This window comes from Streptopelia decaocto (assembly GCF_964273445.1).
Source record: "Streptopelia decaocto genome assembly, chromosome: 7".
Lineage (NCBI taxonomy): Eukaryota > Metazoa > Chordata > Aves > Columbiformes > Columbidae > Streptopelia > Streptopelia decaocto.
The window spans coordinates 37,726,754-37,870,932 of record NC_138661.1 but is presented as its reverse complement, the minus strand read 5'-3'; the positions used below and the strand labels follow the sequence as shown (position 1 = coordinate 37,870,932).

Here is a 144,179-nt window from a genome sequence, read left to right as displayed (position 1 = left end):
TGTATCCCACACGATCAAAGAAAAACTCTCCTTAGAGAGCCCAATTGTCCAGCAGAACCACTCTGCTGGGGAAAATGTTGAAGAACAATGCGCCAGCAGAAATAAAAGGCCAAACTGCTGTGGCTGCATCACTTGAAAAATAACAGCCCACACTGAAAGAACAAGGGCTGCCTTGGACTGTTTGGACAGCCAATACCACACCAACAGCAGGAGACAAACACAAGGTGCAATTCTGCCATCAGCTACCCAGTGTAATAGATTACAGTGATGATCACATTACCAAACACCCATTTATGCTATATTCTGTTTTTCCATCAGGATAAATAACTGATTTGGTTCATTTTTGAGAAAATAATAACATTTATTGTTTAATTGGGTTAATAAATGTTGCATACCATGTGTATCCATCCTGAATACTTTATCTCATGAACTCATCATGAGCCCTTTGAACCTAGTTACATCGTCATTGTTTGTACACAATAGATCATATATCTAATGACCACCACTCTTCAGGCAGATGTTAAATATCAAATGCCTCAAGCCATGATGAACGGTAACACAGGCACTTGCATACCCTGCATTTATACCCAGAAAGCTCCACTACCCATTCACTCTGGCTTTTCAAGCCTCAGAAACCAGAGATGGGCTGTTGACATCCTGGGCAGGTACCTCATATATAGCTGCATCTCTACTTTGCCAGGCTTGCCTAGTATTGTGGAGGGCTTGGGATGTCCTACTCGGCAGAGCAGCATCTCACATACATACTCACTCAACCCCTGCTAATTGGGGATATAAAGTCTCACAGAACTGGTACTCTTTGCACTTTAAGAGAGAACTATCTCCACCTGGAAGGATGAAGCCTGGGACTCTTAAGTTTTTAGATTTTCCTTTACACTTTCAGGCTCATTTTTCATAGGAAGAATGAATAACCTCCATACTAATTTTCCCCTTGTTTTTCCCTCAGCTCAGGTTGTCCTTTGTCCTGTCTAAGCTAGAAACGGAATCAGCAAACATGCCAGAGCAATTTTCACTGCTGTTTCCTCAATCCAATCAAGTGGAGTTTATTTGTTCTGAGAATTGCTGTAGCCAAACTGCTTTAGACCTGTGCCGAAGGCATCAGTCACTCTCAGGCAAAGCAGGAAGCTGCTCAGTGCCACAGACTTGCATCCTATATCCTTTAGCCATCCCTGCAATTTCCCCACTGCCCCATTCCTGATCCTTCCTGGTCTTTTCCACACCATTCCCTTCACACCTGTGAGGGCAAGTCCCGGCAAGGGCAGGCTGGAGAGGGTTCTAGCTGGGTTCTGTCTTTGGCACGGACTGGGGCAGAGCTCTGGCTGCTGACCTGCCAGCAGTGGGCTTGCGAGGGACCGTGTGTGTTTCTCATCTACCCACATGTCAATGTTGTGAGTTATCCTTCACGGCTCTGAGACCTCTGCTCCCCTCAAATTTGTTTAAAATGAGCTTATGGATGCAAGATCTATGAGTGCCTGCATGTGAGGGGCAGGGAGGGTAGAGCTGCAGAGACGTAGTTGTGTAAGCACAGTTCACTTAGGAGAATAGGCTAAAAATAATAAAGCTACATCATCACATTCTTTCACAATGCTTCAGAAGAACTGGAGTGGTGCTTACAGCTGCAACAAATCCCTATTAAAACCAAATGGAAGTAGGTGAGGATGGAAAAGCAACCTCTGTGTCCCGCTCGCTCTGACAGGCAACACCGGACTGGGGTGGTGGAGCCCCTCATCCCATCCTGCTACACACATCTCCACTCACAAGCTGCAGCACCAATGCTGAGCAAAGTCCTCACCGCTCCACTTCAGGGTAGTACACAGAGACCTTGTTATAATAAAACCTCCTCTCAGCTGAAGGGCTCCCCTGCCTCCTAAACAGGTTTTTGAAGACAGCTTGTCAGCAGGGATGAAGCCAGGTGTTAATCTATGTTCCCCTCAAGCATGCTGACTAATTAACTAAGTTCACAGGCTGGTTCTCTGGGAGCTCTGCTTGCATTTGTATGAAGGAGGAATATGACCATTCAGGAAAGGAAAAACTGTAGAAATAGCAGGACCAAAGCTCTGCTAAAATTTAGGGTAGCTGAATACAGAGTTGTGTGCATATTCACCCCTACTTCTGGCTTTTTTTTAAACATGGCTGCCCTAAGATGACTACTCCTGTTATTGCTAACTTTTAGTAATTCTCAGTGTGGGAGCCTTTGCTGATGGAGGTGGTTGGCACATACAGGGAAAGCTCCTGCTGCAAACAGCTGGCAAACTGAGGATAAAATAGGCAGAAAAGAAAAATACAGATAAGAAAGAGACCACAAAGAACTGCTGAGACTGTATCTGTCAGTACAACAGGCAGTGGTCTCAGCACACTGGGAGCTGAACCACTGCAAAACATGGTGTAGCAGGGTGTAGATACAGCATCTTCTTCAGCAGAGCCTGCAGAAAGAGGAGAGGCTTTGGCCACAGGGACTCAGTGCAATGGTAAAGGAGAAAGTGCTTGGCTGAAGATAAACCTTGAGGGCAATGGCTAGTGGCACTGTGGGCTGTTCAGAGGTGGGAGTCAAGCTTTCACTGAGCAGTGAGCAGGAAAGAAGGGCCGTGTTCGTTTGCTCCCATTTTCTGCCCTCTCCCCATGCATGGAACTGCCCTGGCAGTGCTGGAGATGACGGGAGTGGGGACACGGCTGGGCTGCTCCAGCACCAACCACAGCACTTGCGCTTTGGGATTTGTTTTCCCTGTTGAACAGTTGCTGTCCCTAAGATGATTTTAGGAGGTGTTACAGATAATTCCTTTTCTGAAGCTATGTTTTTCTGTGGAGACACTCAGCTGGTCCCATCCCCTAAGCACTAAGAGATACTGCTGTAGCAGGGGCACTTATGTCCCCCATTTATATCCATCTCCTGGAGGTGTCTTTGTGGCAGATTGGTTGGTGCAAAGGAATTGACCACCATGCTGGGTGTCTGTGCTCACGGGACCTGAAGGGAAACAGGACAGATGCTTTTTGCTAAAGAGAGGAAGAAAAGGCTGACAATTCATGTGGTATGATTCTGTTAGGGCTGCAATAAAAAAAGGAGTTGACATTTTTCTTTGACAGAGCCACGTTCCAATGGCTAAGCAGGGTTTATAGTCAAGAAAAAGCCACATGTACGCTGCAGAAAATACTGAGCGTACACTTTTATTATCTCATTAACACCCTCGCCCCCCCCTTGCCAGGATCATTTGGCTCCAAGTCTGGCAGCACGATACAATAGTGTTCCCAGCAGAAACAGCTGGTACAGAGATGGAATATTGTTTGAAATGGCCTGAGAGACATTGTCACCAGGTGGCATTTATCAAATGGCAAATGGCACACTCCAGTAAGGCAGCCTAAGAAAGGGTATATATCCAAAAAAAATAAGAGAGAAGTACAGCTTAGCAAAGAGAGGATTTATAGCTGAAACCTCCTTTTTGGTATAGATGGAAGGGGAGGGAGTAATAAACAGCCCTGTTAAGCTATTCTGTTGGATTTAAACCAAGGTAATGAAGCATGTGGGTGCTTTGACAAGGAGCCAGAAACTGCATTTTGCCACCAATTTGACTTCTACCTTTTTTGTCTCTTTCAAGCTGACAGTAAATTCCTCGCAGTCCGCTGAGCATATCAAAATGGGGCTGAGGCTAGGTCTAATGCACTGCTAATTGGGGATATAACCTTTTAAAGTACTACTAGGAAAATAATTCACTTAATTAAATATTTCCAGTTGTGGAAACCACCCCCTAGGCAAATTGCACCACCTCTTCCCCCTTTGCACACAAAATGTAGAATAAAAATGGGTATGTTCATTTTTTTTCCCCCTGCACACAGCATTTCCCACACCTGTTCCTTCCCAGCTGTCCTTCCTAGGGCTGCTTCCACAGGAGGGAAAATTATTCTGGTGACTGGGTCTGAGAAGTGGGAGGATGAGCTCCTGTCTCCACTACCCACTTGTTTTGCAGCCCAGGACAAATTTCATAACCTCTCTTTGCAACACCTTCTGCATCTATATGGCCTGGAGACAAGTGGTGTCCTTCTACCTCATCACTTTGCTCATTCATTGTGTCCACAGAGCACCTTAGACCTCCTTTGGGAGGAGATGTTAGACAGAAAACGATTAAGAGTTTGTTCAGGCCAGAGCACACCTGCTCTGCTCCTTGGATAGGATATTGCTCACCTCTAGGCACAACAGACAAACCCTGCCTTTGGGGAACTGCAAGCAGCATCACCCCACCACCGGATCGAAGATGTATGACCATACCAGCAAGTCACTGTGGGCCTGGATTGGTGGAGTCCATGTAGGAGGACAGAAGTACACAGGAAAATAGGCCCAGTCATTTTGTACAAACCAGCCTGAAACTTTGGAGAATCTCACCATGAAAGAAAACTTGGATTTTGTACAGAGACAATCTTCCTGAAAGGAAAGCATCAAATCTTAAACCTTCTTGCAGGAGTACATTTTTTCTCCAGATGCAGTACCATCATAGCCAGACTGAAAATGTTACCACTGGGCTTTTGGATCCTTTTCATGAGATGAACACAAGGTTTCTACCGGAGAACAAAGCATGTTACTGATCTTTTAACAACCAACTCTAACTAACTTGCAGTACTTGCCCTGCAGTAGGTAGGCTCCTTATATCTAAAAGGTGCCCTGCAGCTAACAGATTCAATCAAAACATACCGGCGTCTTAGTGTATAACCTGTACTAGGTCCCCAAGCAGCTCCTAGTGCCTGTATTTTGTCTTAGGGCATTTCTATGTGGCATCTGCTAACATTTCTTCTTTTCAACTGAAAAAATTTCGCCATCTCTGTGCATTTTGCCTGTCTCCTGCTAGGTACCGCCACAAATATTTACAAATGATGGCTTGTAAGTGAGGAAGGGACACATTAGATTTGCTTGTACTGCTCACAGACTTGTTAACTTGCTCTCTGCTGGAAACCCTGCAAAGGTTGGGAGACTCCAGCATCCCCCACCACAGCAGCACAGGAAGCAGGTGATGGGAGCCCAGCTTGGGCTTGGGACATCCAGTGCACAGCACTGCTCTGGGAGCTGCTGTACACACGAGGTTGGAAGGCAGCACAAAAAGCACCCTGGGGCACCCCGAGCTGTGAAAGGACAGTGTTCCTTAGCTGGCAGGAGATACTCACCTTTGGAGCTTGGCCCTCCTCCCAGGAGAGCTGGCCAGCTGTCACACAGAAACTGCGTTTCAAACCGCTTCCTCAAAACCAAGGAAGAAAGGGATTTTTTTTTCTTGGCCTGTAATGAAAATAAAGGGGAAGTGGGGAAGCCACATCTATGATCTGGGTAGAAATTTTACTATCCAGTCCAACAGGAAGGGTGTTTTCTGACAGGCTCTTCAGGACACCTGTTTGTCTCTGCAGTGCACCTCCCAGCAGTGTCGGCTCTATTGCTCGCTCATGTGCTTTGATGTGGAGCTGCATTCCTTCTAACATTATAAACTCAGAAGAAGCCAATCTCCTCATCTGACCTCCTGCCTCATGCTGCCCACAGAAGAGACCGAGTTCATTAATATTTGAATCTATTCTGTGTGAAAATTAGTCTGGAATAACCGCTGCAAAATTTATCTTTAGCAGCCCTCAGAAATACTAAGCCCTCAGAAATATGGTGTTCTGCTGAGTGTAGCAGTAATTATTTGATTATATGGGACATATAATAGCTACATATGAAAGCACCTGATGAGTTGTCCTACCCGTGCCTCTTTCTGAGTGAGTTTCAAGTACATTGATTGATGGCACAGTTTGCCTCCATAAGGAACAGGTGAGTCATTTGGCAGATCATGTGAAGCCAGTTGGTGGGTCTCAGCCCAGGTCATAGTGGAGAGACATCAACATCACAGGGAGCTCCTAAGTGTCCATCCTCCACCCTAAGTGCCTGATGACCCCCCACTTTAAAGCAGACCCTTGTTACAGAGGTTTATGTAACATCTGGACAGATGCCTCTGGTCGTCTCAGTGTGATACCATTTGCTGGCAATGAGCTGGAGCTATTTTTGGGATTCAATGGGCAACCAAACCTTGCAGTGGTCTCACTGCTTCATTTCTTTCTATTACTATAAGTACAACTGCTAACAGCTAAAATGGACTTCGGGGTGTTGCCTACAGAGTTCTGTAATGGCTTCCTGTTTTTTTCTTTCTATTTGCAAGCTATTTTAAGGTGCTTTACTTTTCCTGGACTGCCCAAGAGGAGCTGTGTTGTGCACTTTCATCAGCTGATTCTGGGAAACATCAGTTATGCTGTTCTTCTGTTAGTAATATGTTTCTTGAACGATTTAAAAATAGCACAGTATGAAACATTTCCATCTTCTCTCTTCTGGAGGAGAACTGAGGGGGAGTTAACTCTCTTCTGCTTTACTGGAGCAAGAAGTTGTACAGTGTTCAGATGCTCCATGGCTTGAACAAGCTACTGGTGCTGGCAGAGGCAATGCGACAAGGGTGCCTAGTTGGAGCCTGGGCTCAAGGAGGGCCTTGGCATTGTCAGGGCTGCTGGCAGTCCTGGCACATGTGGCAGCTGTGTCAGTGCAGGACAGTGGGCCTGGAGGTCCAAATGCTGAACTGCCTCTCTGCTGCTTTTACAGCTTGCTCAGAGGGCTTCCCCGCCAGCGCCTGTAGGGCCACCTGATGCTGGTCATGTTAAAGCTCCTCTCTGTGAACCACTCCAACACATGCTAGAGTCTAAACCTAAGCTGGAACTATATCTCCCAGACATCCACATCAGTTCTACAGCACTATCCCATTTTTAACCCTTGTTGGAGCAACTCATCACTGGCTGCTTTATCTGTGCCTTGTGTTCATTGGTGTTTCCTTTCTCAGCTGTTCGGTTTCTTGTTACCCTCTCTTCCCATTTTGGTTTGACCTTCCAGCATATTTTCCTTTCTTTTTTTGGTCCTTTCCCCTGGCTTGTTCCTTTTTGCTTCTTCATCTGACATTTCCTCCAGGGACACCTTCTCCTACACTTCCCGTCTAAAGGCATCTTGAACTACAGTCTCCTATGGTGCTGTCCCAGGGAGCTGCTTGGCAGCAGCCTGATGTGATAAACCTGTATCTATGTTAAAGGCAGAGTGAAAGCAAAGGGAGAAGAAAGATGCTTTTATCACCCGAGCAGCAGAAGCATATACTAACCAAACACAGCTTCCGCTATCCACTTGCACTTGCCATGCACTTTTCCTCTGGTCTGTGGCCCCTCTGGGACTACTCTGGCAAACACAAGGTTGGGAAATACTGTTTCAGCCACAAAATGCAGCTTCGTTTTTCGGATGACAATTAACTTTTGCCCAATGCCTATGGACAGCCTAGAAACATTCAAACAGCAGCTGGTCTTGGCCTTCTCATGTAAGCACATCCAACTTGTCCATGCAGTCACTCAGATTTTTTCCCTGGACATTTTTCTCTTCCAAACCTCTCCTGCTGAGTGCAGCCCCTTCCAGCTTTGCCTCCCCCTCAGTGTGACCCAGGTGTTCTAGGTGCAAGCACTCGGAGCAACCACACAAATGCAGATTGCCCACATCATCCAGAGCTGGAAGAACACTAGAGGTCAGTAAGAGTTTACTGGCACATGGTGATGGCAGAGGGGTGAAGAGGAGAAATACTGATGCAGTTAACTACAGATGACTTGTCCCAGATCTGGCTGAGGTTTAGTGCCATGGGAAGGTCTACACAGGAGAGCATTTGCTTTGGAGCCTACCCCACTGAAATGAATACAAATATCCCTGCCAGCCTCAGGGGTGGGGCACCCTCAGTCTGGGGCTATGGGGCATCTCTTTTCAAATATAGGTATCTAGAGGCACATCAGGGCTTCAAACTGCTTCCAGAATGGTGCTACCTCATTTTGTTTTCTTTCTTTTCTCATGGGCAAGTAGTATCAGTGGCAGGTCATCCGTGCTTTCTCTGCCTGCCCATAACTGCTTTAAAAGCACTGATTAGATTATTATAAATCACAAGGGATCTATGGTATTTTGAATCACTCTGAACTTTGGCATTATAGCTGAAGTCTTGAATGCAGTCTCCAGCAAATCCACTCTATATTGGTTTCTGTTTATTCAGCAGTGATGTCATATCAAACTTTCTGGAGCGCTCTGATGGAGACTTAAGTTTATTAAAAGAAGTCTGGGTAGCAGAGCCAAGTTTAGCTGCAGCCAATTTATTCAGTAAGACAGCAAGTTGGGTAGCAAAGCAGAAGGATAACTCTCGCCTCTGTGTTGATGTCTGGCTTGAAAGCCTGCATCCACACTGTCTGCAAACGCTGCCTTGTGCAGGGGTCTGTCCTGAGCAGGAATCATCTGCACTCACAGCAACCCAGGGTTTCAACTTTAGCTCATGTGAGGAAGATACCTGTGTGCTTTATTTGTCTTCACTTGAAAATTTCTATACTGAACAAGGTGTTTTTTCCACCAAATAAAAGCCCTACAGACATGAGGGGAAACAGTAATAATTTTTTCAAGAAAATGTTTTCCAGTGGGAAAATACTAAGTTGCTAATATGTCTCAGAAACAACTTGTGTTCCATTAACTTTCAAACAACATGAAGGTTTCCAAAACTGCTTGCCAAGGAGCATTGCCTCAGTACCATGCATGGATTTTCCCACAAGTTTCCTTGCTCCTCAGGAACCCAGCTGCATTTGCCACACTTCCCCAGCCTTTCCCTGGAAGAGATGCAATAGCTGGGAACACAGGGCTTGTACACCCTGATAAAGTGTTCCCTGGGATATATGGACTCAGGAAGCCCTTGACAACTGCTGGCTAAAACTGGCATGGTCCTTGTTATCTCCACCACTCTTAGCTGAATATCTGTGCTCAGACCTCTCCACTGGAACAGCAGAGATCGTGTCACTTTGGAGCAGCAGCTTCTCCAGGTCTGTGAAGCATGTTTCACTGAAGGGGGGAAAAAAAGTAGCTACGTCTGCAGTATGAATACCCCATGATTTCTTTTTCCTGGGCAATTCTGGAAGGAGTATTTTCATTTAAGCATTGGAACAAAACCAAGAATGAAGGCTTTGTACAACCCTCAAGTTTCGAGCAGCCCTTTGCACATGGATGTTCCCTGCTACACTTCATGCCCCCTGCATGGCCAGGCTGGGGGAGCGTTTCTCAATCCAGCTGAAACACCAGCACTGCTTGAGGGCGGTGGGAGGTAAATGGAAAGGGGTAGAACACTTTCAGTGGTTTTTTGTAGTGCACTTAAAGTTACCAGCACCAGCTGCAGCCACAGCTTTCCAGAAGCACAGCTTGGAGCTTCGTTCCCTGGTAGCAGAGAGTTGTGCTGCTCGAAGGAGGTGAAGTGTGTTTTGAAGTGCTTTGTACCTGTTCAAAATCCCCTGAGAAGGCTGTGGGCTGGTGGCTTTTCCAAGGGGCCAGGAGGGGACTTGTGGCTGCTGCGGGGCCAGGATGCCCCTTCTTTGGAAGGTTTGCTGCACAGCCTCAGCCAACGTGCTTCCAGGTTCTCCTGCAGTTTATTGGCAAAAACACAAGCTGCCTTACCCAGGGAAGTCAGGTCAAATTCAGTGTTTATGAAGTGGGAGCAAAATGTCCCAAAGCAGCATAAAATGTTACCTTTTTTCCTTTATTGGCACTCACAGGAAGAGTTAATGTTCAGCTTGGACAGAGCTGATGACTCTGCTGTTGTTAATTGTTTATCATCTCTAGATTATTGTGCCTGCAAATCATTTGGCTGATTTATCTTTTTTCCTGTTTCGCAGCTGGCGGTGTCTGTGAAGCATGATACCCTTGCAGGCATCTGACTGACTGTGAGGCAGAAAACTCGAGGACCTTTGGGGATAAAATGACCCTCAATATTAATTGACCTCTAATGTTCATGGACTGATGTGCTGTGATTTTGCACTGTCTTCCCCAATACAAACTCTCTCTGCCCGGGTCTCTACTTGAAGACTTGTGCTGCTTCTGAGAGGAGCCTGTGCCAGTGATGGGCCAGTACCTAGAGTGTCATTTTACTCCTGTGCTACTCAATGTTCATGCTTCAGCTCCTGTTCAATATCTTCCAGGATGAGGCTCTAATGCACTTAAACCGTAGCTAGACTAAGGCAGCACGGAATAAGCCCACCACCGAAATTTTACATGAGAGGGAACATGCAGAAGCTGCACTCCTCCAGCCGATGTCCTGTTTTTTTCCAGGGTGGACAGCTAACACAGCTGAGCAGCCCTTGCAGCTGCAGACAGAGGGTGTTTCCAGCCCCAAGACACACTGAATCAGTTAATGCGCTGTTCTCTTCTGCTGCCTCATTAGCAGTTAAAAACTAAGAATACACAATGTCTTCCCCAAACATCTGCCTCCTTTGCCTTCCTCTCAGCATAGCAACAGCCCCTGCTGCAGACTGGCCCTCATTACAGCGGCTCAGGGCGAAGCGTAGGTCAAATTCTTCTCGCATAACGAGCTGCAACCCTGTGATCCTTAATAGGATTATACTGGGGGAAAAGGACAGGACTCAGCCTTGTGATTGCAGAGCAACTTATGGTCCATGGACATTAGTGTACTGTCTAGGGACATCCCAGACACTGCCTCTTCCTCCTATTAAGATCTCTTTGTGCAGAAACATGGGGTTTGCTCAGCTGCCCCTAACCTCAGTCCCTGACCCTACGCAGCCAGCACTGTCCAGCTGCCAGGGGCTTGGATGAGAGCAGTATGGTGCAGGCTGGTGAGCAACAGAAGTGACTGGGCACCCTTTCTCCAGGTTTGTGCCTTCTGGGTAACTGGATTTGTAACTGAATTGCAGTACAATTTTATCTTATCTCTTCCTATCACTATACAGCTTCTTTTTGCCTTACAGCTCTCCCCTGGAAGACTACTTTGGTGGCAACATGCAGGCTGGCATGTGCTGCAGCACTTGTGACTCAGGGAATGATGCCTCCTCTCTCCTGCACACAACTTTTTTTGGCGAAACTTACAGGATCCTTGCTATTTTTGAGCCCCCGTTAGTAAAATTTGGTTGTAAATGGGCAACAAACTCAAACATAAGGATGACAAAATGGGGAGTCCATGAGATCACATGAAACTTCCTCCTCCAGGAAACATGTCTAAAACATACTTAAAACTAGGTGATGGGGTGTGATGTGTTAGGAAGACGAGTAGTTCACATGACAGAGCCAGAGCATGGGCAGAGCTATACGACCATCTCCCAGGCGCATCCTTCTGGACCACCCCCACAGCCACAAAACCCATTCCCACCCCCAGTTAAAAGCTCTTTCCTGTGTTTATGATGGGCCTGCACTGAAGGCTAAAGACCCAGGCAACGCTGAATCACGCGCTTGCCACCTCCCACCGTCACTAATGCACCATGCACTACTTAGGAATGAAGGTTCGGAGTTTCTAGAAATAGAGTGAAAAGACATATCATGTCATCTGCCTGAAGACTCAGCAGCCCACATGTTCTCCCACACATGCTGCTGCAAAGGTTCCATGCTGATGCTCTGGGCAGTCCTTGGGCTGGTCCTTCAGTAGCAGATTAGATTCAATCTCCAGCTACTGAGCCGGAGTGTGCTTCAGAGGCAAGCACACACATCAGCAGCATTTGTCAAGGGCAGTGGCCCTTTCTGCACTGGGGTGAAGCTTGGGCAAGTTCAGGACAGAGGAGTCCTACCAGCAATGTCATCAATACAGCCTTCATTTTTCTTTTGCAGGAATGGGATGATCTTTCTGTAACCAAGCCTGAATACGAGCCCTTGTCTTTTCAAGTAAGCCCATCCTTTCACTGCAAAATGAAAACGTTGTTAAATAAAATTCCTAACACATCCTAGCAGGGAGAAGAGTTTATCCAGAAAGTGTGTATTTATATAATCTCTGCAGCACTCAGATACCATGGAAATCAGTAAAGAACAATACCTTGGTGAGCCTGTTACATTGCAGCTTTATGTATAATTCACTGTCTGTTACCAAGCTTAAACCTTCCTCAGGGTTTCTGTCCCCAGACTTGCCCCAGTGAGTAGCTGCATTTTCCACAAATTTCACCGTATTATTTCTAGTCGTGTTTCTTTTCTCTGAGCCCACAGCTCCTCCCTGTCCAGTCCTCTGCAGGAACAGCACCCAGGTAATGCTTATTCCCTCACCTTCATGGGGATATTTATGAATATAGATTGCAGACTATTTAATATTGCGTATCTCAGCACTACCCCATGATTCTCTTGCACTCTCCACAGACACCTTGTCCCCCGGCTCCTCTATTAGCGGCACTTTGTGCAGTTTAAAAAATTGCTAAGTCTTTGTCAGAGCCAAGGAAATTTGAATGATTTTTGAGGAATTCTTCTTAAATGTTTTACTGCACCCAAATATATTCCACCTTATCACATGCCCCCTGAATCTACTAAGCTTGCAATTCTAGCTGGTAGATTAGTTTAAAATTCATTTTACTGGTGCATATGTACATTTGTTAGACTGCTTATCCCATATTCTGAGGAAACTGCCTTTTAGGCAAGCTTCTATTATTGGGAAGTCTAAAGACCTAAGCCCAAAAGAGTTTAGTTCACATCCAGCTCCTGCAGAGGTTCACTCATGAAAAAAGATTTCATGTCTGCCTGCAAACTTCATGCTGCCTTCTGGTGGGTCGCAGGACTGCTAGAGACTCCTGTCTTCTGCTCATTTCATGTGATCAGTTGTGATTGCACGCTCCAAATCCTAATCCTCCCCTTGCCAGAGTCCAGCAGGAATATCTGATTTCTTCCCAGCCCTGGTGATGGCTGTGGAGCTCATGGCAGCTCAAGTGAGGCAGATGGGCAGCACCCAGGGGATCTGCTCATGGGAATAAAGACTAGGCTACAACTTTAAAAAGATGGTTTACTAACATGTTTATGTGATGCCAGAGGGGTCATACATCATTTTCTTTAAGCACCTGGGACATTAGGAAAAAGCTTTGGACTGCCTGTAAATATGTAGAAGATATTAATTATGCAGCATTGCTGAAGATAGTTCTGTTATTCAGGGAGCATCCCAATTCAAAAAGCTCTCCAGGTGTAAAGAACTATGAAAAAAACCACCAGAATAGAGAGGGGAAAGTGCATGGCTTAGGCTATAAACAGACGCATTACCAAAACACGACAGGTCCTAGCCCTGGGCTTGCTGGCCTGCTGGCTCTGGGTGCATGTATGTTGAAGCCGTGGCTGCACACCCTGCAGCGGGAGGGACATGTTTGCCTTGTGCTTCCCACACCTTGCAGATTCCCAATTGACACCATCGCTTTTGATCCCTGACCCTCACGACTTCGTCACTGTGCCAGTCTTCACATCTGCAGATTTTCTTCAGCAGGTATCTTTGTACCCAGCAAGCTCGTAGTTTGCCAGGCATGCAGATGTCATAGTTGGGAAGTGATAGAAACACCCAGAGGATTTCAGAAAGAAAGGCATTTTGTTAATAGAGGAATGCCAATCACAAAATACTCGGATCCTGAACACAGTAAGGGCGAACAATTAGTGACAATGGGAATCCACCACCACGCAGACAGCAATTTCGATGTACCACAATCAATTGTGGAGGATTACCTTTTAAATATTCCAGGTCCCCTGTCTGTTCTTTCCTTACAGCAGTTTGGGGGCTTCTGTTTGAATAAGCAGTTTTGTAAGTAAAGACCAACTTCCTCAGCCAGCAACTTCAGCAAGTGGTAACAGGACGGCTCTTGTCTCTACACTCCTGGTGCACTTCATACCTGCCCCCAGAAACCAGCCACACGCAGGACTGCACGGATGTGGCCTTCAACACACGCCAAATGCATCTCCTTGCAGTATTTATATAAAACAATCTATCGTGGCTCCTCAAACAATAAAAATGCAGAAGAAAGCTCTCATGCTGTAGGCAACTGCGAATGCAAGATCATTTGCGCTATTAACCTTCTTACTTGTGGATACTGCAAACATTTAAAGATCTGCCTGGCTGAGCACCTTTTTGGTAACTCATGTAGCTGGAAGTTAGTGGAGAGATATGAAGAAACAAAACAGAATGTGATGAATGAGTGCATAGAAGATCTAGACAGCTAAAAACAAAGTAGCTTTATTTTGGAATTTCTAATCAAAATAACATTTTGATTACAGATTTATATACACATTGATTAAACATACTATTGCTTTATTCATGCTGACGTTTTTCTCCTTTTGTTTTTTTTTACCAGACAGTGAATCAAAGAATAATTTCCACCACTCTGCTTATGAGGCAGGTTTGAAGATTTGCAGTATTCCCTCCTAAGTCAATGGCAAAACTTGAGTCGCTTGCAAACAGGAAAAGACCAAGGCTCAAAGAGTTAATGCATGTAGCACAGTCCAGTGATGACAGAGAAGACCCCAGAGGGTTTAAAAACTATTAAGAGCAAGGAGCCAATTAGCAGAATGGACCAGGATAGAATTAGCATTCAAGGGTAAAGATAGGAAAGGAAAATGTGGTGTATCAGGAAGGAGTTCATGGCAGTGAGATAGGCAAAATTATCTCCCCAGAGCAGAGTGTCAGAAGATCTACTGCTTGGTACATTTAAAATTAAGTTGGACAAAGCGATAGTGAGTGAATGCAAGATAACAATTCTGCTTCAGCAGGAAGATGGGCTCAAGTTGTTTTCATCTTCAGCTCCTTGGAGGTGGCTCTTAGCATGATTGTTTCTAAGCAGAAAACAAAAGGTATTTACCCAATAGCAGGTAACAGAGAGCTATGCCTATACCTACTACTAGCAAGGACAATTTTAAGAGATTTTTGCCAGACAGGTCTATGAAGGATAGGAAAAACCACAAGAGCTGAGACTGCTTTTCAATTCTATGCTAAATCAAGAAAAATCCAACACAAATCAAAATTCTAAAATAAATAGTGTCTGAAAGAGGAATTTAGAAATAGGTGGAAAAGAAAACAATTGCATATATTTAGGTATATAGTGATATAATTAGTTTACTACCTAATAGACAGTTGTTATAGCATCCTAACTAGAATTTACACCTCTGGCTATTGATTACATTCCCCTAATGTGCCTTGTAAAAGAAATGTATCATCAATATTTTCTGGTCCCAGACTTGTTTTACAGGAGATGTTGCAAAAAAGCCTCTCTCCTGTGGCAACGGAGGAGTCGGGGCTGTGCTGGGCTGTGACCACTGATTTCCTGCATGACCCGAAATCGCTTCCTCCACCTTCCCCAGGGTAACCCTGGTAATACAACGGTGGATGGGACTGTTTGCCAAATGTGCTTCATCTTGTGTCTCTTGCTTAAACCCTCCTGAAGACAAAACTCTCCCAGCTGTGACTAAACATTAGTCATGCAGAGAAACAGGGACTTCAGAGAAGGTTGCTTAGCAAAATCACAGCCTACTATGGTGAGAATTTAATATGAATATTTAAACTTGTGAAGGTTAAACCAGTTCCCTCACAGAGCAGCCGAGGCGGGTGCTGGGTTTCAGGTTTGGGGGAGAGGCTCTAGGACGTCTGATCTGGCATTGCAAGAGAGGGAGATAACCCCTAGGAAAAAGCGGAATTGTGGTGGAAAAAGCCTGCTACGACTCACGAAGGCAGCAGGCGGCTTTGAACTGGCACGGATCCTACCTAATAAAAGCAACCTACTCATTTAATATATTTTCTTCAACAATAGCGGGGAACTATAAGGCCCAGCTGTGCAGCGCAACACATCATCGTACAGCCAAGTGGACACCTATAGATCTGACTTTAGCGAATTAAGCAATACATTTACTGCCTGTTTCTGCTATTACTGGGACTTGCACACAGGTAGTATATGAGGGAAAAGACACAGCGAGTTAGATTTGTGCTGCTGCCAACGTCTGTTATCACAGCAGAGAGGAGCATTGTTTAGATACTAGTCTGGGTCTTGAGATCTTGGCCAGAGTCATCTGGGACCTGCAGGATAAGTTGGATCAGCAGCAGCTCCCAGGGACCAGCAAGGCTGACAGCATCACCAGCTGTACAGGCAAAGGACTGGCCTGCTGGAAATCAGGCCTAATGTATATTTTTTGCTTGGCAAATGTCACCATTACCAGTGATTATGACCACTTTTTCCTCAATCCACATTTTCAGGTCTCAGGCTCGCATTGCCATCTGGTTAACGCTCAAAAGGGAGAACGAGTCACACATGCATGCCCTGGCCAAACAGAGAGAAATGCTAAACTGTGGAACCGTTTTCAGGCAAAAAGGACACAGCCCAGTCTTCATTCAAAACCAGGCTGCAAAGAGCATTGAAGAGTATGCTATAGGCAACACTCTTCCAGGGAGTCCAGAGGGCGAGAAAACAGAAACTCAAAGGTTAGCCCCGCAAAACGCCCTATTTCATGTTCCTAAAGCTCTACAAAGCCATGCTCAAGGAAAGCTGTCTTTCCTGGGAGAGGCGATTTTGTCTACATCACCTCTGTACCTGTTGTCTTGGCAGACCAGCTGGAAGTAGCTGTTACGATGTTCTCCACTGGGCTTTCATGGCTGCAATATTAGAAATACCTATTTGTCACATATATTGAGATTATTTTTACCTCTGCCATTAATCTCATTACCTCTCCTGGCTAAGCTATTGCTTTCTTAAGCAGCTGACTCTACCTAATTAAGAAGTAAGCTGTATATATCAAATCACATAGGTCGTACTTTTCTTCTCTCAGGAAAGGTGATTTTAAACAAAAGTTTCTATTAAGTGAGGTTGGGAAGAAATTTATCCTGGCTTTTATCTTAATGGTCTTTTGAATGTCACCTTTCCATTTAGATCCTCTTGTGATAACCAGGGGCTTCGCACTGACACACAAAGGCTTTGGCAGCTCTTTTCATAATACCTGTCCCTTCAGGCAGTGGTCTAATTCAGAGAGCTTGAGTGTCTATAGAAAGAACAGTGCTTATTAAAAAGAGCACACAAACTTCATCCACTCTGAGCCTTACACATTCTTTCCTGGTGAAAAGGATTTCCAGCTCGTCTTTATGGAAGTGGAGCCTCATGAATACAGAAAACCCAGTGGATCAGTCTGTTAGCCATGCCATGTCCTCTAGCCTTCCTCTAGGATAACAGCAAGCCTCAATTAGGAGCAAAGAGAATTAGTAAAGTATCAGAACAAATGATCAAACATCAGATGTCTATGCAAGACTTGATAACGAATCACAAAGGATTTATTTTTGTCTAGAAGGGTGTATCTGTTAGGGTTACATGACATCACCATTTCTATCTGAAATGCCCTCTCTGTACCTTTTTGAATTCTTCATTTAAATCCCTCTTGAAAGTATTTTTCTTCCGGTCCCCTCTACAATGAGAAGGCAACAGATACAGTTTATTTTTTTAATACATTTTCAATATGCCTGCTACAAGACCCATTAAAAACCACACCCTCACCAATAGTAACAGATCTCTTTCTTCATCCTATCTTAATGCTCCTCTTAATCTGCTGAAAAATTAATTTTTCATCCTGAAAAATACAGGCATGTGAGGGGAAGCAGACAGCAAATCTTGTCACACCTCACATGTGAAAATCTTATCTAGCTTTCTGCCACCACAAATGTAAGTCTCCAGGGATGAGTGCTGACCCCAAAGAGTTCAGTGGGGCACAGGGAGAGGCACACACGTTATTCCTTCAAGCAATGGTGTGATCATCATAGCTCCCCCCTACTTCACAGCATCACCTGAGAGTGATTTCTTTGATCATTGCTGGTGCTGTGGGCAATTAATCTATCAGTGTCTGGTTTTTGCAGTGCTTTGAAGAACGCTGCATCTGCAGGGCCCTTCACCAGCCACAAACTGATGTAGCTCAGTTGCAATGTGATGGTCTGGCCTAAAACAAAAAAGCATAGCTGTTGCCAAATGGAGAGATCAAGCTGAATTGCAATGTAATCCTCATCTAATACTGACATGGAGGCACAGTCACTGCCTAGCAGGGTACAGACAACCAAGAGCACAGAGTTGCTGATTAAACAAATAAAACAGCTCTGATGAACAGAGAAATGCCGAATGCTTCCATCAGCAGTTCACGTAGGCAAGCTCTCAGCGCACAAGTAAACAGATGCCAGATGCCCCCAAGAGCAGCTCAATGATATCAAGAAAAACTCAAGTGATGGATGGATATCTAAAGCGTTAAAAAAAATCAATTTCTTTGCACCACTTGAGAGCAATAAAGAAAGTACATCTGACACAAAAACTGGCCAGCAGCACTGGGAATGCTGCACTTCTGCCTGCTTTCTGCCCGTTCCCGTTCATCAGCAAGATTTTTATGAAGGTCAACACATTTTAATAGTATTGTACTGGCCAGAGAACAAAGAGTTTCCGAATTTGAGCAATTACTTTGGAAAAGCTCAGGCTAGCTAGTCCGTTCACAAATTTGTCGTTCTGTTGGAGAACCTTAAATTGGGTGGGAGGCTAGATGATAAACTTATGATAAAAACTCATTAGACCCTACCCCCAGCATGAAAAGGATTGCTCCTTGCGAAGAACAGGGCATTTTCTGCCATTCCCATACAAAATAACCCATGGGGTGAAGCTGGCCCTGCAGGTCTCACCTGGAGCCTGGTCCCAGGCTCTGCGAACGCAGCTCCAGCTCATCTCAGCAGCTCCAGCATGTTTGCCATTGGGGGCAATGAAAATATAGGTTGTGGTCTTGCACTTCTCCCTGCATTTTCTGGCACGCATTATGGCAGCATGTTACCACCCCTCCCTATCTAGCCATACCACATCTTTTCCAAAAAGATTTATTGCCAAAGGCTTGCCTGTTCTCTTAGTATCACCATACTATAAACATCCATTTCTCAGAAAGTGGCAGCGGCATTTGATCCAACCTCATGCACCGGTACCATCCTGCCCTTAACAGCAGTGCCTCTCTGAGAAACCCAGGCTGAATATTCAGCCTGGTAACTTATTCTTTTGGGGATCTGAAAGGATTTTTGTATGATTCTAGATATAAAACCCACAGGTACATGTGGTTTCATCATTTTCTCACCCACTTAACTGCCATAACTACTCCAGGTACCAGTGAGAAAAAGCAAGATCTCAGGTAGCAAACCCAGGGATTTCACACGTGGAAATAAATCACCCCTTTCCAACCTCAGCTCTCTGGAGAGAACAGCTGTGAAATGCCACCTTCAACATTTATCCGCATGGAAGACATTAGCCCAGATTTCCAAATGATCTGTCACCTTGGAGCAAGAGAAATAAAAAGCTCTCAAACCCAGACTAACAGACGCGTAGACTCACTCATTAAAGGTATCAATACCTGACATGGTGAAATGGCCTCTGTTTCTCTTACTCGTTGATATTTTGTTTTATTACAAAGCACAGTAGCAAGGATGAAAGAACTTTTTTCCCCTTGTACCTGGACCAAAGCCATTTGAATAGGCTTAAATCTTTCTATCAGGTGAAACAAATGCATGCTTGCATGTCCCATTTACAGACTGATTGGAGGAATAGGAGTCTTTATTCTTTTGTTAGACAGCTTGTATTATGCTTACATTCTATTTGAGTTATCCTAATGCCTTCAACTACAAGGTATTATATATTGTATTTAATTTAAGTTGCTCACAAAATGCACACAAATTATTTACAAATCCTAATATAAGTGCATGTCCAAACCTATGCAAATTTACTTAGCCATCAGCAGAATTACAAGAGCATTGCTCAGACACAAGAAGAACACTTTTTCGAATCTTTGCCTTACAATGTAAGCATCTTGTGCAATATGTATGCACATGCATATGTACATGCACATGCACCACGTTACAACATAGCTGATACAGGTGGGTTAACAGGGTGTGCAAGCATCTCCAGATTTCACAGGGACTGACAGCTTTCTGCGTTACCACAATTCTTTCTCTTAGTGTGTGTCTTGTGGACTCTTAATGAAGCAGAGATCTAATGGAAAATAGAGAATCTCTAATTGTGTCATTAAAAAGCTGATGTCTCAGGGCAGACGCATCATGTCAAATCCAGCTCTATCGGCAGTTCAGCCTGGACTAACACCGCGGGCCTTGTGGGACCAGCTGTGTTACCCAACAGCTGAAAGCGGTTCTCTCTGAGAGAATGGGCTGTTGGAGAATGGTTGTGGAGCCCAAACTCATCCCTGTGTGCCGATGCTGATGGCTGTCGGGGTGCAGGTGGGTCTCTCAAATTTGCGGGAGAGTGCTGGGCAGGGCCCTGACCAATGAAGTTGCTCATCTTGATACACTTTCTGTTCAGTATTGAGCTCATCGTGGGTTGGGTTATGAGTTATTTGCTGGTTCAGAGAGAGGAGAAAGTTTTGACGACTGCATTAGGAAGCCTCTGGTTTTCCCTGCCAGTGTGTGCAGGATTTGCTTTAGGGAAGACCTTTCCCTGCCTTCGGGAAGCATATTGGTTTTATAGGAGACCATCATTTTTCTAAGTTACGCAGAGAAAAGAGGGGACATATTTAACAAGTTCAGTTTACCAAAGTGGAATTGTGTGGGGCAGGTGAGGGCTTGTTCATCCCTCTGTGGCACAGGTGGGACCTTCTCAAAGAGAAAAATCACAAAAAGCATTTGTACCCTGACCATGGAGGCTGCTATGGACATGAACACCCATTCTCTTATATTCAGCTTTGTTAAAGCTTATTTACAACTTAGCAAGTACAAAGGTGGAAGCACATTACAGCACTACACTCAGGCAATATTGGGCATATTCCAGAAGTACTAGGGGGTTGTGGCAGCAAAGTACACGAGGTTCAGCAGGCGCAGATCCATCTAACCTGCATGTGTGGGAAGGTGAAGAGAGTGACTCCATTCTGCTTATCTCCCTCCACTGACTGTAGAGGGATCCTTGCAAGATGACAGGTGATGGCTCAATACATCAATCTAGTGGCTCCATCTCAGCTCTGACGCTTGCTGGGTGGCCAAATAACCAGCTATTGCTAAGCAGAGAAAAGGTGTTTGCTACTTGTGGTGTGCAGGAGGAGATGGGATGATGCATCCCTCTCATGCGACCAGGCAAAAGAGGCAGAGCCTGCAGTATCCCACACAGTCACAGGCTTTCCTCCAAAGGTTTGGGTTTTGAAAGCTTTCTGTAGCTGTCCTTTCCTTGGGGAGAGAGGGGGTGTCCAGCGGGAAACAACCCCCTGGTGAGCAGGTTTGTCGGCTCTTTGTCAGTGCCTGTATCCTGCTGCGCCAGGGCTGCACGTGGAAACCCTGTGGGCAAACAGTTCTCCCAGCCAGGACAGGATGTGGTAAGCCAGGAAGTTGATTTTGCAGGGACTTCATTTTATACAGAAGTTTGCGTGTTGTAGCTTGGGCAGTTAATTAAGAACTGAGCAGTTTTCCTGGGGCAACGTGCTTGCTGGATAAAGACCTTCCTTAGAAAGGGTAGTTGGTATTATTATATTTGTGGCTTGAGCTGATCGAGCAGCTTGCTGCCAAGGAAAGGAAAAGTCCCACTTCTTGCTCCCTGTGTTGACCCCAGCCCTGGCAGCCCCCTGAGCTGCCTCTGCTCCCGAGCTGGCACAGGCAGTCTCCCTCGGTCCTGAGGAGCAGAAGAACCGCTCGCCTGGGAGCTGTGGCAGAGGGAAGGGAGCAGAGAGCTGCTTGATCACATCAGCTGCAAGGTGCAAAGTTGCCTTTGGTGGTAAACAGAGGCGAGATGAAACACCTTGATCTGGCTTCTTGGTGTATGCAAATAACAGTAGAAGCTGAATATAGCAGTATTTTCCTGCAGGACACGTGCCTCACTCACTAGGCGGTATGGGCTGTCTGACACTGATTCAACCACGGCACAGCATTCAGCACATTAGGCAAGAAACACAGGCCAAAGATACATATCATTAAGCAATAAAGCAGCATTGTAACAAATAGACGCTGAACGACAAAGTTAAGGAGCAAAGCAAAAGTTATTTCTGTAAATGCTTTAATTCAGGGTGCTTCCCTTTGGAAATGTGCCCTTTCACATGTAGCTCTAAGCATAGCATTTTTTTAATTATAAAGAAACTGTACTAACATTCTGTAGTAGCAGAATGAGGTACCAAACCAAAGCAGTGCCCAGCCATGCAAGAACTTATTTGAGACTGCATTGCTGGAGCCCCTCTTGTAAGAAAGGGTCAGGTCCTTTAGCTAATTGATTTTGTAGCTCTGGTTAATGGGCCAAAACGTCATGTTCATCTTCTCCGGATCTCAGCACCGGTTTTGAGGATTGAAACTTTGAACTGAAGCACCTATTGTGACCAATAGCATTTTTTGTCTAAGTATTTTCGTGGACCAGATTTCAGCTCCTGAAAGTGCTGAATTTCCATGACCTAGAAAAGACACTTTTTCTGCATACCCAGCATTGCTGAATCTCAAGGTTTATTGTGTGTCTCTGAATATTTGGTATTTTTCTTAAATCTCTTGCCTGTGAAGAATGTGAACATCTTAAATTCCATCAAAAAGGAAAAAGTTTTGATTATTCTGGTTGGAAATTAAAACTTGTGGCCCGGGTGCAGTCTGTAGATGCAGCAGCAGAAGGCAAACCTGGCCAGGGCTGCTCAGCTGCGGGCGTCATTCCCAGCTCCTGTTCTCCTTCTTCAGCCACTTCCCACAGTACAAAACAACAAAAAGTGGTTCTAACACCTCTGTGTGCGATTCAAGATTGTATAGGCAGGAACTCTGATGACAATGCGACATAGAGATTCACAAAGGCACATTGTGACATCACACTGTGTCACAGTTTAACCTGAGCTAGCAATTCAAAACCATGACAGCCACTGGCTCACTTCCCCCCATATAGTTTTTAACTGCACTAAGAAAATTAACTCTATTTCAGTCAAACCAGCACAACGTCAGGCAGAAGGTGGGCATTCAGGGGGAATGGTCAGCAAGCAAGTGGCCTGGTGACATGAATGGGACCCACCTGTCCCACACCCACACCTCCAGGACCCATCCTTCCAAAGGGCCCCTGCACACAACGCATGTCACTAGTTTTTAACACAGATGGTGTATTTATAGTTTAGAGCTTTTGTACTCTCTTCCATAGCTTAATTAGCAATATAATTTCCTCTAGACCTCTGTGTACTTGTGGGAACAGAGGAGAATGGCAATTACTGTGGAAATCCAGGGGCAGGGGAGGAGATGGAGAAAGACACAGACATACACACAGAGACATTTCTCTGCAAGGGGCATAACGAGGAGATGACACTGAGCTAATGTTAGCAGAGGGGACTGTGTGCAGCGGGTTTATAAGGGAGTAATGACTCATTTTGTGTTTGACTTCGGGAAGGTTCCTGTGTTGCATAGGAAGAAATCTCATACATATTCACATTTGAAGAAAAAGCATCTGAACAATATTATAACCATACTGAGGAAATCTGAAGAGCCGCCAATGCCCCAAAATAATCATGTTACAATAAGTGCTCAAAGGCCATATTGTCTAAGGAACTGTAAAAGCATAAAAGACCAGATATGTGCACTGAATCTAGCTGATAGCAAGGTACTATAAGGGAGATGAAGGGAAAAATGAGAAGAGGTGATATGGGGAAAGAAGTCCAGAGCAAAGACTTCATCAGATGTGCTACTCCCATGGTGAAACCAGCCTCAGCAGATCCCCTTCCCCTGGACAGGTGTTTCTCCCAGAAAACCCTTTTCTAGCCTCCAGCCCTGTCACAGACAACTAGAGTTACACTGGTGCATTGTGTGTTTATATCACTCCAAAGGCTTTTTTCCTGAACCCCATGAGGTGCATCAGCTGCAGAGAAGCCCCCACAGAGCTGTGGTTCTGGCTGTTGCAGGGGAAGGGGCTACGACTGCTGATTTCAAGGCTGGAGCTGAGTTTAACTTTTCCACGCCCTTGAGCACGGCGACGCTCGCAGAGCTGGGCTGCTTTCTCTGCTGGCTTCTAGCTCTGTGTCGAGACAGTGAAATGATTCAGAAACCCTGCCTTCCCCCCCAGATGAGAAAATCTGAAGCTTCCATCTGCATGAGTACTATGAAAACCTTTATAGCATTACACACACATGCAGATATTTCTTCCCACAACACTTCTCTACCATGAGGTAGCTAAAACCTTTTTCTCCTATGAGAAGGTACAAAAAGGGAGGTGGAAAGAATTGAAATCACCCAAAAGTCACCATAGCAGTAGAGTTTTGACTGCAGTCCAGGTCCCTGTGCTTTGCTGCTCAGCTTTAACCTCTGCACAGACACCTTCTCCCACAGCATCCTCAGCCCATGGTACAGCAGCTGCCAGCTGAGTGAGAATCCATATTTTAAGCAGTCCTCGCTCAAGCAGTTATATATTTTACATGACTATTTCATAATTATGCACACAACAGAGGCACAGTTCCCTTCACTGCCACCCTTCCTATGCTCCCAGGTGTCAACAAAAAACAGCAAAGAAAACATTTAGAGAAGAGTTAGGAAAGGTGAGCATCTGCATATTTATGAATGAGAAAGAAAGAGAGCCAGTAAAGCCATGCTTGTCCCCAGGCATTGTTTACAGATCATTTGCAGGACGAAAATGAAAACGCAATTGCAGCGCAGATGCGAGTGCCTGTAGCAAATCCCCAAGCTGCGCTCAGGCAGGAATGCTGAGCTACAGCTACAATTTTCTCCAATATTCCAGCTCACACGACCTACACACTTTCTACCTAAACCTTTGTGCGATGCCTGCGCTTTGCTCCAGAGACCCCAGGACACAGCCCTGTTAAGGCAGCCTTCATTTCAGCAGCTAGCATATTTTTTTATATATATATATATATATATATATATATATATATATATATACACACACACACTGAATGATGAGTCCTGGGATCTCTCTAACAATCAGAGGCTGTCCCTGCGCTACTGTGGGAGGACCAGAGAGTAGCCCCGAGGCTGGAACAATGCTCACCCTGCCCAAATGCCTCCTGTAGCCAGGCAAGTGAAGGCTCTCAGCTGGAGCACACTGCCCAGCTTGTGCTTTGCACAACGTCTGTAAACTTCCCTTCCTCTGTCCCCCCAAAGCCGACAAAGAAAACACCTTGGGCTGTGACACACCACAACTAGAAGCAGTTTCTTGGGGTGCAGGCGGGGTGCATATCAGGCAGGTAGCTGACACCTGGGCATGTTTGAGTGGCCACACTCAGGCTGCCGGTGCCTTTTGGGGGGCAGGCAGCCTGTGATCAGCCCCATATCTGAGGGAGGGCAAGGGGTACTGGGCATGAGGGTAGGTGGCATTTTCACGTTCCTTCAAGGCACTCTTTATATAGCTGGTTACATAAAGCTGTGCAATTTGGCTCCTATCAAGAGAGAAATGCAGGCGTAGGAGTACTGGTACACCAAACCAGACAGTAAAAGTCATCTGTACGGTTTGCTTGGTTTTTTTTTTTCCTATCATTCACCACTAATCTCTAGAACAGGCACTGCTAAATATTTAATAAAACAAAGAATAAATTAGCAGTAAGTCACAGCATGGCCCCATACATTTTTCCAGCTGTGTCCATGCCAAGACCTCCCAGGGGTAGCACTGTGGTGTTCACACCATCCCCATGGTGGGGGGACCAGGGGCAGCAAGGGGTGACAGGGAGCTCAGGGGGAACCCAGAGGAGCATCAGTGGCCAGGAGTGAAAGAGGAGCAGGGGTGCTCCCCTCCATCCCTCCCTTCCCCCAAGAGCTGACAGCTCCTTGGCCATAGGGAAGGGTGAGCACACATTTTGAGATTAGCACAGGAGAGGGAAAAGCACTACTTCCCCCAGACTTGCTGTGACATTTATTTGTGTTTACATGGTGCATTTCATGCCTGAGCCGAAGCCCAGCTCCGCCGTGTCGCTGCGCAGCACTGCCGCCACTCTCATCCACGGAACACATTTTCCATAGTGAAAACCTATTGTGTCAAAAATAGTTTGAGAGCCGTGCAGCACAACATCGTGTACAGATGAACTTGTAATTGCAGCCAGCCCTGTGCTCCAAGCCAATTATTCATCACACGGGTCACTTCCATTCATTATTACCCACGAGGGGGTTTTACAGCACAAGGCAAGGGGGGAGCAGCTGGTTGCCCACAGCAATCCCTGGCACACGTGTGGGGCTCCAAAGGCCTCTGGTGCAACGGCAAAGCCGGGCAGCAGTGAGGCCTGGGCAGAAATGGATAGGACTTTGATCTAATCAGCCCTTGGGGTGCTCCCACTTGGTTGTTTAGCATCAATCTGTCTTAGTTCTTTTTATTAGTTTTGCAGCAGGTAAGACTGTTTCTGCTGTCTGGACCTCCCAGCTTCTCACAACCAGCAGGCATCTCACCTTTAAGTGTATAAAGGGGGCTTGTAAGAGACATTCTACAAGGGCCTGTAGTAACAGGAAAAGGGGCAACGGTTTTAAACTGAAAGAGGTTGGGCTTAGGTTTGATATAAGGAAGAAATTCTTCACCGTGAGGCTGGTAAGGCACTGGAACAGGTTGCCCAGAGAAGCTGTGGATACCCCATCCCTGGTAGTGCTCAAGGCCAGGCTGATCGGGGCTTTGAGCAACCTGGTCTACTGGTAGATGTCCCAGCCCATGGCAGGGGAGGTTGGACTAGAAGATTTTTGGAGGTTCCTTCTGAACCAAACCATCCTCTGATGCTTACTCCACGCAGGTACCCATCCAGAATGCTTATTATCCAAGCACACATCCCAGGCAGCAGCTGCTCCTTACCTGGCCTAGAGAGTTGCACAGCAGATGAAGGGCCTCCCCACACGCAGGGTGCCTGCTTGACTCAGAGATCCCAAGCAGCAGCAGCACTTCCATATGATGGGGATGTCAGCCATCTCTTCTCACAGGTGTTGGCTTCCTCAGTCCTAACACACTTGCCCAAAGCTGGATGGGGGGGGAAAAAAAAAAAAAAAAAAAGGTAGAAAAAGCAAATCAGCTCTCAGACTTCAGCTGGGGTGTATTGTGGGCCAGCTAGATGCAAACAGCCTGGCAGGCACAGTGGTGGGACCTGCTGGTGGACAGCAAAAGCAGAAGGGCAAGTCAGGGAGCTGGATAGAGCACATGCAGCCATGGGGCGAGACGGGGGGAAGGCTCAGTGCTGGCTGGCCCTGTGCCAGCATCAGGCCGACACTGCTGGCCCTGGAGGTGACTGGTGCCAGCAGGGTGCAGTGGTGGAGCTGGGGGGTGCCTGGTGCCAGCGGGGTGCGGTAGCAGAGCTGTCGGGGAGGACGGAGGCAGATTCAGGGGCACATCCAGGCCCCTGGGATGGCAGTGAGCAGCCCTGTGCAGAGGATGCCCTTACCTGGGTACTGCCCTGCAGCACCAAATAACATACCTTGAAGTAGAGGCATTTTTCAAATGCAACTTAAAAGAAAACACCCCCCCCCCCCCCCCCCAAAACAACAAACCAAAACAACCACCCACAAAAGCAAACCTCAGGCAAGGCACCCATAAAAAAGATGACCCAGGACGTAGCCAGGGGTCATTTTCAGGAGTCATTTTGAGAGATTCAGTGTCAAAAGGCAAGACTGCTGCAGGAAGCTACAGCCCAGAGGCTTCCAAACCTTAGGGCAAAGGGTGAGCAAAGAGCATTAAATGCTGAGTGCAGCAAGAAGGTTTCCTTGCTAATAATAGAAAAGATCCTGAGAAGGCAAGAAATAGAAGCTGCTGGGCTGTGCTGTGGCCAGGTCAGGGAGCCCGGCAGGGCTGGACAGTCGTTCATCACCAGCTCCAGCAGGGCAACTTCTCAGCTCCAAGGGAGGAAGCAGCCCATCTCACTTTAGATGCACACACCATACACCGATGGAACAAAACACTCCATTAACGGAAAACACAAGAACAGGGGAAGCTGTAGTTTGTAATTGCTCCTGCTATATCAGAGGGCTTGTTCTTCCAAAGAGAGCTGCTGCCTTGTAACCTGCAGAGGAACGGGCTGCTACCAGTTTTGCTCTCCGCATATCTGAATGACAGAGCTCAGCGACTGCACCAGCAAGGAGAGGCACCGAGAATGGCATTGGCTTCCTCTCTTGGTGGGTGTCAAGGAACACCAAGGGTCTGTTAATTGAAGTGCTGGTAAATATGAAGCACACAAGAAGCTAATGCACTGCGGCAGTTACCTCAGAGGGGAGGGGGAGCCAGTGTCCTCCAAACACCTGATGTTCCCACAGTGAAAATGGAGGGTGGGAACAGTTCCTCTTGCTGGGGAACATCACTACAGCCCCTGCATCCCCAGCAGCCACTGTGGGACATGTAAAACACATTCCACCGACAAAGGAGGAAACTGGTTTCTGAAAAGCCAGCATTGACTTACCAGCGACAATCTCTCACCTGTGTTTTCTGGCATCTGCACCAGATGGAGCAGGTCAGCCTGTTAGAGAGATGCACAAGGGTGCAGGTCCCTTGGATTTCTTTCCACAGCAGAAGCAAAAAAGCAATTACTGAACTCCAAGTGGGTTCACGGGACACCCCTCCAAGCCATCCTGTGAAACCTGCCATGACAGCAGAAGGGATGCAAGGTCCAAACAAGCAGCAGGGGCCACTCAGATCCTTGTTATCCTACCTTGTTCCATCGGTGTATGGTGTGTGCGTCTAAAGTGAGATGGGCTGCTTCCTCCCTTGGAGCTGAGAAGTTGCCCTGCTGGAGCTGGTGACGAACGACTGTCCAGCCCTGCCGGGCTCCCTGACCTGGCCACAGCACAGCCTTGTTATCCTACCTATCTGCAGTACAGATACATTTTGGGGTTTCAGGAGTTAGTCACACATTTGCAAGAACTGAATGTGGAAACAACAGCCATTTCATTCCAAGCATCACAGGGACACTGTGTTCTCAAACCAAGATTTAATCTTCAATTTTGCATGAGAATGACAATGCACCGTAATATATATGAAACATTACAGTGAATAAAGAGGCCTATTACAATCTTTTTAGTAGTTTCTGAGACTGGTGTTTGCTAATCAGAGTGGCATTTAAAATTAATTTGCACTTTTGAGGAATTCAGCTCCAATTCACTTAAACACAGGGCAATTACTGGAAAGAGGATGAGAAATTATATTGGAGTTGCTCATTTCATCTCTTGCAGCTTCTGGAAAGGTTGAGGCAGTCTTCCTCTTTCCTCACATGCCCTCTCCCCCATGTATGTCTTGTTTTCTCGCTGTTTACTCCTGTCTTCCAGTTTGTTCCCTGGCCACACGGGAAGGAGGGCAGCAACACACTGTGCAGTAACCAGCGGGTGGTGCTGCCACCGGGAAACGAGCTGCTCTGCTCCCACACCACACGAAGACTTTCTCAGCAGTTTTCATTGACGGGTGTAGGAGGCACATCAATACAGTGAGGTCCCAGGTACCTCATTTCAGACTGTGGGATGTCTAAATGAAGCATTCAGCCCCTTCACTTGCTGAAATGATTGTTGCTTTGCCCTCTGCTCATTCTTGTCCTCCCCCGTGGCATGTTCCCATTGCAGGTCTGCTGGGGTTGAGGATGCATCCCCACCTGGAGATAGGGAGGAAAGGCTTGTGTTTTTAAACCAGGATCAGTTCCCTGAAAGTGTAGGGCAGAAGCAGCAGCCCCAGCACAAGGGCATGAACTAGCAGGAGCTTTCTGCCACAGGCGCTCTGGCCAGAGCCCCCCAGCCCTGCAGGGAAGGACAGCAGCATCCTCTCCACTCAGGATTAACAGGGCAGCTCAGCACTAACCCCTTGCGTGTGAACGCTGCTATCAGCTTTGCTACTTAGCAGAAACATCTGGATGCTTTGGTAGGGGGTGGAGATTAAAATGGCATCATTAGATTAAAAAAAACAAACTATAACCCTAAAGGCTCACTAGAACAGATGAGCAAGCAGAAAGCCAGGTGGGAGATTTAAAACTAGCTCTCTGCAATCACAGGCATTGACTCTAGCCATGTCCTTTCTGGGAGAGGTTTGCAAGCACTAGGGCTGGCAGGTGTCAAAAAGGCTACCCTGAGTGTCCTGCTTTTCTGCTTCCTCCCACGAAGACCCCGCCTTGACCTCTGGCTAAGAGTACAGGGGCCAGGGCCAGGACAACCAGAGAAGGCCTTTGCCTCAGCCCCAGCAGACGCTGTGCCCTGGTGGGAGGAGGGAGCTCAGTCGCTGCAGCAGTCATTGCAACCCTTTTTGGACTTGTTTCTGACACAGGTAATTTCATCACACTTTCCTGACAGACTGAAAGAGTCCCAAAATAACCTGACTTTTCAGAGAGAAAAAGAGTAAAGGCAGACAAGAAAGCTGAAAAGGAATCAGAACATTCAGACAAAATGCCCATCTATCTGAAGTTTTTTCTTGCTTACCATCACAGCAGAATGTGGTGCACTTTCCGCTCATGAAGTGAAGAGAGGAAAGCTGAATTGCCAGGAAAGAGTTAAAGCAGACCTCTTGTACAAGCAGTTTAACTGCATGAGCTCATTTCTTGAGTAGCTCGAGTTCCCCACCAAAAGCATTTGGGTACCCTGCATCATCAATGCTCTGTGCTATTAGTGCTGTGATACAACAAGGTGTTCTGCATCAGTATCTAAGAATAAGAAGAAACCAAACTACTTTCTGATGAGTCGGGAGCAAAATCTGTTTAAAGCAACCCAATCAAAAGTGAAAGCTCTTAAGAGATGTCCAGAGGTCAGCGTGGCAATGTCCTGCTGGAACCCCAGTATCAGCTGCTCAGTCACTGGCTTCTCCTTTCTACACAAGAATTACTTTTCAGAGGAAGGCCAACTAAAAATCAAAATACAGGATCATCTCAGGTGTTAAAAGAAAGCCATGTGATAAGAATTACACTTGCACAGACTAGGAGAGAGTTTTCGAAGCAAACTGTTCCCAGACCTTGGCTCCCTTAAATCAAACTGTGATGTGCCTTTGAAAAGTAGTGCTTATTATGTCCTTTTTTGATATTGTTACTGTTAAAAAAACTCAGCTGCTTTTTGTAAAGACATCCTTTACAGACCTTTGAACTTTTCAACGAGACTCACTAGCTTTCATTTAAAAGGATTTGTTTTTCCTTAAGAACATTTGTTATATTTGTACTCTGGATTCTCTTTCATTCATAAATTCAAACCTGAAGAAGCTGTTGGTCAAATCACCTTGCTTAGTATGGGCAAACAGTAGCAAGTTCCAGGAGATGGATAATACGGATAATGTTTTGTTGTGATTTAAAAAAAAGGAAATATCCAATCTTCAGTTTGAAACACGCAGAGCCATCCACTGAATACATCACCATCACATATACATTTGAAAAATTCACTTGTAACTCAGAGGGACAAGATGATGTCATAATTCTCTGTACTAGCATGAAGACATTTGAGATAGCGTACGGACAGCAGCTGAGTATTTTTAAATTAGCATCACTGTATCAACAAGTGCTTCATGTACACACAGTGTTCATCAGGACTTTACACAACGCTGCGCTTGGCTGCCAGATCAAGGACAGCAGGATGTTAGAAATCACTGATTAAACCACACTAGGTAAAACACTTCCCTGGGCAGTACGAAGAACGGAAAATTACCACGCATAGAGACAGTACGATACTGTTACAGGTTTTGAAAAGGATCCAGAAAGAAGGGAAATCCATGATAAATACAGAAACCACTTCAAAGACAACAGAAAAACATTTTAACTGTAGAAGAGAGGGAACATGGCACTATTTATGTAAAATCGTAAAATCGTAACCGGTATGATGCTGGCAGTAAAACAGGAGTAGCTGAGGTTCTCCTTTCTACTATTACAGCTACATAAGAGAAATAAGTTTAAAATAACAGACTCCTTCATTATAGGGTGTTTTGAGTCAACCTAAAATAGCACTTGCAGGGAATCTGTGAGAATGGCATCTTAAGAGAATGCAATAGTGCAACAAATGACAACAAGTGAAAAAAAGGTAATTTTATTTCTCAGTGTTTCTCCACTGTCAATACTGTCCTTCTGCTGCAACATGTTGCAAAAAACTCTGCCTTTTCCATTTTAAACAGCTACAATATTTACAGGCTGTTTCCAGTAACACACGCAGACACATACACACTCACAGACACACAGGTACATATATCCCTACCCCTGGCAAGGAATTCATTTGCTGGTAGAGGCAATATATATTTTCATTGCCCATTAACAACCAAAGCCATGCTCTCATTTCTGCTCTACTCCCCTCTCCCTTCATCTCCTAACCAGCAGCTTATTGTCAGGCTTTGGGGGTGTCTGTGTAAGAAGTTACATATCCAGCTATTCAATTGCCATCTTTCAGAGTTGTGGACAAGGTGTACTGGGATTATCTGTTGAAACTGTACATACCAGAAGTCATAAAAGTTGCTCATGTTCAGATGTTTGTGACTGAGTGATGTATGTATACTCCTGAAATCTTTTGGAGCAGCCATCTTAATCACCTTTTGGAAATATACATACCATGCAGGGGTGAAACAAGCCACATGCTTTACTTTCCACCAAGGTGTTATGTACCCACTTTTTTACTAAGGCACCAGTAATTACCAGTATAATTTCTGAAAGAGTCCAGCATCACTGAATGTACTGCAATAGATTATCAAATAGCAAGCCAGACAAGAAAATAGATGCCTATATAATAGGTATAAAATTCCTTAATAAAAACAAGTACATAAAACCTGTGGTGGTATAACCCCAAATCCAATATAAGTTGAAGGATATTTGAGTAATATTGTTAACAGTAAGAAATGTAATCTATCCTGCTCCATTTTGGGAGAGTTCTGTAATGGAGAAAGATCTTTAAAGCAACGTCTTTGTAGCTACACTCCTAGGTCATACGGTGTCACGTGCATTTTCAGAGAAATGATCTGAAGTCGAATCCAGCTGTACGGGATCTCTGCTCCCCCTCGCCCAAGTCCAGACAAGTCTTCATGGCCATTTGCCAAACAGCCAAGGGCATGGACCTGTGCCATGCAAGTCTTCATCTTCCACCCCACCAGTCACCTAGGCTTCTCATAAGAGTTCTTCAGTTCCCAAAGGGGTTGTGAACATGGGGGTAAGGAACACCTGGTAATGAACTACGCCGCTGACCAGAAAACTGAGACCACTACTCAAACATGCCAAATGTCCCAGGCAAAGTGGCTGTAGGACCATTCAACATATATGGAATTACCTTAAATAATCACCATCATTGTCTGCTCCTTCGCTTTCCCTCCAACTCTGAAATAATTTCACAAATGGTGAATCACAAGAGAGATCTCCAGAATTCATCCCAAGTATCACACAGTGCAAGTCTAGGTGTCTTGGGGTTTTCAAGCACGTTTCTGTACTTGCAAATTTGTTTTAGGGAGCTGTAAATCCTTCCATATGTACACAGATACCACCTTTAAAGAAATCTGAGAGAAAGAAAACAGATTGGGATCTACCTGGAAGCTAAAACAATGGGACTTAACTGGAATGTTCTTATGGCAAGAGAATATTACACAATGCAAGTGGACATAGCTAAAGCACTCATCTATAATGTATCTTCATGAAAGCTTAGAAAGATCTAAAAAAAAAAAAATAAATCTGCTCTATGCTGAGCTCAACCTGGATTGATAGGACTAATTTGAAAATACCCATCTTTTCCATAGAACAGGAGAAAATATTATGCGTCAAGACAAAGGGGCCAAAGAAAATATAACAAAAGATGAAATTATCTCCATCTAGAAGAGAGGTTTCCATGGACAGATCTATCCTGTGGGGATTTAGAAGAAAACAAACACAGCTTTGTCCAAGACACAAACTTTGCACAAACCGACATACAATCATATATGAATCTTAAGAGTTCAGAATGCAGGAAAACTTTCTAAAAGTTAATTGTCCAAAGTGAAATTTCAACTAGGTGGCTTCTGTTGAGCAGATCTGGAATAGGTATGAGCACTCCGTGAATGGCTTCATAGCAAGTGTTTGCTGAATACCTGAAAGAAGGTATTAACCTCTTAACTGGCCACATTAAAATCCATCTCCTGAAGGCAACACACCAAAAGCTGTAAGATTAAAAAAATAAATAGAAAATCCATCAATTCTCTTTGCCCCTTAAAAAGAGCCTTTCTTTTTCCCCATTTGCTGTTTGCTGATCTAATTCCAGGCAGTTACATAGTCTCTAGAATTAAGTTAACAAGTCATTAATTCCTATCATATATATTACCAGCAATGGACATGGTCATTATCTTGCCCTGAAGAGAGTGAAAGAGATTGTTCAGAGCCAGGGTTAATGTAGTAAAAGTTGCTTCAGTCAAGTTGTTCTTTTTTTTTTAAATAACCCAAAAACCTATGTATTTTGTTTTTCAGTCATTTGTTTACCTCAAGGCTTCAGTACATGAAAAAGCCTTGTGCAACTAGTATCAAATGAAGGCCTATTTTCAGACAAATTCCTCTTCCTAAAATGAAGCAACACTCCTAGTGATATAGGAAAGTCTGTAATTACCTGAAGAACACAGAACAAAAACTTAACTAAAACACCTTCAACTCAAAACTTATGCATCATCTTCGCTCCTGACAGCAACATTACCAGACTGCTAAAGAAGGTTCATCTACTATACTACATTTTCAGGTACGCAGGAGATGAATTCAGCTACTCTATAATGTGCGCATGACAAACTACATAGAACTGCAAAATTATTTCAATGGTGGCAGATCCAGAACTGTGCATTTATACCAAGACTAGGGGGGCTGCGCAGGTGCATAAACCAAACAGTAATATGCAACTGTAAGATGCACAGTACTTCAAGAACAAGTTTGCATAGTATGCGATGTAAGCAAGGTCCCAGTATAATTTACTGGGAACAGTATTGTGAATTGACTAGCCACCAGGCAAAGACTTACCCTTTCATGGCTAGATGGCATACAGTGATTTGAGCCAGAATACCAGTATCTCCTAGGTAGCTGTTTGTTTCTTTGTTTTTTTTTCTCATCTCATATAGCTTCAGTCTTACATTAGGTACATAATGAACAAGGTTTCTCTGATGTCAGAGAAATAATTACAATAACCTCTGTGGTATGTCAGAAGTCTCTTCTGGTTATGTTACCTGCACAGAAGCAGAGGTGACTGGGAAGAAGATGGCTGCTCCCAAAAACTAGGACTGTGTGCAGTTTCCCCACAGAGTCCTATATAATTACAGGTCAGAAACAGGAAACAATCACAACAGGTACATTTTTTTCTTATGGATTAAGAGAAGTGAGTCATAGGAACTGCAAGTCAAGAACAAACCAGTTTCCCTCTCACACTCCTGTGATAGTTCTGAGTTACTTGTTTCCCTGAATACACACTTGAAAAAAATACAATAGAACCTAGGATATGTAACACATGAATAATTCAACTTCACAGTTATAAATACTCAAATTACACTTACATAGAATATATAATCACAGAAAATAAAATTCAAGTCATAGAAAAGAATGAAGACTAAAGGGAAAGAAAAGGCAAGGTGGTAAAAGTGATACAAGTTTAGGGCTGTGCCTTCTATAAAAGCTCTTTAAAAGTAAAAGTCAAGTTTCTGTTGGGCTTTTTTCTTTGAGGTTTTCTGAGGGGTTTTGTTGTTGCTGTTTTCCTTTTTTAAATTGGATGGAATCAAAGAAACCTTCAAGCATCTATGAAGTAATCATGGACCTGCACCTCTGCCTACAAAACTCAAACCACTCTCTCTGCCAGAGAAGAGCCAATGAAACAACACAGCCAGCTCGGGGTATAAAGAAGCAAAGTAGCCATGGCTAGCAGAGGGAGGACAGATGAAAAGTCGTACGTTGGGGTGCACTTTAAAGCTAGACGTGTTGTACAGATTTGAGGTACCACTGCCACCACAATAGAGTCTGATGTAGTCCAGGGATACTCAGGTGCTTTTCTACATTATTTGTTATTTTACCATTTATTGTGAAGAGGATGCAGCAAATGCACTTGTACGAAATACAGAACATAGAACCAAACCCATGGCACAGCCCTTACCATCAACATGTATATGGAGAGGGAGGGGATTAATCCCAAAGGCAATTTAAATAATGGTATTTTATATACTTATATTTATATATATAAATAAATGTTCTCAGCAATCTCAGGGTTGTTTTTAGTGCATTGCTGTAAAAAAATTAGTGCAGTTCTCATTAATGTTTAGCTCAATAGGAATAAGAATCTATACATCTGTTCAGTCTCTTCTTGCCACACCTGAAACCTTTACACTGTTTTACCAAACTGAAGGTTTGTAGTCAATTTCTTTAAAATAAGGTGGATGAATTCCACACACTCTGTGACAAGATATGACAATTTTTGGCAAAACAATTAGAAAAATATGAGGTGCTCTGATCTTAGAACTGAAAAGTTTGTTGATTTAAAGCATTACGCAATGCATAAACAAAATTTATAAACAAAAAGATATGTCTCAACAAATCTATCCTTCATGCAAATGTTTCTTCAGCAGCTAACAACTTTAAAAAAATTTCTTACACTTGTTTATTTGGGGAAAGGGACTTGGACAACTCTGTGTTTCAAGTCCTTTCCTACAACTGGACCAAAAGTTTCAAGTCCTGGGAGCTGCTTCTTCTGGACCCTTCTCTCTTCTGAACCGTTGGAGAAGGGGAAGTTTCAGTCTCAGAGATTTACACTTCAGCCCCAAGTTCAAGGACTCCAGTTTCAACAACAGCAACATATTTATCTTCAATTTGAACCAGCAGGATGGTTTTATCTATATGGGACCGACTACTTGGATCTCTGCTGCAAGGCACCCAGCGGTGAATCACCTGGGGGGGAGGAAAAAAAGGCAGAATAAAACATAAGTTCCATAGGGAAAGCTGCCATATCAAACTTGTGGCTGATAACTCAAGACCCTTACAGGGCAAAAGGAGCAATAACAAAAGTGCTATACTGACTTAGTTGCCCATTTTTTAGTGACAGCATACCCACAGATAAGCTACTTAATTAAGTCTTGCTGGAGATCTGCAGCTTACCTGAGAACAGCCAGCCTTTGATTTGAAATTCAGCAGGAACAAACAACTTGATCCAAGTCAGAACCAAACAGTTCATGCAAAGTGAGTAACAATTGAAAAAAACTTGTATAGATATAGGCTTGGGATATTTTGATGTTCTAGCTGTAATAGTCTTAAAATACCTCAGTGTTTTGCAGCATATAATAGCACAGAAGTGTAGTCTATCAGGAGCTAGGTGTAAACTACTGTCTCTTAAGTCAAATGCCCTGCCCTAATTTTGTTCCCTACTTACTGTGAATTCAAGGTGGATATTTTAGATTAAATTCCTCAAAGATAATTTAAAATGAAAAATATATTACAAACAGGAAGGGTTTCAGAAACAATGCCATAAACTACTGTCCCATATTGCCTTGGATTTACAGATTTCAGGTACTAGGATCTGCTGCCTCCAAGGATCCCACCTGATACTGACCAGATGGTCCCTTGTCTATACAGGCCCTTATATGACCAACTCTGCTCAGCTGCCTCCATAAAAACCAAGCCCTTAACTTCTGGGCACCCCAAAGGAACCACAAGTATGCTCCAGCAACATGGCCTAAAGTATTGCCAGCTCCATAGAATTACCTCAAATTTGCCAGTTGTGGAAAAGAATGCTAAATTCAAGACAAGGTAAGGTAAAAAGCAAATAAAGTTAATTTTTACAAAATATAGGACAGTACAGTTTTCAAGAGTTCTAAACATACAGGTGGGAAAAAAAGGACAGAAAACCACAAGTAATCTGAGTCTTGCAAGATCCCCTTAATCCTCACTTTACCGAGCTGACAGCTGCCAATTTTACCAACACTGGATGAAGGAGACTCAGCTTTGTCCACTGCATGAGCTCTACACCACATCCATGGGGAGAGCCTTTCAGCCAGGGAACCATGGTGTCCTTAGGTCCCCTCTGTTTGATGCAACAGCATGATATTCAAGTGGTCTGTTCAAGTCTGATTTCATCAAAGTCTGTCAAAATAAACTTTTTATGCTGCTGTATGGAGTGAGGCCAGGAATTCATGTAAAACATTTCCCAATAAAGTCCAAGCACTACATCCTTGTTGCCCAACTTAAAACTGGTGCCTTTGAGATAGCTAAGGGCTGACTCCAAAGGCATCAATATTGTGGCTTCCTAAGAACTCTGTATATGCACAAGTCATACACAGATTATAACTCACTGCAACCATCCCTCCACACAGTTTTACCATCTGTTCTATCATAATTGGCATTTGATACTCATAAATAACTAATAACATGCAAAATGAGGTCACTGTATAGTCAAGAGGTGATCAGAATCTCTTGGGAGGGGAAAGGGTTCTTCCGCATGCCAGTGTCAGGTATCATAGAAAGATAATGCAGAGTATACCTTAATCTCAAAGTCCTGGAAGAAGTACCTACAATACAAAGAGGATTGCTAAATTTCATTTCCTTGAAGAAACCCTATAATGACTTTGTATATTATATATATTGTATGCTCAGCAAAATAAAAAGCAAAGTTAGGAAAAATGCTTTTCTCTATGTAGTAGAAAAGTTTTGAACAACTAAGACTATGTAGTGCTCAGAAATTCACCCTTAGATGTCACCTGTAATATCACCCTTAGATGAGTATTAACTAAGGGTCATATCACCAGCAATGAGTCTAACACAACCGACTCCTCACTCATCACAACAGTACATTTTGACACTTTACATGATTCAAGAAACCAGATACAGAACACACACACCCCCTAGTGCAACAACTCCCAAATTTGTCATAACTCAATTCCTGAATCCTTATCCTACATCCCCACATACAAACTCCAGGAATAATGTGATCACCTCTTTTCACCTGTTTTCTCTTTTTTTTCTTGTCTTTTACCATTCTCTTCCAATCCTTCCTTTGCTTACTTCTGCTTTTGTCTAGTCCTTCTTTCCTCTTGAAATGCAATAGGAAAAATCTATACTCCACTTAGAATGTGCCCACAATTATCGGTACATAGGTAGTCCTGGGACATGCATTTTTCTGAAGCTGAACTTGATACTGTGAGCACTGACATGACGCTTTGGCTGGTAAACTGCTCAATGAGTAGCATCTCAGCAAGTAACAATCTGTTTGCAGAGGTGACCGCAGCCACAGGGTCAGAAAGGGAAAACTGTCCTAAGAACTAAGGTCTTTACTGATACCGGCATGTTTAACCACAGGCAGCTGAAGCAGGCGGTGGAAACTATGTCATCAAGCTAAACCCTCTCCTTCTAATCACCCAAGATAATCTGATGCTTTTCCCCTTTCTTCTTAGGTTAGATGTTCTTCTAAAAAAACCTGCCAGTATGTTGAACCAAAAATAGATGAGAAGAGTTCAGAACAGTAGCATACTCTGACCTTCAAATCCTCTTGTTTTAATCTTTCTGTAACATCAATCACTGTGCATGTCAGTGTGCTGCAATTTACAAAACACATTCACAAACTCCCTAAAAAGCTGTCCACTGATACCAGGCAACAGGACATGTTTCGATATAACCCTTGACATTCATCATTTTTACAACATTCTTGATCTGTAATAGCTAACAAGAAAATTTCGAAAGTATAACGTTTAAACCAAACATAACTATGAATGTTTACAACGGCATTCTACTCCTAGGTGTTACCTACAAGGTAATCCTGCTATCTCGAGAATGGATTGTCAACTATGATACAATTATTCATGGACGGAATTTTATTTCCAGGGCCCTTCCCTCACATAAGCATACCAAACACTAAGGTAGATTTGGCATACACTGCGATATATGCATATTGCCATTTCTTAACTGAAATTTGTACATACGTCCACAGTGATGTGGACTTTCAAACAGCAAAATCCAGCTCCTGAATCCAATTTCTAAATAACTCCTCCAATTAAGGTAGGCAATCAACCAAAGCAAATTCTTATAAACTGTCAGAACTGACAAATGAAAATATTGTTGTATCAATGAACCAATGCAGACAATGTCAGTAACTCTTCCCTTGTACTATTTATCACTGAAAGAACGCTCATTGGAGCATCTTTATAGACAGGAAGGTCTGAAAAATATATGCCCTCAGTAAAAAGCAAAAAGCCTTAAATACAGAAATAGATTTTTTCCTCCTAAAGAGAATGTAAGTTGGGAGATAAGGTTTCTAACTAATGTAGTGATTTTTTTAATAAAATGCAGAGATAACACCTAGGAAAAAGGGACAGGTAGTTTCAAGTCAGAGGCTTTCGCAAGTTTGCGTTATAGCAGATTTCCTTCTTAAAGGAAAGTTAACATCTATCACATACCCATTATATAATAAAGAGACATTTAAATACAATCTTACTTGGCTCTATTTTTATCAGAATATTTTAAAAACAAATACTATTGAAGTACTATGTGTACTATGAAGTACTCACTGGTAAACTGACCTGTATTTGCTTAAGAACCGGTAGTTTAGGGAAAGGAAAGTGAAGGTTGGATGTGAAGCGCGTGAATGAGCGCAATGCCTGAGAGTTTATGACAAGAGCTGGAAGAAGGCAAGGAAGGAGAGGTGGTTGACAACATTTGAATCATCGTCCTGCATACTTTTGGATACAGTTGCAGAAATATCCCTCTGCTTCAAATTAGGATTCTAAACCTGCTCTTCCAGCAACATTTACTTGGAGGACAGCTGCTGATCCAACTTTGCTACTACAAGTATCTAGGCAGACCACCACAGAATCAAGACACTGCCATTTTAAAAGTTAGCTCATCATCTTCTAAGCAAAACTTACATGGCCTTCCATGCCTTCCTGAGGACTCCAGTCTTTCCAGCTGTTTCTTCCAGCTTTTAGCCGTATCACCTCATCTGGCCACTGCAGCTCTTTCCTTTTTGACACGTTGATCCCTTCCAGTACTTGACTGGGATCCATTAACTATAAGCAGGAATTGAGTTTTGACTGTTAGTTCAGCCAAAATTTAAAAGAAACAGATAAAACTAACCTTTTGCACACTTCCGGAGAACAGACTTAGACCCCCAGAAATCAATTTCTGATGAATTTCAATGGTGGAAACTCAAGCTCCAGGCTACAAAAAAGCCTGACCAAGCACAGACTTCGGAAATTAGGCTGTGGTTTCAAAACCAGCTGACAATACCCCAGTTCACTGCTGTCAGAAGTGGCAGCTCTGGTTCCCTTTCCCACCCCTTCTTTCTGTTGTTACACTTGTGCATGGCAGGGTCTGAGGAGCTGGCACAGCATAAGCATTAGCAGCATGTGGTCCAGTAGCAAGGAAGAGTTAAGTCATGATGAACTGCTAAAACTGGCTCATCACTTCTTACAGAATGTCTTAAGAAATGTGGTTTTGGAGAATTTACTGTTAGGCTGAAGAACTATTTATCTACTAGCATGGTTAGTGGAGACCCACCCCATGTTTTGAAGTAAACTGGCCTTTCCACATGGGCAGCAGGAGAAAACTCCTGAAAACTTCTTCCTATTTAAGGACAAAGAGAACCACATAATGTTCACTATCCAAGGGCACATGTCAACTTTGCCTGCATCCTCCTCACACAAAAGAATTAAGCAGTTTCATAAAATGGCCCTTGCCTGCAAACAAGCTACTGATCACAGACCTGCAAAATTAATTTGTTAACTTTGCTCACTGTGATGCAGTTTACTAAGGATTACTAAAATGAGGTGATACCAGCAATGAAATAATGTCTGTCATGATCTATCGTATTAAATACACCTCTTGACATTTCCCACTAACATACTGCTAAAGACACGTATGTGGGACTAATAATGGATAGAACAGCAAGAATACAAATTTCTGGATTTTCACAAAATGAGTAACGGTGTCACGATTAACTCAGTGAATGGTGTACTGTTCACAGCTCAGTAACCCCAAACTTGTGGCAATAACCAAAGGATAAATACATATGAAAATGAATAAATGCATATGAAAGCAAGTATTTTTACACTTTTGTGGAATATCTACTTCATTTAAAAGAAAAAAGCTAGTTGCTTTCTGCCTTGCAAATGAAGCTGTTTAGCTTTACGTTTTGTCACGAATAAAGGCAAACTAAGCATGAAGTGGAACCGAGTTCAGCTGATGTTCTCATACAGCTGATGCCATACAGCAAAACATAAGTAAACAGGGATGTCTAAGCACGCAGGAAGGCTGGCTGTCCAGAAAACCTTCTCCTCACATCAGTTCTCCAAGTGTAACTGCACAATAGTTTTATAGTGAAACATTCCAGACCACATGTGTATTTAAAAGCAGTAATTTCAACATTCAAGGAGGTAACACTAACACATGAAAGCACATGTTAACTTGTTCTTCTGAACTATTCACCTGGATTCTGTAAATAACGTCATCCTTTTTGGCTTGCATTTGACTTGCAGGGCTTGCATTACCACCTGACTGAGTTTCAGTTGCATTACTCCCTCCTTCCGTCCCTAGAAAGCCCACAAGGGCATGCTGTTTACAGGCTGGGATGCTTTGGCTGGAGCTGCTAGAAGAGGGCAGTCCATGCTGCATGCTGACCCCAGTCTGGCCAGTAGGTTCCATTTGGTTCACCATAGACAGTCGGGACTGGAGGGATGATGGGAGGTTACGCAGGGATATCTGACTGGTGGAAGAGCGCCGACAAGGCACAAAGCCTGTTGTGGATGTGCGAAGAGATGAATGACGACTGCCATAGCAATAAGATGAATGGCTAGCTACTGAGGCACGGGCAGGGGACTGTCTGACGAGGCTTGACTGCACAGAGTGAGAGCTGTGACTGGTGCCTAAAAGCAAAACATTAGAGAGTTAGATTTAGATTTCTGACACACAAATGTTTAAGTGCTTAGATACAAAATTTATGGGTCTAATCATCAACATCTGAAATGGCTCTATTGCAGAAGATCTGTTGCATTTCATATAGCAGAGCATTTGAATACATTCCATACATCTTATATTGGAATTTCATATTCTGTTCAATTCACAATCCCTGCAAAACAAGTAACTTGAAAAATGCTTCAGCTTTGTTCTTCCTGCATTAACAATTTATCTCTTAATATTAACACTTAAGTTTCCCATACTCCAAAAGCATTAAGGCAGGTACAGGTATCTCAAAATACTAAACATTCTTTCTTAATATGCTTGACAGGATATTCAAAGATTGAGTCAAAATTTGTTAGAGCAAAAGCTGTTCTTAAATTCAGGAAAAATTAATACACACAGTGAAAAATAGGAATAGTGGTTTATGAGCATTGATATAATTGCTTGTCCTATACTAAGTACTTGTAGATACCTCTCCACAGCTGACAGATTAATTACATTGTGTAAAAACAAGTTCGTTCAACTACATACACTTTTACATTCTTTGTGAGTAAAAGCAGTGTTTGGAAAGCTTTTTCTCAGCTTTACTCTTTATCACCTTCCTAACTACAGTTCACTACAGATTCTTTAATATGATTCAGCTAAAATACTACAGAAATAGAGAATCCATTCCACTGTATAAAAAAAAAAAAACAACTCACCACAAATTACAAGTTCAGCATTTGCAGACAGTATGACAGAAGTTAGAAGATTCAATTTGTAGTGATATGTTATAAAAAGTGATTTAATCTATTTTGCCAGCAAAACTACTACATCTCTATTGCTCAAATCTATTTGGGAACCTTGCATTGCATACAGCAGCACTCTAGTTTGAGATTAATCCAGCAGGTGTTAACACTACACAACCAAATAACTTTTGTTTGCTTTTTCTTTTAACTCAGGCCTGATATAAAGAGGTGAAAGGCCAGTTCTAGCTATAGGATTGTATTTATATAAAACTGTTGCTCTGTTTTAACTTTACCTAAAGTGGAGGGATGAGTTGGTGGATGAACTGCAGGAAGAGCTGTGGGATGAGCTGCGACAGGAGGGTGCTGGACTGCCCCAGGTCCCTGCCCTGTAGGTGCATTCCCCCCTCCTTGCGACACGCTGCTCTGCGACTCATTGATAGTTGCATTGTTACTTGTGCAAGAAGCTCCACCTCCAGCATCCGAATCTTCAATATTTCCACCGCTATTGCAGCCAGCTCCACAACCTTTCCTTAGTCTGAAAACAATGCAATTGACACATTGTCAGGCCTCCTAATAATTTGGATTCTGTGAAGTACCTTACAATGACAAGCAAAAGACTTAGAACAAGTGACAGCATTCCCTAACATCAGATAGAACTTTATTTTCTCAGAATATGCTTTGAAATTATAAATGTTGCTTTCCAAGAGATTGCAGTATTCTTCATGACAACTATTCAAGTAACAGTTATTTACGAGAAGCCAAACGCTCACACAAAATAGCTTTTGAATAACCAAGCCACCTCTGAAGTACAATAAAGTGATAAACTTCTAAATATAAAATGCTGGCAGAACATCCTGGTTATTTTGTAACAGTTTAGTAAAATTTATGCTCTTTAATACACCAGTCATGCATACTCTCGTACTGTAAAATCTTTGTCTATTCAGATGAACAGGAAAATAATGTTACCTTCAGTAATGTACTTGTAGTTTGAAGCACATATTGCAATTATTTGAACCACGAATTCTCATGTGAATTTTGAACATTCAGAGAGCAGATTAGCCAACATTTTCCAGTGTACATACAGGCTTCTCACCACATTATTTGCATTAATAAACTTCAGAGGAACACAAAAATACACAGCACACTTCTCTCTTCAATTCCTAGTTTATTATTCCTCTCTTTCTGTCATCCTCAAATACACCAAGCACTCCTTTTCAGTTTTATTTGCCCCTGGGAATCCTGAAGCACACACAGCTTGGATCCAAATACTGCTCTGTGTCATTACTTTCACCTGTTATTCTGTCCACATGTTGAACAAGCAGATGGCAAGAGAAGACAAACACCACAGACTGTAGGAAGTGGGGTATATTCTGAGGTGAAGCAGCACGTTCAATTTTGATGTGCTGCAGACACCTAAGTGTAAATATGACCAGCAGAATCAGCTACAGGTCTGTTCCAACTACGGCACCAGCTCCTGGAACTGGTAAGAATTGGGACACACATTTCTGAATGCCACACACAGCTGCCACTGTTGCTTTTGGAGCCACAGTCATAAGGGGCCAGAAGTGCAGTGGAAGTTCTCATGGCCTACAAACCACAGCAAGAGCTTGTACTGGATTACTGAGGAGTCATGTGAAAGGAAGATTATATTATTATCACTCCAGTTAATTGTTCTGGTTCTGACATATGAGGTATTTATAAGCACTCATGAAATTCTGAACAACAGCTAAAGCTTGTGTTACTGTGTATGAGCATACCCTAACAACATTAATATCAGCACTCGTATGCTAAATATTTGCCAAACAGGAATCCTACTAAATAGTCCTGATTCTGTACAGATAGTGTTATAGACTCTAAAAGTGATGGTACTGAAAAAAAAAAAAAAACAAACACAAAACACACACTGAGGAGCTGAAATTAGAACTAAAGTTGTAATTCTTTCATATAGACTGTCCTGTTTTTTCTGAGTTCTCATTTATATAGTTTGTGGCATGTTACTTACATGCCTTGAAGATTAATGCTGTACCAAAGCAGCTGCCATATGCTACCAATGTGCCTGAAATAAAAGTCAAGGCTTATTTATTTTTATGTGACTAAATATTATAAACGATGCTGTGTTGGGCATGTATGAGACTCGTTAACGGAATACAAGAGCACGAACACATACTAATGAGAACTCATTTCCTCAGCTCACCTGTGCCATGTGGACACTATGAAGTTTCTGATGTTTCCTAAGCTGATAGCTCCCCCGAGGATCTCCTTAAGCTGCTCGTGACTATCTGAATAGGAAGTAGTCAAAGGTGAGACATAGATTGGGTATCCAATGGGTTGGTCACAAGAGGAATTGATCATGTTCCTCAGAGCTTGTTTTGCATTTTGGATGCTTCCTCTTTCCGGATTACGATTACGCAGGAAGACAAGCTCCTGTTGTTGTCCTGCCCACAGGCCACGCACACACTCCTTATTGACCTGCAAAAGTCAAGTCGAAAGGCTGTGTCAGAAAGTGAAGCAATGAGAGTGTGTGGCTACTGCTTCACTATACCCAGGCCTTCTCAAATGCATGTAATACTGCACTGCAGAACTGCCAGCATTCATATTCACTTCCTTAAAAGGCTGAGCCTATGGACACGGGCTGAGCCTATGGACACTGTGAGAATAAAACCAATCTTATTTTTCATCTCATTCTAAGTCAGGAACCGATTTTCTGCTTAGTACTTCTACTATAGGAGAAGCAGCAGGCCTGACAATGACAGGTCAGTAACAAAAAAGGAATTATTTGAATTGAAGTAGCAGTTTGGTATAGTTATTAAAATATACAGCAACATACTGTCATGCTGTGGAACATGCCCAAATCTTACCTTAATGACCCTGAAACTGAGATACCGCTTATTCAGCATAATTATTTTATATTCATTGGTGCCATCATCCATCACATGACGCAGAGCAAGGAGGGAGGGAGAATTGGAAAGAACTGCACTCCGCCAAGCAGGGTCCCCTTCATGTGCTATAACTAGATTCTCTTCATGGGTTGTTATGGCTTCATAAAGGACAGAAGGATCATCATATTCATCTGGAGAAGTGAAGTGATCCTGTTTTCAAGGACAGGTTTAGTGAGATATGATTAACATTTCAGATGTAACTACATTAAAAAAAAAAAAAATCAAGCATTTCACAAACACTGTTAAAGATAAGCTCTTTTTCAACAGGTTAGTTCTGTTTGCTTCTGTTTGCCTCCTTTTTTAACTTAAAACCAAAATGATTGGAAGGACTTGCCTACTATTGATTCAAGTAACTTTCCAGTTGAATTTTACACTAGATTTATATCTATTTACATGGCCTGCAGAAGCATTTTAGTTTTAGCTTCTTTGTTTATTCACAAGTCTCCAATTGTCAAACACACTTAAGTAAAGCACTGATTACTCCCTGAGACTGTATTATATGAAAATAGCACTATGAAGAAAACCAACAAGGTTTGTCTGCATTTTCTATTAAAAAGTTCATGTTAATACTTGATGACAGACTACTTCAGCATCAGATACTTTCACAAAACTTACATAATGTCAGTCAAACAAACAACATTTCCGAGTTCAATTCAGTATTAGGTCATATTACTTTCCAGTTAAAAAAGAATAGTGGTTAACAGCTAAATTTCCAACACTGGCTGAAGCCTCAATATGCTATTGTACTGCAAGTGAATAAAATCACCCTTTAGAGATTAATACAGTAATGCTTAGAAAAAAAAACCCCTCCTTTTATTGCTAGAGAGATTTGTATTTTTCCTCACTTTTTATTCTCTAACTTAATTCAAGCCTATTCTGCATGGTAACCCAAACATACTGAGAACACTTCAGAACTGTTCAAGTGGTACTTCTGCTGGTTTCAACAATGATTTTGTAATTATTCTAATTTGCTACATGTACTTGTAACATTTATATGAATTCTGCTGAATTCAGGGAGTTTGTGTTACATGAAGGAGTTGATTCAATCACTGCTAGCTTTGGGGATTTCTCAACTCGGCAAAGATGGCGAAAAAATAAACTTTAGTTATTAAAGTGCAACTAAGATCTGCCTACTTAATTTTCAAGTAATTTGTTCTTCTAGAGTGCCACCACTTTCTCCCCCTTCACAGAGTCCTTATCACTCAGTATGTGCCTTCTTGTACTTACTGAGCTCAGTTAATAGACATGCTGGACAGAATTTGAGATTATAGTGAAGTGAGGGTGAACATGAACAAAGACCAACCCCAGTTTCAGCTCACTGAAAAGCAACTGTCCCATTCTCACCTGAACCCTTATCAATGGGATCAATGAGTAGTGAATGCTAACGTATCTACTATTACAATACTTCACAGGAAAAAGAAAAACAAGTCCCTTTGAAGGAGAGGGCTGTGCAGCTTTGATTAGCATGATAAGCTTTTAAGCCAATGTATGTGGGGAGGGGAAGAGGAAGGAAAAATATCAGAGGCTGTTCATAACGGAATTATCTCTAGATGGATATGAAACACGGCTTGACATGTTCTCTGATCTATGTATTGATGTATTTTTCAAGTTCTGAGCATAAGCTGCATTCCCTTTTCCTCTATATCACCTTCCAAATGAGCTATAATAAAACAAAGGGCAAGACATTAGATATTCCCTTATTTTCAGTTGTCCATCTCTATCACATGCCCTTCTATTCTCCTCTTCTTCCCCACCCCCTTCCACCTGCTTATTTTTAAAAGAACAAACGCACAGAAATAAAAAGAACTGGACATATCTTCCTCTGTGATCTCTCACCTGATGTAGCTTAAGTGACATCCGTATTCCAGGAACCACTACTTTCCTCAGCAATTCCATGTCAGCAAAGATCCATTCATCTCTAATTGAAGATATACGGAAGTCACCCTTAAACAGGGCATGCAGGCCATACAAGAAGGATTCCAGATTACTGTTAAGGGGGGAAAAAAATTAACACAGCCCAAATATTAACAGAAATACAAATATATCATGACGAGCAAGGGCAGAAAATAATTAGCTGTACAGAAAGGAACACGATTGTTCTCTATACAGAGAAGTTAAAGACAGGGAGAAGAGAACATGAGTAAGGATGGGTGTGTAAGCAAACCTTGGACACAATGTCTACATGGACTGAATAAGTCATGAATAAATCATTCGTGCAACAGACTACTTACATGGACTAAAGTAAACAGGAACACTATGGGGAATGCCTGACTTTAACCTGAAAATTTTTAAAGAGAAAACTTTCCTGGGAATGTAATACCACAATGGACCAGTTAAGGAGCATACGTAGCTTCAGTTGTGCATGCTTTAGTACAGAATAAAAATCTTGACAACTCCCTCATGCTTAAAGGCATAATTTCCTTTTACTAAGCTAACTTAAGAGTGAAAAATCAAATATGCTCTGATTACTCTTATGGCTGCATATCTGCAAGACCTTCAGGGGGCAATTGGCTCGTAGTAAGAAGAATGAGTCAACTGTTTCCCTGAAAGTAAAGTAGAACAGGTTTTACAGTTGGCACTCAGGTGATCAACAACTTCCACATACAATTATGCTTCTTCTTATTTCCCTTTTAAACCATTACCTTGTGATTTCCTGAAACATACAACTATATTTTACATTGGCTTTCTAAAGTAAGTTGAGGCTGTCAGTCTGCACAAAAGATCTTACCATACAATGACAGAGTTGAGCTGAAGAAGATTTGTACAAAACACAACTGCTTGCCACAGAGCCAGCTGAACTGTGAAGCTTCTCATAACAGTCTGAACTTCTATCAAGACATGCATGTTCTTAATTTTAAGAAGCCATTCTCTTCTTCCCCCTATTTCCATATAGGGCACATACTTGGAGCAGGAAATGGAGCTTACCTTTAGAACGCAACCTGTTATTGGTTTTTTTGTTTTTTTTTGTTTGGTTGGTTGGTTTCTTTTTTTTTTTTTTGGGTGTTTGTTTGTTTTTTAATCAGTTATAACTGATCCTTACCCACAACCAGAATTCTCATCTTGCATTAGTTTGCTAAAACAAAATGCTCAAGTTCAAATTCTCCCTCTTTTGCTCTTCTTTGGTTACATTTCACTGTATAACAAACACAGATTACACGGCAGATCTGTCCAGTTTAAGGAAAGATAACATCAAACATCTGTTGAGCTGTTTTTTCTTTTTTTTATAAAGAGGTATTAATCTAATACCTAATCTAGGAACCCTGAGGGATTTTGAGGAAGGGAAGCTTACAACAACAATATTTTATTACCTAGACATATGGTGTGAAGCTGTTCCCAATGCTCTCCGCCCCAGAACACAAAGTCCGTAACACAGTGACACCAGGGGTGAGTCTTTACTTGAATCCAGTGGCTTGTAATAACAAAAAAGAATAGTAAGGTAAACAGAGTAAAGAAATCACCACAGAAAAACTTTCCTGCCAGAAGGTATTAAAAAAACCCCAAACACATACAAAGGTACATAATCTCAAGTGTACATATGTTGCAACCACACTAGTTACTCTTGCTCCAACTTAGAAAAGGAATTATTTTTTAGAAAATTTGCAAATTCTTAGAATACTTGTAAAGGCAGACACATACTATATTTGAACTAAGACAAATTGTATGCTGAACAGATGCACGGAACATTCCTCATGAATAGTGTGTAACTCGTATGCAAACTGTTGATTAGCAAAATTATGGTGTTAAGACAAGAATACTTTTTGTGAATAAAGTGGATTCTCACTTACTGGTTAGGAATATACAATTCTGTGTCAACTGAAAACTTCCCTGGACTACAGCTTCATTTGGAGGGAACTCACCCTCAGCTCAAAGCCAGTAGTAGCTGTAGAGAGTATACAATGCCCTTGATAATAGTATCATTCGTTTAAGTAATTAAACCTGATTTTCAACACCTACACAAAATATTCCACAAGATTATGACTTGGAGGGAAACAATTTTCTTCAGCTCTTGTTTGTCATTTGATTGCAGAACACTTGAAAAATATTACATCTGTTAAAATGGGCTTTTAATCTTTTACCTGCAAATTAAAACTGAACTCTAAAGTCTCAGATCCTTCAGTAATAACAAGTTCCAATTATATTCCTGTCCCTTTAATCTCAATCAATTTCTGTTTATTCTCAAAGGAAACACTGTTTTGACTAGACCACATACAGTAAGAAGTCACAGCATTCCTCTACAAACATACTAATGCTTCTATTTAAAAGGTGGAATGATTTGCAGAGAGGAATAGTGTTGAATATGGGATGATCATTTCCACAAGCCAATAATTCCAGTGATCCAAAGGAATGGTATAGTATGACCACTAAGAAAGAAGTAGTCAGTCTTATAAGCTGGCAACAGGTATTTGGGTTTGAGGGGGTGGTTTTAGGAGTTCTGTTTAGATTAGAGTTGATTTGTAAGCACTGACATATAAACACAAATCATCAATTCTATAAACATATCCTTTTGCATGTAGATAAATGCCTAAGATTCAACTGATTCAAGCTGGTAAATGGAAATTCATTAATAAACAGGTTAAATCATATACTACTTTGCAGTACTTATTTCAATTCACATCTCAAGAGTGGAAGTTCAAAACCACTGAACTATAAATTAATATTTCAATTATAAATGTTCATTAAAAAAATCAATATTAAGCCTGTTGTAAGTCAAGCAAACAAGAGAAAAAATTAGACCACTCTAGAATAGCAAAATGGCTTTCCTCACACATTCATACTCACCTTTTCTCTTCGAGAGCAGCAGTATTCTATCCAGTTCAAATATATCATACAGAAACTCTCTCTTGAGATCCCTGCTAAACGGTGGTCATAATCCTCATCAATATTGGGGTTAAATGTTGGGTCTACATCAACATAATTGCGGTCTGTGCAAAACCGCAGTCCTTCCTGCATCGTCTCATTAGCTAACCATTCCTCTAGCTTGGGGGATGTTGTGACATAATAGATGATTCCCTGAAACAGTAGTAAAGATATGAGTCGGTATTGCAACAACAACAAAGTCAGCAGTTTCCACTGTTTCAACTAATTTGCATTATTTTCCTGGTAATGAACAAAACTGATACACAGTAGCAATTAATTAGCTCACAGATGCAACAAATTTGCACAAAAAACATAATACAGGTTTGTATAGAGGCATATTTTACAAAAAATGTCAAGACTTCCAAAGAATGTGCTGAAAGAATAAGGAACAGAAAAAAGGATGAGACAGGACTTACTGCAATTTTGCAGAAAAAGGGATCTTAGAGCTGAAGGGATCTTAGAGCTGAAGGGATCTTAGAGCTGAAGGGATCTTAGAGCTGAAGGGATCTTAGAGCTGAAGGGATCTTAGAGCTGAAGGGATCTTAGAGCTGAAGGGATCTTAGAGCTGGGCATGGTTTTGGACAGCCTTTTAAGACAGATGCAGTTTGGCTTTCTCCAAGAGAAACATACTGTTTAACATTTAACTTAAACCACAGTTATTACATTTGGGTAACAGCTTTGAAGTATCTACTCCAGCTTCAGCTAGCTTGTGTCCTCTCTCTGTTCCAGACTACAGGGTCATTGTCCTGCTCATGGTCCAGAGTATCAAGTAACCATCAGTACAGCAAACTCTATCCATGTTTGATGAAGGTGTTCAAACATTAATAATGTGCATCACATTCTATGGTACTCATTAAATACATTAGAATTTCAAGACACAAAGCAGTTCCCAGATGTAATCCAGCCAACCTCCCGCCAAGGGTTGTACTGATGTAAGACACACCTTCACATAGTAAGTGGTGAGAATTTTCCGGAGATCAAAGACTTGAAGCATGGAAGCTGCACTGTTGTCAGTGATGCTATAACCCTCCAGAACATACTTGGTCACAAGCACTTCCCAAGCAAGCCAACGCTGCCCAAAGGCAGCATTAAAGGAAAGCATGTGAGGGAGGTGGCCTGGTTCACAGCAACAAAAACCTTCATCTTCCTCTACACCTTCAGTGATGGCCTCTACTTCTCGTTGCTGGCAATAAGTTCCTTAGGAGAAAATGGAGAAAATAAGAAAGAGTTGAACACAGGTCTTGCTTTTTTGTTGTCTCGTGTTTCAAAGTGTTTAGCATCCAGTCCATCTCCAACTATGTGTCTGTAACACCAAGTGAACTATCTGCCAATGAACACAAAATATTCAGATAGCTTAATTTACCGCTCTAGAATCACATTTTAGTTAGGTGTCTCTAACACAATAATCACGGTGATCATGATGCACTAAAATGGAAAGAGAGACTTAGCATCAACTCCATTAGAGCAAGTTAGTTTTCCTCACAAGCAACAGAGGCAGAAAGAGGCCCTGCAGCCCATTTTCACATCAATTCGTTTACAGGATAGAACTGAAAATAAGTTAACAAAGCAGAAGTCCACTTTTTAGTACAGGTAGTTAAGGTTGTGTAACATACTCACCTCTGAATTCAAGCCCCCTCAGTTGGAAGGTGACCAAGCCGTTTCCTATCTCTATAAGGTGTACTAGTGCATTGAGGTAGTCAGAGGCTAGGATGAAGCAGTCCCCAGTACTGTAGTTTCCCCACCGACCCAACAACAAGTCTCCACATAGGCTGTGCTGAAGGGAACGTGTTAAATGTTCGTAGAAGATTGAATTCAGGTTGTTATCATCTGAACCTGCAGAAAGATTGGGTTTGGGTTATTTCCTGAATCTGCAGAAAAAGTATTGAGCTTGAATGTCAATTATCACTTCACATTGAATTTACACTTTTCTTAACAGCAACATTGTTTCAAGGTCATTCTCCACCCACCCCCTCTTTTTTTTTTTTTTTTTTCCAAGGGACAACTACTCCAAATGAATACTAAGTGACATTTAGCATTTTTGACCAAGTTTTTCCCTTCTTAGTCACTCCTCCATTTTCCAAATTATTCTTTCAGTTCCACTCATGCATCTCACATCAACCTATTCCACATAAAGTGCAAAAGCAAATGAGCACAGAAGTACCTCAGTAATGACAGCTATACTGGTCTCACCACTGTGACATTGAGATACCGTCAAATAACATTTGGCTTTTTTTAATTACTTAAGAAGAATAAAAAGCAAGACAACTTTATGCATACTGAAGTTACAAATGAAGTAAAGCAGACATGCACAAAGGGAGAAACAAAAAAACTTACAAGAAAGTCTAAGGAATAAAGGAAAATAAAGATGACAGGAGAAAATAACAGTAGACAGAACAGGAAGGCTGGGCATAGTTGGAGAAGATTGGAGGGCAAACTGATCACAAATCCTATAAAAATCCTGTAAAAGCCATTTAAATTTGAAAAAAAAAAAACACCACTATCAAAAACCCAAACACCTAAAAAAACCCCAAACCCACCAAAATCAGACTAGGAAAGCTACCTGGATTTCGATCAAGCTGTGAAGCAAGTCTTGTATTCGAATGATCCACACGCTTCGTGCTGAAAATAAAGTATACTTAATACAAAATGTATTACCATAAGAAAATCTAAGGGAAGAAACTACTAGAAGAATGAAAATTTTACAAAAATATTCCCACTGATAGTTTCTAAAAGTTACTTTAAAATCATTTTATATTCAAATATGCTGCACTTCTCATATGTAAAAGTATTTTCTGCCTATAATATCATTATGATGCAATATCTAATACAGTTTTTCCACAGCAGGTAGGCATAGAATAATATTTAGCTTTAGATATAAGTGTATATAGTATATTTATCTAAGAAAATAAAGCTTTAGATGTGACAAATAAACTTAATTATTAAATTGGCACAGCTAAAGTTCCAGTAGACTATACTGAAAGGGCAATTTTCAGAAAGTTATTATTTCACTGGGTGAAGTTAAAACCTTCAATCTTTAACATAACATTCGGAACATTGTATTTAAATTGTTGTAGTGTCAGAAGGGGAAAAAAGGCAATAAAGCAGTGAAATGAAAAATTCTCCATGAATACCAGAACTACCCACTCATCTTGCCCTATGCTGTTTATTTAACATTTCACTGGTCTGATTCTCCATCCACAATAGTGAACATCAGTGAAATAAAACACAAGGAGGTATCATCTGACATGAAGAATCTTTTACTACTGATCCCACCTTGATCAAAAAATATTTCAAGATTTTTATACTGAGGTTAGTCAGTTTTAGCTGTGAATTGAGCAATAATGAACACAGGCCACCTGTAGTTATGAACTACCTCTGCCAAAACCTTTTTGTATATAAATTCACTTCCCGATTAAGATTGCCCTTTACAATACCATAATTTTTATGTTAAAAAAAATATCAGGGGAGCATACCTCAAAGTAGAAATTCCTTAAGAAGCTAAAGCAAATGCTGCTAATAAAATAAACAGCTGCTATAGCATTTCAGAAACAAGGTCATTGAAAACTTTCACTGCTATACACAGTTTTCCCTGGGAAAAAACCAGCACCAACAAAAACAACCAAACTAACAGCTTTAGCCATAGTTATATTATTATTAAAAAAAAAAGTAACCTTTAAAGGTCTTATTTCACTTACTTGTAGTCTCTCTCCCAGAATTTTACAGGCCTGGCATATGAAGTGATAAATATTGCACTTCCTAGAAAAGGGTTCAGTGGAGTAGAGAAGAAAGCTGACACAGCTGCTTGGACAAACAACATTGCAGAATCTGTAGGATAACAGAATTAAGGAAAGCAAAGCAACAACTACGTTTTTTCAAGCTTCTGTGATGGTACCTGAAATATACAGCAACACCAACTAGGAGCAAAACAAAGTCTTTAAGAATTTTTATGCAGCAAAGTATCTTTACAGCATCTCCAACAGTAAGGGGATTACGTTTGTTTTTAAAAACAAAAATAGGTGAAAATTTGGCAATAGACATAGTGATTATTCTCTTTCTCAAAATTCTACAGAAAATGTTATTAATAACTCGCTCCATTCAAACCAGTCTACAGAAGCTTAAAATACAAAACTCAAGAACTAAACCCATAGTTAGTTAACTCTTGAAAAAGGGAATGACTGTCAGAGGAAAAGCTGTGACATTTTCATAATGAAATAACTCCTGCTCCATGTTTTTGTGTCAGAATTCTATTCCTACTCTATTGGCTACTGTATAATTCATAGCATAGGCAGAAAGCATTCACAGTTTTTCATGAATACTCACTAGACAAACCTATTCTTTCAGTAGATTTAGGCCATAATACATAATGCATTATAAAGCAACATTTGGAAGTTCTACACAACTTCAGGAAAAAGTTTGCATTTTCAAAGGATACGTGGCACAGCAAAGGGCTGGGCGAAAGCATGGAAGGCAGATCCCCACGTGATCTGCCAGGGAGCAATGTAGGTATATACAAATCTCAATTTATAAAAGAGTTCCCAAAGCTATAGGAAAAAAGAAAAAAAAAGGATAAAAATTAGTGATTTAGCTGAGAATCAACATGCTTTGCAGTACAGAAATACCCCAAGAAATTTACTGGTTACCCTAGAATTCTTACTGGTCTACCAGAAGCCTTGAGACTTGCAAAAGGGGATGTAATAATGAAGCAAGTGGCATAATATGCACTTCATTGTTCTACTAACAGAAACTCATGGGATGTTTCGAAAGCTACATAAGCTTTCTCAAGCAAACATAAGTGCTTTGGAAAGGAGAAGTCTTGGCCATCTTAGAGCATACTGATTACAGTACCGATAGAACTGATGATCTGGAAGATTACCTATCAGGTAGGACTACCTGCTTTCCCTTTGGATGACCTGAAGCACCTAGAAATAGAGAGTTAAAGTTACCTTGCTGAAGAGTATGGACATGAAGAAGAGATCTAGCAGCATGGTCTCAGTAAAACTTTTGTAATCAAAAGTAAAGAAGAGCACTGTGAAAATAACAGTGACATACTGGCACGTCGGGCTACTGAATGATGAACGCAGTAACTTCAAGCCAGCTATTGTGATCATTAAAGCACCCAACCTGTATAAGAAATTCACACAAAACAGTTACTTATCTGCTGTCTGAAAGGGGTTTAAAGACAACCACCTACATTGAATAGTTTGGCATTGTATGACAGCAACAAATTCAAGGTTTGGAGTTGGGGGGGGATGGGCAAGTCAGGTTTGTTGGTTTGCTTTTTTTTTTTTCTTAAAGACAACTTTAGAATTTTTTTTTTTTAATGTTACTACTCAAGTCTTTCTATCAATACTTTCAAGCCAATCAGTGTTCAAGGATTAGCACTATTTGTACGAGTTTCACTAAAAAAAATAATAAAAATCAGAGGTAAAATATCCCTGTACTCCTGAAAAAAAAAACTCGTCTTTAACTTAGGTTATGCATATTGAGATGCAAAAATGCTATAAGTACTCCAGTTTAATCATCAAGAGGATATTTTTAATGAGCACTGTGTTATTTCCTGCATAACTATACTGCTCTAGCTGATATTGGGGGAATTGCAACTTAATTATAAAGTTACAGCACTAATCATTTCTAGAGATAGTAACTGGCAGATCAAACAGTTATAAAAATAACATTAATGTAGTGGCAATATTCCTCCCAAAGATCTTACAGTGACAAGAGTAATAAACCCCAAGGAAGAACTTACTACACCAGGGATCTAATTTAGACCTAAAAAAAATCCAAACACACCCTCCCCCACCCCAAAACATACTATCACTGTCTTGAACTTGCAGTCCAGATAATCATATTATAGACTCTGAAGATCAACAAGGAAGTTCTAATATCCCACTACCAGATAATTCTGCAACATGCAATCTTTATAGTATTGCTATGAATTTAATGATTTATCTTCCTGTGGTTTCCTAATTTAACATTGTAATGCTCCATTCAGTTGAAGTCAGCAAGGTGACTCGGTTCTGTAAGAGCTTTGAAACAAAGGAAAATATTTATTCCTTGCCTTAGTTTTAAGGCAACAGCATTAACTGTCTTCCCATTGAGGTCAGAACTCACCATTTAATTTCCCACCACAGCAGACATACTCAGATTACTTGACAGCCTTTTCTACTTACTCAGTATCCAGTTTCTTTGGACTAGCAATATTCTTAGCGCTGCTACTAAGCTCATTGAGGACTATCAGTGGATAGATAACATTCTTCTCTACAAAAAGGAGCCAAATGTGAAGTTTCTCAAACCACATAACATGTGCAGCATCTATCAAGGTATATTAAAAAGAAAAATATCAGATTGCACTGTTAAATCAAACTCAGCTAATAGAATAAAGATTCTTGATACAAGTAATTTGTTGAACCAAACATTAACTGTATTCTCGCACTAGACTTTCATTGTTTTCTCTAACTGAAATAAAGAGAAGCTCCTTGTAAGCTACTGTTGGTAGACCCAGTAGAGTTTCGCACTGTTACACATCTATACAAAATGTATTATAATTTAACAGTTTGCAAGCTTCTTGCTCACTGCACATGGCAGGAAACAAACTGGTTTGCCACTTCTTCAATAATTTCAGGACCAATACTGCTGAAGCTGTTTGACATTACACATCTTCTCTCATGCAAAAGAACGTTTTCCAACCACATTCAAAGATTTCTGGTTTACGACTCCACAATATAAAAGAGCATATGTAACCTGCCAACACAAATGTCTGAGACATTAGAACTACTTTGAAGTTCTACAATAATTGCAAAATATGTTACAGGACTGCCATGTTTCAAATTGATGCAAATGAAAATGAGAAAATTTTACAAGGCAGTACAAATATAGGCTGGAAGAGCCTATGTCAAAAGTTATATTAAACACTGCTGCATACATAAAGGGTTAAAGGTATACTTGGAAGAGGCCAGAAAAGGGCCCAACCCACTTTGATGCTATGAATGACTGCACATGCCCAGATAAGCCCCAGAAAAAAAATGAAGTTCATTTTCTACACCAGAAGCCATAAGGACACTTAGTCATTGACACAGCTTTAACACGAGGTACAAGTGTGTGTCTATGCAGATCAACTAGCAAGACTGGTCCCTTAGTGTGTTTTTCCATTAGCAGGCTACTTGCGCTACTTTCTATTGTTAAACATGTCAACAATACCATTAAGAATCAAACCCATGCCAAGGTGATATCTGACAGTGTTCACCATAACTAATCCTCCAGAACATTTGAAGACATACTATCTTGAAGAAATATCTAGTGAAACATACTCCACCTTTATAAAAAAAATATTGAGGCAATTATTAGGCCAAACTTCACAATTTAAGATTTTGAAGACTGCTTTAGTGGAACTGCTCTGAGATGTTAGCACGTCATGTATTGTCAACATCAGTTAATAAATACATAAAATGTTGCTGAATCAAAGCATGAGAAACTGAGAAACTAAGATATTTCTATACCAGATGTCATTACATACTCCCCTGATGAGAATAAAGAAAAAATAGAGAGTATCAATAAGTAACATAAGTTGGTCAGCAACTATAACAAGTTCAAGAAAGTGTTATGAATGATACTTACTTCGGACTTCAAATTGATAGTATTCCTTGGTTTTCAGCAATGGGTGAGAAAAGCAATGCCAAGGAAGTTGCTTTCGGAGTTGAGGCAGAACATAATGGGTCACAAAGCCTACCGTACCCACCAATGCATAGAGAACATAACTTAAAATAGGCTAAAAAGAAGAATTGGAAAAATTAAGGTTTGTGCTTCATAAACGAAATCATACACTAATAATGTAATACCTCTTCCAGCATCTAGGCAAGTGCTCCTGTATTAATTAGTAAGCTGGGAACAGTTCTTCATGAGAAGCTGTACTACAAACTTTTAAGATCAAACAAGAAATGCCTGTGAGAGAATAAACTGTCTTCTTCTAACAAATTTTCACTAAGTTGAAAAGCATTCACAGTAAAAATAGTACACTGATCTTCCTTCATAGTCCATTGTTTTTGACCCATCTCCATTTCATCTTACAAATTATAAAGCTATTATCCTTTCATAGCTAAACCCAATTTACATTTCTGTCTGCCAGATAAAAGGAGGTATAAGCATAAGGAAAAACAAATCATTAGTCTCCTGAGAAGAAGGTGAATAAGAAGTCTCCACCAAGACTGAACTCCTTCACTGAAGTCATAAAATAGTACTATATTAACATGGTACGAAGGCTGGATTTTACAGTAACGCTCTCTAAACATTAACATTTTCTCTATATTTCTAGATAGGGTACAGCAACATTAAGATTCCATTACCTTGTTATAAGCTCTTGATTCAGAAACTCCATGAAGCCTAAGCCTATTAAGCTACAGAACTGGTAAAGAACATATAGCCAAATTTCTCAAATGTGGGAGAAAGCAATCAAGGAGGAATGCAGAAGTCCAGCCATACAATAGAAGAGATATTTTCCTTAGAAAAAACTAGTACACCTGCTTAAACAGGACACTTCACCTGAAAACCAGGAAGCTACCTGCACACATGCTTTTTAAAACTGGTTTCTTACTTTAACTGTAGGTATCAGTGGAAGGGTAAAATCCTTCTAAATACATGCAAGAAACTTTCATTTGCCTGACATAAGGCTGTCCATAAGCTAACCAATGGTTCCATTGCAGGAATACCAAAATAAGGAATTCAGCAATTGCAACTCCTTAGGCAAATACCTTTAAACAAATGCAAGCACAGGATCTGATCCCATATCATCATCATCAAGCAGGAATCATAGATGCACATTAAAAGTATCTGAAGTAGCAGTATTAGCTAGACAGACAAGTAAAAAATTTGAAACTCAAAGGCTCATTCAAGTCCTGTAAATAACCATTCCAGTGCAGGGTACTCCCCTACACTAGAGCCTACACACAGCCACTCTAGCATGCAATTGGTGAGTTCAGCTCCTCGATCTTTAAAAAAAAAGTCTCAAAGGTTTGTTTTTTAAAGTTTCATTTTTCCTTACTCCAAAACTAGGAAGGAGCAGGGAAAGAAGAGGTTTTAAGCACACAAAACCAGCATGTAGAGATCTTCAGTCATATACTTGTCACGCTATATATTTAAAGACCATCTAAGTCTAGTCAGAAGACACAATGCACCACACTGGGATAAGCCTGATATCACATTAGAATGTTTGAATACAGAAGACAAATGGCAGACATTATAGAACAGCTTACCTGTAAAACTGTAAATACCGTACTGACGTGAATTGCAAAATAGAGTACACCAATGACTATACACACAATCAGGTCAGACTGCAGTCGTTCACTCTGGGGAGTCAAAACAGAACAATTTTAGAAAATACCAGCTTTGGTTGTCCTCTTCAGACTCTTCATACCCATCAGCAATAACTGATTAAAGATTTTCAAATTATGCCAGTGTTAATTACTTCCAGTGAAAAGATCAGAAATTTCACAACATAAATATTGCAGTGAGGACCATTATTTCAAATGAGTTAAGTGGAAAGACACATAGCCAAAGTCAAGCATAAGAAATTAATATACCAAATATATTCTTTCATTCTGGACTGTGATGGGGTACAAAAACCCTCTGCAGCACTGATGGAAGAGCTGGAAGTGTGACCCAGTTTCCCATTTGTGATCTAAGAACTTGCTTAGACTGTGGGTCAATTAAGAGCTCTTGAAAACAGCTGCCTAGACAGAGCCAACAACTAGTTGGAATATCTAGGCTCTTTAATCCTTTTACCCCCTCCTCTGCAGGAAGGTGAAGGACAGCTTTGGAATAACCCTGAGGAATGAGTCTGAATTTCCTGTTACCCCTAAAAACTGAACATAAGCTGTTGATTACAGAGAAAAAAAACTAACAAAATGAGTCATGCCAGACTCAGTCACAAGGGGGCAATACGAGCTTAGAGCCACTACAACTCGAGTCTCCAGGTTTAGACCGGTTCCCAGCTCTAAATACAGTACTAATATTTCCAGTCCAGAAAAATCATTAGAAGGAATAACTACCCCAAATCGGCCAAGTAATTACACAGAGCAGTTATCGGTGCAAGGCCTTAACTTCTTGGGATACAACTTTCCTACAGGATTATTGCCCTACAGTTGAGACATACGCAAGGTTAAATGAATATTCAAACTTCATTTGTACATGTTAAACATAAAAATCTCTGTAAGTCTTTTTACTCACTGCTCCACTGTGTGAAAAAGAACAAGGTTTAAATATTACTACTTCCATAAATACTTAGAGTGAATTTGTACTAAAAATTCAGAGTATGTGCCAATGTAAACAGAACAGGTTACGTCTGCTCTTAAAAAGTAAAATCACAAAAAACCCACAACGGTTTCCACCATTTTTATTTTCTGCTTCTGGAACAGTGAACACAAAGCTCTTCCTCACAATTACTACAAATCCTAAGTTATATTTGCCACCAATATTTGCCTGAGTTTTGCCACCAATAACTCTTCCCCACTAACTTCTGTACAAAAGCAAGTACCATTTATTACTATCAATATGACCTAGAAGAAAATCCTCAATGATACTTCACTGAATTCACACTAGGAAACTCCAATTCCCACATGCCTCCTTTTAAATAACTTAAAATGCAATATAGGCGTTATACTCTTAGTGTAGTACATTGGTTCATCTGGAGATTTAAAGAAAACACTGATATCTATTCTAATTAACACCATGGTATTTAACAAGTGTTGAGAGCCAAGATCCAGACTGATGCCATACAAACATAGTAAATGCTTAGACTGAATTAAAAGAATAATTTAAAATCCTACTTACCACAGAATTTCTAAGCTTTTCAGGTAAAGGATCTTTTACTTCAGACAGAGGATCCTCAGGGTTTTTGTCTTCAGAATTAGGAAAAAATTTTGATTGCACTAAAGAGCTTTAAGACAGAGAAAATAGAAGCTGTTGAAAAGCATGTATTGTTCTATGTGGTTTTAGAAGAATAACAAAGTCAAAAGTTCTATTACAAGAAAAAAATAATCCTGGTATATGTAGTGCTTTCACATGGCTGAGCAAATTTACACAGATGAGATCTCAACATGACAAAAGAATTAGTACTCTGGTTGTACATAATGATCACCATTAAAGATAAGTAGCCAGATGTTGTTCAAACAGCAGTTTCTCCAATACCAATACAGGTAACTGAACAAATACTGAATTTTAAGTGGTATTCTTAGCACTCATGAAACAAAACTTTAGTTCATAAATAACTGAACAGAAATGTAACTCAGAGCAAAGTTCACAAGCGGTCTATTTGTCAACACCAAGTAGAAAACCAATAATTCCTTGTTTTAATTCAAACTTCAACTGTAACCCCCTCCCAAAAAAGTATCCTGACTAAATAACTAGCTGTGCCGATCAGACTACTACATTCTTCACAGACCTTGCTGGTACTAAAGCCCTAAAAAAAACAAAAAAAAACAACAACAAAAAAGAAACCACCACACTTATAACCTAAGCTTTGAGAAGACCATATGCGGCACTGCTAGCCATATCTAAGTGTCTTGCAACCCCTCAACATGATGTTTCTTATGATATCCTGTGTGGTACAGAAATGTCTAATTTCATCTTACGGACAGGAAGATCACTACAGAATGCGGCCTAGATCTTCAAAGCTAACTACAGATTGCAATGCTTAACTGTGCCAGATCTGGCTAAATAGATACACTTACAGGTCAAACATTAGCATTCAGGCTTTGGTACTTGGAAAGAACAAAATACCAGGTATTTAGGGACAAGGACGTCATACCAATGGAGTAAAGTCACCTGAACTAAGTAACTGGACAAGGTTTAGTTGCCAGCCCAAATATAAGAATTTTCCTTCTGTGTGAATACTCACAAATCATTAATCTCCCTGTTCACAGAAGAGGCCACTCACTATCTACTCCTGACTACTGCTTATCAAATTCACCCAACATTATGGCTAACTTTAAGTCCAAGTTCAAGCTCTGCCTAACCCAGGTGTGCAACTGAGCATCTATTGGCTATTGTGTGGGAGGTGTTCCTCCTACTGGAACTATTCTGTTTTACACATATAATTATTAACCAAATCAGAAATACTCTCATAATCAGATCAATACTCCAACTCAGAGTAGCAACTTGAATACATGTTTCCCCACGCTAGATAGGAATGCTCATCATCAAAACAGAACCTTATTTTGCATCTGAGAAGAAGTTACGTGAACAACTGTTTTGAGTATGCTTGCAAGATGAGAACACAGTAACAAAGTGAGAGAAACAGTTCAAAAAATCCTCATGTGGGCTTCAGCTTAAGCAAGTGCTCTGAGTACCACTTTAAATACAGAATAGGGCACAGGTTGTTCAGCACAAATGTGCTAGCAGAAAGACGGCACCTGACTGGCAATTTAGAGAATATCAGCAGGCAGTTAGATTTTGGAATGCAAGTGATTTGCCGGAAGTCACAAAGAAAAGTTATTAGTGGAGAAACTAGTTGCAAACCTTGAGATTCTCTCCAATTACTGAGCCAATATCATACTATTTTGGATAATGCTGGTGACTACCAGTTCAAACAGTACTAATATCTACCATTATAAATAACATTCCCTTGCAACTTGCTTCTTCCTTTGGAAACTGAGTTACTTACAAAAGTACAGAAGGGTCACTGCTTTGTCTGCTGAGATGATACGATATTGCCACTAACAAACCACAAAATATGGAGAAGAGAACTGGAATATGCTGCCCATCCCAAGAATCCTGGAGACAGAAAAGAAATGTTAATAAAAAAGAGACAGTCTATAACACTTATCTGACACACAAGAATTAAGTATACTGTAGTAATAGAAAGGAAAAGTTAACTACAATTCCACAAAAATGAAAGAGGACTTTTAGCACAAAAAATATTATTCAATATTTACCTCTGCCTAACTACAGATCAGATATTCTAATATAGGGTACATCCCTTAAGCCTACACTATCTTAATCATTAAACAGTCAGTTTTTATAACCTTATGAAGAATTTCCTGCATTCCTTGAGACCACAGGTTCTTCAGAGTTTAATTTAGTCAGTTATTGATTTTCAAAGTTATGTATGTTTTTACTCAGATTTATCTTTTCTAATGTGCTGAATTCAGATTAATCAAGTGGTTTTCTTTGTTTTCATGATCTGTACTGGGCCTGCAAAGATGAGACAGTGATTCTTTGCTAAAGCCCGTTTATCTTGAACAGACGTATTTACAAAGGCTAATGAGACCAACATACAAATTCACAGAAAGCTCATGATCTTCTGCAGGCAAGAGTACCATGGGAGTATTTCCTCTAGCAACTTATTACTCTCTGCACCAAGGCGGAAAAAAGCCACTCAATTCTGAGTTGGAAGGTGCACATGCTACAATTAATTGTGAACCGAGACAGAATGGCATTTCAAGCAAGGAAAAGCTGTTTGGTTGTGGTTTTTTTTTCCCCCCCCTCCCCCTTTTCCAGCCAACTGAACATTTTAGATATGCACACATCTTCACTTTGACACTACAAACTATTTCCTGGTTTCTTTTCAAGTAACAATTAATCTGAAAAGACTACTTCTGGTTTGAAACACTGGAGACAATACTCACATGAGCCATTTTGAGAGGTTAATAAACAAATACATGAAGACTGTGCTAGAAACAAGCTGCTTACGGCATTTTTTTTTTCAGGAATCAATGTAGAAAGAAACTGAAGGTAAATGTCATGTTTTTAGCTAAAAAAACCCACCCCATTAGTGCAGGCACAAATCATATACTTTTTAAAAGCAAGAAATCTGCTTTGTTCCTGCATTGCATCTCCTTTATTGACAGCACAGCTGAGCAAGTATAAAACCCTATCAAATCACACTAATATTTCTAATTAACTTTCTGCATATTTAGGTATCTAAGGTACTAGGAAGCAGAAAACATAATCCAAAACATGTATGTTATGCTGTGTCTAAAATTTTGCTCACCTTCAGGGCACCATAGCACAGTCCATATAACAATGCTACTGCCACAATACTACAGATAAAACTGTAAAGTGCTGCAAGCAGGCTTGTGGTAGCTGAATTTCATAGAAAAGAAAGAAAAAAAGTGTTATGTTACTAGGTTAGAATACAAAACACTTCAGATTGTTTAAAGACATCAACCCCCTAGTTGCAACACCCTGACACTAAAAAAAAAAAAAAATCCCACTGACAGCAACTACTCATATTTTCCCCTACAAATGATTTTTTAAAGAGCAATTTATTCAACAGTAATACAATGGAAATCATTAACAATGTCAATAGAAACCAGTTGAGAAGGAAAGTATACTTTTGGACACTTACTAGGACAGTAAATCTACTTCTCAATCAATCAGAAGACCTTTAGACTTTTCAAAAATACAATTAGTATTCTTTGTTTAGAGTGTAGTAATACAAATAGTGTAATTGCTAAATTTTTAAACTAGCCTACTAATCTGATGGCTGCTCCTAATCTAATGGCTAATCCTAACGTAATCTTTTGCCACTTACATAAAAAACAACACTCACCATTGCCACCGAAGACATGAATATCCAGCTGTTCACACAGATACATCACAAATGTATTCACCTGAGGCAGGAGACCAATGAAGAATACTATAGGGAAACATAGTGTAAACACTACGGAGAAAACAAATAGTTGAAAAAGTGGTGAATATGAAAAATATAGCATGATAATGTACTCTTCAGTTTCAGTTCTAGGATATCACACGCACCCCTTGACTCAACATCACTGAAGTACTTCTACAGTAAGCATACATTATATAAATCTCTACTTCAGTGACTCAGAACTGACTAAATATAGAGGTTATATAGACCAATAGTAAGAAGATTCCTTGTACTTCCATTTTAATCACTGTAGAAACCAACACAAGCCAATTTCGTCTTTCCAGTTTTATTTAGCAAAGATCAGCCAAGAGTTTACAGATTAGACAACCTGTAAATTCTTAGTCATTGTAAATTAGACTTATCCAAGCCTAACTGTCTGTCTGGAGTTACTGGAGCAAGTTAACACCAGCCATATGGATGTAAGAGGCCAAGCATTTAACCTCTGGGTTTTCTGCCATTAATAATTTTACTCATTTTCCCACACCAGTTCTGAACAGTTGTAATCCTAAATGATTTTTTTAAGGAAAATGGATAACTGTATGAACCATTAGAACTTATGCAAATTACAGAACTTAAGAATGCAAAGATAAACAAATGCCATTTAATTTTAATACAGAGGATGATATGTCCCAACCTATACATTTCAATTACCTTCCATCTTAAGGAATGAAAGGAAATAATATTTTACACAACTATTAAGTAGTTCAGACATAATTCACAAGCAGCAGCATATCCTAAGTTCTAGGTTTTGAGGGACAGAAGCATCCAAACAAAAATAACCCTAGCAGCCAAAAATCTAGCAGTTAAGGGAATATTTTCTAAAATCTTATTGATTTCTAGCTTCAGTGACAAACTGAAGAAATAGGTTTTAGGGTAACCTGTAAAGAATCACAAGTCTCAATTTTTGTTTCTACCTTTATATTCACAGAATGACTGGATACTAAAGGATATCACATTAGAAATATTTACAAAGAGACAGGTACTCAATCTGATTTTCTTTCTTCCTACTCCTTCGTAAAGTTAAATAACTAAATGTTGTTTAAAATCATGTATGTTCGGAGCTTGGAAAAAAAAACACTGAGTTCTGCATCCTTTTACTGATACAAATAGGAAATGTAAGATAAAGGACCAGATACTCAGAACCTGAAGAAAATTTTTTTTCAGAATTCTCAAGTCAGAACTTCTATCTCAAATCATTACACTCAAGGAAGCTTGCATAAGAGGCAAATGATAAAGTATTCTCTCACTGACAGGTTGAAAAGATGTTTCATGAAGGCCTGTAAGTTGAACTATCTTGTGTCCATTGCGAATAAAATTACAGAAAAGATTTGAAAATACATGATTTATAGAGTAGTAGAAAGCCAGCATTTCTAATGGCTTTTAAAGCCCATAACAGATTTGCTCTCTACTGGGGACCACCTATGTGAAAACAAAAAATAATTGTTATAAATGTGGAGCAGATTGAGACCAAATGATCAAGTCTAATATGTGGGACACAAAATAAATAAATCTATGCCAGTCCTCACTTGTCTGTTGGCAAGGACACAGCAATTATGCTATCTAAGCACAAAGTTTGCCTTGCCCTGCACCTGTGGTATTCTAGTGGTTATGCCTGGGAATGGGAAAAAAGGCAGCTGAGATTGTGATTTTATGTTTGAACAAAGTATGTTTGCCAGTAGCCAGCCTGCTTTGCCATACACACTTTTTGAAACAGTGCTCCAGCAACATTAAGAGTTGCTGAAAGTGGGGGGAGGGAGGGAGAGGGAGGGGGTTACACTGTGGTGGTGTTGCCAGGGGAGAGGGGCAAGTCTGGGTTTTTGTTTTGTTTTTAAGAAATGAGAGAGCTGTTCTAACAATCTGATTTTTACTGGTAGAACTGCTAAGAAATCGTAACCACATAAGCTGGTGCAAGATACCTAAGAAGAACAGTAAAACATAAGGATCAAAAAACATTCAAAACTCTTGAACTAAGTAGTTTTAAAAGCTAATCCCAAAATGGACATGGCCTAGTAAAGATGCCAGCACATCTTTTTAAAACTGAAAAAGACTCTTAAGTACTTTTAAAAGTAGGTCACTTCTACAATACAACACAACACCTACACATACACGTCTGTATTACCTTATGGGGATACGGGTATACATTATGGCAAAATGACTCAAGGTGACAGGAAAGGGAAGAAAAGACTTCTGACATTGACAGAGCATAAACAAGGGAAATTAGGCTAGTCTTATATATTGAATGAGTCAAAAGTATCTCCTGAATTAACTTATTTTTCCATCACAGATACAGAATGAAGTATGCCAGTGCATTAGTAGATCCATAGAATCTGTAGAAAAGCACCTTTGGAAAAGCCTAGACAATACTCTTTTCATAAATAAGAAGCTTTGACCATTTATCTCTGGATGTTTAAATGCAGATTTACTAGCACAAAGTCAAAGGGAGAAACAGTATGAGGTATGAAATTCAAGATGTTCCTAAAATCAAGTAACAAAAATTAATTCCCAGAATGCCAGTCAGTAATTTTTATTAATTAATAAGTGAATTTTTAAAAATACATATGAAGAATCAAAATCGATACCAAGTTTTAATTTTTCTTGGACAGAAGACTGCCCAAGAACTGAAGGCATACAGTCAAAACATTTTTAACTGCTGCAGTTTTTCATGCACAGCTATTTTGTCACAGCTGAAGAGCAAGGGTGTTCAATTTAGATTAATTCTTAAGAGATTTTCTTTCTCCTCCAAAGAAGTAATCCAAAGAGGATCACCAAGAAGTTCTGCTCCATTAAAGGACATGCATGAAGTTAACATAAGATGGTCTTCAAATGGTCACATTCTTTCTCTCCTTTCTATGGGCTCTGCCTGAGATTAAGTAGCTGCAACTATCTTCAATAATTTTCTGAGTAAATAGGGGAAGGGTTTGTTGTTGTTTTTTGGGGTTTTTTGGTTGTTTTTTTTTTTTTTTCCTTGGCGGGGGCGGGGAGGGGATGAGGTATTTAATGCCAGTAGTACTGTAAATGCACTATGCTGCTCAGAATACAAGGAAAGTACCTTGTACATCCCAAAATTATATTTTTGGTATTGCTGACAGGCCTGCTCTGAGAAGAGACAGCTTAAATAAGATTAAATCTGTCTATAATGTTTTCTAAAATTGTATCCCTACTGTTCTACATGATTGCTAAACACAATCTGATTTAAGAGAAAACCTACTCATTTGCCACAAGCCCCTCTAGAGAATATGAATGAGTCCAAATCAAAATGTTTCTTTACCTACTGAGCAACACCTCTGCAGTTTGTTACAGCAAAGCTATAGAAGAGGGGAATTTCCCCATAAACTTCAAAGCGAAAACTACTCTTCAGAAGGGAAACTTCAATGAACTGCATTTAAAAGGTGATAATGCAACAGTGTAATAACAAGATGCAGAGTGGAGAATAAAAAATTCTACTGTGGCAAAGCAAACAATTCAAATCCATGGAAAAGCCACTCACCTATAACTAAGTCCCTGGCTGACAGCAGCAGCAAAGGGTTGGTGAAAGCCATTCCATACAACCTGAATCTTGTTGTAGATATGTTTCTGCTGCCATAATCCAACAGCCAAATAAGACCACAACATAAACAGAAATATACAGGCCTACTATAGGCTATGATACGATTATGACCCTGTTAAAAAAAGAAAAGAACATGTTTCATTATTAGCACAATGATAGTTAATATTCTGTTACAGATAATTTCACAACCACAATCATTGTTCATCAAATAATGTGCTGTCATCTCAACATATCCTTAAGTTTTGTTAATGCATTGCCTTGCAGCATATGGGTTTTTTTGTGGCTTCAATATAGCAAGGACACAACAATTAGATTAAGTTAGGCCAAGATACATTTGCCCTTACTCTCCGCTAAGTTTTAAAGTACATTTCTTGCAATCCTAAATACCACAAAAGCTCGGACTAGGTTTTATAAGCAAGAATGAATAATTTTGAAGAGAAAGCAAATAAAGTTTATTATGCAGATACTGCTCCTGCTAAGGGAAAACAAAACAAAACCCTGTATTTTTGTGTTCATTAAAACATACAACTTATTACTTAATATATAATAAATGACTTGCTGCAGAGGAATAATGGTTTTTCATATCTTATTTAGGACAAAATATCTTGTCTTGGCAATCTAGCAGATGCACAATAGAACATAAACATATTGTGCAACACTAGCACACTAACATTTCCATGCTCAAATGTTAATGGCTCACTAGAGCATTGCATACTCAGCTTAGAGTGGAGAAAATACAGCTGTATGCGCACTAGGACAACTGAGTGATCTACAAGACCAGAATAGAACACCAGCGCTGTGTCAGTTCATATCAGCATAGCAAATAACAACATTAAGAATACTTCTCACTCTAATTGCTTGAATACTAAATATTCATCAAAAACTCTATCATGATATGGCTCTATAGCAAAAGCTAGGCTTAGAACAGTGAAGACATGATTTGCTAAAAACAAAGCTTATAGGGTGCAGGAAATAGTATCAGTTCCCTTCTCACACACTAAGACAAAATAAGCCTCTTGTGCCTTATAAGAAGGTATGTAAAAAATGTCAAAGATCAATTCTCCGTGGAAGTTCTACATCTACAGGATCAGTACAGTGGCACATGGCCATGACTTACATGTCGAGGGGAAGAAGAATCTGGCTGAACACTCTGAAACCAAAATGGAAAGAGGAAAGTTACCCAATCTACAGATAAGTCCATTTACTCCTCCCCCCATCACTTCTTGATTTAAGTTCTTTTAAAATCTATAGTTAATTTTACAATTGTCAAACCACTCTACAGCCTTTAAATAACACAATGTATTAAACCATAAAAATCTGTTCAAAGAGTATGTCTGTAGCCAAAGTTTTAAAAAAAGCCCTCATTTTTAAACTTTTCCCTCTTTTAAAAACAAAATGTGCTAGGCACTTTAAATTTAAATCAAATTTTCATCCTAATAGTCTAAGCATAAGGAAATAAACAATCATTCTTAAATTACAAAAGTACTATTAACCATTGTCTAATAAAAACTATGATTCTGATAAAAAGATACTTAGATACAATTGATTAATATGAATTCATTGAGGTGATTCCACTAAAAAAAGAAAAACAAATCAAAACAATAATAAAGTTTAGTTTGTAGGCTGTTTTTAACCAGTAACAATGTACTCCTCTTGGAGGAAATAAGAAGTGCATGAGAAAAACAAATAAAGGTTTAACAAACATACGCAAAAGCATTCTAATGAAGTGACCTTGCATGACCGTCTTCAAACTTTCCATGAAGTTGAACCTTAGTCACTTCTTTTTAAATAATAAACATGCAGGTTTTTTTTCTTAAAGCTATAACCAGCCTGCAACACCCAACTGAAGTTACTTATGCTGTTTATAGAAAGTGAAGATTAAAATACCTTCAATAGTGAGTATTGACAACTGGCTATTACCAGGCAGAACTGGAAGACCCAAATATCCTTGAAAAAGCCCTCTATAAGAAGGACAGAGCCCAGAAATGCAACTAGAATAGCTAGGATGACAGCTAATACGTTTTCCAGGATCTCACGATTCCTGTATCAGAGAGAAAAAGAAAAAAGAAAAAAAAAAAAGATGGAATTAAAAGCTAATTATGTCTTGAAAAAGCTGGAAGGGAACACTTTGGGTCAGAAGTTAACAAGAGTTATGCTGCTGGTGCCAAAGTAGTTAAGAACAGATTTGAACTTGTATAGACTACACTAGTACACTGACTTTTAGCAAAGCTAGGAGCTACCAGCACTGCAATGATAGCTCAACACAATGAGTATTTTATGGAATTGACCTTTAAACAGCAGAAGATAACTGCAGCAGATAACTTAGGAAATAATTCAAATGCTCAACCAGAAGCATGGTCTGTAACATAAGTCTATATTCAAGGCCCACACAGGATGATTACAAGCCTGTGAAAAACATATGCAAGATAGCCTGTCTGTATATAATTCATGACTTTGTAATGAAGAAACTAAAAATACTCTTACTGAATAAAATATGCCAGTAGAATAAAGAGAATTCCATATGATATTAGTAGTGCTTAGGAAAAGAATTAGCAGTGATTGTGCCTGAACAGAAGCACTACTATACTGTTTATCTCAAGGAAGTTTATTACCAAAATTTACATATTCCATATATTCCAAAAGCTGAGGGTGTCAGATTGTCACCTTCATTTTATCCCACTAGGTAAATGCAGCAGGGACAACAGGCCACACTATTAGATGACCCTTTCGAAAAAGGCTTTGAAATAGCTGGTAAATTCTCCCTGCTTGCTGAAATAATGTAAGGGCCTAGAACCTGGCATGCACTTTCAGTAAGTTTTTTTTTAAAAGGTTATTTTCTAGCTTTAAAGACTAGCAACAAATCACTCTTTTTGATCAAATACTCTATCATCCCACTCCTGCAAAAAGTGAGGGTTGGTTTTTTTTCTTCATATTTTCAGCATCGCCAGAGGAAAAGGGAGAATAGCCTTCATTATTTCCATAAAACTGTGTTTTGTATTATTCTTTAATCTTTAAGTATAGTAATTAAGTACAATTCTCTAAAGATAGCTTTGTCTGTATTACTTGCAGTCAAGTTACCATTTTTCAATTGTTACTTTGAGTCTAGTAACATACAAAAATCTCACCTATCAAATAAAGCCAGAAGAGTTAATCTATCAAAATTGATGCTAATCCAAAGCTTAGGCAGGATCCAAAAGCGATAGTACTGCTTGATTTTCTGAGCTGCTTCCTCTTGAGTTTGCATGTGGTCCTGAAGGTCAGGGCTCAGGTCAATATCTTGCTGCTCCAGCAGATCTGTATCCATGGTCAGCAGCCTGTTCAACCTGATCTGAGGAAGAGAAAGCTAAAAGAAAGTCAGTATTAACAGAAGCTCATTTTTATTATAGCACTGTGTTCTACTGAAAACTGCTTTGAAAAAGCTTGCTAAAATTATTTAGTTTCATTTTTGAGAAGCTCTATGTTAAACACGCTAAGTTCTCATGCTTCTACTTTACTTTTCCTGACCTTATCACAGCAAATGAACAGCACCAGCACTAGTAACAGTTTGCATAACACAACTGTTTGGCATTTTAGCATATGCCTTATTTAAAAAGTAGTATGAACATGTCATCCAAGCACTTATGCCATTTACTCTGAAAACTTCAAATTTGAAGACAAGTAAACTGATATATGATCAGGAGTAACAAATACTACAAGAATATTCCAATTCTGAATTTAAATAATTACAACACATTTTTATAGTCAGCTAATCTGCATGCACATCCATGCCAAATATTTGGTTTTGCATGACAAAGCAACATATGCATGCATCAGTGGTCAAATTCACACTCACTACATTCCGAATATACTCAGACAAATAAAAGAAAGCTCTGGCTTAACTCCTCAAGTACTACTTCTGACTGACTATACTTCCCACTTATTTAGTAATTTGTCACTCCAGAGTTCTCTTGAAATCACAGTCATGCTAACAACCATAAAGGACATTTAAGAAGAGTGCTCAGAAGGTTAAAAAGTCACTACAGTATGTATATGTCATCTAACCCACTTCATAAATTTCATTAACATGCCAGGAAACATCTTAACACACTGCCCTTTATTCTATATCATCATTAAAATGTCAATTAATGAAAAATCTTCATAATATTTTAAGAAAAGAGGAAAAAATCTAAATACTCCATCATCACCTTTAAGTGTAAAAATTATAGTTTGGTGTTGTGTTTTAGTTGTTTAAAACCAAAAAAAAAAAACCCACACCAAAAAACCCAGTCTTAAACATTTGTTTGAAAAATTTTTTCATAACTTCTTAAAGCAGTGTTCTGTAACTATGCTCAGCCAGCTTTTCCTTCCCAGAAAAAATACTAACAAAAACATCAAGTAGGAACCCTCCCTTTCTAAAGGAATTTCAAAACCACAAAACATACAATCCAAGATTAACTGTGTCAGAAAACAGGCACTTCTTGACAGCTTTTTAAAAATTTGGTTTCTTAAAAGGTAGAATCACCATAACATAACATTTGTCGCATTAATAATACATTTCAGTAGAAATGTCAATTTAGACACATGGGCTAAGCTTCTACAAATATGAATTTGTCTTAAAACAGAATCTTCCCTTCAATAGGACCACACTGACAAACCAAAAGCAAGTAACAAGCAATGCAACCTCTTTTTGGAAGGCTACATTTTCAAGAGGGCTGGTGGAAAGCAAAGAAAGTTCCTCAAGCAGACACCAGGTTTGAAGAGCACATTCTTGGTGAAAAGCATGGCCAGGCAAATGGAGATCTCTTGCTCCTCTGCCAAATGCTGAATCCATATTTCATTTTCCCTCTTGATCAGGTCATTAGGTACTTGAATATACTTTAGTTTGGTTCCCTAGCTTAAGAATCATGACCTTAAGAATCACAACCATTTGCACTGTTTGCATGACACAGCAATATCAGATGTTAGAATTAGGAATACAGATATATCTGGACTTGAAAACAATATAAAAGATTTAGAGATCAAAAAACTAAGGCATTCTGAAGCTATTTGCACTATGAAACAGCATAAGCCTCTGCCTTTTTTCCCCAGTCACTCCCTTGCATAAGAACGACAATTTTGTACAGCAGATTCCAATGACATTTTTAAATTCCTTTCAGGGAAATTAATTAAGTTTTACTTGGTAAGAACATGAAATTTATTCTTTTTGCTGCCTGCTAATCTTAGTAATGCACAGAAAGAAAACCCTGTCCAAGTTGTCCAGCCATCTCTGGAAACCTGTATGAGGTATTCTCAGAACAACCATTTTCCACACAATTTCGAAAATCACTATGCTTTACATCAGCGGAAACCATCTATATTTAAACTCTAAAGTGCTATGCAAAAATTTGAATTTTTATGTATATATGAAAACACTACAACACTAAATAAACGCTTTATTTTCATATAACTGCAGGCAAAAATCCTTCTTAAGAACAAAAAACTATGATATAGGATTATTAACCAGTGCTCTAAAATTGGAAAGTCTTCTCAGTTTTTGCATGCTTGAAAAACAAATAAGAAAAACTTACTAGATCATGTGGATAAAAGCGAACTGAGGTAGAACTCGATACGTGAGAGTCCGTGTCACTATAAGAACAGGGGAAAGACTTCAGATTATAAAACTATATTTTATTTCAACAGGCCACTCTAATTTTACAGTGTTCCAAATTGATTTTGAGTCTTTGCAGATTTTAGCTGAAAAATATTCCTTTAAGTTTCTCCTTCAATTACATATTTTAAATACAAGCATTCACTTTGTGTATTGTGGTAAATTCTGTAGTATATTAGATCAGGAGACACTTGACCCATGCCCTTGACATAATTTTCTCAACACCTAGTCCCTAAATTGTCTAACAAGGATTATCATTATAATAATTATTCCACTTGAAAAAACAAAGATGTTTTATAATCTGTTAGCTACTGTTGTGTAAACATGCATCACATCTCTAAGGGAGACCAGAGTCCACTATGTGTTCACATACTGAGTTTGTTAATTCTGTATCGTTTTGGCCAAGGTCCCAAAAATGCCAAGAATACTACATACATAATGAGTATACTGAATTACTTAATCTTAAATTGCTTTTGAAAATTTTAACTTTAAATAAACTTAAACCTCTGGTAAGAAGAGCAAAATTACTTTGCAATTTCCATTCATTAGAGATGAGGAAAAATGTCTCTTACTGTATGAGAGTCCATATCCAACCATTGCTTTTTTCCCCCAATTTTGGATAGCTTTTGGATGTTTGTTTCCCATGTAAATCACATGGCAGTAAGACTTGTATCAAATTTATGCAACTTTCCTTCAGTTCCTTGCCTTAAGATAAAAACATTCTTTGTTATCGGTTTTACTTCGCTGAAACTCAAGTATTCTCTAAAGCTGAGATCTGATTATTTGGATGTGGGCAGTTCAGTCCTTCCATTAGCACAAATAAGGTCAAAACAGCAGCCATCAGCAAAGCCATTGCATCTGGAACATGCAAGCAGCAGAGGCAGCATTGGCAGCTTTGTGCAAGGAATACAGAACTTTGTCAAAGTTCAACTCTAGAATAGGCACTTGCACACTTTCACAAGAAGGATTTGAAGATGGGAGCTTTTATATTCATTACTCCATAACTCCAATAGCTGTTCCACCTACACATGGTGGGAATTTGTAGCATTCAGCATGACGCAATAGCTTCAGAGCAGTTCTATATAGTCAAGTGGATGGGGGAGGGAAGGGACGCAGGATGTTTTGGATTTTCTTTCTTCTGCTTCCTGTCCCTTCAGAGAAAGAAAAGGCAGCTTTCCAACAGCAGATGAACTTTCCAGTATGTAGCTGGCTATTTCAACTGTAAGTCAAATTTTAACCTCAGGCATGTTAACACTTCCATGTATCATTTCATGCCATCTATGAACTTGAGAACAAATTTATCAGTTTACATTTGCTTCACAATTGGAAGTTCATTTGTAAATAAGTTAACAGCCATTATGGTCAACAGCCACCTGCTTTCCCAAAACCTGGGTTAAGTCCTTTAAGAAGGACTTTCTATAACTAATCAAAAATGCATTTGTCAAGTTCTCAGTTTGGACATTTATTGCTTAAGCTAATGGTAGTCTTCATTTTCTGATATTCATTTAAGTGGATAAGATTATTTATGCAGTTAGTGTTATCTCCTAGTTAAAAAAAAAAATCACTTAAGATTTCAAAAATAAAAGTATATGGATAATATATCTATTTTTTGTAGTCTATACTAAATAACCCTTTAAAATTAAAATAAAATATTTTGTTGCAGTAAGACAAGAATCATCACTCTTGACTGGCCTTCACACACACCAGATGTTGGATGCTCTTCTTGCAGCTGGTTCAAAGTTCACAAGTGACATGTCGCAGCCCCCTGTCTCGTAGAGCGTAGAACTGAACTTACCTATTAAAGAAAAGGTCAAAAGTAGGTCAAAATTTCATAATGTTTCATCCCACTGTTACTAGTTTCTATATATTAACTTACTACTGAGAACAACTTAAGACATTTAAATTTACATCAGTATCAGAATATAAAATGTGATTACACGTTGTGTCACTAGTGCAGACGAGACATTAGCTACTCAGTCCTCTTTCATACCATTTCACATGACATATATACAGTAAGCTGCAATACTAAATTAAGAGTTTATATTTACAAGATGTAATCATTAATACAACAGAAGCACAATGTAAGCCTTTCTCCACCCTCCCAGAGAATAACCAGGCTGACAACTTGCAATGACCAGCCCCTTCAGTTCTTCCCTGCCCGCCCCCCCCATTAGAACAATAAGTAAATAATTCACTATCAGCATTTGAGAACTATGACATTTAGCTGTGGCAGAGATTCCTCAAGTGTCCAGATTATAATTCCTTTGAGAAGCACATGCCTACTTTAAAAGACACAAAGAGTGAAAGAAGTGACCTGAAATGCTTCATAAGTTATACCTTTAGAAAAACTAAAAAAGGAATGGCAGGCAGATATTTATTCTACAAGCCAGAAGCAAACAGTGTAAGAACAGAAGACTGCAAACTAACTTCTCAGACAAACCCTTTGAAGTTACTGGAACTCCATTAACCATCATTTCCTGAAGTTGTTATTAAAAACATTTGAATGAACAATATCAAGCTATTCCTAAGTATATAATCAACAAAAAAGTAGCCAGAGATTATAACTGAAATGATAAGTTACCTTACTCAGAATATGATGTTTTTACAATGCCCTTCTCCCACAATAGTCTGATCAGAGATAAGCACTGCAATTTCCCCTGAAGGTCAGGTTCCATACATTTCACCTCTGAATGCAGGAAGCTGATTTTAAAATTGTGATCTCAGATGAAATGTTCTGCCAAATTCTCCATCTCTCCTAGCTCAAAACCCTTCTTAAGCCATGATGCAAAGCATGCAATATTTTAAGATCTGCTTATACAGAACAAAAAAAAAAAAAAAGTCCCATTTTGGAGCACTTGAAGCAAAAACTGTACATGCCTCTCAGCTCCATGTCTTGCAGTTCTTTCCTCTCTTGTTGATACAGGATAACAAGCAGTTATATGAGAAATATCTAACAAGATCAGAGCTTCCAATCTTGCCCCTTTCTGTGACAGCATAACCTGCTTCTCATATAGTGGGGTTTGATTTTTATTTTTTTTTAAAACCACACTGTAATCCTACTTCAACTCCTCTTCAAACCCACAGACAATTATGTTCCATTTAGAAGTATTTTAAAGCAAGGTTAAACTCAGAATGGATCATTAAAACAAGTGAAACTAAGGAAAATACTGGCATATGGAAAATACCTTCATAAAGCTTTCTACCCTCAGAGGGGGCACCTCAGACCAACTAGACATGTATTGCAGCTGTGCTGAGAACAACCATTCTGACAAGACAGCTCCATAGCTCAGGAGTCTCGCACAGCCTGCATCAGAGCTCAGTAACGCAGCAGCATTCTCTCATTATTTCAGTACATCTCCTACAGGCATTTGTAAGGAAATGCAAGTAAGGAAGCTCACTTGCTGGGGTTTCTTCCTCAACAGATTTTAATAAGTGCTTTAGTTAAATAACCTTTTGTTATTAATGCATAATGTAGTAAACAGTTGTTACTGAAGTTTAAAATTTAAGCTAGTGCAAGTTATTAGAAATCTTCCTCCCCACAACCAATAAATAACATCAGTTGCACGAGTCTATTTCTTAACTACATCAGTTAAAAAAAATTCAGCAGCAAATATGAAGGTATTGGATAATACACTTGAACTCTAGTCAGGACAGAATCATGTATAACTTAATAGAAAAAAATCTTCTGGGCAACCAGTTCTTAAGAGATAAGGAAGTCTGGGTTAGATACTTCATGTTTTTGCACTACTCAATTGAGAGCCTGGAAATTAAACTTCCTGATTTTTAAATTAGTGAAATCCCAGTCACAGAGATTACAATATACTACTTGCAAGCTATAACTTCCCATTCTCTTGGATTGAGATAATACATCAGATATATTTGTTTTAAAAATAAGTTTACTGAACCGTTACACTCATGTAAAATGTCTGAAAAGGGCCTAAAACTACAAAACATACCATAAAATGCTTCATATTAGAAAATATCTACAGTTCCCTCACATTCCACTCATCTTTCAATCTGCCAAAATTTACTGCATTTGTACCGCTGCTGTAAATACTGCATGGCTGTGCTGAGATAAAACAATCCTGGTCAATAAAGCAGCAGCAAACACACAAAACACTTAACTCTGATTGTTTACACACAAACTACAAAATGAACTCAGGTTTTACCATACTTGCAATTACATGCAATTCACCCCCCTACTTATATAAGGCTTCCTATTGAAAGTTAGCTCTGTCAAAAATGCCTGGCTTCTCAGTAAAACAAAGTTGCCTGCCCTTGTTTGTTTGTTTTAAATCAAAAGGCTCTCCAGAAAAGCCTCAACTCATCCAAAGTAGAAAAGATGACAGGACTATTCAGTGCTGTCAAGGACACAAATGCTCCGGTGTGACTGGAGATTCTACAGCTGAGCTCCCTGAAGTCCCATCAATTTAATACTTTTTGTACTGCATGAGATAACAGTGGCATCCCCACAGTGCTCTCAAATTCTAATGAAGGATCCCAATACTCACAAGACTCTATATATATGGATATACCTATTGGTTTTGGTTACCCTAGTGATTTTCTTCTCCCTCCCATTCCTAGCTCTCCCACACCATTCTCTTGAAATATTTTCAACAGCATCACACTGAAGAAGCTTAAGAAAGTTTTTTCTTTCTATAAGCACTGTAGTTTTATCAAGTTGTGAACAAATGGCAGTCAGAAGATTATTTTAGAATCAAGAAAAACACCCAATAGCATGTTTGTCCACTAAAGAGAAATACTTATAATTTCTTCCTTCTCCCCCAAAGGGAGTACTGCTGGTTCTCAGCAAATTCAAGTCACCCAAACAATATTCTATTTGGACCAGGTTACAAAAATAACAAAACCAAGTAACCGATACTCAAGCACACAAATCCAAAATACATCTTTGTTCTGACATGGAGAGGACAAGATGAATGTACCTCCCCTAAAACAAGTCTACTTGTTTCAAAAGACAAATATCTCATCACCAAGTCGAGAGACAACCACATAACAGTTCACACTGTACAAACTGGCATTCCCACAGTTCCAGGAATCAATGAAAGCAACAGGCTGATGAGCTGACACAGATGAAACGTGGAAGACTTAAGTGGCTCAGGATCCATCTAAAATCATGCTCTGATGATTTCTTAAGTTATTTTCAGCACATTTCCTGGTTTTCCATCTAATAAATATTACTTTGTTTCAAACATCCCATAAATTAGCTCTGAATGTTGCTAACACTTTTTGACATGCCAAGTCTACATTATCATTAGATCAAGAAAAACTCATCTACTATTTGTGATAGTATTTTTTAATTCCTAGTTAGCAAAATCAAAGCCATCAGAATTTGATTACTCTGTAGGGTGCAAGGAGCTATCATTTCCAAAGGTCAAAATTTTACTTTCGCCTGCAGTATAAAGACTTACAGATTTTCGGTTAGAACACTTAAAGGCATTTAATTTTTTCTTTTTATCTGAAGTTTGTCAAAAGACAAACTTTTACTTATTATGCAGAATTCCACAGACTAAAACAAGGATATTTCCAACAGGAACAATGGGAAGTGAGTATTTATTTTCTACCTGTACCTTTAAAAACACTCCCCCACCCATCTCAAATAAATCACATCTACTTAATTATAGAAAGGTATCAAGGAACTGATTCTAAATAGGTTTTAATCAAATAAGTAACCAACATATACATTTATCTTCAGAGAAAAGTTTTGATTTTGAAGACCATCCTTCATAAATTCAATAAATCTGAGAAGTATCACTTGCATATAAGTGATACAGCCAGAAGTCCAATACAGTAGTGTCACTGTGTTGTAAAGCTCCAGATGACCAGTTCCCTTTAATCACAAAAACAGTATTCCTCAGGGAGGGAGGCAGGGGGATCACCTAAAAACAACAACAAAAAAAATCACCTAGCTGAGAAGACAAGGGGCTGTTATCTGTTATTTCAACCCAGTTTCAGAAACTGGGCATCTGTTCCAGTATCTCAGTACTTGGATCCCTAACTACTTCACAAATTTTAACACCTACAGCCTTTACTGCAAGGACTGAAAAATCCCACCCATCACCTACATGTTTCAAGAATTAGCCATTAGTGAGAATAAAAGGCATCAGTAATGCCACACTATGCTCTGAAGACTGTCATTCACTTAAGTCACACTATGCATATGTTTTGCTGTTTTGTGCATTCATATTATACTAGTCCTGCATGATAATACTAATCATGGCACGTGGTCTGCCACCTCTCCTTTCTGTCCAGCATTCCTCCTATGATTTAGTTCATGCTTACTGCTCATTAAGCTTCCTTGTCCATCAAGTTCCATCCCCTTCATGAAATAATGTAATTGATAAAAAAAAAAATAAATCTTACTTTGAGCCTGGAAGACTAAAAATAATGCCTCAAAGCATCTCTTGCCTTACTCTGAGGGCAATGTCCAGATACAGACAAGTGTATAGTAAGTATGAGACTGGATGTAGAGTAGGTATAATAGGGTAAGGTTCATCCTTTGTAAAATAAGCCACCAACATCAAGTTAACAGACATGAATCTAAAACAACAAGAGAGAGGGTTTTTTTTGTCTAAGAGCTGCAGCTTGACATCAACACATAAATGCAGAGAATGTAGAAGCAGATACTTCATTTTTACACAAAAAAGGAGTCTTAAACGTGAGGAGTTTTAATGTAAATGAACACATGCCCTGTTTGTTTTCCACAAGAGCTGGAAAATGCCAGTAGAATTTCAGTAAGAAAGTAAATTCTTATATGCATTGTATGGAGATAGATAGCCCTACCTACTACATTTGTCACTTCTATTTCCAGTTGCTGTAAATATGGTTTTGTTTCCATAGCTTCTCCCAGTCTCTACTTTCAATATTTTTTCTGCTCTGGACAGTCACAGTGATTTTCACAGTGACAAAGAATGAGTCTCATCACCTGCATTGCTTTGAGCAGCACCAGAACAAAAGTTAAGGAAAAAAACTCCCACACTCCCCCACCTCCAAACCACACACACTGTAAAGTACCAGGGTCATCTTCTACTGGATGGTATCTTGGGACAACAGAGCAAAACCAAGAGCCTTACTTAGACTTAAGGTAAACAGAGCAGTACTGTTACTTCATCCCTGACTGAGGATAAAAAGAAAACAACCCAACAACACGTTACAAGGAAAGATACTCTTCCCTTATCAAGCCTGAGGAAGGAATCACATGTGAAAGCTTAAACCATTTTGCCATTTAACAAAACATAGTACCTGTCGCACAAATTGCTACACAAACTAGAAAAATTGTTTTTCCTAAAATAAAGACTGATCTTGCCTATAATAGCTGCTTTCACTCATGGAAGGTTTCTGAACAGATACTCAGAGACTGAAATCAGGAATAAATCCTGACTATAAATGAGATTTTTAACTGAGCAGATCCTGGAAGTTTCTTATCTCCCAAAGGCAGTATGTTGCCCCATGCAACTATAAGCACAGTATACAGAAAATTTCAGACGAATTTAGCTATATAAATTTCTGAACACTCCAATACATGCCAAGTGCAACAAATATGCCTATTTAGAGAGCCTGAACGCAATGCTGAATTTCTTAGATGATCCACTTTGATTTCTACTAAAACATGGCAATATAAGTTCTTAAATAACTCAGACTTAACTAGATTATGTATTAAATCTTGAATTCCATAAAACTTGATTGTACTATTTTGGGTAAGATGAACCAAATCCTTCAAATATAGTAATGGTTTTAAGAATAAATCACAACATTAACCTTGAACAGATATAACCAGTATCCCTGAATTTCAGGGTTATATTCCAATATTTTTTTCCAAACAAGAAATGAAAAAGTCCAAATTAAAGAAAGAAATCTGTAGTTTCACCCGATAAGCTTTCAAAGTTCAGAGATACATACAAGCATTGAGATAGAAGTCTCTATTTTTCTCTCTAGAAACTAGTAGATCCCCAGACTCTAAAACAAAAGTTAGCAGGTAAGTAGCTTGTGTATCTAGCACATCTGCAGTATGTTTTATAAATCATCTCCGAGAATGTCAAGGCTGTTTTCAGTTTTGCTTATATTCAACTTCTCCTTTTATTGCAGCTAGATGGTGCAGAAGAATGGCAACTTGTTAGCCAAATTCATATCTAAAGGGGTGCCACAGCCTGGCAATTCTAGAAGTCTTCCTCACTAGTGGAATAAGATGACAATTCACTTATCTCTTAGTATTGGGTTTCAGTAAGGTCTGAAACAAGTGTCTTGTCGGTGTTCTGAGCTAACCTGTAGTTTTAGGTTATTACAGCTGACAGCTGCTCAAAATACTGTCACTAATAACTGTCAGTTCTACAGATGCCAATTTTAATAATTCAAGGAAGAACTCCATGTTAATGCTGAAGTCCTAAGTAATTCAGGCCATATATTCATAGCTGCAAAGATCCCTGCCAGGAATTTTTCTACATCTGCCCCTGCATTACTGTGTCACAGGAGATCAGTCACTTGTTATGAACTTCCATCTCTCTAGCAATTTTATTAGCTGCACAGAAGTTAATAAGTAGTTAAGAACTACATAAAATTGGCCATGAAGAATTAAGGGGCACTGTAAGGCTCCATGAAATGATTACCTTTGATATAAGAGAGTCCAGGTTTTCTTCCAATCTCAAGCTCCTAAATTAAAGTGTGCATGAAAAGGAAAGCACTCTCATTCACTTGAGGATTTCTTTTTTAAACCGCAGCTAAGCAAGATTCCTCTAAAAGGTAAGATCAAGAATTCCTAGGGACCATAATATTTTTTTCAGGAAACAGAAGACCCACAAAGTTGGTATCAATCCCTGCTGGACTACCTGTGGCAATGCAAGAACACTTATGCATTACATGTGTTACATTGTTCCAGTAATGAAAGCTCTCACACCATCACTATTTGTATCTATGCATCCTTAGAGTCTTTCACATTGTGCATTTGTTAAAAAGCCTGGAAAGGCAATTGTAAAAGGCAAGGAATTAATAAGCAATACGGCCTCTTAAGTACTGCACCTACAAGACTCAGATACAAAGCTCAGGTTAGCTGATTTTCACTGCGTTATTACCAACACATCTGCCACGTTAAAACGTCCATGTCACCAAGGTTACATAAGGCCTGCATACCAAGTTCATCGTGCAAACTGCCACCGCCTGCAGCAGCTGCAGCGGCAGGTGAGGCTTCTAAGTGGACACTCCCATTTCTCACCAGGAAGGAGGCGCAAGCGCCGGGCCCAGCTGCCTGGGGAGGGGGGTGGGACTGCGCTCTGCCCTGGGAGGGGGCCTGCGGGCCTTGCTGACCATCTTGAAGGCTACGAGAAAACACGGATTGGGGACACGTTACCAGGAAGAAGAGAAACACAGCTAAAAGTGAAGCAAAACAAGAGGTTGTGTAATAGTTTAAAGAGGAAGACTTATGAGTACAGCATTAAGAAGCTACTTATTAGGGTTAAGTTAACCCATGCGTTCTGTATAACAGAATATTTGGACAGTAGTTACGTCAGTAATCCAGAGATACAGTTCCTATCCTAATGCTTAAAAGCAGTATTGCTTTCTAACATCTACCTGGATCACCCTCACGTATATTACTGTAAGTCTTAATTTGTGGGTGCAAAAGCAAATTTCTGGTGGCTAGTCTAATTACAGACTAACCTGAGGTATCACCTACATACAGCAGTGACTATTCCAGTCTCCTCATGATGGCTGGGGCCCTTTCTGATCATAAAGGTATGACTGGATCAACTCTTCAATCAGCCATTTCAGGGGTTATAACAACATGGCCTTTCTACATATTAATCTGCACTTAAACTAGAAAATGTCTTTAAGCTTTGTTAGTAGCCATGTGCTACCACAGACCTTGTAAGATAACTGTAGTTGAACATTTCAATTCAGAATTGTTTCTAACATATTAAGAACGCTTAGAACAAATTATTACTTGGCAAAAGTTAAGTCTATTTTGAAGCTTTTTTACAGTACAGCAAAAATTATTACTCAGCATTACTACTGCAAAGAAATTGTTCTTTACCCAGACACATAACTGCATCAAAAAAAAAAAAAAACAGGTTTAAAAAGTCAGCTTGGGCTTCAGAGAAATTTGTGATTTTACAGCCATATGAGCTTAAAATGTTAGTGCTCTTCACAGCCTTCTCATTGCAAAACTATTCTATAAAGCTATTTAACAAAGATTTTTGTTTTAATACCTTGTTTAGTACTAAATGTGGCAAAGCATCAGAATACATTATGCTTACACTTGAATATCACATCTACTTTGCAAGATTAGTGTTCTTATTATCCTTCATTTTGTGGACTTAAAGAAGTTATGCCACAGTCACCTGTGGGACTTGAAGAAATTATGAAATTATTTCTTTTTAGACAATAAAATAACTTATAAAGACTACAGAAAATATCTTAAACACTTCTGAAAAACAATCTCTTATCACTCGTTGCTTTTAGCATCCCACTGCTTACAGTGTGATGCTACTGACGTAAGCAAAAAAGCAAGATCTTACTAAGGGCTGAGGGGTTATATCTGATATTCTTGCTTTGAACAATGTTTTCTACAATATCCACTTCACAATTCTTTTGTTAGAGCTTCACTGGAACAAAAATACGGATATAAGTATGAGAATACGTGTTCAAAAAAGCTCATGCAAAATAAAGCAGACATGCATACAGCTTATGATGTAAAAAATTGCAATGCATTAATTTATCATATTCTAACATACTTTAATTTGAATTTTAAATCAGGTGTGTTGCTGCTGTACACAAGGCTCTCAGAAAGCTACATGGCAACAAAAGCCCCAAGGAAGCTCAGAGATGTGCCAGCCTTCATTGTCTCCCTTAAGTATTATCAGCAACACCAAAACAGTGCTAAACAAGGCTGCTTTCCACTGAATAGAAATTACAGATCAAAAAAGGTACATACAAAATTGCCCTTTCAGTGGTTATCCATATCTGCCACAAAAACAAACACCCTTAAACACGGTCATTAAGAGATTGCACAGATATGTAAAAGATACAATTATTAATTAGGCAGAGAAAAATGTAAAATTCTGCTCAGTCACTTATGTTGTCATATCAGACACACATGCATACACTATTGACTGCATAGGACGCCAATGTGTACTATGTTTTAAGTGCCCAAAACACTTTTGACGTTTAGGCAGGACAAAAGCAGGGGTGGGTGGTTGGTTTGTGGTGTGCTTTGGTTGGTTTATTTTTTTGTTTGGTTTTGTTTTGTTTTTAAGCTAACAGGCAAAGTACTCATGTCTAATTTAACATCGAACCAGCAGTTTACTAGACCAGGTTTTACTTAATTGTCTACCCCTGCCAAACACACACATATAATGCCATTGTCTCTTTCACTAAACATTCCACAGAGGAAAAGTAATTGCAATAATGGATAGGAAATTTACAAAAAAAAAAAAAAAAAGACACACACACAAAAAACCCCACACCACAAAACACCACACTCAACACCATACACACAAAAAAACAGACTGAACTCAGTTTCTAAAGGAATACCTCCATGACATCCAATTTTATGCCAAAGTTAGAAGATTAGGAGTTTAAAGTTTTGCTGACAAGAATAAGTAACATCAGGACAACTAAAGATTAGTAAATCTAATACTGTTAGAAGTTTAACATCTGAAGATATATGGATAAGCAATATTAGGAACTAAACTGAGGAAGCTCACCACTAGCATATACAATTAATGCCAGTATCGCTCCAGTGCTGTTTTGAAAGGATCTTGGTGGTAACTGGCTAAAAATACTCTGCATTTCTTCACATTTCTTCCTTACGCACTTCTTTGTTTCTTTTGTTTTGTTTTTCAATCTTTAAGGGCTGCTTCTTCCAGCAACATACAAAATTTACCCTAAAATTAAGCTACCTATATAAAGCTATTTTTTCAGACTATTCACCTAGAAAACAGAACAATAATAAATACAATTTTTCAGATAAACTCCATTTGAACTACCGGCTGTGGGATGTCAAACAAATCTGAAAGCACTTTGGTGTTTGATTGGACTAAGGCAATTCAACTTCACTCCATGGGACAGTCATTTAGCATCACAAACAATGCTTTGAGCAAAGTAACCTCACTAGAGTATTAAATTCTGAACATGTTTATAATACAAGTATTTTTGTTAGTGTGTGTCATTATGTCATAGAAACTACAGAGTTACACTTTTTTTATTTAGAAAGGAAGAAATTTAGGTAACTGGAAGATGTATAGAGAAAATAAAAGGCTGAAATACTTGCTCCACTTTTTCACCCTTGAACATCTTGTGTGATTAAGCAGTTACTTCCACCAATTTCAGTTCTCTCATGATCTCTCACTGAAGTCCAGCTTAAGCCATGGGAACCTCAATGACTGCACTAGCATATGAAAATAAGGTAGCTGTAAGCCTCATTTTAAAACAGAGTGCTTTATTTGCCCTACTTTCTACCTGTCTAAAAGAGAAATGAAACTCAGTGGTTTCTGGCTAACACACAATTAAGGAGCTCTGATAAGTCTGCACAGCCTCTCACAAACCAATACACAAAAACAGACTACTCTCCTCTTGAACACCAGAGGGAACAACAACAAAAAATCAGAAACAAGTGAATGCAAAAGAAAGTAGACCAAAAAATGATCTAAGAGAATTCAAAGTTATAGCATCGCTCACTGTGCAGTAAATCACTAACCTGAATAACCTACACATTCTGCAAGACCAGAAGCCTAACAAAAAAATAATGTGATTATTGCCACATACTGCACTAGCCAGTAAAAACACATCTAACTAGTTTCAGTCCTTGATATGGCAGAAGTCAACTCTTCATTTGTTAGATTTTAGGTACCATTCTTGCAATCCTCCTGTCTAAGGAAAATTTACAAACTTAGCCCTTGATTATTTCAGCAGAGCCACAAATATGGCACAATTCCTCTTCCATCCTCTATTGGATTTTCTTTTCATTTTCTCAATTTCTATAGCTTTTACCAGTTAAAAACATTACACAACTATTCCTGAAACACAAAAGCAGACTGCTCCTATTATTTAACAATAGCTAAGCATATAAAGGACGATCATTAAGAATACACAACATATACAATTACTCCTGCATATTTATCACATAACTGGAGGAGAAATTACTTTATGTATGGGGAAATATTCTTTCCTCTAAAGGCAAAGGTCTGCTTGCCAGATTCTCCAACACCATGGGCAACCACAGGACTGAAAGATTTTAAAAGCAACTTTAAAAAATTGATTGCTGCTTCTACTGTTGAAGATGACAGACCAAACAGTTGCTGTATGTAACTTATTACTAGGCTCAGCACTGTTTACAGCTGTGCCAGTGAAGGTTGGGGACTCCTGGGATATGTGTATATATTAATAGCACATTTTAAACATTGTCAAGGCATGCAAAGTGCCACACAATTAGATTTAATTCTGAGCAATGCTGTGCATTCTACAACAAAGGCATTGCTATTACTTCATTATTTCTCTTATGCTGTAAAAAGCAGCAGGATGTTCATACAATGGTTTACCTTGTATTTTACATTTGGAATCTTTGCTCATATGATTTATCTCTTTTATGATGTTCTGCCATTCTGTTATTATGCTTACTTCTCACTATATACAGACGTGAAAAAAAAAAATTACAGCACTAGTCCCTAATGCTTGCTTTCTTAAACGAAAGAAAAGCAAAATGAGAAGTGGTAAATAATATTTTATTGGGTTTATTTCTTCCTTGAAAATAAGTTTCTGAAGTTTTTGACAAAAAAAACTTGAGTCTAAGTTTGTTAGCATTAGTTCAATTTGTTATCAATCCAAAATTAGTTATAACATGTTAGATACTGGCTATCCTGATCATTTTGAAAATACTGCCACATATACATGCACAATTCAACAAGCCCACAGTGACATGCAGTGACAGCTCAAGGAGGTTATGGGGGAGAGGGAAGAAGTAAAAAGTGCTTTTCTGGCAACACTGGTGGGTGCGGGGAGAAGTGGTCTGCTGCATGCATGCTAAATATGGTGGAACATTTAGATACCCTACCTGAGGGGTGATCCGATGAGCAATGTAGGAGGGGTAGGGTTACTCCCTGCATTGTGCCGGCGTCGTACTGCCTGACGCCTAAATGTGCTGCGTTCACGACGAAATGTGACAGGCTCCTCGCTGGCTTGTGCTGCTGCATCAAGACAGACTTTAGGTCAAATAAGAACCCATCCTAGTTACGTACACAGTAACTTAAGACTCCTTTCTTCCCCTTGACCCTCCCCAATTTAATGAACTTGACTTGAAACACCAAAAGTAAATTATGCACCGGCTGGTCAAGTAACCTGCATCAAGACAGGATCACAACACAATTATTAGTAAAAATTTGGGCGGTAGGGTGTTTGGGAGGCAGGGTGCGTCCCGTTTTGAATAGACAGGCTACTTTGGTTTTTTTTTGTTTTTAACCCCCAGATCCAGATAGCCAAGTTGCAAAAAAACTCAGATATCCCAGATCTCTTCCATTTACACAGGGCAGAAAGAGACAAGCCTGATCTTGCCCTTTATCTTATTTAATAGATAAAGGAGAAGCCTAAAGGACAACCTCGAAAGATTGTCCGCCTCTTCTCATCATAATATTATCTTCATTTTATAATTTCTGACAAACAGGTAGGGTTGAGGTTAAATTCATCAGGGGACAAAACAGAGGTGGTTTTTTTTGTTTTCCTCATAAGCACCAAGGGATACATGTAGCTCATTTTAGTCTAATTACGCTATGATCTGGAGTAGCAGGGGTTTGAGATTAAATAAGAGAATAGTTTCTTTGTAAGGATTGGTAGTTTTGTTATTTTAACTCCCCAAACAAAAACAAACAAATGGTTTGGTCCACTTATAATGCAACACAGTAAAAAACAGTTTGTATTTACTCAATAGAACCTAAGATTTTTCCACAGATCACCCCCCAAAATCCACCTGTGCTCCCTAAACTTCACAGTCTGAACAACTTCAGATTTTCACTGCTTCATGGTTTGTCTACAATCTCAGAGTCGTCCTCCTGAACCAAGGAAGCTACTAAGCAATTTGAATGCAGTGCACTAGAGACCTCAAATGAATGGGAAAGAGCAAAAATAGGTTTTGGCAGACAAAGAAGAAAACAGAACAAAACACCCCATACTTGACATGAAGTCAGCAAAAGGAAAATCACAATCTTGAAGGGGAAGTCACAACTTGGTAGCCAAAAAGCCTATTACTAGAGAGAGAAAACCAGGAATTGTGTCAAGCCAAAATAAAAAAAAAGAATACACTAAGGGAGCAATGCTTTTTTTTGGTAGAAAGACAACAGGCAGAGTGGTCCATGTTCACTGAAGCACACTTCAAGTTACAACACTCTTGTCATTGGGCATTCAAAACTACCAGCAAAGAATCTAACGCTGGTCTACAGGGAATTGCAACCTATAGCAAGCTACTACTGCTGTGTATGGCTTCCATAGCTCAAGCAATACAAACTGCATGAAACAAGAGTCCAATTTCACCCAGGAATGAACCACAGGTTATAAAGTGAATAACTGTGTATGATACTTCAATCTGTGGCTTGCTTTAAAAGCTAAAAAGGTACATGAAGACATATACTTTAAGACCAACATTAAAGCTATAAGCATGTCATTACCAAAATGTCAAAAAGTAAGGACATCCTTAATCCAGTACTTCCTGATATTTTCAAGAAAACTGCTTTTGTTATTGTAAGCATGAATAGATACTTCCTTTTGAATGCATTCCAGCAAGAATTTAATACATTTCTCTTGTGGTTTAATATACAGCTTTATACTTTGTTTTTATACACAGCCCAATTTATTCAAGTATTTCTTTATAGCTCTCATACTTTAAGTATTGGGAAAAGTCTGAAGTGCAGAAAGCCAAAGTGAGCAACATTTGATTTTGGATGAGTGGGTTTTTTTTGTTTGTTTCAGGGTGGGTTATTTTTGGTGGGGTTTTTTTTGTGCTTTTGTTGTTGGTTTCTGTGTTTTTAAAATAATAAAAAAAAACACCTCACTTTAAAGAACACACATGATTTAAAAGACATACCAGTTTGAAAAGCTTCTTGTGTTATTTACTTGTGTTTCTACTTGTCTTTAGTGTGAAGGAGCACTACAACTGCTCATGAATTCACCAGTAGGAGGCAAGCTCCTAAATTATCCTCTGTCTGCTCTGAGAGCAGTTTGATCACGAAGAAATAGCTTGGTTTTAACATAAATACATTTCTTTAAATATTTAAACAGTGTGTTGATGTTTGAAAACAAAACTTAAAGTATCACTGTAGAACAGCTTAAAAAAACCCAACAAAACACCACCACAACACACAAACATCACTCATACTTCTCCAATGCTGCTACTTCCAACCACTTACTCTAGACTCCAGAAAGGTAAGATCCAACATCTACCAAATCTAGATCTAATGGGGAGACAGCACACAGGTAATACTTTCACAGTTCATGCTTACTATAAGTAAATCAGTAGAGGAAGACAAGCCTTTCAGGTAAGAGAGTTTGCTGTTCAAGTCTGTCCTATTTTTCTGGTTTATTCTAAACTTATGTTAAAACACTGCACACTTCTTTAATGTCAAGAAATTTAAGTATAAATTTATTCTCCCTGTTGTCATATGAACTTGAGCCCCCAACATTATCTGTTCTCACGAACAGAAAAATCAAGTTTGAAGTTCAAAGTGCACAAGTTAAAACTACAAATCTATACCCCAGAGAAATCAATAAAGCGGTAGAGACCTAATGACAACTTTGTAGCAAACTTAACCCTCTCACACCTATTCTCAAATATAATACATCTAATTTCAAAGAGGAAATAATTTAACTTTCACAATTGTTAATGCAACTGTGCATATTAACACATTTAATAAAACTCATCCTTTTTTTTTTCATTACACTTCTGACTGGAAAAAAGCCAAATTAGCAGGTACACACACAGTCATGAGGATATGATTTCGTCATCACACATTTGGAATCATGCTTTCCCAATAAGAGTAAAATTTATTGTAGAGAAAACTAGTGAATAAAAAATACTCACTTCCCTTTGCCAGTCAGATGGAAATACCTGAACACAGGTTGATATACCCTGCCTGCAGGCAGTTTGCCTTTCCACAATTTCTCTTTCTATACAAGTGTTTTTGATGCAAGCCTCTACAGTTCCTTAAAGATCTAAACAGAACTGAAGACTCAAAGTTTTGCACTACAGCTATACAATTTTGCACTACAGCTATACAATTTTACCCTACAACTACCTTTAAGAATCAGAAAATGAAAATATTTTCTTTCAAACAGGAATATTTACAAACACAAGCCAAAACATTTACAACATCACCCTGCATGTAGGTACCACTGCTTCTAACCCAAACTTAGAAAATGGGAACTGAAGAAGTGTGAGATGAAGAAGCAGCATTTCCCAGTTTTATTACATCAAGTCCCCTTTTGTTTTTGCTAGGCAAACACATTAAATCCAATGCCTCAGATATATTCTATCCAAGTAGGAAAGCTCCCGGAAAGATATAGTATGGAGGTAATGCAGATGTAAAGCATTGTTGTGGAAAAACATGCAAACTTCAGTCTGACAGGAAAGAAAAAACCCACAGACAATGGAAACACAGTGCCCCTCACTCTTCTCAGGAAAGAAGATACATCACTTGAAGTCTAGATGGTTTTGAACATTAGTCAGGTTGAGCATGGTTAAACTTGTGCATGGAAGCTGAGTGGTGCTTGGACATGCCACTTCTCTCCCTATCGAATAGGAAATTGTGATCTAACTATTTTCAAGCACTTGTCATGACCAACCCTACAAATTCTCTGTGAGAACTGAAATGAACAGTTCAGGGCTCATGCATTCACACAGGCAATGAAATCTGTCCTATAAGTGATTTCCAAACAAACCAAATAGCTGAAATTTTACTCTTCTGTATGTAGCACCTTCATCTCATTTGTGTTTGAAGCCTAAGAAAAGTCAAACTTCTCACATGCATTTGTGGTTTAACACCACCACTCTCCTCACAGTTGAGGCATTTGTAGTTTAGGCTCACGTGCCCTAACCCTATTTTAAAAACCATACTTTTATACCCAAGTAAGAAGGAGTCTGTCCAGTCCATATCTTCAGCATGCAGATATTAATCACCATGAATTATGCACTACTGCAAGACCTACAATTGCAGGGATTTCTTGTACTTCTCTGGTGAAAATGTGAAGTATTGGCTTATAGTATGACAACTTACTGTGGACACAATGAAAAATATCACTAAAGCCAATTTCTAAAGAATGAAGATGTGGAAAGCAAGGGAGAAACAATGAACAACAGAGGGATACCTCTAAAATATACACTTTTGCTAGAAAACAGAGTAGAGGAAAACACACAATTTAGGAAAGAAAGCCTGTCACTAGAGGAAAAAAAAATGAAGAGAAACACATGAAGTAAAGACCAAGACTTCAGTGTTGTGGTTGAATGTATTAAAAAAAACCCACACACACCACAAAACCCACACAAGTTTGAGACTTGGCTGGAAGAATATTTACAGTTACAGTAAACCAGTCACTACAACAATCTGAAAAGCAAAACACTGTCAAACAGGGAATAACCAGGACAATGAAAACATCTGATTTGAATTTTGAACCAAACATTTTTACAGACTATCTTGATAGACAAATTTATCTACTAATGCCAAAGATAAAACTGAGTCTCAGTTACTCCACTGTACTGCTGTATTGCACACTCAATATTTCACTTAAAAAATTAGGTGTTACTCACACAGGCTTCTTAAATATAATGTTGATGGACTTCAGGTCAAAGAGCCAAAGCTCTGACCTAATCTAATCACCTGCTCAAAAGAGTTGCTGTATCCAGGGATTTGGGTATCAATAGCTAATAGTATGTTCATGCAGCAGACAAGTGTTCATAACCTACATTTATCTTTGTGAAACTTAATTCTGACCTTGTATTTGGATTTATTCACCTTAAAGAAAAGATGCTTTAAATCTTTAGCACACACAGCCTTTCCAGCATAAGTGGAACTTTCTTAGCTGTATGCATAACAATAAATCCAGGTACATCTAAAAAGGAGCATGAAAAAAGTGGCTTATAAACTTAAATTAGTAGATAGAGCTTCATTTATACCAAGTATCAAAAATTCTTTTTCAGCTCCTGCTTGAGATGAATACTTGGCAAATTTATGACCACCACATGCTATCTGTCAGCAAAACAGAACCATTATTTCCAAATAAAGTAAAAAAAAAAAAATATTGCAAGAAGTAGTTGCACAAACACTACCAGTCAAACACATTTAAATAACTCACTCCCACAGCAATACAAATTATTTTAAAACAACTACTACTTATGGTTTCTTTGGGAGGCTTGAGAAAATTTAAGCAGGGTCAATTTTTTATAAATAATATTCCCAGGGGGAAAAATACAAACAAACCAACCCCAAAATTAAATTAAGTGTATTTTGCTTCATTTTTAACTTTTGGTATATGCTGTGGCATGCATTTCTCATCAAGAATCTCCTGAACTTCCCTAATGCAGCCTTGCAGAATTTGAGGTAGAACATGTACCACTCTGCAGATGACACACTAAAGGAACATGTTTCTACCAAGACACAGGAAATCTCTTACAAGCAGCACTGAGGGCTTTTGCAGAGCAACTACACACATTCCTGGCTCTTGACAGCCACTGCTGGCAGTTAGATAGAACTCGAGGTTTTTGTTTGTTCCCCATCTTCACCCTTATGAAACGGCAAAGTACCAGGAAGATGGTAGTTATTTTGATGTAAGTCATCTAATGAAAATCCCTGTATTATCCATAAATACCAATAAGGGGACAAAACAGGCAGGCCAAAGTCCTCACACAACATACTAAAACCGCATTTTGATTTATTCGGTAGTGATTAACCACTAGTAGATGCAAGATTCATTCCAAATGTTATTTCATTGTTCAGTTCCAAAACTGCGAAATTCCATTTCAGCCTTGCACATCACTTCTAACAGTGTTTATATGTTTAACTGAACAGTAACATCTCACTTCTGAGATTACAAGAATCCAAAAATCAGAGGTAATTCTGTAAAACTCAACCTTTACACACAAAAGCTTTGACAGAACACTATGCTTTCAAAGTCAGATATTGGGAACAGCTAAAATTAAAATTTGTATGTCATGCTTGGACCAAATGCTGCATACATTATGACACAGCTAATTGACATGTAAAAATCTAATTACGGAATACAGTCTTTTGGTTCCAATAAACAACCTCATATGGAAGAGAGCCTTTTTTACTGGCTACTCTGCTTTATCTGATCCAGTTACAGGAAGGGTCCTGCTGAACCCATCAGTAAAGATAGCTAACATATACACAACCATATTACAGTAACTTTATATATCTTTCAGTTTCTACCATTTCTGAACTCTTTCAGAGTTTCAGTTTTTACCATTTCTAAACTCAGAGTTTGATTTGTCATGCGAAACTGTTTGGTTTAGCAGATGAAATGTGAACTGATAGACTCCCAGAAAACGAACTAGAAGCTTCTTGTAAATGTATAAATTCCAGCTGCAGAAAACATTATCGAGCTAAAGCAGGGAACAGTTCTACAACATAAGCAAAATAAGTAATGACTGTAGACCATATGCAATATAAGCATAGTAGGCAAAGAAGTGATACATTAGTAACAGATGACATTAGCATTGGCTGCATAGCAGAGAACAGAATTTTACTTTTTACTTTGGAGAGGATACTGCCTAATGATTACAGGCAGATATGCTAAGCAAATATGTACAAACACAAGCAAACTGAGAAAATGAACACAAAAAGCAAGATTCTAATCCAAGCTCACAAAACCCTATTTTGCCTGTCTGTAGAGATGTACTGCAGACCACAAAAGACAGAACAGTATGAGCCATTACTTCAATATCGCTATGTAATGCACAAAAATAAAAATGCATTACATCACATGCCGTTTTATTTACAAAAGAGTATGCAACTCAAGAACTAAATAAATCTTAAATTACAGCAAGCTGTGGAAGAGAATAGCAGCTTAAAATGTGCATCTTTAACAGTTAATATAGAACTGGGGGAAAACACTTGACTTTTCAGGTCAGTTCAAGTTTTACACAACATCGTTGTTTCATATATGGCATTATGTTTGTTCTTTAAATCTTTAGAAACAGCAACCCAGAAATAGCACACATGTGATAGAAACCAGGCATAGAAGCGTGCCATGGTGGTATTTCCAAAATGTTACTACACAGAGGCAAGCTTTTAAACATCTAAATAACTTCATCTAACCCATCACCCACCAATTCACTAGTTACTTTTGGTGACTAAGCAGTTAAGGATAACTATTGTGAGACATCTTCCATTTTTTTGTTACACGTTTACTACATTATTACAAAATTTTAAAATGTTGCCTGCATTTTAATGAACTGCATTTCCAGTCAAATGCACAAGTTACTTAGTAAAAAAGTGACTCATTCACCACTTCCTGGCATAACATAAATGAAACGGCTAAGCTGTATCTGCTGAACTAAAATATGTACAAGTTTGTATAGCATCCTGCTTAGTAAAAGATTACTAAAGGCCATATCCATTACGAAATACGCTTTAGCAGTTACACAGACATAATGTATTTTTTAGTTTACTTCCTAAAGACTTAAGTTATAATTAGTGATTTAACTCATATTTGAAAAACAGGAACTGAAAGCTGCTGACTGAAAAAGACGAGGTGGTACTAACATCAGTCTTTTGGTTACCCAGCATGCATCTGTTAACTGTTTCAAAAAATTATAAGCTATCACCAAAATTAAAAATATTTACGTAAAATTATAAAATAATCCTTTCAGCAGGAGGTTGGACCAAGCAACTTCTAAAAGTCCCATCCAACCAATATTCTCTGATCTTATGAAAATCTGAAAAAAGTTTATTCTTTCACTCATCTGCTACATGTAAATAAAATTATTTTCTCAAATAATTTATATACAAATATACACATACAATATGTATTTATAGTACACATGTATGTTTTTAAAAACACTCCTAAAAGGTGAAGACAACTCAATAGTGGGAAATACCAAATATAAAGCAACTTAGATTCTAAAAATTTCAAACATTTTCTCTGATCACTGTTAGTCACAGGTAAGCCCAAAGAAAGCCACAATTAAATACATAGCTGTTACAAAACTTATACTACAAGTTATACATTTGGCAGGAAGGCAACAAAAACATACAAATGAAAAACCAGTAGAAACAAAGGACAACATGAAGAATTATTCAGACTGATCATGAACAGATAAGTTCAAAATAATTACTGGTTTGATGCTAGGCATAACTGCATAAATATTTAAGTAATGCTAAAGAAAAGCAATATTTTCATTCTGTTTTCAAAAAAGCAGAATGACATTCATTTCTTACAATCCTAAAGGAAATATTTCCTATCTATTGAGAATAAGAAACATAAGATACAGCAAGAGTTGTTAATCATTCGATGTCATCAAAGCTGGAGAACCTGAATCCAAATTGCTTCTTAAAGTCAGACTGAAATGCACAAGTAAGTAATACTTGGGTACTTGCCATTTATCAAAAACACTAACAACTTCAAAATTACCATTATCTAAGCAAACTTTACAAAGGAAACTGAAAGGAATAGTCCAGAGAGAATGACAGCAAGACCTCCCTGCTTAAGCTGCTACAGTCTTCTGTCTTTAGGGTTGTTTCTAAATGTGTTAGTGTTGGTCTTCCCCACCATCTCACTTTAAGAGAGCAAAATATTTGATTATATACAGTAATCATTCATGCACTGAGCCCTTCTGACTTCTGGTGACTGGTGAGTACAAATAAAGTCTGACATGTGCTACAAGGTATATTAATCCTCCTTTGTATATAAGGAGAGAACATTACCAGTTTTAAGCTGTAATAACACAAACCAAAATGAAATTAAATCCTGTGCTAGGAAAAGCATTGAGTCAAAATGGTAAATACATAAAGCAGACTTTTCATTAGTCAAGTTACTCTCAGTAGACATAAAGAGCTGTCACTTCAACAATGCATAAGAAGAATGTTTGTTAAGTGTTTAGCTTGCAGGTTTAGTACTAAAAGAGCAACCTGGACTCCTTCATTAAAGCTACTGCAAAACTCTTTTTACTAGGAATAACAGAAAAACAAGTACCAATACATAAAGATTCTCTTTTAAGTGAAGGTACCTCAATAGGTCTGAGCTTATTGTAAACCAGTCAAATTTGAACTTCAGTGTAGCACACTTCCCCATCCCCCTCAAAAATTAACTGCACTGATTTTTAGAGTTTGCTCTTATGTCAGTGCCAGGAGGGGACAAACCCAAAAAAAACCCTTAATCTCACTGTCAGCTGGAAGTTGCTCCTTTTAAAATGGAAGAGTTGTTATACTTTGCTTAGGCTGTCTAAATAACAGGGACAATAAATTTGCTACAGTTTCTTAAAAATACCTATGTCAATCTAAAATACAATTTTATGAAGCATTTGTGTGCTTAGCCAACAAGATCCAGATTATCTGGTTGGTATTCCCTTCAAAAAATCCCAAAAGTCAGACTAGGGCAATTAGCAATCCCATACTGCTCTGAAAACATATTTTAAACTCAGTTATCTTCCATGACACAAAAAGCCTTCAGGTTAAGACAGTCAATATGGCTAACCAAGAAAAGAGACTGAAATGTCATAACAAGTGATAAGCAAAAAAATGCTAAGGGCTCCAAATTTTTTTTAAATGCCCCTATTAATCAATATTAATGTCAGCTACTACAGGTAAGCTTAGTACTCACATTACAGAAAGCAAAGCAATAGTTATAGAAAGAGGAAACTACATTCCTCTCTCCAGCACAAGAAGGTTATTGTGTTCTCATAATGAGGACACAAAAAAAAAAAAGGAAAAAAAACAACCACACATAAACCAAAGTAAACAACACTGTCTAGCCAACAATGGCAAAGCTAAGCAAAATCAAATCCTAGGAGAATTCAGCTTAGTAACTAGTTCATCATAAGAACACACAATTCAAGGCAGCATGGTAAGGGTCTGGGGGTGGGGTTTTTTTTGTTTTGTTTTTGTTGGGTTTTTTTATACCACCTCAAGCCATGCCAGAGAGTTCATCTAAGAGGCAGCAGTAACTTCAAACAACCACTTCCATGTTCCCGCTTCCTAAACTGCACAGTCTTCCAAACAAAAATAGTATCTTTTATTAATTTTTAAAACAGGACACTATTTGAAGTTTGAGTAATACAACAGAGCAAGTCTGATTTGATCACAAATAACTTTAAGAAGGAGCTCTGGTTAACCAAGACTGCCAGTTACAAACCCGTAACACCTCTACCTACAGATTTGTAACATCTGTTTGAATTCAACTCCCATTTCTGGAGATCTTCCAAGAGATTACAAAGGAAATGCTTTGTCAGTTTTACTAGGCAAGAACAAAGAAATAGGAAGACACTCAAGTATAGGTGTAACTTCAGTCACAGATACAAGACTCATTAACAAAATACAGCAAGGTACTTCTGGTCAGTCATTTACTTACCTCCACTTGCTAATTCTTGCTCTTCCCCTTCAGGAAACGTAGCCTGGCTTGGTAAGCTATTCCTAGAACGAGTGACTGACTCTAAGTGTGAAGCCCTTCCCAACAGAGATAGCTCATCTAGCACCTCTCCTTCTTTGGCTTCCAAATCAGATTTTGAAGTGGTTAATTGTTTTATATTACCTGGTGTCATTAAACTATTTGGGTCATTTAAACAAGCTACAGTACCACTGTCCAGGCTTAATACTCTGGCACGGTTCTTGGCACTGTTTGTACTAGAAGTCCGACGTGTAGATCGTTTTTTACTAATTCCTTCAGAGCTTACACGGGTTTTGTGAGCATTTTCAGGGTCTGTGCCCCCACGTTCTTTAGAAACATATTTGGTCTTTAGAGCACTGTACTTTCCCTCAGGAGACTGGCATGAATGGGAAGTGGTGCTGGAAGAGCTATCACTGCTGAACTGGTGAGCTGACTGCATACTTGATGTCCTGCTCAAGTCACTTTGATCACTGGAGTCCTCATCATGACAAAACACAGCACTGTGAGGTTTAGTACCAGATACACCTCGGAAGGAAACATATTCCCTGTGCCGACTTGAATCAAAACTACTAGCCCGCTTTTTTCCTGTCCTTCTCCGGCTAGATTTGTGAGTAGAGGCTGTTCGATGTATTAAACTAGAAGATTTTGGTCGAACATCTCCTTCTTTTTGTTTTCCACTCGTTTCTTTAGAAGCTCTTGAATCTACTAACACAGCTAGTTTCTCACTCTGCTCATCTCTTTGTTCAGCAGCCTTCCCAGGTGGCCTGTCACCTTGCGTAGTCAATTCATTGGCATGTGGGTTCTTATTGGCCTCCTCTGAAGCAGAGGCACCAAGACCTTTCTGACTGTGCATCTCAGATGCATGAGAACTCTTTACCTCTGGACCACCACTGGTAGTGCTCACTTCCACAGCAGTCCTTTCACTACTAGTCCTTTTGTCAGTAGCAGAACTACTGTCATCCTCTGAGTCAACACCACAGTCCTTTTTCTTACCATCCTTTTTCTCTTCTCTAGGAGACTCCTCCTCGTGCTCCGACAGCACACTTTCTATATGTGTTGAGCTAGTGTGTTCACTTTTATAGCTACTGATGGTACTGTTAGTGTCACGATCAGTCCCACTGCAGTAGCTTTCTGTTGAACCACTGCTTCTAGTACTGAGGCTTCTCAGACTGTCCACGCTTTTGTCTGCTTTCAAAGATTTGCTCTTCCCACTCTTAGCCAATGGTTGAGGGCTGCTACTTTTCAGGATGTCATCTAATTGAAAAACTCCTGAAATGCAAGAATTCTCAGCCAAGGACTCTCTGGATCCAGAAGGGGGCTTGGCAGCTTCTAACTCACTGACAGGATCTAGTCCTCGTCTCTGTTGATAGAGAGGGAAGTCATTTAGTGAAGCATCTGGAAAAGCGACAGCAGAGCTAGAAGTCCTTGGTACACCTCGTGGTCTATGATCCTTTCTATAGGAGTGAGAATGCAGAGTTATAAGTGAAGCTACTTCTGCGTCACACGCACTGGTTTTAGACTGGTCCACAAGCTGGTTGTTCGAGAGGCACACTTTGTCACTGTTGTCTCTTGGCAAATCCTGTCCAGAGGATAATGAAGGTTGGATGGAGACAAACGAGTCATTCGACACCAGACGAAAAAGCTTCCGATCAGTTGCCAAATCTGTTTAAGGACATATTTAAAATTATTCAGGTAGAATGCTCATAGAAGTTATACAATCTGCTTTACAGCTACAACTACTTGTTTATATCAGACAAAGTAAAAACAAACAAAAAAAAATGACAAATCCATTTGCAAGTACTATGCATCACATTACCATTTAAAAGATTTCCTGTCATCTGGGCAAACCTGACAAGAGACTTTTTTTATAAAAAAGAAACTATCAATACCAGCTTAATCTAAACAGCTAATAAAAGACAACATTATTTTGACAAGTCCCCAACCTTCTCTATTGCTCAAGTGTCTCAGACTTAATATTTTTATGTATTCCAAAGTTTATTAACTATAAAGGGGTACCCTGCCTTTTGTTTTATTTGCTACATGCAGTGAGCTTTTTGTTTCACATAAACTTTAAAATTATTAAAGAAAACAGAGTAAACCCCATTAACTTTGAAGTCACATTTAAAAAAAAAAAAAAAAATCACCTTTCTTACCAGATACCAAGTAAGCTCATAGTTAGCAAGGATGCAGGCACTGGCACAGGTCTATTTGTACTATAATGAAACTCCCTATGAAGTTACTGAGTTTTGCTACCTTCAAAACCAGTGCTGTCAAAAAAAATGAGGATTTGCTGTTAGCAATTCCCCAAAACAATTGCTTCTGTTATCCATCAGAAGTGGTCTCCTCTAAAAGTGTCCTCCTGCAGGTAGCCCTGGAAGTCGGGCAACTTTCTTCTTTGGTACTGCCAGTAAAAATAGAAGATCTGGAGGCCAAGTTAAGTTACTACAATTGCTAAATTTTTGTAGAGTGTATTTGCACACATGTAACTTAAGAGACTTCACAAACAGTTCTGTTAGCTGAACACAGTAGAACCCTGCTGCCTATTACAATAGCATGGCCATCTGCAATCCTCTATTTTAAACATACTTTCTGAACTGAATCCCAAAGTTAAATTCCTCCTAATCACCAGGTACTTCAAAAATCAGCAAACAAAATATTTCCCCACAGTTTTTATGCTCTCCTGTAGTCCGATCAGATTTTTTTCCTGTAAATAGAGCTAAATGAAAAATAAGACTTGAAACAAAACTGGACAACTGAAGAACACAAGCTAGCAGTTTCTTTACATACTAGGGAAAAACAATTACCAAATTCTGATAGCTTGATAGCTTGCATGTTAGAAGCAGTCTATAGCTCCAGAAACACAGAACTCCACACAGGATTATTTACAGAAAAGCATGCCTGATTTAAAAAAATTCATTTGTCTGTACTGGAAAGTAAAGCAAGTTAGTTGACAATGAAGTCCAGGAATCCCAGGCCACTTTCAGTATGAAATGATTAGTCTAGAGACATGTAAACTCACAACCTTTCAACAGCAAGAAGACAGAGAACACGGTAAATATTTATTACCTGCTAGAAGATGCCAGAACAAGAAACACACAGCCAAAGAATAAAGTTTAAAGTATTCAAACTATGCATCCCAGGAACTTGAAGTAATTAAGAAAGGAAACAGAGCTTCAAGATACCCTTTCTTAGATTCCATCAACAAATTGCATGAATTTTTTTAGCATGTTAAGCAAAGATCTTCGGTAACAATATACCATGTTTAATATGCAGGAAGGAGAAATTTTACCTTGTTCTTCACTCCCTTCTTTACATAGGCTAGAACTCTGGCCAAGGCTTAAGCTGATATCATCAGAGGTCTTAGCAGTGTCAGTATCGCCTGTGAATTTAAAGAAGAGTACTTGTACTCCAAGTATTAACACCATACATGCACTGCAAATGTCTCACCTGTTATGAAAGACTGTTGCTTTTATTTCTTCATTTAAAAGGTAAATCATTATAATTACTAGTAACAAAAGATTTCTTATCTTTTGGCGATAACTATTGTCTACTCTGTTTCTTCTATTTTGTATGTAAGAAAGCTTTCATTCAACTACACAGATCTTCCATGAAGAACTGGAAAAGTATGTTATACAGAACTCAATAGAAATAAAGATTTTTTTTTTTTTTTTCTTAAAGATATGTCTATTTGAATATTTCTTTTGCATGGTTGCCAATAAAAATGAAGGGTAGATTGTAATAAAATACTTGCAAAGATCAGAAAGGCAAGGAAAACACTCAGGAGGGTGACAAAAATTCACATCTCATTTTCTTTTGCCGTATTACTGGCTTAACAGATTTACAAGGCAGCAACTTTGCATATTACAAATAAATTAACTTTTCATCTCAGAGGAGTTGACAAGGGCTGTCCTGGACAGTACTTTCACTAGATGCCAAGCAACCAGAAATAATCAAGTCACTGATATACAGTATCAGAAGGGCAACTGGCTGCAGAGAACTCAAAATAGTAGGGAAAAGTCCACTCAAACCAATTCCTTGGCCCTGCCTTTACAAGCAAAACCTGTTATTACTTGGAAAACAGAGCACAGATTCCAGGATATTCCCTCCTGGTGTTTTAGGCACATAATTTGCAACTCCAAGGAAGATTTCTTCTCCTTAGTAAATGTTGTACTAGCTCACAAAAAAGCTTTGAGGATGAACAAGGTAAACAGTATTTGGAAATAACATAGTAAATGATAGTGATTTGAAATGCTACTGCACAGTAATTTGAAGAAGTAACCAAAAATCTTACCTTTGATGGTTGCTGCTGTTCCCAGACGAGATAACCCAGATCCAACCTAGAAACAGGGAATTACGTAAAAAGATGTAAACTTTTATGAATTACCCAACTGTTGTTTCCTATTACTGCAATGCATGCATTCACCTATACACTTAAGAGAGATTTTCAAAGGCACAAAAGCATCCAACAGTACAAGGCTGTAAAATCCTTTCTGACTCAATGTTTCTGCTGCAGAGATGACAAGGCATCTAATTACACATTCAACTATATCACTGCATTATTCTGTTTTATGGACAATGTGCTTAGAGATTTTACTATGCTGATTTTAAAATTAGTTTAAGCTAGGAATCTTCCTTGAAAATACTTAATGTGGAAACAAACTACTAGTGTGGTGGTACACTAATAAATACTGTCCTCACACTGAGTGCTTAATGCGGTGATCACAGTTGCCTAAAATGCTTTAAGAAATCATCATAATATATTAATAAAACTTATACTTTCAACATAGTAAACACCAAGCTAAGTCTAGAAACGGCTCCCATTGGAAAAGATACATATTTTTACCACGGATGTTTTTCAGGTCTGTTAGAGTTGATCCAATGACCTGGTAATAACAAGAACCTAAGTGTTTGTACATGGAAAGTGGCAGCAGCATGAACAGGCGATAAACTTAAATCCATTTAACGTAATAATTTTACTGTATCTTATTCTTCCCACTCATTCCTGCAAATGCAATTTTTCTTTTGAAGACAGTTTCCAAGTACACCGATTACAGCTATCTCAAAGCCAGTAAACTGGCTAGTGAAAAACTGCAGTATTCCTTGATCTTTTCTTGGGCATTAGTTACAATCACATAGTATCTGCTTTTCAGCCATGTTCAGTGGCCAACCAACAGGCATGTACCTCCTCATATGAAAACTAGCTAGTCGTAGGTTTGCAGTCTGCCTTTCTACATACATCCTGTAACCAGTAGCAGATTATTTTGCAGAGGTGCTAAAGAGAATTTAGTCTTTGCTTGGATAGTATTTCCAACACCACCTCTCTCAAAGAACTCCTAATAGCACAAAAAAGGCACATGTCAAATAATTAAATCACTCAAACAGGATAGGAGAAAAGCACTCAAAGGCAAAATCTGACCCCAAGATAAAGTAAAATTTCCATCATTTGTATGTTTTATATACTTATTGGGATGCTGTTTTTCAAAAATCCCTAGTTTAAATGACTCTAGGGAAAAGAGAACATAATTCTACTAATTCTTCTCTGTAAGCACAGCAAATTTAAGGTAACCTGAAGGTGTGTGCAGATTTTACTCAGCCATACTACAGAACAATGACTTTGCTACATGTAATGCAAAAAAGCAGCCAGAGCTTTTCAGGCATTCTTTACTACACTATTATGCACACTTTTAGTTAGTCATTTTGTTTCAACATTTTTTCCGTTCAGTGACATGCCTTTGCTGAATGCTGTAGCTGAATGCAAACACATCAGCATGGGAAAACTACTTCACACACACAAAAAAACCTGAACAGAACTCAGATGATTTCTGTTCACATCCCCTTTTGATGCTGCACACTCAGTCACAGGGGACTAGTGAGCACTAATTTTATCAACACAAACACATTTAAAATACTATACTTCCTTTCACAGTAGCTTTAACTGTGTTATAGTGTCAGCATTAAAACACACAGCAAAGAACACAGAGTTCCTTCACATGCTTTAACACTAAAAGATGTTACGAATACATTTGGAATTGCTATTTTCTAAAGACCAGTCAAAGAAACATGATCCCCCAAGCCTGGTTCTGTCTTCCTACACAGACCATTGCATCCTGTTCCTTTGAATGATACCAAATGCCTGCTCTCTTCAAAGGAGAAAGTCTCCAAGAGCATCTATGCTGCACAACAGAGCATTATTCAGAAAAACACCAACATTAGCATAACAGTGCACTACACTATATACTGCTTGCTCAGAGGGCTAATTAGAAGGACTTGATATTGTAATACCACACCAAGGATTTCCACTTCGTTTAAGAATAGCTTCTGTATCTTTAATATGATGCTGCATTGCTCACTGTCAACATAGCCTTACTGTCTGGCCAGTCAATCTACTTGTCCTCATTAGGAGTTGGCAAAAGAAAGATGCGACAACTGGCAAAAAATCACAAGCCAAATAGAAGGAACAGCATATGCAGCACTATGGAAGTTGAATGCATAAATCTAGTAGACATAAGGAAACAGAACAACTTTCCCAGTGACATTACAAGGCAACTAGAGCATAATGAAGTTGCATTAAAATCTAACAGTTCTTCGGCACTTCCATCTGCAGCCCCTGTTTGTTGCTTCTTTCCCACCCTTGCTGAAGCTTCAAAACAGTGAAGATTTTGCAGAGGCTGTTCAAAATTAAACACCTTTATTCTTGCAATTTCTACCAGTTTATCTTGCTTTGTACTTTAGCAAATTAACATTTTTGACTGCAGGGTCTGAACTGTCAGGAATAATAACTTTCAGAAAGCCGTTCAGCATTGCAAGAGGTAATCAGCAGTGGATATGTTCTCATAAGACTTCCTGAAATTCAGCACAAATGAAGTTTGCAAATTAAGCATCTAAATGACAGATCAAACAAAAGCAAAGGAGGAAAACAAAGTTAGAACATAAAGATTAAGTTACAGCTTGAGCTATCTAACAGTTTACTAATACCAAAAGGAAGAGGGAAGCCCACCACAGTGGGTCTTAGTACTTATCTGACCATGCTCTAAGCCATTTTTATTTACTAAATCAGAACAAAGCTAACTGAGCAAAAGAGTGTAATTTCTGATGGGACAGTAGGTTGCCTTATAAAATCCAGACATTCCTAAAATGAACACAAGATGGGATGAGCAAGAGCTATGCAGCGGTGACAGTGCAATGCCACCCTAATAAAGTAGCTAAGAAACACAGGAAGGTAAGTTGTTTATCCTAATACGATTTTTTTAAAAAGTAAAATAATAAGAAAAAATTCGCAAAGATTACTCTCCACATTATAAAGCCAGCAGTACTAAAGCAACAGCTGCATTAGCTTTAATGCTTACCTGATTGTTTGGATCTATCCCAGCATAAGAATTGCGTGAACTACAGCCAACAGGGGGAGTTGCTTCTCGTATGAACTCTGACATTTCAATCCCTCCACCAGGGTCACTGAGAGAAACAAATAAACAAAAAAAACCCCAACATTAACCTACCAGTTCAACAGAACCTTGTCTATGTTGAGTGTAGATTCAAAGTGAATTTTCCCTTTCCAAATATCAGGTATTCAAACATATCCCAGTATCTCAGATGACTACTGCCCATTTGACACAAGCAGCTCAGTCAGAGCTGGAACACCCCATGTACTGTCACAGAAGATGCTGCCTTGTGAGGTCCACTGTCAGCAGCCAACACAAACTGTTAAGACCTAGGAGCTACAAGGCCTTTTGAAATGCTGATATACAAAATTCTGTCTATATGTACACACAGGTAATTTTCAGATCATCTGTCTAACTATAATACCCATAAATTAATCAATATTTTAAAAGTACTAACTAGAACTCTTTCAAAGAGCAAGGAGAGGACTCAGATTGAAGGCACTTGTCATTATCTAGATCTTTTACTTAGACTGGATCTAGGAGCAAAACTACCGATGGATTAACCAAGAAAACCACACACTGTCAGTAAAAGTTCTTGGAAAGGCACAGACATACAGGGACATGGTACCTCTTCCAGGGATGCAAGCAACTTCTTTCTACCAGAAAGCAACTTCCCTTCAGACAATTTACAGGTCCTATCAATAAATATTTTGAGCTACAATATATAATTACATTCTAGTGATTTCATCCTTTCAGGATTAATAAGTATTGATTTGACAAAGTCTTCTAGATCAACATCACCAAATCATAATTCAACATAATTCAGCTTGTCAAAGGCAGATTATTTATGAAACAAAACCATGTTGGGCCTGTCCATTAGGACAACGGGGTGTGAAATGAGTTGGGGACCACAGCTCCAGGGATCCAGCCTAGCACTGTTTGTTAACTGCAAAGAGGGAGAAGTTGAGGCATCTTTTTTCCTCTACCAATACAGTTCTCTTCAATTATCTTGATCCAGAAGAGTTCTGAACAGAATTAGCTGCCATGTAATTTGACACCGACACTTTCTGCTCCTTCCCAAAGATAAACAACTGCCTCCCAACAATGATTCAGAGCTGTGGAAAGTCCACTCCAACATTTTGCTGAAGAACAAACACATGCATAACCCTCCTCCAGCTGGACTAAAGAAACTAAAGATGAAGACCCTCTAGAGAATGGGACAGAAATGGGTAGAAGCACTGCAGGACTTAACAGACAGCTAGTTTCATGGTAAACTCTCATGCAATAAGACCACCACCTAATAATTTTTGTAATACATGGACATCGATCTTGGATACTATAAATAAACTGCCTGTAGACTAAAGGACCTGAAACATTCATTCTGCAGCATGATCTTTCAAGCTGTTATCTCACAGAGGCATAAAGATACAACTTTGGGAACCGTTCTAGATCATATAAGCCACCCCTAAACCTTCCTAGATCAAAAAGACTACAAAAAAAACACAACCACAGTTTGAGGCTAGGGATATATTACTTAAGTAAAAATAAGTTAAGAGAAAAGTCAGCCATGAGATAGCAGAACAAATATAGTCAGATTCCAGCAAATCAAAGAAAATGTGAAAAGCCACAATTTTGGTACAGCTCAGCCATGAGACATAAGCATGCTCTTATTGATGGCTATTTATGAGCCCTCTCTGACCTGGTGTTATCAATTACCCTAAGGCAGAACCAGTGAAGAAAAAACATATATACAGAATTCAGCTTCAGTAATTTCCACCAGCTTTAACCAAAGTATTCCTTATGTAACATGAAGTTAAACACTAAACTGAAAAATTCTCACTTACTGTTTAAGCTCAGTATACATTATGACAACTGAAGATATAACAAAGAATGCCTTTCACAAAAAGATTAAATTCCTTTCCTATTTGAATAATTCATTCAGAAACACTGCATATGATTAAAGTACGTCCTATGAAGTAGAAAAATAAGCCAACGCAAATAAGCTTTCATGCATAAAACTGGGTAGTTAGCCACCACAGTGGGAGAAGGAGGCGATTCTGTCTAACAGTGAACCATCAGATACCAGCACAAGCAACAGCCCAGCCCAACACCACCACTCCGCTCACAGCTGCTATATTCTGTGACAGCACACACAAACTAATGGATTAACAAAAGTTAGTAACAAACAACAACAAATGAAGTCTGGAGAAACAAGCAGGAAGTACAATTTCTAGGATTCATCATAGTATATGGATCTGGACTACAAAAGCACGTAGAACCCTTTAGGAACTGTCTTCTACTAGTGTTGTGGCCATTTCTGCTGTTAAGTTCTACACTCAGTTTCTTACAGTTTGCTCACTTCATACATTAGAACAAGCGCAACACTTCTGTTTGCAAGCAAAAAACCCTGAAGTTACTAGACCATTTGAGAACACCGAATAAATTATGCCCAGCCACCTTCAACAGAGATGGCTGTGGACAAGGCATTCAAGGATTGTGCAAAACAAATTAAAACTAGTATTTCTAATTATTAGTAACCATCCTATATTAATGCATCAGAGACTAACCAGAAGATTCAAGAGGCTGTAAGTCTACATGAATTCAGAAGTTTAAAACCTGACTTAGGCTGGCTGACTAAAGAAATCTGATATTTGGACTAGAACTTCCGGAGAGAATCTGGAATGAGCAATTCTGATTTCAGGATAAAGCAGAGGGGAAGTTTTAGTCTTCCTCTGTCCTTAATTTCCAACTAAACTATCAGGATAACTAGTCAGGAGACTGCTCTCAAAACACAGAACGACCACAGCATTTACTGCAAATGCTAGACCACAACAGTTTCAAGTATTAAGATTTATTTAGTTTGAATCTCTAATTATAGAGTCAAAAAGGCAAAACAATTCCAAGCTCAAGAACAGGTCTGCCAGCCACAGAAAATTGCAAAGAGAAGAAATTGCAAAGGCGTAGCAACAGTTGGAGATATTTTTTTTTCTTATTTTAATTTCTCTTGCTTATACTTGTGTAAGTAGACTGTATGCAATAACTTGGGAAGCTACATTCCCCAGCTATCAGTTCTATTTTTTGGGTGAAGTACATGTGAAATTCATGTAGTATCATGACTGCAGCTCCTCCATGCTGATAGAGATCAGCAACAGCAGTGCCACCATTTTAATGCTTCATGATACTTTGAACCACAGTAGTCATTGACAACAGAAAGAAGCCATCTTCATATCTTCAGAAACAAGAGAGACTTAAGTGTTTTGAGGTATCTATGTGGGCCCACTGACACCCAAAGATTGTGCTCGCACTGTTCCTTCTACCTTTTATGTGGTATTAGGAGCGAGTCTGCACCCCCATTACTTGTTCTTATAAAACCTCAAAGAAGCATTTCTAACACCACCCCCTTAAGTACAAAAGCAGCAACTACACTAGAAATTACAGAAGACAATGCACACATTCCTAAATTAAAGACTAGCTTCTTTCAAAAATATTAACTAGAGAATTTCACCTTTATAAAGCAGCCAAGGATCAAACAAGGCATTTCTTAAGGAACAGTAAGTTGTTCTTTGCTTAAGCATGCCAAAGTTTTATGAAAAGACTAAAAGCCTTCAGAGTTTGATCCTATTCACAAAGATACGAGTTCATGTAAAGCTACATATGACAGCACATGATTTTTGTCACTTGAAAGCACCACTTTGCAGATAAACATCTTCAGAAAGAATGGTAGTTCTTAGAAGCTGAACAGGATCCTGAATGTGACTTTTGAACAGAAACCAGACTATTGCTTAATCCTTCAAAAATGGTAATATTCATATCTAAAGTGGTCCCAAGGAGGGTGCGTGGGAGGAGGGTGAAAACTCTAGGACAGCTTCACCCACTATGCGCTCACTCTTTCTCTCATATATATACATATACACACACACACACACATTTAGTATCACATAGCCTAAGCTATCAAAACTAACATTCTGATTACGCAAATATTTAATGTAGTATGTCTGCTTAGATCTCCCCTATATCCACCTTTCCTCCGCGACAGGTTTTTTATTAGTGTTCCAATTTAACTTACTGAGAAGGTGACAGCTCAATATTAAACACTCACTCTACATTCCCTCTATTGGTTTGAATGTTATCCCAGAGCTCTTGTAAATGTCCAGGCAAAGATTAGTATATACTGTATATCCCACTTACCAAAAAGTAACTCCGTAATTTCTGCATTGACCTTGTTCCCAGTTCTAGTTAAGAGACCTGAAAGTGGGAACAAGGATCATATAAAAGTTAATGAAACTTTAGCTGGCAAGCAGGACACACAGCAAACTAACCTCTACTTCTGAGCTCATAAATGCTTATAATTTAGCAACTTGTCCCATGTCAACTGCTCGTTAGACAAAACTTCTGAAACATCCAGAAGTAATTCCCAATACTAGTAGACAGAGGTCCCTTGCCAAGTCTTGGCTACTGTTTTGGAAGCAACAGCTTATGTAGCTTAAGAAAGGAAAAACATCCAAGGATCATAGCTAAAACATGCGTTAGCAAGGTTGCATTAAAACAGACAGACCAACAGATTACTTTTATGAATTTTATTAAGCAGAATAAGCATTAATATACATTCAGAAAACCATTCTGCCAAAACAGCTCAATACAGTTTTAGTATGCTATATGGTGATCTAAATGGAGTCACAATTAAAATCAGCAGGTTCAGTTACCAAACACACCATGGAAAAAGGTTCAGGTTATAAAAGATTGATACAAGAAGCTACTGCATATCAACTTTAAAGAGATCCAAGACACCATTTTTGCTAACAGTGTGCTCCCCAAGCTTAGAGCAGATACAGAAGAACTTAAGACCCAGCTCACGAGAAACTACCCCATATGCACAATGAAGTTCTTTTACTTCTAGGCTGAGCATTTTAAAGAGCATCACTTTAACACTTCCTTTCTTTAAGCATCCTGATAAACAGACTTAAGAGGCTTCTTTCAGCTACATTTCCTTAGAGCAGTGTCTCCATGTAAAAGTTTCAGTTCATTTTGGTTCTCTTTTTTTAGTAAAACACAAACCACCTTTTAAGAGTCAGGACAACACACTAATGGCCTCACTTTGAAAACTATTCATGACTACTAGTACCAGAAACTCACAGACAAGAGAAATGCTCTCAACTCAAGGTTGATTTATTTCATGTAGTCTAACTCTCAGAATGGCCTCAATTATCTGAAGCCAGGCAGAAGCTTTGATAATAGAGCTCATAACACATCCATAGTCTGATCAGACTGGTTAGGCTGGTCTTGTTGATGAGTCATCTTTTGCTCTTCTTTCTCCAAATAGTCTGGTCAGAGGAGGAAAACCTCTGGGTTTTCTGATGCTGGCAACAGCAAAGGAGATCTGTGGAAAGGAATCACCTCCTATTGACAGGACTTCAGAACTATCATCTTCATTACTGAGCTGAGCAATTCCAGAATTTCCAAATTCACAAAACAGTGTTCTTCCGAAGTAATACTATGACTGAAGTCAAGGATAGTGTCTGACTCCTGCTTTTGCAAAACTAAGCAAATTGAAACCAAATCAGACATTCATTTTAGTGATAAAAGACTTCACATGTAGTATGTGGTCTTTGAAAGCTACATTTTTAAAAACTAAGTCTACTGCTGAAATAAGATTACTTGTACTGGTTGTGTAGCACACTTTTTCCATGCTATTGTTTCAGTGCTTCCAGCATTTTCAGTATTGTTCTGGAACTCTTTTGGGGAAAGAACCAGGAAATTAATATGAATCCATCATTTCAAAGCTAATATATAAATAAGTCTGCTTTTAAAGACCAGAATAAATAGCCTTTATAAACTACAGAGGTCTGCATCTATATTCATCAGTGTTTATTTCAACCACCGTTCCAGTTACACATCTGATGAAAACAGGACTGTTTACCATTTGAAGCAATACTCAAACAGCAGACACCTTACCTGGGCCCATTGCTGTCTTTCCTCTTGGCTGAAACATTGCTTTGTTCTGTTTTTGCACCTCTGTCCATATGCTCACTGGCATTCCTCTCCACAATTTCTCCCTCATCCAGTGCCCTGTGCAAACGGTAATTCACCATCTTCAAAACGATAAAGAGAGCTGCTATCACCGGGCAGTAGACAGCTACTATCATCATGGAAGAAGGAAGGGCCTTTCAAAAGAGAGTAAGAAAGAGTTAATGAACACAAAGTCAAATGTCCATTAAAAAAAAATAAAGCTATCTATAGTTTAACAGTTCCCTTCATATAGAAAATATTGATCATACTCAAAATGAAGGTTTAAACACAGATCCCCTACAGACAAACTTTGTGCAGAGACTGTTATTAGTCCAGCAAGATAGAAAAAAGGAACAGTTAGACTACAAGACACCAAAGCACCACAGCAGTAAGTTAAATAGACTTATCACTAGAGCTTGAGAACCAAAGTCAGCTCTTGTTCTCTTTTTCCAGGCTATCAGAATGTAATACCTAGACTACAAAACCTAGAGGGAGCATGATTTTTTTTGGGCCACAACCAGTATTTTTGATTAGTTGTTACAAATAAAAAAAAATGTAAAAAATTAAGCAACTTGAAAACTAAACCAAGCACAGGGTATGACCTTATTTCAGGGCTAGTACCAAATACCAAGTCCATTTTGGAGAAACTTATGTGAGTGTGATAGCATGGTGGATGGGAGAAAACCTGCTCAACTACCCAACAGAGATGATTCAGCTTAGCCTGTCAGCTTCCAACAGCTACTCTTGCATGACAAGATACTCAGTCACAAAAGCCAAACTTCTCACTACCTGCATACAAAACAAAAGGCTGTTTACATTTGTGGCTCACACATTTTAGCAGTAGTCCACAATAACCTGCAAAACCCCATGCAGCAAAGATGATTTGTGCTAGATTACTCTGTGCCCATGGAAAGGCTGCTAGAGTAGATGTTCTGAAGATAATTTTTCAGCTGCGTCTAAGGTGACCAGAAGCCACATGAAAAACCTCAGGCCTGCATTCAACTTTTGAAATTCCACTCAGAATTAAGAATTCTCACACAACTTTCACTGAGGCTCATACAGCTTTTACAGACCAATCATTTCATCAACCAATATTAAATACCTAATAGCCTAATAGCTATTTAGAAGGAGTGTTCAGAGTAAAACTTCAGATTTCACTTCAAGGCTTTCACCCTCCTAATTCAGCTTTTATCCATATTTATAATTTTGCCATTTCCCTAGGCAGTCACTAAACAGAATGAGATACTACCTTCTTGTCTTCAGCCACAAATAGACCACTTTCCTTTCAAAAGAAACAAGAGCCTGTGTTTAAGTGTTTTGCTGCATCACCATCCTTTACCCCAGTAATGGTGCAGTTTGATATAAAATTCTAACAGCCATAAGCATATATACACACACACAGACATAAAACAATCAGAACTCAGCAGCATTTGTCACCCAGCATGAATATTAGTTCAGTTGATGAGAAGAACAAGTGAACTGTCTTTTTAGACCTCCTAGCCCAAGGAGATTTCCAGTGTGATTCGTACACCTAGTTACCCTCCCTATACAGACCATGGCAGGAGAAGAGTCTTTGCAGTGATCAAAGAAGCCCATTGCACATCTTGCAGAATCAGAAAGGGAACATAACTGGAGAATAAGACAGAGCACCCTCTCTATTCTGCACATAAAGCTAGTTTTAGTTGTTTAAAGGAGATCCAATTACAACATTAATACTTCTACATATTCAAGAACTTAGTAGTCCTGGAAGAACTGCCAGAGCTCATCACACAATTTAAGCCATGAGTTTAGCAAAAACACGGTTTGAGGAGATCTCCAAGTACAAAATATTATTCTAATAAAGGGGATAAAAGGATAAACATTTCTAAATACTATATTGTCTGTTGACTTCAGAACAAATCAAATTAGACTGCTCACTTTCTGGCAGTAAGCAAAAACAATCAATGTAACATTTCTAAAGCCAAACAAGTACAAATAATTGAGCCTGGAATCAATCAGGAGGCAGGTTATTTATTAGGATTCTTTTATTACAAAGGTCAAGTTTAACTTGTTCTGGAGGAAAAGGTAAGTTAAGTCAACAACTATTATAATATTTGAAGTAGGACAGGCAAATTAAGCTGAGGTATGCTAACTTATATTTTGCACACTCAGTTGGACAAGACCCTAATGGACCCAGAGATTTCACTGACCAAGCACCATCTCAGGACGAGAAAGAGGACAAAGCTACTTAAAAACACTATCAGTAAGCAGCCAGGGGCCACAATGATGCTAATGGCATCCATACAGCCCCTGAACCAATGCCACAAGGGTCTTAAGAAACACAGCGCATCTGCTTCCAAGACCTTCAGAGGCAGCTAGGTCCCTGCAGGCAAGGGTATGCCATTAACTGCGGCCAAATGTATGAGCTTCCCGTGCCTGCTAAGCAGTCTGCTACCCAGTCACAAACCCAACTACAACTAGAGTCTCCTTTACAAGTACCTAGTGTTCAGAAACCATTATCAGCAGAGTCAGCTTAACACTAGGTAACAAATGCTAGAGTTAGTCTGTAAAAGACAAGTCTATACTTTTCTATCTGGAGAGCTCTTCAATTTCTTTCCTCTACTCCACCAGCAGTGAGGTCACACACTATATCCCCGTTTATTTTATAGAATGCAAAATTTACACGTCCTGTTCTGCAAAGGAAAGCTTTGAGACAAGTGGGAAAAAAACAAAACACCTCATGTAACTTGCAGCAAATCAAATAAAGAATTAAAGGGTGCTCCTTCCCCACAGCCTGTTTCCACAGGACTGCAGAAAACTACAAATAAGATAACTCACTATTTTTTATTCTTCATATTCAATCGCAGTTAGTCTTCTCTATATAGGGCACATACTATGGGAACAGAATAATATTTTATCATGTCTAGCATACTCTACTGTCTGATCATACTTTAAGTCTCATGCTGTAGTACAGCAGTGCTGCCCACGGTATTATACCAGCAACTTGCCTGCATTCCAGCCTCCAGAGGAAGCTACTGCAACCCAACCTAGACCATTGGTGCCTTCTTGTTTTCTTTGCGAAACTTAGAAGCATTCAACTTAGAGGCAAGTTAAAGCAAGATTAGTGTTTTATTCTGTGCTTAACATTTTACCACATTTGAGGAGAGGCAGGTCTCTCACCAGCATAACTGAACATCCTATATAATATCATCTTCAAGACTTCAATACAAATTTAAGTCCTACAAATTTGCAGTTTGATTTCAGTTCTTTTCACAAGAACTAAAATATATTTATTGGTCACAAAAAGACTAAAAATTTCAGGTTAGAGCTTGTTAGCAGACACCAGCTAGCAACAAGTCTGTAGCTGCAACAGAATTTCAGAGAACATCCCATTTTACTGCACATCTCTAGTCACTTCCACTAGCATCAAAAGAAAACATACACTAAACAGCAGCAGGCACAACTGAAGCTCTCCTGGGAGAGAAGAGCACAACAAAAACTGTCCGCTTTAATTACATTCTGTTGAAAACTTCAGTCATCCAATGGCTAAACAAACCAAATAATTAGATAAACTCTTAGCTGAAAGTACTGCCCTCAATCTTAAAGGGAAGTTAAGTAGTACTCTTCAAAGACAGAGGGGAAAGGGAAGGAAACTGATTTTATACCACCCTCCCCTCAGGAGTCACTTTCCAAATTTAAACCTTTCAATACAACTTATGAAAACCACACTAAACATGTGGACAAAGGTAAGATACGGGTGTGTCATTACAAGGTGCAGGACTGCCCCTTCAGGAAGCTGCTGTCTTATGTCAGCACAGCTATATCACAGCACACTTCTTGTAAATGAGTGGGTAGAAAAAGCTTTAAGCACTCCTAGAATCCAATGTTCAACCTAGAACAGAAAACAAACCTGAGACCACTAGTTACAGGATTAAAATATTCTGATTTGAACTACAAAGGTCACTTTATCTTGATTCAGTGTTTGAAATACATTAAGTGCCAGGAACCAGAGGGAATTTCATTGATCACAGGCTGTGGTGCATACTTAGGAAGAAACAAAGACTCTATGGATCTTACCTAACCACATCTAGCTTTAGCTAGACACTACAGATGCAATGAAGTTGTCAGATTCTTTTCAAAAGATGTGTAGGTGTTACCTGTTGAGAGAACATTCATAGGACAGTCTCCCAACCCAAACCAGATTGCAAGTCCTTATGTAAAAGTGATTATCAATCAAACATTTATTAAGCCCTAACAGTTGCCTTGTAAAATGCTCTCAAGTTCAAGCATTTTGAGGCTAGTATTTTATAGAAACATTCATACTGGAGAAGAGGAAAGATCAAGAAACAGCAGATGCTCTTCTGTCAAGACTTTTAGTTATGACCAGCCAGAGCCCTTAAGAACTGCTGTCACCAGGAAGTAGGTTCAGTTACAAGTTACCTAGTTTTTGACTGAAACCTCAAGACGTACAAATGAAACTTGAGTAGCCAACAAACTAGTGTGGCTGGCTTAGAGCAATGTGGGATACCAGGGACCATCAAGTTGGATGTGTGATCACAGTATGTTTGTAATCATACAAACTTCAAGTACTTAAACTCTTGGTTTAAGAAACAGCATCTGTTTCAGAAACTTCACTGGAAAAAGACTGTCACATGAAGCAACATTTATATGACCTACTCCTATAACTACGTACACAAGTCAAGAAATCAAGTGCCTATTAACTGATCTGTTGTCTAAATGAGCTTGACTTTGACAGATAAGTTCTGTAGGTACATATAAGCCCATCAACCCAAGCAAGGTACAGTCCTAGCTGCTCTTCAGTCCCTGGCAAAATTCTTCAAGTGTCAGAGCCAAGACCTCACCCGTTCCTGCACGTGTGGTGGGGCTGAAGCAGCATTCCAACTAGGGGAAGCGCTCTGGCAGCCTCCTCTCTCCCCCTCCCCCTTGCAACACTGATGCATAACTTTGGCCTCTGCATTTAGGGTATTTTTCATTCAACTCTACCACTATGTTTTTACAACCTAGTCATACAGTTTCCCCACGCTGTAGTGTATTTTCTTCTCCCAACTTGATTTTTGGGTTAGAGTAAAAACGGGGATCAGTTCTTACAACTGATATACAGATCAACAAGCACAGTTAGGTCTGTTACTGAATACAAATATCCAAATAGGATAGATTTAACTAGTCCAGAAAGCAGTATTTTCGTACGCATGCTGCAAAGTCACAGATCCAAGAGTACAGACTCAAGCAGCTTCACTGAAGCAGACACTTTTCTTCATCTACACCCCAGTTCCGTCATTATCTACACTTCTATTTTTGCCACAGTTTCAACAAGTACAGGTTAAGAGTATAAATACACATGAGAAAAATATCTATATTACATATCTGGATACTTTATGTATACATCTGTCTCTTCGCCTTCACACAGTGTACAGACCTCACTTTTATGTGCTTAAGCAGAGGTGGGACCACGGAAGAACAGCTAGCTGAATTCTACTGCTAATTTCTTCAGGTGGTTTGCACCATGTGTTAAACCCATAAACCCTAACAGCACTGGCATACACATGCAAAGAAACATACAGATTTATAGTATTGCTTGCTGACCACAACCAGTACCAGACTCCATCCTGAAAATACAGGATCAATAGAAGGAACACAGAGAAGTATGATTAAAAACACTGGGAGAAATAAACCAAGTCTTTAAGCAATAAGGGCACCTAAATTACCATATCCAAAAGGATTAGGTGCTCCATTCCTGCTGGGGATTAAACAACATTTGAAAAAAGCTATTAGCTTACTGTAAAATGCATTCAGCCTTGAGAACCATCTACAAGTGAAGTTCTTAGGGAATCCCTTTGCCTTTGTTACTACAAAACAATTTAGGAATAACTACAGTTATTAGTGCCCCAATGCACCAAAGCAACACTACAACCTTGTAATTCTCTATGTGCACAAGTTTTATATGTAATGTAAAACCTGCCAGCATTCCAAGTCTTTCTATACACCTTGTTTTTTAAACACATAAGGTTTTCTGCCAGCAATAAGTCATTTGAAGCTAGCTTAGAAACTCCCTCCTACACACCAGTGAGCCATGCTCAGAATTCAGATTACGATTACCTAAGACTTTTTAAGCAAGTCCTGCTTATTTCTGTATGTCTTACAGCAATGCAACATTTACTGCTTTTCATTCTGAAAAAGAGCGTAAAAGATGCTAAAGAGCTGAGATGACCATCACAGTTCTGCCTGTTTGGTTTATGTCTAGACAACACTTGAACTGCAGAGGGTGGAAAGAGGGAAAACAGCCAAATATGATTCAATCTGCTTTAACTTGTGACTAATCTCCCCACTTATTCTCAGGGAAGTTGGCATTTCTTTTTGTATCTTTAACTTGTCCAGAGCTATGAGGCAAGAGAATTTCTCTGACCTCAGGAAAACCTGAAGCAGCCTGCTTTTGCTCATCTTTTCCCTTTGCACAGGAAAAGAGTTTAAGCAACAGTGAAGTTTACCCCATAGTATGGGCAACTGAAGCTTAATTACTGCTTTAAGAGCAGCAGGAGACTCAAATGCTAGTCCAGATTTATCAGTTGTCAAAAGATCTATACACAATATACACACCCCCTTCAAAAGTCTCTTGTGCATGCAGAATATTGCTCACCGCACCTTTATAAACAGCTTTCTCAATAAGGCAGTACTAATTAGACTACTCTGTCAAAGCAGAAAAGCACTACTTCTAAAAGAAAAAACAAAAACACACACTACATTTGAGACCTAAAGGACACTCCTCTTCCAATATTCTGTGGAACTCCAAATAGAGGCAGATTCATAATTTTTATAGAGAGGATCTGCTCAGTTCAAAGTTTTATCTAGCTGTTGCCACATTAACTCTGGTTTTAAAAGCAGTTTGTCTCAGCCTGCGGTCTCCTTGCCAGCAATCTTACAGTTTTCAAACAAAAAGCCTTGGAGCTACCTTTTCCAAGACAACGTAATACGAATTAAAAACTAACCGTACGGGGTTGAACCTCCTCTTCCATATTAGCTATTTCTTAGTATGAAGTGTCTCATACTGCAACCTCACAAATCACTTCTTAACAAAGCAAAAACCTGACCCCAGAGGTGTCAGCCTCTGCAACTGCACTCAAGCAGAGCTCTTCCTTCAAGGCTTCATTCACAAACATTTTTTCACAAAGCAGTTTCCACTTTAAGTCATCACAGCATCTGAACTTGGCAGATATGCAAATTACATTCTAACTCATGTACTCAAAACTAGTCACATCACACCTGGTAGGACCACATTTTTCTACCGAGAAATCTAAGTGAAATACTAATATTTCATAAATTACACATAACTCACACAGAAAGAAAAGCACTGGTCAACAGGAAACTGCCTCCTTTTCTCGTAAGTGAATCATATCTCTCCTATATTTGTTTCTAAGTCCAAATGTCAAGGAAGTTTCTAGGTTTAAAGGTTAGTATTTTAACAGCTTTAACTGAAGAATCAGATACAACGATATATTTAACAGGAATTCTCCATCTGGCCACAAGCAGAAAAGCCAAAGTAACCTATTGTCAATAACAAACAGTCCAGACGGGCTGTCCAGCCAGCACACAGTACCCTACACTATGGCCAAATAAACTTCTAGGTTATGGACCTGAAGAACATACTTCCCCCAGTCTCAAAAGGCAAAAGAGAAAGTGATAGAGCTTCCAGCCAGAAAGAGTGGCTAGACCTGACAGCTTCAACAGAAACTGTGCCTTTTTCCTGGAGTACCAGTAGATCTGCTGTGGAAGCCAGTGGAGTTTGCCCGATTCTGAAGGAAAGTAAACAGAAAAGCGAAGGCAAAGCGCCAGCGACCGAAGGCTTGCCGCGCCCCGCGAGCACCCACCCACATCTTCCCGGGAGCCGGTCCGCGCTCCCGCAACGCCGCGGCCTCAGACGTTACTCCGGGCCGCCTGGGCCGCAGCTGCCGGACCCGCCCCTCCCGGCGGCGGGCGCGACCAGGGAGCGCCGCGCGCACGCGGGCCCCGGGCGCCCCTTCCCGGGCAGCGGCAGTGCGCGGGCAGGGGGCGCGCGTGCGACGGCCCCGGCCCGCGGCCCTTCCCGGGCCTCCCCACCGCCGCTGAGGCGAGCGGCTCCCACAAGGCCCGCCCGCCCCGAGGCCCGGGCCGGCACCGCTCTCCAGGGCGCGGCGGCGGCCTCCGCTCACCATGTAGAGGGTGAAGGGGAAGCCGAGCAGGAAGAGCCACAGGTAGAGGTGCAGCGCGTTGACCCCAGCGCCCTGGTGAGGATCCTGGTACCAGCCGCCGCTCAGCGCCGCCCACACGCCCTGGCGCAGGATCTGCAGCACCTGGGAGCCCATGGCGGCCCCGCTCCGCCGAGCCGGCCCCGCTCTATCCGCCCTGCGAGCCCGGGCACAGCCGCGCGCCGCCCGCACTCCGCGACAGCCCGCACGGCCGCAAACGCCGCCGCCGCCTCCCCAGCAACGCCGCCGCCATCTTATGTCCGGGCCCCGGGCCGGCCGCCCGCCCCCGCGCCGCCGATAGACCGGCAGCCCTTGCGGCAGGGACGCCCGCCCCGCGCTCTGTCGCTGGGGAGGGACAACGCCGCGTGGGCGGGCGCGCCCGCTACTGCGCCTGCGCGCGGCCTCCCCTCTGCCCCCGCCCTCGTTGAAGCGGGCAAAGCCGCCGCCAGCGCCCCCTAGCGGCGCGGAGGAGGTCGGGGTAGCGCCATCCGGCGAGTTGCTGGTCCTGATCCCCCGCCGGGCCCAAACCCACCGGAGGGGCGGCGGCAGGCCGGGGTCAGCCCGGGACCCCGGAAGATAACGTGTTCCCCGGTCACCCAGGCGGGCTCACGTCTGCAGCCTGGCCAGGGTGACTCTGGAGCTGAAGCCATATGAGGATACAGCTAGAAAATGGAGTGAGGCACCACAGCACAAAAGGCTTTCCTGCCCCACTCACAGTGTCCTGCTCCTGGTGGAGCGCAGTGTCCTCTTGTCGCGGTGCAGGGAGACATCGTCCCATTGTGTGCTTCGATTCTTTAAAGCAAAATAACCTTGCTTGATTTGGAGTCCTTACATTTACTGCCAAGATATAAGTTAACCAAAACCACTGCATGCCTGTCCCACAACAGGGCTTGTTTTGGTGTTGTTCTCAACACACACAAAGTCAGAGTTTGGACTTGCTGTAAGGCAGAGCACAGCACAGCAGGCCGTGGGCACACCACAAGTCTCCCACAGACTACGGTCTCAACTTCCACATTCATCCAGTTTCACAGAAAGTCATTAGTTCTCATCACGTCCTGGCTTCCAAGCTTTCCCCTTAGATAAGCACATCCCAAAAGTCACACATCAGACAGAAAGGGACACAGATTAGGGAAGGACTTTGGAAAGTGCTGTGAAGCAGGGGAAAGGGGAGATCTCTTCCTTCAAATCCTATGAATGAGGAATGCTGAGGATCTGCCATTAAACTACCTGGCTTTTCAGTCATATTTGGGAAAAAGTAGCTTTGAGGGCACGTTATGACCATGTCGCTGTGGTGGCAGAAGGTTCTCACATAGGTTCTGTCCCAAAAACAAGTTACTGTCCCACTCCAGCAGGTATGAGACTGGGGAACTGCACCTCCCATATCTCTTCTGCGGAGGAATTGCAGGAATGAAATAACCCAAGCACTCAGCCATGACTCATGATGAGCATGCATTCGGGCTGGTGTTTTCAAGACGCTGTGTTAATGCCACAGTCTCCAGTGTTTTTCTCCCTGACAGTTAGCGAACCAATGGCAGCATTTGGCTATTCTTGGAAAACCAGAAGACAGAAGTGACTGACTCAAAGCAGATGTACATGATCTATTTTTTGTTTCCCCAGTGAGAAAGTAGGGAGAAGGCATGGACACAAAACGCCAACCATGATGGCTGTTTCTCCCCAATATAAACAGATAAATAATTTTTAACTATATTGTATCAAATATTACATTTTTTTAATATAAGACTGCTAGCGGTATTTTGCAAAGGAGCATTTTTTCACTCTATCAAACAGGATTGAGGTATAAAAGGAAAAAAAGAATGGGGCAGGGGGCAAGAAGAGGGGAGAAAACCAAACCAAACCAAACCAAACCAAAACCAGAGAAAACCTACAGAGGATTATCATGAATGGGGAGGGGCCATTCCCTTTATCCTTTTGGGGTAGAGTCAAGCATGAAAAGCCTCACTGACTACAGTAGGCTCAGAGAAAAAACACAACTATGAAGCCTGTTTCAACCACATCATTTGCCACAATATCATTAAAAACTAAAATTACAAATACAGCTGTTAGAAGATGGAGTTTTAGTATGTGTTGTCCATAAATACACTATGATACTGTAATTATCAGAATTATGAAGCCTTAGTTCTTCCAGCAGCTGTTTTATGAATGTAACATAAAAGCTGTTCACCTTCTCCACAAAAAGGAGGGAAGAGGAATAACATTCATTAATTACATGTCTGAAGGCCACAGTAAATGCTTTAGAAACCTTTATGTTTCTGTTTAGCAGCCGTTGATTAGATAGAACAGATTTGCCTCAGCCTCATAGTAATGATTCATGTTTAAACAGCACTCCTGTGTGAGAGACTGGATGCTGTGGAAGCAGCCCCAGCCCTGCTCCTAGAAGTCATTGGGCCAGCCATGGAACGGTAGAGGCTTGGGGCAGGGGGTTAAAGCAAAACCAACCAACAAACAAACAAAAACCACAAACAACAACAACAACAAAAAACAAACAGTGGAAACAAAGCGTGAGTATTATAGGCTCAACCCTGATCCAAAACAGAGTAACCTAGCTTAGCACAGATAGCCCCGTTCGAGAGCGCTTCAGTGCAAGATGATCTAGTCTGCATGCAGAAAATAAGCAACAGAATATCATGTGCTTGAGAGAACAATTAAATTTCATTGTTTAGCTATTTAAATGCAGACAGGCTGAAATCATTAGGACACAAGATGGGGAAATAATACTATTGGAATCCATCCATACTTGAAGGTAAAATTGATAACAAGCCCAGTCATAGACATCCTTAACAAAATAAAAAAAAAAAAAAAAAAAAATTATTAGCTTTTAAGGGAAACAAACAATGTACATCTGGATAGAAAGTAACAACAGGAGACTCAATCTATGCATCGGACCTCTGCAATCCAACAAATAACTAGCTTAGCTTCTGCACTCTACTTTAGCCTTACAGTACTTTTCTTGGATGGGTATTACTCTCTATACAAAAAAGAGTGTGCTCTAGGGAAAATAGAGCACAACATGGGTGAAGAGTGAAAATTTTTAGATAATATACTTGAGAGAGGGGGCATTAAATCAAATGATTGGAAATCAACCTATTTTTCTCCAGCATTTCTCTTGGAATTTAGTATGCCAAGACTAAATCAAAGAAGTAATTTGCCACATAAGCCAGTGTGGCACAGGAGGAGACTAACTAAAAACTGTAACTATTATTTTGGCCAGACAATACTTCAGTTCCTTTTTCCCCCACATTCTTTATATATGTATGTACCCAGTCAAGTGCCCTCCTTACAACTGCAGGCTATTGGGGAAGCTTCTGTAGCAAATTAGTATTTTTGCTCTCTTACGTATGCCATCATATTAAAGATATGGCTGTTTTGACTTGGACTTGGCTAGGGAAGAATGATCTTTTAATCATGTACAGCAACATTTTTCTTCATGCTACATGCCAGTGGGTTGAAAGGGCATTTGTAAAATCAGGGCAACACTGCATGTGTTACATGGTAGAATGTAGGTTATACCAAATACTCAGATGGATAAGCTAATCACAATTCCTTGACCAGCCTTATAAACACACTTTTTCCAATGCATGATATTACAAGAACAGGAAGGTAATCAAAACAGTAACAAAACACTGAAACCTGCCACAAAAATGCTTCAACATGTTACCATTTCCAAGAATAATATTGCAGCATGCTTTGAACCATTGGTAACGCTTCAGTCTCTCATATCTTCTCATTCAGGGGAATGAGGTTCTACACTTTCCCTCCAGACATCTTTTGTGGGATACCCAGAATTATCATTTTTAAATTAGTTATCAAGAGAATTCCTAAGGTTTTTTTTTTAAGAATATAACTTAGATAATTAGGACAAGAGGTGAAACAGAAAGTTAAAAAGAATGTTTTGCCTAAACTGGGTGGAATTTATTATGCCCAGAAACAGGCTTATGATTGGCACTTCCTTGTTATTTTTCGTTACAGTAATTATCACAGTATGATACCAAGCTGTAAGTAGCTAATAAAACAATCAGCATAAAATAAGAAAAACACCAATTTACTCACTTTACAATTATGAGGGTTAGCACTTCTCTCTCCTTGCTGGATACAGCATTTGTTTTCAGATGAAGATTGACAAACTAGGCCTTGGTGGCTCACTACCAACTTTTATTTACGTCTTCCTATTGATTCCTTTTCTCAGCATCTATAGCTGGACAGCAGCATTAAACCCTGATTTTTGGATTCTGCTGACACATACTATTTACTGTGGATTGGATACATTATCCAAAACAGCAACTTTGGCTCTAAAACAAAAGAAAAAGACAGAAGTCAATTTTCTATATAACTGATAAACCTAGGAGAGAACTGCATCTACCTTTTGATTTCCTGAAGAAGCAACAGTCACAACATATACTTGCTAACTGGGCTTTTGAGAACCTTTGTATAATTATAAATCTTGACTTTATTTTCAACATTTCCCTGTAATTGCAACCTGGTTAAAAAAGGGTTTATCTGAATTCAGAGCGTTGTCATAAATGGTGATAAATATGTGTTATTCTCTCATTATCATACGAGAATTAAGAAGTAGGCTTATTTATGAGGGTGACAGAAAGCATAAAGTCATTCTACAATAATATTTGTTAGCCTGCTTTCACTGTAAGATATCTAATTTTTCTTATAAAACCTGTCAGGAGGTTGGTCTAGTTTCACTTTTAATTACAGTACAGTAGTTTTGACAACTGCAGGACTCTACTGAACATGTTGCCATAATGTTAGCATCTGAGAGCAGTTTATCTGCTATTTGCACAGTTTTTAAACAAACAAAAAAGAACCAGATCCTCTGACAGACCACAGTCCCTTTCTAGCAGAGGATGCTCTCATGGTTGAGACAGACAAACGACATAGACCAAGTTCTTCCAGGATGAAAGTAGTAGATGCTATTTATTGCCACAAGTGCATTTTTATACAGTTTTACCAATTCATGTGTCTCTTCACTATTGGTTACAAGTTACAGCAGTAACATCTCATTGGCTATTTTTGCTATCATCAATGTTACTCTTCTACTCCCTTCTCTCTCACGGGTACATCCTTAACATCTCTGGATACTCCTTTACTCCCATCTTTCTCATGGGTAGGCCTTTGTATCTTCAAGGCTAATTTCTGTTCCCATGCCCTCCGTCAGGGAATCCACGGACCCACCGTAGTCCCCCACAGGATGCCACACCATATTCTGCCTTGCACACTAAGAGATTGCTCTGAAATGACTCTGTGAAATTTAGTCTTGTGTATTATCCATACTCCCAACTGGAATACAGCCTTTGGTGACAGTGAGAAAACTAAGCCTACTCTTTAGTGTTTCAGGAGAGACCAGGCAGGGATTTACCAGCAGTACAGGGATTTTACCCCTCAGTTCCAGAAGGACAGGAAACTGCTGGAGAGAGTCCAGCGCAGGGCAACAAAGTGATTAAGGGAGGGGAGCATCTCCGGTATGAGGCAAGGCTGAGGGACCTGCGTCTCTTTAGCTTGGAGAAGAGGAGACTGAGGGGTGACCTCATTGATGTTTACAAATATATATGTATAGGGTGAGTGTCACGAGGATGGAGCCAGGCTCCTCTCAGTGACAACTAACACTAGGACAAGGAGTAATGGGTTCAAACTGGAACACAAGAGGTTTCACTTAAATATGAGAAAAAACTTCTTTTCAGTAAAGGTATCAGAACACTGGAACAGGCTGCCCAGGGAGGTTGTGGAGTCTCCTACTCTGGAGACATTCAAAACCCACCTGGACACATTCCTGTGTAACCTCATCTAGGTGTTCCTGCTCCGGCAGGGGGATTGGACTAGATGATCTTTTGAGGTCCCTTCCAATCCCTAACATTCTGTGATTCTCTGAAGGTTTGATAGCAGGAGACCTCCTTTCCCTCCTCACCCCTCTGCTCTGGTGAGACCCCACCTTGAGTCCTGTGTCCACCTCTGGAGCCCTCAGCACAGGAAAGACATGGACCTGTTGGAGAGGGGCCAGAGGAGGCCACCAAGATGATCAGAGGGATGGAAGAGCTCTGCTGTGAGGACAGACTGAGAGAGTTGGGGCTGTTCAGCCTGGAGAAGAGAAGGCTCCGGGGAGACCCTATTGTGGCCTTTTAGTGCTTAAAAGTGACCTATAAGAAAGATGGGGACACACTTTTTAGAAGGTTGTGTTGCGACAGGACAAGGGGTGATTGTTATAAACTGAAAGAGGGGAGATTCAGGCTAGATGTGAGGAAGAAATTTTTAACAATAAGGGTGGTAAAATACTGACACAGGTTGCCCAGAGATGTGGTAGATGCCCCATACCTGGAAACATTCCAGGCCAGGCTGGATGGGGTTCTGAGCAACCTGATTTAGTTGAAGATGTTCCTGCTCATTGCAGGGAGTTGGACTAGATGGGCTTTGAAGGTCCCTTCCAACCCAAACTATTCTACGATTCCCTGCTGTGCTGGCAGGGTCTCTGCTCACAGCACACCATGTGGCCCCAGCTATAAGCCAGGGTACAGTGCACACCCAGCTTTATCACTGCCAGGGCACCAAATGCACCCCAGGTCCACCTGCCCTTTTGGGATACACCCTGCCCAGCAGCTTGTGGGGCAGGCCAAACTGTTCCCTCTCTTGCAGTGTGGGAGAACACGGTTCTTGCCCTCACACACCAAGAAAGGGGAAAGAAAGATTTGGGGGTTTGTTTGGTTGGTTTGCTTTTCTTTTTTCTTTTTTTCAAGTATCCTTATGACTAATATAGGTCTCCATAGCACCTCACAGTGCTGCTTAGGGAGAGATCAGTTCACTGGGTGGAGAATGCTAATTACTGATCTGCAAACAGCTGAACCGTGAAGCTCACAGTCCCATTAATCCTGCCCTTGAAGTTTGTCTCAGCTGCCTGCTGCACCTTTTGAGTATGTAAGCTCTTTTCCTATGCTCTCTGAGCCCCGTGGTTTTTCTCAAGACAAAATAAGCAGACCAAAGCAAGATTCTCCCCAAAGAAGAGCACTTACATAAGTTTCTTATTATCAGGGAGTGCTGAAAGGGGAAAACCGATTAAAATAGATACACACAGACGAAGAAGTCCCATGACAGCTAAGAAAAAAGAGTTCTTACCAACTTGTTGATAGCAACCTTCTGCAACAGCATCTTCAACTCCCCTCCTTTTCCTTGTTGTCTAGTTGTCTCTATACAGCTTTCAGCTGTACACTTTTAGGAGCTATGCAGGCCCCAGTCCCACTATCCTAACCTCTTGCAGCTGCTTCAGCATGGCTGAAAAATCAATTGGAATGGCTAAACACTCCCATTGCTAGAGACATAGTGCAATTTTAAGATGGACTTTCCTCCTAAAGATGGTTCTGTTAGTATTTCTTGCAAGAAAATTGCGATAGCATTATCCACTTTCACATTATAGGACCTAACTCTGTGAATGTATCCATACAGAGAACACACAGAGAAGTGTCATCAGTGTCCCAGTGACCACAAGGCCCCTCTGAAAAAGAGGAATTTGCTAGCATTGCTGGTACAAGAATTGCCTAAAACCACCATGGAGATGAAACATAATAAACAAGGCTAAAATTAGAATATCCAAACAGCCAGCTGACAGTATTTTAGCAGCATTTATACCACATTCTTTAAAGTACAGCACAGTGGTGCCTCACTGTAAGAAGTTTCTACCAAACGATGATTCATGATGCCACTGGGATAAATTAATATTTAAGAGCTTTGTTCACAGTTAAAACTCTTTGTCTGAAGCACAAAGCTCCAATAGCATGTGAATGAGTCCATAAGACCACCTTCTCAATTTTAAAGGAATTACTCTCTCTATCAGCTCTTTTTAGACATTTTTCTAAGAAAGTTAAGCCTTTTGAATTGGTCAGTCTCTGCCTAGGAGAGGGTTTCAATTTAAAATACATTGTCAGAAGCAGAATTATAAAAAAAATATTAAATGCCTACAAATTTCAGGATAATGAAAAGAGGCCAAAATTAGGATCTCCAAGGAGGAAATCTGGGCTGAATTTAGAGAATAGTCTTCAAACGGCTGTCTTGTCAACAGGGAACTGTAGTAACCTGTGCAGTAGTGGCATTGCAAGGTAACAATCTTGTAGGAGATATAAGTCACAATTTTGTGTGACTGGATTTCATACAAGTACAAGGGTCTGCTGGGCAGATTAGTTCAGAAGCCCTGCTGCCTTGGCAGTTTCTCTAGATCTTTCTTGGATTTCAGCTTCATTCTGAATAAACAGAAGATTAACTTTATATTTCTGTCTGATTTCAACTCCTTTGCTAGCTGTGTATGCAAGGCTTCTCACTGAATACAGCCTTGTCTGAAATGGAACATGGCAGTGACTATGCTTTAGTAGGAGGTGTGAAGAATAATTTTGACATTCAAGACTATTGGAAACAGTATGTAATTCATTTCCTTGAGATGGAATGTGGCCATAGTTAACAACCTGAATTTGAGAAAATAACTGCAAAATCTGAGTTTTAAATCCCTTTTGGAAGGTAGCATCTCTAGTCACACACTGCTTCAGCACCAATATAGGTTGGTCTCAGCAGAAGCAGTGCTATTTTTTAAACAACCAAGGTTTAAATTCCCAGAGTTGTTGTATGATTTATACTGGCAAGAAATCTCAGCTGCCTCACAAGATATGCCCCTTCCTGTATTCATCTTCCTGTTCTCTGGAGGCCTCCTGGATAAATATTGAGCAGGTCAGACCTGCTTAGCATAGAAGATCTGATGAAATCATGCCCCGAGGTGGTGTGACTTCTATTTTTCTATTATTTGCTTAAATTGGCAGTGCCTGAAGGTACGGTTGACAGATTTCAGAATGTGAAAATGATTAATCTGGGAGGAGTGCCCTCAAACACTCCCACTTTATGGCAGATCTAAAGTAATGTGGATTCCAGCAACCCTTTAAAGAGCTGTTTGAAGAGAAAACCCATGTGAGCTACCCAGTGAATAACATTCCAGGAATCACAGAGGCACAGACCCAGGGTATCCCAGACAATCTCTCCTTTTTCTCTAGGCCATGTTTTCTCTAGGCACTAGCTTAAGGAAGCCATCATCCTACAGCCGTACCACGGCATGAACCAAATGAAATCAGGCATAAGTACAGCAGAATGAGGGAAGCCTGAAGGAGATGTGATGAGAGCTTTATTAGAGAGGACATATGGCTTTTAAAGAAAGGGTCTTTGGCAGCCAGCTGGAGGTGGCATAATTATTTGCCAGGAAAACAACAGCAGCTACAAAGATCTTCTCCCTCCCCTGCTGGCTGAATAGATTTGTTGCAGCCATTCAATAGGCAACTGGTTGTAACCTACCCTCCACAAACAGCATTTCATGTTAGGGTGATTTAGGAGGAAGTTCTTACTGTAAAAGAAATCCATAGCTATACAGAAACACATACACAAATTCCACTTGGCCTCTCCTTGTAGCCCCCACTTTCAGTTAGCTCTTTGCTATAGTCCAGTAAAACAGTCCCTGTGAACACAGGGCACACATATGTATATAGACCTATGTGTTCATGTACACATATAGATATACCACAGGTTCTGAAATAGCATAATTTTTCATGCAAATATTCCTTCAGCTGCATGATCTTATAGTCTTCAGCCTCTTTTTACACCAGACTGTGTTTCACTTTTTAAATTTATCTTTATATCCATGAGTTGTCAGAATTCTTTGCCCTCATCCGTACAGATAAGGCCTGATCATCCTCATCAACAGCAGCAGCACAGTGACATAATATTCAGTAGGGAGCTATGCACAGCCAAGAAGAGTGGACTTAAAAATAGATTCACTTTTTGCAACTCCATGTTATCTGTTAAGTGGCAGTGATACTAGTGCATGTGTTGGATATAGGTTTTCTATCTGTGAATGGAAGCAACTTGCAAAGGAGATATCCTTAATCCCTTTGTACAGGTGTTAAAACTGAGCAGATCAAGTGTTTTACTCCAGTTCACAATGTAGACCATTGACAAAGGCAGCACCCAGACCTCCCAGGTCCTGATCCATTAAACAGAGTGATGTTTGATGTTTCACTCAAAGAGCATCTGCACAAACTATCATGGCTTCTGCAGAGTCAGTACTAGACAGGTGAGCTTTTTCTTGGTTCAAAGACAAGGTGGTGGAATGAAACTAAAGCCACTCATTCCTCCAGTATATTCATCACATGAGATTGTTCCCCAGTTCATATCAAGAACAGATACTGAACAGCACAGTAGTGATGGAGTTCACAGATCAGAGAACTGCAGGGGTTAATTCCAACTCTTAGCCAGGCAAAAGGTTTTTCTAAACCAGTGTTTGTTGGTCCATCCCTTCTGTGGAAAAACCCGCGGGAGAGGGTGGATCCATGACCGACCCTTTGCAGGGTTCCTTCCTGATCTTTTCTTTAGGAATGAGGGATTTTGCCCATCAGGGGGCAGCTTTATGCATCTTCCCTTAGGGATCTTCAGGCATCCAGAGGCATCTGTGCTTCCCAAGGCCACTTGCATGGGTGCCTGTGCAGCTGCTGGGCTCTGGGTCCAGGTTGGGCTCCATAGCACTGCCCATATTAATAGCATTAGTCTATTTATTTCATTGGTGCATTCTTTATCAGTTTGCACCACTGAAAGATATATTCAGCCCTTTGGGAAATCTTTGATGGAATAAGCAATGCAAATGAATAGGGAGAAAACTGTTAGAGAGCAAAGGAATTAGCTATAGATATGTTACGCTGATGACAGTTACTCGTGTATTTCTGACTACATCTGCCAGAGAAGCATATAAACTTCACTTTTTAATAGGCCTTCCCAGAACAGCAATGACTGACTGCAAAATGGCATGGAAACACTTTTCTGGAGATAAACAATGGAAATGATCTAACATTAAAAATAACCCTAAAGGCAAAAAAATCAGAAACAACCTCAGAACAAAGGAAGGGTGGAGTAAGCAACCCTTTTGGAGAGAGTTATACTCTGCATCGTGCTGCTTATAGGACCCAGAAATGCCAGTGAAGGTTGCGTTAGAAATCTGTACGCTATGTGCCTGTATCTGTTATATACACTGTTCTAAACTTTATAGAAATTAGCAAACCTATTACAAAATTTGCAACAGTTAAAATAAGATTTGGAGTGATTTATTCTTCTGCCATTGTTTCAGCATGTGACATGACATGAAAAGAAGAGGTTTTTTTGCAAACAGTATTTTAACCACAAAAAGCTATTTGCAGTAGAAAATGTACTTCCAAGATTTAATTCAATACTGAGTGTTACACAAATCATATGAAAAACAGTCTTGCTGTGGTAACAGCACAATTAAGCACAGGTGGCTGAAGTATTTTGACTCTTGGACTGAATTCTTAATTTCTGGTACACGCTGCTGCTTCACAGTTATGTTAGTAACAACACAACTAACTGCTTTCTTTTAAATCTTTAAATGGCCTATGATGAAAAACAAGCAAAACATCTTAAATTAAATATATCTATATAAATCAAAGCTTCAGGCATCATTTTGGAAGCTATATATTGAAAATCATCTTTATTCACAGCTATTACTTCTACTGACATCAGGAAACCTGCACACGACTTGATTATTTTTTAACACAGAAAGTTGTAGGATCTGGGTCTTACAAGTAAACAGTTCAGAGTTTATAACAATCCAAGTTTTCACTAGCATCCCTTCTGCCTTACTCCTTACAACAGATCAAAACAAGACATACTTTCTCAAAAAGACTTCTATGTGATTGGCAGGCCTGGTAGGAGCTTCTGTTGGGTGCTGTTCTTACTAGTTAATTGCATCTCCTGGTTCTATGAACCTCATAATCTCGTAAAACTTTGAGACAAATGCTTAAATTGTCAGATTTGCTCATAAATGAAACAGAGAAATTACAAGGGACTGAGTTTAATGGAGTGATGGAAAAACATCAGCTCCAGGCTAAAAGTGCTTAGTGGGATTTGGAATGCTGTCTGCAGAAAATCCATCAAATTCAGTTAGCTAGAGTGACCTTCAAGGAAATTCAGTAGGAGGTGGTTGCACAGGCAGCATGTATGGCCTTCTGTAGACTATGGGAAAAAAACAGAGATTTCATTACTGAAAGCTTATCCTTTGTAATAACACCTTGTCTTCTTCCCACGGCTAAAATAGCGACAGCCATTGTCTTTGTGATCCATCTTTCTTTCTAACACTCTCTATCCAAAGTAAGGGTAGAAGTGTGCTGAGAGTTAGTCAGTCTCTGTGGGTACAAACCTGGAAACTATCATGTTCTCTGAATCAGTCAGTAGCAGAGCTGAGGAAAAAGCCAGGATTCCTAGATGTGTATGTACAGTTAGAATTGAATTAGGTCTAATTCAAACTTTAAGTAAAAATTAATTAACCTGCCTCACCCTACTGTACAGTTTTTAAGAAAAAGAAACAAGATTACACCCCAAAAGCACATATTTCTTTTGTCTCGCTCTTACAGCACTCCCAGGATTTGTAATGGTGCACGTAAGTCTCATAGAATATTAGAAAGGATAAACAGGAAAGAATTGAAATCAACCCCAGTTTCAGAGGATAAAAGAGGTGTTCTGAAGGGGAAGCTTGAGAAAAAGTATGGTAAGAGTAGTATGAAGCGTGAACCATGAGAAGAGGTCTTCCAAGGAGGAACTGCATGTTTGGAGGATCATGTGGACCCAAGTCTTCCAAACCTCCTTGCGGACCTAGATGAGGCTGGGTTTGGTGATGTCATTCATAATAAAATGCAGGTAAAGAGAGTTTATGCTTCTGCTGGGGGCAACTGTGAGATCATTTCTCACAGGAGATTCTAGGAGATTAGTAGATACAGTTTTATTTTTGGTGCTGTACCCCTCTCTGGGCTTACTGGCTGCGGGATGTAAACGGGGCCTGGCAAACTCCCTTCTGGAAGGGTGAGAACTCCACCGGATGAAGCGCTCATGAGCGGGATGACTCACACAACTTCATTCTTTCACTATTACACAACTTGCCTTTTTTTTTTTTTTTTCCAGAGTAAGATTTCTTCCACATTCTTTCTGTGATTTTTTTTTTCCTTTCAGTAAAAGCGCCTGCCTTTGTCATGATTTCACCCCGAAATGGGCAGGGAATTCAATAATGCAACCTGGCAGGTTATCAAGGGTCCATTTTCTCAAGGGGAACAGGAAAAGGTAATAATGGTTTGAGGAACTGGAAAACAAATATGTCCTACGTAGACTACAATTGTTTCATCTAAGTGAATAAAAACAATGCGCTTTGAGCCCTGAGGAATGAGCGTGCGGATCCAGCAGGACCAAAAATAGCTCGGGCGAGAATTTCTTCATTGTTAACCGCAGAATGGAAAAATCAGATGCCTTTACAAGGCGGCGCTGGCGGGGAGGGGACGGGTGAGCGGCCGCAGCGCTGCAGACGAGCGGCGTGCGGACGCCGGGCCGGGCAGGGCCGCGAGATCCCGGCGGGGCCCCGGCCGCCTCCCCTTGCCCCTGGGTCCCCCCCCGCGCCCCGCTGCCACCCGGGCTTCCGTGACACCCGCCTTGGAGGGGCGGGGCTTTTACCTTCCGCTTCTGAGAGTACCAGTGCCAATTCGTTACGGCTCCTGCTGGTGAGGTGATCTCGATTCTCCTTCACGGGTAAGAATGACCAAAAATAAGTGCTGGAAGGTTACTGGAAATGTCATGTTATGGCTTGTGTCTCCGAAGCGAGTCTGAGGAGAAGAGAGGCTGCCCAGGGCTGACACTGCAGCTCCTCAGCACAGGTGACATTCCCCCGGCATGCCCATAATGAGACCGGCCTCGCTGGAGATCCTCCTCCCCAGACAGCTCTGCAGTTTGTAAACCTTTCCTTTTTATCACACACGTAAAGAAATTCTGGCACAATATTGACAATTTAAGTGTGGATACCTCTACTGGGGTTAAATAGGCAAAACAATTCATACACTAAAATTGGATAGAAAGGATTTTTTTTCTTCTTCTGGTGGTGAAGCAGCTATGCCATGTTAGAAAGAATGAGATAACTGTGAAAATGGGGAAAAGAACTTTTTGTAGCCATCAAAATAGTCTCACTGTAACATTTTATATACCCATTCAAAATGAGACAGGCAAATGGCATGCTAGGTTTTCCCAAAACTTATTTGAAAATGGTGGGTTCTGCTCAGTGTTTCAGTCCCACCAGGTACTTGACTGCAGTCCCAGGGAGGTGCTTGTGGGTGTCATGGGCTTCAAACCTTTCAGACTCCCACAGGAGCACCATGGAGCCTGATGAGAGTAGATGCTGTTGTGCAGTAAAGGAAAGGCTCTGCTGGCATGAATTTGAGGTGAACGCTTAACGAGCATTAAAGCTGTGAGTGAATTATGTAGCTCATTTTATTGAGTGCTGGTTCATTGTTACACCATTCCCTGTTAGCTTGGCATAAGTTACAGAAAAATAGATACTAAAAAAATCTGAGAATTGCAAAACCTTTTATCGTGACTCCTTTTCAAATCCCCTCTTCCTGTAAAGCCAAGTGTCTCAGTTGTTTTGTATACAAAGGTCAAAGCTGACTTTGAGAAAGATCTGATTATTACTCATCTGTCCATAAACATTGTAGGTAGAGTCTTACAGAGACCTTTTGAGATTGAAGCTGAGACTTTCTGCTTCCCAGTGATACACAGTTTCAGATTCTACCAGCAGTGCAGCAGGAAGACATGCTTAAGTAATATGTATGTGCAGTAACCCTGTCATCCATACACTAACAAATCTCACAGGGCATTTCAGTGGCATAATTTGGAGGGAAAATACCATGAGAAAGAGGGACGTATGCATCCTTCAGAAGTTAATTATGTTTAATGTTATCTTTTGAAAACTACTCAGGTACCATTTAGAGTCAAAGACACTCAACAGCCTGCAGTCTGGGGCTGATCTGTGTAGGCAACTCCATGAGTCACACTTCTCTCATTCTACAAAAGCTTCAGCTGTACAGTGAACTGTACAGAGCCTTGGTGGTGTGCAGGACCAGAGCCCACCAATTAAGGGGAAAAAAAAAATAAACAGATAATCCATTAATTCTGGAGTGTAAAGACAGAGTCCTTGAGACGGCTGCAACAGTGTAGTGTGAAATCCGTGCTCAATGAGTTGAAGTCTCTGGCTGCCTATGGATCTGATGCTGCCAGCACCGAAAGATGGCATCACATTAAAAACATGGTGTGTCTCTCTGCCCAAGCTTAAGTAAAAGATCAAAACAGAATTAGGTCCATTTCTGTGTAAGTACAAGGAAATCCCCTTGCAGTTGCCTTATGAAATATCAGATGAATATAGTATCATATCTGAGCTTAGTCACCAGTCAAAGAGAAAAATACAGAAAAATCAAGACAGAAGATTTTCCAGTAGAGTCATACATTTTTTGAAAGAGGCTCCTCTAATTCTGCTAAGGATTTAAACTGAGATTGCAAATAAAAGCAGACAGCAGGCAAATGTTGCCTATTCCCTCAAGACAACATGGAAAAAACCCAATTGCTACTGCACTGACCTAGTTGGTCTTATTTTAGATTGAGGTTTATTATTCTGAATAGTAAGTTAACTTACTGAATACAAATTAGAGAAAAAAGAAATCAGCCTCAATTGACAAAAGGATTATTCTACTCCAAATGAAAAGGCTATCTATTTTATGTCCATGATTTTGTAATGACAGATTTAGCAAAGTTATGATTTTGGTAAAAGGTATAATTTGGATACCAATGTTGGTATCTAATGGATGTTTTATGTCTCTGTATGTTGTAATTCTAATGCACCACTAGAATTAGGAATAAAGTTTGCAGCCATCTCCTATAGTTTGTGTTCAGATGCAGGATTCTTCATTTTTGTATTGTGTCTCTGAAGCTAATCAAGGGTGTCTTCAGCAACCTAGAAACTGGCCCAAAGGCTTTGTTTGACAAACTTAAAGCCTAAACAAAACCATGGAGTAGCTAAATACCTTGTTTTCCATTTTGTTTTTGTTATTTCCAAACAAAACCTCATTGCCCTCACAAAAAAGGGGGACTTGGTCATTCCCTGGGCAGAAGGCCTGGAAGTAGAGCTGAGGTGCTGCACCATATGTGGCTGCAGCACTGAAGGGTACTGAGCTGCTGCTTCATTTTCACACAAAACATAAAAATGAAGACTAAGGCCACCAGCACCTAGAAAGGTTTTGGAAAGCTGGAAAGTTTGCTGTAGCATTTTTGCTGAACTCCAGTGGGAGCATTTGCATTGCACTAACCTGGATTCCTCTTTTCAAACAGGTTAAATTTTTGTTCCATACACTTGCAAAGCTGTGGCAAAATGTTGCCAGTCTGGCAGTGCAGTTCTGTTGTTCCTCTGTGGGAGCAGCAACTCAACCAATGGCAAATTAAAAGAGAGCAATAAATGCGGCTCAGATTGAGCACAACAAGCAAATGGTAGTCACCGCTAAGCCAAATTAAACATTATTTCTGTTAGCTGTGTATCTTTTAGTGTAGGCATAAATATAATTTGAAAGTCTTCCTTCGTTTTATCTTTCTTACAGGGATGCTGATAAATATATGAGTTCTTTATGTTACTTGTGAAATTATACTGCAACTTCTAATAATAGTCATGTAATCATTACTATAATTTATAATCAAAACAAATCTAAGCTAAATTTAAAAGCCAAGTTTGTCTGTAAAATCTACTGGAAGCTCCCAGATTTTGGCCCAGAATTCCCACTCTCCAGTGTTTTTAGTCTTCTTTTATTTTCCAGGTCATCTGTTCTATGGAGGAAGAAGATAGAGCCATCTGGGAGATTAGCATATATATTTTATGAAGCAGAGCAGAGCTCTCTCTTTTACTGACTGACTTAGATGCTAAAGACCCAGATTTGCAGCCTGGCTCACAGCTAGCACAGCACAGTTCATAAAGCTTCTGTTGCCAGTGGCTTACGTCTCTCCCCTCCATAAAGAACAAACTTACACTAAAGTGATGTTGGCAAAGCAGTCCTGCTCTAAAGTGGGAAAAAATACACAGTCCAGCTTTACAGTCGTGCAGAGAGGCAATTTATAATGACAGAAGAATCCATTTGTCAATAAAGCTTACATTGTTGGAGGAGAGATTATCAGCAACTGATCAAACAAATCTGTCTACTGGCACGAGATACATCTCCAGAGTGGTATATATGGTTCTATCTGTGGATATAACCATGGAACACTGATGAAGTATATCCTCTGAAATGTATAAAAGCCAAATGTGAGCATTAGTGCTGGGTAAATTTAAGATGCAATATGAATTACCATGGGATGTAAAAGGAGTGAGCTGCACTAAGCAGATGTGCTAGAGAGCATCTCCTTAATCTTTCATACTTTCTGACTGTGCTGGTAGAGATGTGCTTTCATTGTAACTAGAGTTCAAAGTACAGAGGTTTTTCTAATACTGCCGTGTAGTTGAACTGACTGTGCTGGTACTTTTTCTTCTTTCTGGAAGTTCCTCTTCCTTTTTTTTTTTTTTTTAATTTGATGGCATTCTGATTTCCCCACCACCACAGAACACACAGACTAGGAGCCTAGAGTGCCAATATTTTGCTATCCAGTGCAGATTTATGACTATGGACTAGCACAGTAGTAGTATGTTGCTATAGAGCTGCTAGGTCCAGTGAAGGGAGAGGCCAAGTGACAGTTGAAAGACACAGTACTAGTTTAGTTGTCTGTACAAACATTCCAGAATAGACAGAGCAAAAGCTGAGATGGTCATCCTATATTTATATGAATAATGGAACTGAATAAGCAGAGTACTTCCCATAGCTTCTTAAAACAAGGGCTGGGGGTAGACTGGCTTTTCTGTTTATCCTCTAATTTTTTTATTTTTATTTTTTTTTTATGTAGATGCAAAAATGAATCACAGAATCACAGAATGTTAGGGATTGGAAGGGACCTTGAAAGATCATCTAGTCCAATCCCCCTGCCGGAGCAGGAACACCTCGATGAGGTTACACAGGAAGGCGTCCAGGCAGGTCTTGAATGTCTCCAGAGTAGGAGACTCCACAACCTCCCTGGGCAGCCTGTTCCAGTGCGCTGTCACGCTCACTGAGAAGAAGCTTCTTCTCAAATTTAAGTGGAACATTTTGTGTTCCAGTTTGTACTCATTACCCCTTGCCCTATCATTGGTTGTCACCGAGAAGAGCCTGTCTCCATCCTCATGACACTCACCCTTTATATATCTGTAAACATTAATGAGGTGAATTAATTAATGAACCTGAATTAAAATCCTTGGTCCAAAATTCCCATCTGGGAGGAAGTTTGAACGACATTCAGAGTATCATCTGCATGCTGCAGATTAGAATTTCCTTTTTAAACATACTATATCAAAATCTACATACAAACCTTGGGTAGCACTGAGTATGAATTCAGATGCCATCTTTCACAGACTGCATGGAGACAGTCTTTAACGCTCTTTTCTTCTGCCATTTGCAAGTTACTGAAGTATGAGCTTAATACTTACTGACTGTTCTGTTTACCTTGATTCTAAGAACAGCCTTCCCAATCTTGCCAAATCTTTTCATTCAGAAACCCATCTCTGGCATGACTGGTTAAAGATGCCATGAGAAGTTTGTGAAAAAGGGAAAATTCTATCATGGTTCTTGAGAGTATTTCCCTGGACATTCTCCCAGCTCCAGGCACTGCCTCCTATGGGCTTCCTGAGCAAGTCACACCATCTCTGTAGAAACAAATAAAAAACAAATAGTCAGTGGGGAAAAAAAAAAAAAGGAAGGAAGTTAAAAATAAACAAGATTTCTTTGAGAAGCAAAGCTGACCGTACACTTCAATATCAAGGCGTTCCACAAGATGGCAGGGTTCTGTCTTGGCAGGTCACTACAGCAGTCATTTTTCTCTTATCATAGTTTTCACTATTGGCAATATAACTCTGTCCTTTTAGTGTTCAGTAATCAAAATAAGTGTCAAACACCTGGGAGACAGGAGACATTTTTAATCTTATGTCTAATATTTTTACAACTTTTAAAGCATAATATTCACATAAAGTATGATAAATTTCCACTGTGTGCATTAAGGAAATATTTTTTTCCCTAAAAAAATTGGACAGCGAAGTATTGCTTGAAACTGAGGCTGTTTAACAAGGGACATTAACATCAGTCCTTCAGATTCAATTTCAGTCATCTATTATTTGAACTGCAAAAATTATTAACACAGCTATTTGTTAGCCCTCAGCTTCGTGATCAAGACAAGCAAACCTAACTCTGTCCTGTCCTGCTTCCTCACGTTGTGCTGGCTTTAATGACTGTGCATACAGATCAACCCAAAAAGCTGATTGAAAACTAGCTGCTTTTACTTGGCAGCTTAGCTTTCCATTAGATAAATGAGCTGAAATGACTCTACAGCCGTGCAGTCACTACTGCTGCAATCAGGAAAGCGGGTCAAGCATGTGACAAGGGACAGGAAAGTCCCTTTCAGCAACAGAGTAATATTGAATAAGCTTATGCTAGTTGTGAAAACATATCCTTAAATAACAAAAGAATAGTGGAAAGATTGCATCCTCAGCTCCACCCTCACTGACAGGAGGAGATGGAGATATAGGAGAAAATCTAAAGCTCATTTCTTAGACAAGTTCAATTTGAAAACCAGTGCTGTGGCATAGCTAATCTCGCGTGTATCACATTAAAATCTCAGTTCCAACCTCAGCTAGATATATTTTTCTCTTTAATTTATTTGTAAAATAAGGATATTAACATACCAGCTCTTTCTAGGCAAGGTATTTTTGATTTCTCCAGAAATAAAGGCTGTGAATTTTGTGAAAAAACAAAGGAACTAGAAAACTTTCAGTTCCCTGTGGGGTTCTCTGCAATACTTGTTACTAAGTTTCAGTTGGGTGGGGGTGTTTTCCGTGGAAACCGACAGCAAATTCAAGTGTTTTACAAACAAAAATAAGGATCTTTAATGACCTCTTTAACTCAGAGCACACTGTTCTTAAGATCTTCATCATTCTTTTTGAAGCCTAAACTCTGGTGCTTCCTGAATGCAGCAGCATAGTGCCAACACACAGGAAAAGATAAATAGAAAAAGCCCCACTGCACAAAATCTAAGAACTATTAGGAGTTACCCTGTACATAAACCAACCCAAATGCCTATGGAATGGAGATTTTTTAAAAATTCCATCTTGCAGAGAAGAATTGTGTAACTCCATTGACAAAACACTAAAAAAAATTAAGCCCAAGATCTCATGTAAGTGGGAAGACATTACATGTGGTCAAGGTACCTGAGCTTCTCGTTCAGCATCAGTGGGCTTTGCTACCATGAAGCATGAACAGAGACTTTTCATTTCCAGTTTTACCACTGAAAATCAAATGAGGATCTTAAAGGAAGTTGCAGTGAAACCAAAAGAAAACCTCAGTTTTACACCACTAAATATGAACAGACTCTGTTTACAACGTCTGGTATCTTCCCAGGCTGTAGAAATGTTGGTTGCAGGGAGAAGGAATTTATATTTTCAGAACCAAGAAGGTTAACACCAGTTATAGGAGCAATAAATTGTTTCTTCATTTTTAATACAGGCATTCAGCAGGGATGCATCCATGTTAACCTCGTACAAAAATAATAGAACACCTCTACTTAAGGTCAGACTGAATATGGAAAAACAGGGAGTAACTGAAACAAAGACTGCCCTGGCCTCTGCTTTGGTCTCTGGCCTAAGCTCCTGTTCCAGGCGACTACCCCAGCTCTATGGCGGTGACCCAGCCCGCGGGAGGGGCAGCGGGCAGCGCGCTGGGGACCGCGCCGGTGGCCCAGGCAGGGCGGGCACCAACGCCACGACAGGCAGTTCAGGCCATCGCCCTAAATCCCAACCGCCTGCACCCACGGGAAACGCGGCCTGGCTCGCCTCACGGGAGGCCCCGGCGGGACCGCGGCGTTCGGGAGCCGCGGGACAGCATCGGCCGGCGGTGGAGCGGCCCTCCACGCCGGGCAGCGTCCGCGCCAATGGACGGTGACTGTTAGGGACTTTCCCCTGGGAGCACCGAGCCGCCCCGCGCTGCGGCGGCGGTGGCAGTCCAGTCCAGTCCAGTCCGGCCCGGCCCCCAGGTGCTCCACCTCAGCGGAGATTCCCCGACCGCCAGCAGGCGAAGCGCTCCCACCGCCCCTCCCTCAACCCTGTCCCGTGTCATGCCTCTTTCCCCAGCCAATGAGAAGCGGCGGGGAAGGCGGAGCTTGGAGCGTTTAGCTGACAAGCTCCACGAAGCCCAATGGGAAGCGAAAACTGACGAGGCGGCGGCCAATTGGAGGGAGACGTTGGTGAATGCGAGGCTCCGGGGCCAGGGGCTGGGCGAGGAGGAGGCGTGGCCAAGAGAGCGAGAGCTCTCAATCAGGTGAAGGCGGCGTTGACCGGCGGTAGTGGCGGCCAGTAGCGGCTTGGAGGTGGAGCCTCCCTCCTCCCGCCGCCGAAGCTGCCAGAGAGTCAGGTGGCTCCGGGATGCGCGGCAGCGGCGGCAGGCGGAGGCGGGCGGGGTGGAGGGGGGCGATGCGGCGGCGCCTCGGCGGTACGCGCTGCCTGCCCTCGCCTCTTCCCGCGCTGGGCTGAGGCGGCTCCGCGCCGGCCACCCCCCTCCGGCGGCGGCACCTGCTGCCGGCAGGCGCCGGGCCGCATGAACAATAGGCGGCGGTACCGGCCCCGCCGCCCTCCGCAGCGCCCGGCTGCCGCGGGCGCCTCCCCCTATGGAGCAGCCTCGCCATGGAGCCCCTCACAGAGCTCAGCCAGGAGGGAGCGGGCGGCGGGGAGCCGCCGGGCGGCGGGCCGGTCTGGACCGCCGTCTTCGAGTACGAGGCGTGCGGCGAGGACGAGCTGAGCCTGCGGCCGGGGGACGTGGTGCAGGTGCTGTCCCGGGACTCGCACGTGTCCGGCGACGAGGGCTGGTGGACGGGCAAGATCGACCAGCGCGTCGGCATCTTCCCCAGCAACTACGTGAGCAGCGGCGTGCAGGGGGGCGGCCCGGAGCTGCGGACCCGCTACCCGCCGCCTCCCGCCATACAGCGTAAGGCGGCCCGGGCCCGGGGCGGAGGGCTCGGCGTGGTCCCTCGCCGCCACCCGGCGGGAGGGAGAGCGGGGGAAAGGGGAGGGGACCGGAGCGGTGGGAGCCGGGACTGCCAGGATGGGGTGTGGGGAGCCCCGGCCAGGCCCTCCCAAGGTCCCTGAGAGGAGGCGGGACCGCTGCCGGCGTGGAGGGAGATCCGGTCCGGCCTTTCCGCTGGCCCTGACGGGAGCCAGGACCGCCGCGGCACGGAAAGGCCCAGCCCGGTGAGGAGCAGCCGCGGGAGGCCGGCGGGGCCCGGCCGGCGGCGGAGGGGGCGGGGGCGAGGGTGAGTGGGCCCTGCGATGGCCCTTGGCTGCAGCGGCCCGGTCCCTCGGGCTGTGGGGCTGCCCCGGACCGGCGGCCGCGCTCGGCTGGGCCAGGGCCGCCCCGGCCCTGTTCTCCTGTCCGGTTCCCTTTCCCACCCGCAGCCGCGTTCCTGCTGCTCCAGCGCTCTGCTGTGTCGCGGGCTGGAGCTTCTCTCCGGGAGGCCGAACCGAGCTCGGTGCAGTAGCGTTTCTGTGGCGCCAGGAGCTGTTTCCCATTGTTAAGTCTTGTGTTTCTAGGGGCTGATAAATTTTCATTGAACGGTTGAAGCTTGGTGGTCAAGCAGTGCTGGAGTCATCGGGGGCTTTGGTGACTCTCCTTTTGAGAGTATCCTTGAGGAGAGGTAGCTGGATAGAAAGGAGTTGCTTTCTTGAATGTTGATTTCCTACTAATACTTATTCAGTCTTCCCTTCTCCTAACCAAAAGCTTATTATTTCTGACTTAAACATTTCTAAATTGAGTTGTGTTACCAGGTTCTTTCTTAGCCCTTTGCCTTCTTATAAGTTCTGTTTTGAAATACCTGTACATGAGTTTTGTCCAAGTTTGTATATCTGGGCCTACCTGAGGGTTGCTTGATGTTGTGATGCACAAAGGTACTGTTTTTTTTCTGTGAACTTCAGTGCAGTTTTGAAACCTTTGTTGGAGCCAGAGAATAGGGCTACTTCACCTCTACTTTTTTTTTTTTTAAGCCACTATGTGTGCAATTGTGGAAAGAGAAACAGTGTGGAATGACAGTTTCTAGATCCTGTTTATCTGTCACTATTGACAATCCAGGCA

General features: G+C 40.3%; 2 protein-coding genes across 15 annotated transcripts in view; one reads left to right on the top strand and one right to left on the bottom strand.

The window, feature by feature from the left end:
* Positions 1-31,678: 31,678 nt before the first annotated feature.
* On the bottom strand, positions 31,679-121,389 carry PCNX1 (pecanex 1). Of its 10 annotated transcripts, XM_082059595.1 has the most exons (37): positions 121,021-121,387; positions 112,784-112,992; positions 106,799-106,904; positions 103,744-103,789; positions 102,742-102,831; positions 99,417-101,114; positions 88,906-89,038; positions 83,991-84,175; positions 76,554-76,644; positions 74,770-74,827; positions 72,349-72,566; positions 71,111-71,264; positions 70,341-70,373; positions 69,164-69,335; positions 65,578-65,688; positions 65,017-65,108; positions 63,688-63,797; positions 61,857-61,962; positions 60,281-60,373; positions 58,650-58,800; positions 57,206-57,347; positions 55,979-56,156; positions 55,468-55,576; positions 54,731-54,860; positions 53,596-53,654; positions 52,653-52,868; positions 51,979-52,232; positions 50,958-51,188; positions 49,487-49,587; positions 48,015-48,165; positions 46,098-46,328; positions 45,434-45,708; positions 43,533-43,774; positions 42,041-42,477; positions 40,483-40,623; positions 38,106-38,133; positions 36,392-36,520 (listed from the first exon to the last, which is right to left on the bottom strand). In XM_082059595.1, the coding sequence occupies exons 1-36, from the start codon at positions 121,171-121,173 to the stop codon at positions 38,113-38,115; spliced, it is 6,927 nt and encodes a 2,308-aa protein (XP_081915721.1). In that variant the 5' UTR covers positions 121,174-121,387; the 3' UTR covers positions 36,392-36,520; positions 38,106-38,112. The 10 variants fall into 10 exon arrangements, with proteins under 10 accessions (XP_081915717.1, XP_081915720.1, XP_081915719.1 ...); XM_082059591.1 differs by lacking the exon at positions 38,106-38,133 and having other exon boundaries at positions 31,679-36,520; positions 121,021-121,386; XM_082059594.1 differs by lacking the exon at positions 38,106-38,133 and having other exon boundaries at positions 31,679-36,520; positions 65,578-65,664; positions 121,021-121,386.
* Positions 121,390-142,327: 20,938 nt separating this feature from the next.
* Positions 142,328-144,179, top strand: part of MAP3K9 (mitogen-activated protein kinase kinase kinase 9) — a 100,211-nt gene continuing 98,359 nt past the window's right edge. For 3 of the 5 annotated variants that reach the window (XR_014184708.1, XR_014184709.1, XM_082059311.1), the window contains exon 1: positions 142,454-143,039. Coding sequence is in view for 2 of the 5 variants with exons in the window: in XM_082059311.1 (XP_081915437.1) it covers positions 142,739-143,039 (301 nt within the window). In the remaining 3 variants the exon portion in view is untranslated. Of the gene's footprint in view, positions 142,377-142,453; positions 143,040-144,179 lie in introns of those variants that run through there. The other 2 variants (XM_082059313.1, XM_082059312.1) reach the window with 2 other exon arrangements.

Bases quoted from the DNA above. Each gene is read 5' to 3' on its own strand.
- PCNX1 (XM_082059591.1), bottom strand. From the start codon at position 121,173: ATGGGCTCCCAGGTGCTGCAGATCCTGCGCCAGGGCGTGTGGGCGGCG. The intron at 55,577-55,978 runs GTAACTTTAACT...TTTTTCCTATAG, and splicing joins TGTCCATACTCTTCAGCAAG to CTTTGGGAACTCTTTTATAA. The intron at 54,861-55,467 runs GTATCCTTTGAA...GTTATCCTACAG, and splicing joins CCAGCCCTTTGCTGTGCCAC to ATTCTGCAATGTTGTTTGTC.